The 144179-nt window shown below is 44.5% G+C and overlaps 2 protein-coding genes across 2 annotated transcripts; both read left to right on the top strand.

The window, feature by feature from the left end:
* The first annotated feature begins 50705 nt into the window (after positions 1 to 50705).
* On the top strand, positions 50706 to 76959 carry ARGLU1 (arginine and glutamate rich 1). Its single transcript, XM_042930128.1, has 4 exons — positions 50706 to 51305; positions 59590 to 59815; positions 62113 to 62196; positions 76141 to 76959. The coding sequence occupies exons 1-4, from the start codon at positions 50959 to 50961 to the stop codon at positions 76303 to 76305; spliced, it is 822 nt and encodes a 273-aa protein (XP_042786062.1). The 5' UTR covers positions 50706 to 50958; the 3' UTR covers positions 76306 to 76959.
* A 7467-nt stretch (positions 76960 to 84426) lies between these two features.
* On the top strand, positions 84427 to 129531 carry EFNB2 (ephrin B2). The gene is made up of 6 exons (XM_042930124.1): positions 84427 to 84633; positions 106536 to 106819; positions 123555 to 123647; positions 124391 to 124504; positions 125846 to 126459; positions 127375 to 129531. The coding sequence occupies exons 1-5, from the start codon at positions 84512 to 84514 to the stop codon at positions 126232 to 126234; spliced, it is 1002 nt and encodes a 333-aa protein (XP_042786058.1). The 5' UTR covers positions 84427 to 84511; the 3' UTR covers positions 126235 to 126459; positions 127375 to 129531.
* The last annotated feature ends 14648 nt before the right edge of the window (positions 129532 to 144179 follow it).

Below are 144179 nucleotides of genomic sequence, written 5' to 3'. Positions count from 1 at the left end.
GACTTCTCCAGTGCCAGTCCAAACGCAAAGGTTTGCCAAAGTCAAAGATGGAATTGCCAGTGGAATAGGGTGACAGAGGACACCACTCAGCTCAGTTCAATTGGCCCAACAAACATTTACTGAGAATCAAGTAATCGTTAGACCCTGTGCTAAAACACAAGGGCACGGAAGTAGAATAGAGATGGGTTTTTCCCTGCTCTCCACTAAGAGGGGAGCTCCTTCCCACAGGAGGGAAGTATGCATGTGGTTCTGTGGAAGTCCCTGGAGGGAGTGACCACTCAATCAAGGGGTTCAGGGGAAACCACATGGGAGAGATATAAGGAATGAAAGAATTTCTAGGCCGAAAGTGGAAGGTGGGAAATGGAGACAATAGTGTGGTCAACCTTTGGAGGCAGACGGAAGAGCCACAGAAGCTTGAAAAGCTATTTGTTTCTGCTAACTGGAGAGCGAATGTGGGCAAGAGGGGTGTGGCCGTAGAACCCTAGCTGTATATGGGTGGGGGCAGGGGCCAGATGACGAAGAGCTTGGAAAAAAATCACACTCAATGTGGGTATTATCTGGTAACAGGAGGCAGTTAATTGTTTCAAACAGAGAAGAGACAACATCAGCTTTGGATGCGAAGAACAGCTCACCATGGAGGATGGACTAGGGCAGCGGTTCTCAAACTTCACAATTGGCAGAATTTACTCTGGAAGGTTTATTCAAACACAGGCTGCAGGGCCTGCCTCCGGAGTTTCTAATTTAGTGGGTGTGGGGCAAGCCCAGCATCTGCATTTCTAACCAGTTGCCAGCTGCTGGCGGTCTTGCCATCTGGCTTTGAGAGCCACAGCAAGTGTCAGTGGTGACTCTGCAGGTTGGGAGGCCAGAGGAGAGGCTCCTAGATCAGGCCTTGAGCTAGGGCAGGATCAGTGGGTACAGAGGCATGGCTGGGTCTGAGCGACTTCGAGAGGTAGTCTGGGGACGAGTGGAAAATGAGGCGGGAAGGAAACCGAGGTACCTCCCGGGTTTCTGGCTTCTGCGGTTGGGTAGATTGGGGCAAATACCAAAGCCGAGGAGGGGAGAAAGGTTCTGGGAGGCCAAACAGGTGGAACCAGATGGGCTTCTAATAGCTGGTGTTAGAGAGAGAGGCCTTTCACAGAGATGGACAGAGTCCTCTGATCTGGGGCTCAGGTTGGTTTTATGGCCATCTCAGGGACTCATTTCTCAGTGACTCATCTCTCAGTGACTCATTTCTGTTAGCCTTTACTTCATTAGCCAGGCGATCAAGTAGAAAATTTCAACCTGTGTTTTTGCTTTTGAATAACATGATACATTATCAATATTTGTCAGTGTGTGTTTTAAACTCCAACAGTCCATGAATAGTCCAGAAAAGTACAAAATAAAAGACTCTAAATCTTGCATTAATATGCTAACCCCCTTCTTAAAATATTACTTTCCAGTGAATCTGAAGCACGTACCGTGTGGTCTCTTTCGTTCCAGGCTTTATCTTAGGGGATGAACTAGGTTATCTACTTTAAGCACCACAGGAGAAAATGTATAGTTTATTGTTTTATTAATAATTTTACTCTCCACAAATGAAGTTTTATTAAATTACACAGTAAATAGAAGTTGTCACAACCATCGTTTTTCACTTTTCCCTACTAACAACATTTTAAATTTTATTTCTCTCTACTATCATTAAAAACATACAAATGATTCTGAGGCGCCTGCGTGGCTCAGTTGGTCAAGCATCCGACTTTGGCTCAGGTCATGATCTCACGGTTCATGAGTTCGAGCCCCACGTTGGGCTCTGTGCTGACAGCTCGGAGCCTGGAGCCTGCTTCGGATTCTGTGTCTCCCTCTCTCTCTCTGCCCCTCCCCAACTCGTGCTCTGTGTCTCTCTGTCTCAAAAATAAATAAACATTAAAAAATTTAAAAAATATATATATGTATAAATGATTCTATTTACTAGAAAACAACTAACATATAAAATAAATAAGCAAAAAGCATCTGATTATTATGCTAAGTTTGGCAACTCCAATGTGACATTTATTACTCAAATTAGTACACTAAATCTATTACTGAAATTTTTGGTTGCATCAGGTTATTATTTGGTATATTTTTGAGAGAAAGGTTTGTATGTACTGCATTTTCTTTTCTTTTTTTTTTTTTTAAAGGTTTATTTATTTTTGAGAGGGAAAGAGAGACACAGAGACAGAGTGTGAGTGGGGGAGGGACAGAGAGGGAGACACAGAACCCGAAGAAGGCTCCAGGCTCCAAACTGTCAGCACAGAGCCCGACGCAGGGCTTGAACCCACGAACCTCAAGATCATGACCTGAGCTGAAGTTGGACGCTCAGCCGACTGAGCCATCCAGGCGCCCCATGTGTATGGCGTTTTCTTGACAAGAAAGGCCGTTTCCATCTGATGTTTTAGCAGGTGTGGTTTTTCTGTCGTCACAGGAAGGGCTCTCTACAGTCGATCCCAACGGTGCCCCAACGGTGTGTGGCTCAGTGGGCCTTCCAGAAAGACCCACCTGGGTAGGCTTCGGGGTGTGGACAGCAGTGTATGGCTGCACCACCTGCAGGAACCCCCCAGCTTTGACCGCCACCCCATTCTGCCGGTGGCCACCAACCCGGGGGCGAGCCCAACAGGGGCCCCAGGGCCTGGCAGCCTCCGCGCCCAGTATGGGAGTCCTCTAGCAAGCAATCTTTGCTCCGGGCTCCGTACTTGCTGGCAGGTTTTCACTGCTTTCTTACCACGAGGTTGTAAACTCCATGAAAGCAGGACCATGGCTGTCTAGTCACCTGTTTTCAAGGCAGGGGTGCGGCTCTTGGCACATGGCAGGCGTTCGCACTGAATGTTTGCATCCTCCCAAAACTGATATATTGAAGCCCTTACCCCCAGCCTGGTAGTATTTGGAGGTGAGGCCTTTGAGAAGTCATTAGGTTTAGATGAGGTCGTGAGGGTGGTGTCCCCAAGACGGGATTCGCGTCCCGTTCAGAAAGGAGATCTCCTTGTCTCTCTCTCCCTTCCTCCCCCTCCCTCCCTTTCCATCTTTCCCTCTCTCCTCTCTCGCTTTCTCTCTCCCTTCTTCTCCATCTACCCCCACCCCCTGCCCGCATGCTTGCACATGTGAGGACCACGACCAGGGCAAGGGCTGTCACCAGAATCTGACCATACCTGCACTCTGAGCTCAGACCCCCGGTCTCCAGAACTCAGAGACATACACGTCCGCTGTTAAAGCTCTCAGTCCACATTACGTGTTGGAGCAGCCCCCGCTGACTAGGAGAGCTCCCACGGAGTCATCTGATGATTCTGTCACATCTCCATCAAGGTCTGAGCCTCTCCCGCCCAGTCCTGCTTGCTCCCCTCTTTCCTTACATACATAACAGGTCTGCACTGCAGTCCGGAGGTTTCCCCATCCAGCCTTGCACACTGGTACCCTCTAGGAACCTAACCACATTTCTCCCATCTCCTCGTAAAACATGTCAGTGGCTCTCGGTGAGGACGATGATCAAAATCCTTAATGTGTGCCATGAAGCATGGCAGGGTCTGGCATGCCCTCCAGCCTCGTTGCCACCTATTGGCCCTGCGTCTCCCTCCCTGCCCATCTCTGCCTGGGAGTTACATGCACCACAGGGCATTTGCACGTGCGCTCCCTCTCCTGGAATCCCGTTTCCGAGCTCTCCTTTGCCAAGGTAAACTTGACTCTTCCTTCAGAGCTCCGCTGTAATTAACCTCCACTGGAAACCTACCCTGACTCCCTGATGGGGCAAGTTCTCCTATTATTCATTCTTAGAGAGCCGTGAAACTCTTCTTTGGAACACCTCGTTGTTTTCGTTCCATTTATCACCACAGTGGATTCTATTCATATCTGTCTCCCCAACTAAACCGGAAGTGAGCTCCACAAGGGCCAGGACCACAACTTCTTGGTGTTGTTGTTGCCATTCTGCTCACTGTTATCTCCAACATCAATTCCTGCCAAAAGTCAGACTTTCAAAAAGCGTTGGTTGAATGAATGAATGAATGAATGAATACACCTTGTATGATAAACAGGAAAAAGCTGAGTTCCCCCCACGCCACATTCTGTGATTAAAGGTGAGAAAATGTTGCTGGTTTTCTTTCTATGCTTTTGTTTTCTTAATTTTTAAAAAATATTTATTTTTGAGAGCGAGAAAGAGAGAGAGAGAGAGAGAGAGAAAGAGTGCGAGCAGGGTAGGGGCAAAGAGAGGGAGACACAGAATCCAAAGGAGGCTCCAGGCTCCGAGCTGTCAGCACAGAGCCCAATGCGGGGCTCGAACCCATGAACCATGAGATCATGACCTGAGCTTGGACACCCAACCAAGTGAGCCAACCAGGTGCCCCTTCAATGTTTATTTTTGAGAGAGAGCGAACAGGGGAGGGGCAGAGGAAGAGGGAGACATAGCATCTGAAGCAGGCTCCAGGCTCTGAGCTGTCATCACAGAGCCTGACGCGGGGCTCAAACTCACAAACCACGAGACCATGACCCGAGCCGAAGCCCGACGTTTAACCTGCCAAGCCACCCAGGCGCCCCACTTTCTTTGCTTTTTGCAAGTCTCATTCCCCATTCCTCTTCCTGGAATCAGCGAATCCAACTAAAATATATGAGAGCTGAGCTCTGAGAGACAGCCCTAAACATCTAAGCCAGGACACGATGGCAAAGAGCATATGTTGGGGTGGATTGGAGCCATGTGGCATGGAGCCATGGAGAGATTCTTCATGGTTTTTAATTGAATTGGGGGCTGCAGGCCCTTGCCGTAAGGCCCTTCCCCGACCCCCCAAAGTAAAAATGCTTTTTTAAACCTCTAGAAAACTTCCATGTTTAAACCAACTCTCAATTTTAACTCCGTCCTACTGCAAAGTTCGAAAGTTGTAAGTTCTTGCTTAACGCCTAACTCCGTTCCCTCATGGGCTGGGCATTTCCTGCCAGTATGGTGGCAAAACAGGCCAGCCATGGAGTCCAACCTCTACTCCCCAGCTCAGCCGTGTTGAAGCCCTAAGTCCTCAAGGAAGCATTAGCAATTCTGAAAGAACGAACAACTTCGGCAGGAATGCGTTTCCACCTTCTGTCTCAGCCATGCCTCAGAGAAGCCAAGATAGGGTGGCGCAGACAGCCCGTAACCCGCCCACATTGCCAGCCTACGAGAAGTATGCGATGCAGAGAAAAAGATGAAGCTCTAATGATCATCATGGCTCCATGTTCCTAAGGGCAAACTCCATGCCGGGAAAGACTTTCACCCGTGTTATTCATTGCCTGAAACCATTCCCGCCGCAGGACTCAGTAAATATTCCTTGAGTGGCGAGTGAGCTAACGGACCGAAAACTTAGTAAGTTCCAGATAGCTTTCTAAGTACTTGACACGCAGCAGCTCATTTTATCTCGATGAGGTGGTGACTCTCGCTATGCCCTTCAGATGAAGAAACTATAGACAGAGATCAGATCACGTGTCCCAGGCCACCAAGCTGGACAGTCACTTTTCGGGACGGGCTGAACCCCCGACTTGGCCAGACCACGAAGCCAGTGTCCCACCATGGCTGTGCGTGCCCACGCTTTCAATGGCAAACTATGGTTTCAAGCCTACATTTCTGGGCCAATGTTGCCGCTCGACTCTGTATGTCTCCCTAGATTTCTAGGCTTAGGGTATATACGCCTGGCATGCCCCCACTATCACCCCAGTTAAAAGAGAGTTTGCCTACTCATGCATTTTCTACACTAAGCTGAGTCACCCATCCATGAAGAGTATCTATGAAGTACATCAAGTAGTTGGCAGGACCAATGAGTTCTCGAGACTGGAGGAGAAGAGGTGGGGCTTTGTTCATGTATAACTCACCCATATAGTGGATTAATTAGCTTGTGACCGTGAAATGAGACCACGGTCTTTTCTAACACCCAAGATATGATGGCCGAGCCTCCGGACCTACATGTCCTGCCTTGGATATGGCTTCTCCTTCCTGACCTCTCCCTGCAGACATGCTGCTGAGTTTTCTCTTCTGGATACTGCAGGTCCTAAAAATGAATGCCCCTGCTACCCTACACCATCCTGAAGAAGGGATTCAGCTCGCTGATCACCGTTCCCCTCCTCCCGCCCCCCGCACGATGGCAGCAACTGTGACCTGCGGCCGGAGGGTCTGGAAGGCTGACGGCCAGTAGAAAGACGTCACAGTATTGCGGGAAGGGGCGCAGTCCGATCCGAACCAGACCTCGGCCTCCCCGCCCGGCCTCCCCCACCCAGGGCGCCCACCTGGGGAGGCCACAACTATCCCCCTCAGTGGGAATTGTGGTGGCCCCCACCCTCTGCCTCCAGACCGAACTTCCTCCTGGTCCCCGAGAGGTGGTCTCCCAGCCCCTGGCTCATCTCAAGGAGAGTAGCCACAGCTATTTCCTTCAGGGTGTATCCCACGTCCCACCCTCCAGTGTCTAACACAGAAAGCCTGACCCAAACAATGACAATAATTCACAGAGCAATACCCCAAGTCTGGCTTATTCAGTTTTAAGTAACACCATGTGTGGGAATGTGCGGGCCCAATTCCAGGAACGCTGCGCTGAGCCCCATCTCGCTGCTTTCCATGCGCCCCCCCGACCCCCATTCAAGAGAAGAAAATATCAGGCGTGCTTGTCCTTCATGCCATGGTCCGGTCTTCCAACCTGCCACACCCTCGAAAAACAAGCAACAATTTTTGGCCATGGCGCACTTGAACTCCCCACTCAGGGGTGAAAGAACATTGCATGTGATTCAGCAAGAGCAGCACCTTGGTTAAGACCACACAATGCCCAACGAAAGGCCGATGGCCCAGCGGGACACACCTAGCTGCACATTACGCTGCGGTCCTCAGGGCTGAGCCAGAAAGCGCCCATTTGCCCTTCTGGACCCACAGCCTGTCCCCACCCCCACCTTGCTCCCCGCCAGGAGAGGCTAGCCTGTGTGCGGTGCAGGGGGTTCCTCTGTCCTCTGAAGTCCTGTCAGGCTTGGCCGGGGAGGGGCCCTCCCCTCCCAGTGGGGTCTCCTGGAGCCCCTGTGTCTGTGCGCCACCCCCCCCCCCCCACCGCCGTGGCCCAGGGGTGGTGACAGCTGTGTCACTTGGGCTGGTTACTGCTCTGCTGGTTGGGGCTTTCCAACAGCATGCCCACACCTCTGAAAACAGCTTCTTATTCACCCTCCCCGAATCCTCCTAATTGGAAACGCCAGCGGTTTCCTGGCGGGACACTGACTGGCACGAGGGCTTCTCCCAGACGACAGAGCTGCGTGGCCGCAAGGGCCACCCCATGCCAGCCCAGGGCCGAGCAAAGCCTGGGTCTCCTGTGAATTCCCGCGAGGCAGTGCCCCGCGTCCGGATCTGTTCTCTTCTCTTGTCTCCACCCAACACTCTCTCCGCCACACCAGAGCCAGACTTTTGTTCCCAAACATAATCAAGAAAAGTGTCTGGAAGTGAACAATACAAGACTTGGCACCTATAGGCCAAATACATTACTGTACTTGTTTTTGTATGATCTGGAAAAGAGGCAACATGAGAGAAAGAATTTTAGGAGAAGCTGGATGCCTCCACTCTGGCTTTTCCAGGCTAACATTCAGAACTTGCTTGGGAGTCTGTTTTACAGGGAACATTGGCTACAGGCGTATTTTTTCCCCATTATAACCGCTTCCTTTTTACATACTATTAAGCATTTAACCCTAGATTGAGGCTCTACTACATTCTTTAATATTTCTCAAGCGACTTGAAAGCGTCCCCTCAGAGCAATGTGAAAAGGGTCCACAGAAAACTGCAACTACAGTACTCTTAACCAAGAGATGGTAATTCTGTTTGTCTTACGAGGTTCCCTTTCGGGATCGGGGAGCTCCGTGCTGTACTGGGGAAACAGTCAAGAGAAGCAGATGGAAACCGTGAGAAGTTTGGCGGCGGGTGGGGAAGGGAGGGGTCGGAGCTGCTTGCGTCCTCTTAGGAGGGCAGAGACGGTACCCACATCACTGGACGGATGTGAGCAGTGAGTTAAGATAAGAAACGTGCCTGAATCTGGCACAAAGACACACACAAGAGAGGCATGCTGTCGTTTATTAGCGTAACATCGGAGAGCGTGAATTTCAGTTACCAACTCTTTATTGTTCCTGTTCCACAAAATGCCTGTGATTCCCTAACAGACATTTGCTGGTACTTGGTCTCTGAATGAACCAGTTAGAATTAAGCGCCCTAGGGGCCCTTGGGTGGCACAGTCGGTTTAAGCATCCAACTCTTGATCTCAGCTCAGGTCATGATCTCACGGTTTGTGAGTTTGAGCCCCAAATGGGAGTCATGGCGCAGAGCCTGCTTGGGATTCTGTCTCTCCTTCTGTCTGCCCCTGCCCTGCTTGTTCTCTTTCTCCCCGCCCCCCCCCCCCGCCCACCCTCTCTCTCTGTCTCGAAATAAATAAATTAATGTTTTAAAAATAAAAATAAAAAAAAAAAGAAAGCGCCTTTGGTGAACATCAGTAGGGCATCAGTGGCCAGTGGCAGGGCGCCTGGGCAGGGTTTCCAGTCCATTCTGCAGCAAGCACCATGTCTAACCAAGGATGGAAATGTCCTGGGCAAAACCAGAATGACTGAGAAGAGACCCTAAACTGCAAATGGGAAAGACAGATGAGGAACGGAGGCCAGTAACCCAAAGAAAAGGAAATCACCAGGCGCCTTCAATGGTAATAATAACCAGAATCTGTTATTTAGTAGCTACTCTACGTCAGGAGCTGTACCAGGTGCTTGTACACATGTTCTCAAACCTTCACCACCACCCTGTAAGTCAGGGTTTAGAATCGCAGTTGTGCACCAGCGGGGACTGAGGGTCAGAGAGAACAGGACCCTGCCTGCCCACGAATCCTTCTCACTCTGCCCCTTGCCTCCCTTCTGAGAGCTGAACTTCTGTCAAAGAAAGGAAAACAGGCCTGTTTCTCTCTGGGTCTGAGGCATGGGACCGGGAACAATGGGTGGAAATGACAGGAAGACAGATTTCAGATCGACAGCAGGAAGAACTCTGTTACACTGGGGTTGTTTCACTAGCGGAAGGCGTTGCCTGCTTCTGGAGACTAATTTCCCATCGCTGCAGAGATGTAAGCATGGTTGGGAAGGGGGAATTCGGAGAGGAGAATCGAGTAGCCAAAGTACATCTGCATCAAGTGAGTTTGAGATTTCTTTCCACCCTCCTAAAATCTGTTCAGTCTGTGAAACAACCATTTCCCAAATTCGGAGCAGAGAAGGATGGCTTTGCTTTCCCCTTCACGGTCTCCTCTAATGGCTGATCAAAAAAAGCTGTGTCGTATTCAAGTGCCCTAGAGAAGAGCTTCCCACAGCCACCTCCAGCCCGGCCCACGAGCTGATGGTGTGGAGGTCGGGAGATTGAAACGAGCACTGAGCACTGAAACCAATCCTGGCATCTTCTCCTGTGTTGGGGACCCCAGCTGGGAATCGAGCCCTCCCCCCTCAAGAGTAGGACCCCGTTCCAGATGCCTTACTCCTTATGGCCATGCATTGGGCGGGGGGCGGGGGGGGGGGGGGGGGGAAGGGTAGTCATTCGATATCTCGCAAAGCCTTAGCAGAATAATATGAAACACAAAATATAAAATAATACAACTTTCTTGCAAACAAAGCTTTAAAAGGAAAGCCAGCAAATGTGTTTTAGACATCTCACAAAGTTCACATTGTATTGCAAAATTATTTTTAATGAAGCAGTTATTATGCTACAAGAATGCTATAAAACATCTGAAACCCGAAATTTCCTATTTTTATCACCTCCTGTAAATTTTTTCAAAAAAGCCAAAATGATTTGTTTCAAAATGTGTACAGGAATAATTGGATTGAGAGTTTTCATGCCAACTTTCCATTTGGAATGAAATCTAGAGACTGTTACTTCATAAACCACTGAAAGTATGAGCACAAAATGAAAAGGGTAAAATATTATGGAATCTCAGTGTAATCAAACGTAACACACCCTGGAAGGACCCACTGACTTACCGTCTCCCAGTGTGTGGCTCAACACAGAGAACTCTTTTATATAACAAAGTGTTCACCAAAAAAATTGGTTTTACCTGAATGCCCTAATTACTTCTGGAAGGGGAAATGCCACATACATGAATTTCTGTATGTGGACACAACGCAAAATGTCAGTCGTATACCATATTAAGCACAATGTTATTCTGGATCGTTCACAAAGATGATATACCGGCTCCCTTAGTTTCCTCTTTGCGACGCGAATCTTAGTTATTCTTTGTTTCAAACTCTGACAAAAATCTAATCCTGGGGTGCTAAGCAGAGGTGCTGGAGCACACCTATGAAGTCTGAGTTTATTTCAGACGGTGATTTGTTCTAACAGTCCTGCTAAACGACCAGAAACTGACCATCCGCCCAAAGGGGCAAATATACGGGAAGATGTTACTTATCCTGTGATTTCAGATTTCGTTTCCAATTCACGCCTTCCTTAAAGCCATTCTTGAAAACTGGTCCCTGAAGGAACAGAAAAACCCTCCTCAGTGGCAAATCAGGGTTCTGTTTTCAGTGAACGATCCACTGAGAACATTGATCTCTGTCAGTGTATCCAGCTCATGCTCCTCATGAACAGCTTCCAGAATTAAGGAGAGCAATTCTGTCTACCAGCTGGCTCCATGAGCAAAAAGCATCTACAGCTCAAAGACATAAAACTGACCTGCCCCCCCTGGTCCGGACTTACAGTCTTTCCAAAGATATCATTGATCTCCTCATCCATTCCGAATGGACGAAATCTTAGAAGGACCGGTAATCAGAATCGAAAGGGCTAGAGTCTCATTTCATACGTTTACTTAAGTTGTTTTTAGAGAACAGAGGAGCTGGAATCATTTTTTCCAGAGAACCAACATCCCTGGGAACCAACCCAATGTTTACTTTTACTATGTGACAATGGAGCACATTTTCAGAAATACGGTAGGGGATGTTGCATCATCGAAGCAACACGGGTCTTATTTGGGCCTTGCAGATGTCAGTGCTTAAATCTCCCTAGCTTTCGCTGGTTGATCTGGAATTAGATCTCCTAACCATCTAACCACTCGGCTTTATGCTAACAGATAAAATCACAGTTGGGGGTAAAAAAAAAAAAGCATAAAAAAATTACTATAACTAGAGTGAGTTTGAGCTCTTTTTAATCGTTGTTTTAATTCCATGGATTGCCTGCATGTGCGAAGTAAGTTTGGGTTTCGGCGTTAGAATTGTTTTTTTCTCCATCTTTCATCGGCCCCACCAGAATAATACGCTGCATACTGAAATACGGTCAAGGCCACAAACTATGAGTTCTCCCAGATTCTGCTGCTGTCAAATTTTTAAACTGATCATTTTTGAAACACTTAACCCACCGTGAAAAGACTAGCTTAAATAAATCTTATTGTGGGGGCACCTGGGTAGCTCAGTCTCTTAAGCGTCCAACTTCAGCTCAGGTGATGATCTCACAGTTTGTGGGTTTGAGCCCCGCGTCGGGCTCTGTGCTGACAGCTCAGAGCCTGGAGCCTGCTTGGGATTCTGTGTCTCCCTCTCTCTCTGCTCCTCCCTCATTCATGCTCTGCCTCTCTCTATCTCTCAAAAATAAATAAAAGTTAAAAAAAATAAAAAGAAATCTTATCGTCTTTGTTTTCCATAAAGCAATTAATGAAATTGGTGCCCATCGGTGAGGGGGACCATGCAAACCCATAGAAATTGAGGCCAGCCAGATTCCAACTCGTCGGTGTAGGATCCGGCTTAGACTCCTGAAGGATAAGATTGAATTGTGTGCTAAATTAAGCGTCAGTACGGAACCATCTTCTTTCAGACCTAATAGCACTCATAGCCAGCGTCGCCTAAAAGATCTTGGTAAGATCCACTGCAACCTACTTGAGGCATCTGGCTTCATGTCCCGCAGTCACAAAAGCTCATGCTTGGGTGTGGCCACACGCCCCTGCAATGGAAGACCCACTGCGTGCTGGGGCGCAAGAGTGCTGGCCAGATTGAGGGCTGGAATCTGCCCCCTCGCCCACTGGCTAAGTGACTCTAACGAGCAAGTCCCTTAACTTCTCTGTGTCTCAGTTTATCCGAGCCACGAGTAGTATAAGAGCGCCCACCTCACCATGCTGTTGGGAGGGCTGAGGAGTTCACAGGGAGCTAAAATAAGAAACGAAGGTCTTTCTTTCAGCTCCTGAGCCACACCAATGGCATTTGGGGGAGAGAAATTTTCTTAAGGACTCATGAAATACCAACTTTCTGAAGCTGTGCCCAGGGGGAGCTGGAGGTAAAGCTATTCACACTCTTGTTCTGCCTCCTAGAAGGTGCCCCCACGCTCAGCCCCGACTTGTCATTCTGTCTTTTAGGGTCCCGTGGTGTGAGCATTGACCCAGCTCCTTATGGTACCGTTTTCCCATCACTTTCCAGGGGCTCGAGTCAGTCTGTCTGTCAGAGGTTTAACCATGCAAAGGAGAAGAAGCTGATAGTTAATTGACTTTAAGGACATCTGCCCATCAATATGAACATTTGATTTTAGTCCCAGGTGATTCTATCATTTTGTGCTGAGTGGCACGGGGTAAAATTTTCGGGCATAGCAGGGTCTTCCTAGCCTTTTTTAGATCGTGTGGCTCACCCTGTCTTTCTTAAGACTTTTGTCAGCCTCAGATATACAGACATAAAGTCTAGTGTTACCCAGTTTTTTCAGTAAAGCATGGTAAGTCCACTCAAAGGGCAATCAATATGACCAAGGTCAATCCTACAGGATCTATTTCGTTTAACAATGCAATTCAGATATAAATATTCACATTAAACCTTTTTACTTTTCATTGATCATACTTTTATACATTTTTAATTTACTTATTTTTTTTTTAAATTTTACTTAAATCCAAGTTAGTTAACATACAGTGTAATATTGGTTTCAGGAGTAGAATTTAGCGATTGGTCACTTACAGATGAACACCCAGTGCTCATCCCAACAAGTGCCCTCCCTGATGCCCATCCCCCACCCACCTCCCCTCCAGCAACCCTCAGTCTGTTCTCGGGGCGCTTGGGTGGCTCAGTAGGTGAAACATCCCGCTTCGGCTTCGGATCAGGTCATGATCTCAGCGTTCATGAATCGGGGGGTGGCAGGGCTCTGTGCTGGCAGCTCAGAGCCCGGAACCTGCTCCAGATTCTGTGTCTCCCTCTGTCCCTCCCCGCTCACACTTTCTTTCTCTCCCTCAAAAATAAATGAAAACATTTTTAAAAAATTTTTAAAAAGAGTCTCTATACTTTATGTATAATAAGAGAAAAATACCTAAGGCTTTATGGTACATGTTACGAAGTCTGATTTATAGAGTTGTAAGTTTTCGCGTGTGTATTGAAATCCCATAAGGAAGGACAGACATCTCACTATTCGCGATGGGGCTGTCTGTTGTGGTTTAAATGACAGATGAACCTCCGCTGGGGGATGCATGCTTGTTTCTGCTTCGGGGTCTCTGCCCTCTGCACCCGCAGCGCAGGTAAGCCGGCTGCAGCGAGTGATTTCCCGGACCCGCCGCTAGGGGGAGGCGGAGCCGATCAGTGACGAGGGACTGCGGGAGGGAGAAGGCAGGGAGGGAGAAGGGGGCCTTGCAGGAAAGGTGAGGGAGAAATAACGCAGGAACAAAAGGGGAAAGAGGAGGCTGGAGGAAAAGACGTGCTCTGGCTGGACATAGGGGGTATTTAGGGAATCAGTCACCAATGTCTGCAGACTAGTGACTAGGGGCCCTGATAAACCAGCAAAGGTAGGCACCTGCCCAGGCAGGATTGCCAGAAGCTTCCCTTTTTGAGGGAAGGGGAAATTCTGCTCCCTTCTGCGTAGGCGCTCACCAGCCCTGAGTGCAGGGAAATGAAGGCACGGTTCCTGGTGAGAACTGGGGTCATCCAGGCATCATGAGCCATGACATGGGGCCCACTGATAACATGCTTGGTTGCATTCTGGTTCCATTTAGTTTTCACGCTCCTAGCATAACCCCAGTGATGCAGATTAGAGAGGGGTGCTGGGCTAGGAGGGGCCAATGCTAAATACAGGGTGACAAAACCACTCCCTGGTGACAACAGGGGTCAGTAGAAACGAGCATGGCATCTCCCTGTTTGAAAAAGAATCTCTCCTCCCAAAAGCCACGTCCCATTCAGCATTTCCCAAAAAGAATGGCCAAAGTCACCACTGAAATGGATTGTTAATTGTCTGGGTTCAGTCACTGATAAGAATAAACCTGCTGAGGCAGCTGGCTTTTGTTGCTTCAGCTCATAAGCAATATTGTTCCGGCACCAGGGATCCGGGGAGGGTGAGGGAAGGAAGAGAAGAGGGGGAAGGGGGGACACAGGACACACAGCCTCACCCTCCAGGAAAAGCCTACCACAGGAATGCTGGAACCCAAGGAACCAGAAGAACCCCCATCGGATCCTCACTAGGGGCTGGGGGCTCGTCCCCACAGCATTCTTTCGTGCCAAGCCAGAGTCTGAACCACACGCAGAGGACAATGGGAAGCCGGTGGTGGTATTCAGTGGGGCGGTGGATATTACTTACTACACACCAGCCATGTCAGCACTCCATTATACTCTGCTAATCCTTGCCACAGCAATGATCACTCGCTAATATTTATTTTTACCTATTCGCTTCTCCATTTCTTCATGGTTACTGCCTGTCTCTCCCCCACTAAAATGTCAAGTTCCATGGGAGCGGGGACTTTATCTGTTTTGGTCACCACGCTACGTCTAGAAAATAATCTAGGCAGGGGCACTGCAAGTGCTCAGTAAGTGTTCCCGCAAGAATAAAGATCTGTACTTGAGAAAAGCATCCTTGGCAGCAGTGACGATGATGGACCGTGTTCTGGAGGTGGAAGGAGAGAGAAAAATGGGATACTGAGACAAAAAGTAGGAAACCCACAGGAAGGTGGCCCATGTGCACTCCCAGACGGGCTGTGATAACAGCAGGGAGACGGGAGGACAGAAGCCCGAGTCTGTAGCATGTGGAGCTGGGCAGGCAGTTAAGGCACAGTATGGATGTAGGGCTTGGGACCAAGAGGAGTTCAGGAAGAGAGGCTGGTGGCCCCGGTGTAGACTCTAAAATCGAACTGGAGAGCTGGATCATCCACCTGCCGACTGGAAATGAAGACCCAGCCGTGGTGGGCAGTGAAGCCCGGACACTGGCTGGCTCTCTGGAGGAGCACGATGGTCACTGGTGTTGACTGGTGATGAACTGGGGTGGATGCGAGGAGGGCAGCATGCACTGGCAGGTGTAACACTCAGGCTTTGGAAAGACTCCGGAGAACAATGTAACCAGTGGCTTTTGCTGAGTCACTGACCTGCTAGAGAACACCCCTGTGAGGCCCCGGGGGCTGTGAATCACCACAGGAAGCAAGGCGTGAAAGTTAGAGAGCCTTGAGGGCAGAATCTGAAGAGATCCTTGTCTCCTATAGCCGGAGCAGGACCTGATTATGAGGACAGCAATGCTCCAAATAATCTGAATGCTCAGTCCTGGAGGATCTGCTAATCAGTGCCATGGGCCTTGCTGGGATGAGTGGGACCCTACGATTTGAATGGAGACATCAGAGTTAATGCTGATGGCTAAACCTGGAAACCCTATGCAGAGCCGTGCGGGAGGCGGGGTGGGGGTGGTGAGGGGGTGGGATCCAGATGGCCCGTCCTCCCCGTCCTCCCTGTTGAGGCTGCACTCATCCCTTGTTGGAACATGAGGCAGAGAGGTCTCCACACTGCAAGACAACACAGGATCTACCCACACTCCCCCCTCCCACGGGACCGATACCTGGAGTTGGGGGCAGACAACACAGGGTAGGACACACTGGGGGAGGAGAGGGACTAAGCCCCAAGGGTCTGCAGGTCCAGCCCACGTGGACCAGCCAAGCTGGAGACTGTTTATGGGGCTGGATCTTGAGGGTGACGGATCAAAAGGGGCGGGGGAAGAGGTTGGATGGGGAGAGTTGGTTTATACAGGAGCTATGTACTGCAACATGTGGCTGGCCACCCTGGCAAGGACCCCAGGAAATGGCTGCGTCATGCTGATGGGATGACTCCTAGAGCTTTGGAGAAAAGTATGGTCCACACTAAGTAAGGCTGAAATGCCAGAACTGTTGGCACTGGAGGTGGAAGAAGTGATGAAATAGATCTCAATCCCTGAGCCAGTCTTCTGACCCAGAACCCGCTAATTAATGGGAGGTCAGGTCCTCAGGAGTCCCCATGGCAAGTAAATACAGTAATGATTCCCATCATCCTTTGCCAAGGAGCTCTACAGAAAGCATGTACCGGAAAAGTGGGATATTCAAGAACAGAAGCGCCTGGGTACTTTACATGCTTTTATTCATTTATTTTTAAAGTTTATTTATTTATTTTGAGAGAGAGAGAGAGAGAGAGAGAATCCCAAGCAGGCTCTGCACCGCCAGTGCAGAACCCGTTGCGGAGCTCGAACTCACGAACCTCGAGATCATGACCTGAGCCAAAACCAAAAACCAGACGCCTGACTGAGCCACCCAGGTGCCCCACGCCTAGGCACTTTAATCTCATCATGCCCTAAATCTGTCAGGCAAGAAGACTGAGGATGTGCGATCATCCTGGCACAGGGATTGAGCCTTGCCCCGATCATACAGAGGCAGTGCCCTGCTTTGACACGGGGGGGCGCTACGAAGAATAAATTTGGTGCCCGCGTAATCCACTGGGTGGCTCTCAGTGCTCTCATGACCAATACTAAAAGTATTAAAGGTAAGTATACCTTTAGTATACTAAACCACAGCCTAAGACGGGGGCCGTGAGCAAGGGCGTGACCCTCTCGGAAATGCAGGTCACTTCACCAGGCAAGCTACCTGTCCCAGCAGAGGTGCGGGTTGACGGGGAGCCCCGCCGGAACCGGTAACAGAGGAGGAGACAATGACTGGCACTCGCAATTTCGAGATCTGCTGCAGAGTCTGTGTTTGATCCCGCTGCGGACTGAAAGTCTGTGTCCCCCAAATTCACACGTTGAAACCCATCCTTCAGTGTGATGGTATTAGGACGTGAGGCCTTTGAGGGGTGATTGGGTCGTGAGGGTGGCACCCTGCTGAATAGGATTAGTGCCTTCTAAGAGAGACCTCACCGAGCTCCCTCGCCCCTCCCACCACGGGGGCACAGCGAGAAGACAGCCACGTCCCTGAACCAGACATCTGCTGGAGCCTTGGTCTCAGACTCCCAGCCTCCAGAACTGTGAGAAATAGAATTCTGCTGTGCATTAGGCCCCCAATCTATGGGATCGGGCTGTAGCAGTCTGAATGGACAAAGACACGTCCTACCAACCTCCCTCTTACAACTTCTAAGAAAAGGGGCCAGGCAAAGTCTTGAGGAGGCTGTGCCCAGAACTAGTCCCTGAAGGTAATGCATACACTAGCACGAGGAGTGGACTGTCATGGGCGCTGTGAGCCATATAGTCACCCTACTTCCGCTGAAGACGGCCTCGCCCAAGTGCATGTTTCCCCGGACCCCCGCCCCCAGAACAGCCCTGACTCCATGACGTCCAGGAGTGCAGAGAAATAATCAAGACCCACGTCCCTGCCCCAAGGTGAGACAACTCCAGCAAGCCATCCAAGGACAGAGCTCCCCATAAGATCAGAGACTAAGAAGGGGTGGCTAGAAAGAAAAGAGAAATAAACAAGTAGTATCCCAGAAACAAGAGAAGTTGCTACAAGGAGTGTGTGCAAGTCTCTGGGATTTTACTTAACATAATCTAGTGAGAGGGGCAGAAAGGGAGAGTGGAGACAGGTAAACAGGAATTACAGGATTTATATTTCCTCTGCATTATAGATACTTGAAATATGCTACGACAAAAAGTTAAAAAACAGAAAGGGAGTGAATATGAGTAAATATCAATACCATTTAGGTGGCAAATACATAAAAGCAGGAAACCAAGACTTACCTTTCCCTCCTCGCTCTGTGGCACTGTGCTAGGCACCGGGAATAGAGCGGTGAGCAAAACAGGTGAAAATTCTTGTCCCTTATGGACATTAGATTCTAGTGGGGGGAGACAGACAACCAACAAGATAATTAGGACTGGGAAAGTGTTTTTGTGCACCTGTGTGTTCACCCTGCCTTTCCTTCCCTCCCATAAGGGTACAGGATGTAGCCTTGGGGACACATAACTGGCTCAGGGATAAAGGCAGTACAATAAAAATAGGCTATGAAAGTACCGGGACCACTGACTGCATATACAACTTCTTCCTGGACCGTGCTGTGAGGCACCCTCCAACCCAACCGTAAAGGAGAAATATAGTGTCCTCCTTCTCCAGGCTAGCAGGAGTTATTGCATGGAAAGAACCATCTATAGGTAGCCCAGAGTCACCGTGCATTCCCCTGGGTTGATTTTTACTGGGCTCCAAAAGGTGCAAAATGACTCTGGCAGCCCCACAGCCTACAACCTCTCATTCAAGTGGCCCGGGAGGACCAGAGTCTCCTTCTGAAGACGGTAAGCTAGAACTCCCTTAGGCGTCATAGGCTCCAAGTGACTCAGGTACCCTAAAGCAACCATTGTCATCAGAGAATACAATGCACTGACTGACTTCGGTAAGTCTTCTCCTTTCCTGAGCTGAGGGGGGAGTCTTGCTCAAGGACTCATCACATGTAACGAATGGCAGGGCTTGACAATGAATTTCAGAGACAGTAACAGAGCAGTGATTTCCAGAGTGGAATATTTGTGGGAGTATTTTCTGATTTCTACAACTATTTAAGGGGAGCTGCTGGCATTTAGTAGGCAGGAGGCAGGGATGCCAGATACCCAGTTTGCAAACGGAAGATAGGTCTGAGTCCTGCACAATTTCCAAACATCTCATCCAGAATTCAGCCCGAAGTCATGCTCTACGAGATGGGCTGCAAAAAGGAGATTTGTTTTTCTGTGATACTGTTACCACCCCTGACCCATATATAAAGAAATTATTTTGTCCCTATACTTACAAATAATAAAGCTGAGCTTACTTGTAAGATTACCACACTTCCTCATTTTTTCACTTTAAGAGTGTCAGTCTCTAACGTGCCTTGACATGTTATCAACGTATCCATTTCAATTAAGGGTATTTCCCCCATCGTCTTATTTTATACCCTTTTGGGAAAAAAGACCACAGACTACGACACCCCTCCAAGACTTCTCCCCCACCCACCCGTCATCAGAAAAAGGAGGGGTTTCACACAAACGGGAAAGATGGGACATCCTGACCCTAGCAGATAGGAGAAAATGCAGCTGTAGTCAAAAGTTAGTACACGCTTAAGGGGGGGAAAGGCATTTTATAGAGTATTAGAAATACGCATTTTTGAAAGGTTACAGTGCCTGTTCAGGAAAACATTTAGGTTCTACAAACAAATCACAGCAGTGCTTATCTAGGGAAGCAAAACACAAGGATCTCATTGTTAGTTTTTTAACTTAGAATATGTGGTATGAAGGTCGCTTGACTATGAAAGGGCTGTTTTTTTTTTTTTAATGTTTATTTTTGACAGAAAGAGAGAGAGACAGAACATGAGCGGGGGAGGGGCAGAGAGAGAGGGAGACACAGAATGGGAAGCAGGCACCAGGCTCCGAGCTGTCAGCACAGAGCCCGACGTGGGGCTCGAACCTCGAGATCATGACCTAAGCCGAAGTCTGATGCTCAACCGACTGAGCCATCCAGGCGCCCCAGGGCTGATTTTTTTTTTTTTTTTTTTTTTTTTTTTTATCAACATTGGAATAGCTCTTGTTTGCCTAAAACTAGTTTCCAATCTGACTTTGGTTTTTAATCAGTGTCCCCTCGGATCTCTGCTCTTTCCCATTCCTGAACTTTCTGTTCAGAATGACTTCTGATCTCACATCTCTGAAATCCAAAGGCTTCCCTAAGAGCAGATGCAAGCATCTTACTAGGTCACTGTAAGACTGTTAGTATCCATGCTGAGTAAGGCATGACCTCAAAATTTGGTGGCTTGGAACACTAATATTTATTATCTCACTGCATGCCCGCGTCGGGTCCACGCCTGTGTGGCCGCATCACGTGATGGAAAGATTAGAACAAGAAGTGGCTGGCATCAAGGGCCATTAAGTCTCCTCCCAACCACGGAAGACTTGTAAGAAGACATCTGTGCTAAACCCCTTCCATATTCTCAAGGAGCTTATCTTTCAGAACAAGAGAAGATTTGTCTTTTTGGTTTCTGCCCCACTTCTGAAGAAGCAGAAACCAGCAACTATTCAAGGCTATAGATCTTAGGAAGTAGAAGACGAACCAAAATAAGGGCACTGTGAGGCAAATGGGTACAGCCCATCAGAGGGTTGAGTTAAATAATTCCTTCATTCAAAATATGTATTGAATGCCTTCCATGTGCCAGATCTGTGTTAATTATGGGGAACAGTGCTGGAGGCTACTTAAAATTTTAATAGTAAGATATCCTCATCTGAGTAAAACTAGGTCAGGGAGACGGAAGGACTTAGGCAGAACTTAACTAAAAATTTCAGACACGAGATAGACCAGCATCTTGGCCAAGGTTAATTACGATAGTAGGAGCATTTAATATTTGACACAGATGTGGAAAGCCTTCCCCGGACATCCGGGGTGAGGCACAGAGGAACTGTCTTACACTGGGCTGCTGGAAGCAGAACCTGAGGGAGGATCTGGGTTCAAGAGGTGTATGTAGTGATCCTGAGACAAGGGGAGCACAGGAAGCGGGACAGAGCAGGAGGAAGGTCAAGCGCCAATGTGGTTTCCTAGAGATGGGCTCTAGTATGGTCCCACCCGGAGGCTTGGAAGTGGAGCTTGAACACAGAGTTCGTCCTACTTTGAGGCAGGGACAGCCATTTATACCCCCGGGCCACTCATTCAGTCACTGGCCACGGTCCACACGGATTTAGCAACATGACTACCACTTTTGACCTTAATGACGGCGGGTCCAGTGGTGGTAGGAGTAGGGAGCAGAGGCCTAGTAAGTGTATTCAAGGGAGAACGGGAAGGGAAAAACCATAGGCAGTGGCCATGGACAACTCTCTTGAGAAGTACAACTGCAAACCGAAGAGAAGTAGAGTTGTGGCTGGGTAGGCACGTGGGCTCCGAGGGTCTGTTTTAAATGAGAAAAATCACATCGTATTTCTACACTGATGGGGATGTTCTGATAGGGTGGGAAAATGATGCGGAGAGAAAGGGATTTGAGGGGGCAAAGGGAATAGAAGCCAGGGCACAGCAGGAGGGCGTGGTCCTGGTGTGGACAGTTCATCTGCAGAAACAGGGGGAAAGATGGACCATGAGGGAGTGAGCAGGTGTGGTGAGGGCGGCATGTGCATTTCCCCTCCTGGCTGCTTTTAGCACGGTCATGAGTGGATGGTGAGGTTGACAAGAGTCTGGGCGAGAGACAAAAGGTCCGAGGAGAGAACAGAGGGGAGACAGCCGCCCAGAGAGTGAGGTACACAGGGAAAATTCGGTCTCATAAATAACTTCCCTAAGGCAAATAGATTTTTAGTTGATTTGAGATTCCCTAGGGATACGGTCTGAAAATAATGACTTCTCATATTCTTTCTGTGTCATAGCATGAGCTTGATTTCTGTTTCGTCCTCATCCTCTGGCCAGAACTTCCAAAACGCAGACCTGTGTTGAGTTTTGTCTCCTAGATATCTCTGGTTCTACTTCGTTCTCTTCATCTCGACTCCCGGCACCTTAGGACAAACTGGCGTTCCTTGCCTGGACACTACAGTAGCCTCTTAATTAGTCTCCTGACCTCTCATCTGGGCTCCTTCCACTCTATTCTCTCTTCCAAAAGCCAAAAGAGTTTCTCCATACACAGATCGGATCCTCTCACCGTCGCTGTAAACCCTCCAGTGGTTCCCACTGCTTTTTGGCTACAGACCCTGAACAACCTGTCCCCGCCCATGTCTCTGCTTCATCTCGCACCTGCCCCTTCACTCTGAGCATGGGCCACGCAAGCCTCCTCTTGGCTTTGCTGGAGTAACCACATACTCTTCGTTCTGAAACACTCTTATACCTTGCCACTTTGCTCCATCTATGCCTGTTACCATTTCCTGTAAAATATGAAAGAGAAGTAAAGAGAAGAAAGAGAAATATATATATATTAATATACATACTAACATATATTAAATATATATACAAATATATATATATACACACACATATATATATTATATATATATATATATACACACACACACACACACACACACACACACACAGGAATATTTAGTACATATAAACCCCATAAATAAAAAGACATCTATACCTGGCCATGTTGTAGAAAAACTAAAGAACATCAATGACAGAGAGAAAAGAGAGGAACTGGAAGAAAACAGATTGTCCTTAATAAAAGATGCAAAAGCCTAAAGTTAGGGTTTCAATGGTTTCTCAACAGGAACCATGGAGGCCAGAGGACAACAGAATGGTACCGTCACAAAACGACCGTCGACATAAAATTGTAGACCAGCGAAAATACCTTTTAAGAACAAGGTTAAAGTAGAAATATTTTCTTTTTTTTTCTTTTTTAATTTTTTTTTTAACGTTTATTTATTTTTCAGACAGAGAGAGACACAGCATGAACGGGGGAGGGGCAGAGAGAGAGGGAAACACAGAATCGGAAGCAGGCTCCAGGCTCTGAGCCATCAGCCCAGAGCCCGACGCGGGGCTCGAACCCGCGGACCGCGAGATCGTGACCTGAGCCGAAGTCGGACGCTTAACCGACTGAGCCACCCAGGCCCCCCTAAAGTAGAAATATTTTCAAGGACTGAGAAGTTGCCACTGACGGTCCACTCCTACAGAAATGCGTAAAGGCAGAAAAAAGCGATCCAGATGGAACATTTGAGAGGAAAGAAGAAATGAAGAGCAAAATGGTAGTAAATAAGCGAATAGAAGAACTGGTACTGTGAGACGACAGTCACAGTGCAGTGGGGAAGAGATGCAGTCTTCTGAGTCCTTGCACTTTCTAGCTGTACAATCAAGTTACTGATTAATTGTAGACCTTGACCATTTCAGCACCTAACGGAACTTCTAAAAGCCCAATCTTTGCATTGCAACTGGACCATTCGCCTCCTTTGTATTTGAGAAATCTCAGCTTAGTTGTAAAAGGCACAATTTTGAAACACTAAGAGAAATATGGAAGGTATTTATGACCCTGAGGTAAGCAACGATTTTTTTTTTTCTTAAACAAGACACGAGGGGCGTCTGGGTGGCTCAGTCGGTTGAGTGTCTGACTTCAGCTCAGGTCATGATCTCACAGTTCATGGGTTGGAGCCCCACGTAGGGCTGTGTGCTGACAGCTCAGAGCCTGGAGCCTGCTTCGGATTCTGCGTCTCCCTCTCTCTATGCTCCTCCCTCGCTCATGCTCTGTCTCTCTCTCTCCCTCTCAAATATTAACAAATGTAAAAAAAAAAAAAAACATTTTTAAACAAGACACAAAAAGCATTTATCATAAAATATAAGATCGATAAATCGGACTATATTTAAATCAATGACAACTTGCTCATAAAAAGATGCCACAAAGAATGTAAAAATATAAGACATAAAGTGGCTCAGGGTATATACAATATATATAATATTATGGATACTATGGATACTATGGATAAAAAGAACTCGCATTATTCAATAAGAAAAGACAAACAACCAAGAAGATGCAAACAGGGAATTTTACAAAAGAACAAACTTAGATGGTCAATAAACATTTGAAAAGATGATTAACCTTGGGGCACGTGCGATTAAGCATCTGACTCTGGATTTGGGTTCAAGTCATGATCTCAGGGGTGTGAGATCAAGTGCCCACACCTCGGGCTCGGGCTTGTTGCTGAGTGTGGAGCCTGCTCGGGGTTCCCTCCCTTTCTGTCTCTGCCCCTCCTCTGAGCACACTCATTCTCTCTCTCTCTCTCTCTCTCTCTCTCTCTCTCTCTCTCAATAAATAAACATTTTTTAGAAAGACGATTAACCTTATTAGCAATATGGGAAATACACATTAGAACCGTAGTGAATCAGCATTTCATATCGAACAGCTGGAAAATTAAGAAGCCTGCTGCTGCTAAGGTTGCCAAGAGTATAGAGCAGTGGAAATACTCACAGAATGCTTTGGGCAACGTACTTTGTGTAACGACCTTCAAGAAAAATTGGCCATATCCAGTTAGCCTGAGAATGTACAAACTTACTACCCACCACTTAAATCCCTAGATAATCTCTTGTAGTAAGCTGCCTACAACACTATTCACAGCAGCGTGTTTCGTGTTGACAAAAGAGAGAAAGACTGGAAACAACATCAGTGTCCTTCAAGTGTACAAAAGATAAATAGTCTGGATATATCCATGTTATGTCATACTCTACTTTGAACATAATTCAGCTACCCACATCAACACAATAGAAATTCAATAATGTTGAGCAAGAACAAAACCAAACCAAAAGAAAAGGCCCCAAAACAAAAAACAAACCAGTTTAGGATGCATACAATGATATGTCCCATATAACAGACAAACTAGAAAATATATAACGTAGTTTAGGGAGACATACAAAGCTGGGAAAACCATAAAGAAAGAGATGATTAGCCCAAGGCTCAAAAAAGTGGTTATTTCCATGGGGGCAAGGATGTGCGACTCAGGAATTTCTAAGGGGGTTTCTAAGGTGTGGGTGATGTTGTAGTCTAGACATCAATCTCTAAACGCATATTTATATAACTAGCACATACATTTATATATAAACAAATACAGTTGTGTTTTATGCACTCTTACATGCCTGTTATATTTTACATTATAGCTCACATTTTATTTCTTTATTTTTTTACATTATACCTCACATTTTAAAAAGCGATGGAGAAGACTACAGTAACACATGTAGACATGTTTCAGGAAGCTTTGCCTGGAAACAGCAGAGAAATGGTATTGTAGCTACAAGAGTGTTTTTTTAGTATTTTTTTATAGAACGTCTTAAAATTTTTATTTAAATCCAAGTTAGTTAACATATAGCATAATAATGATTTCAGGAGTAGAACCCAGGGATTCACCACTTTCATATAACACCCAGTGCTCATCCCAACAAGTGCCCTCCTTAATGCCCATCCCCCATCTGATCCACCCACCCACCTGCTGTCCAGCAGCCCTCAGTTTGTTCTCTGTATTTAAGAGTGTCTTATGGTTTGCCTCCTTCTCTGTTTTTACCATAGTTTTCCTTCCCTTCCCCTATGGTCATCCGTTTTGTTTCTTCAGTTCCACAAATGAGTGAAATCGTATGATATTCCTCTTTCTCTGGCTGACTTATTTCACTTAGCATAATACCCTCCACTTCATCCACATTGTTGCAAATGGCAAGATTTCATTCTTTTTCATCATCGAGTAGTATCCATATCTTCTTTATCCATTCGTCAGTCAATGGACATTTGGGCTCTTTCCCTAATTTGGCTATTGTTGATAGGGCTGCTATAAACATTGGGGTGCCCGTGCCCCTTAGAATCGGCATTTTTATATCTTTTGGATGAATACCCAGCAGTGCAAATCCTGGGTCGTAGGGCAGCTCTATTTTTAATTTTTTGATGACAAATCTCTCCCACCTGCTTACTAGCCTAAAAGGTCCTTTTAAAGGTGGGAAACAAAACAGCCTGTTTGGGTGCCCTTGGGAATGAGGCCATAAAGTAGAAGAAATAGATGATGCAAAGCAGGGGGAGAGACTAACTTCAGAAGCAGCCCCCTGCAGCAGGCAGGAGCAGGCAGATAGTGCAGACGGAAAGGAAGCAGCTTGCCCTTGAGGAAGAGCAGCGATGTCTCACTCCTACAACAGGCTGTAGGGCCAGACGGGTGTGGGACTCGGGAGAAGGAGAGATGAGGGTTTGCCCGTCTGGTTGCTTGGAAGTCAAGGTTGACAGCTAAAAGAGAGGGACGTGGAGAGGAAGAGATCTAAGAATTTCGAGGGGCACCTGGGTGGCACAGTTGGTTGAGCTCTTGATTTCGGCACAGGTCAGGATCTCGCAGTCTGCAGGATGGAGCCCATCAGGCTCTGCACTGGCAGTGCTTGGGGTTCTCCCTCTCTTTCTCTCTCTGCCCCTTCTGTGCTTGTGCTCTGTCTCTCTCTCTCTCTCAAAATAAATAAACACACACGCACAAATTTTGTAATGAATTTCAAGAAGAGTTGAAAAAGTGGGAACCATTTCGGAGAGTATAGTGGAACCATGAGTACAGAGTCGCCCAGATGGGGCTTGTGGTCATGAATTTTCACTGAAACCCTCTCATCTGGTATACAATTTTCCCAGATGACACATATTGTCAGGTGAAGGGGCAGAATTGCTGGAGAGCTGGTCAACCAGGGTCAGAAGGAGTATCAAACTGCCCCCAAAAACCTGCATCCACGTGTCCTCTGAGCACCTCAAGCTCAGGCTGGCCCGGAAGGAGGCTCTTCATTTTTAATGTTTCCCAAAGTCTGCTCATGCATTTTTCTACTCTTGCTTCTTGAGATCCCATTTGCCAGAGCCCCAGGCTTCCCACTGCCCTGCAGGTCATTCTGTGACACTTTCTACACCTAGCATTCTGTCACTCACCAAGGTTTGAGGGTTTCATTTACTTAACATCTGATAGGAAGTTACTGAACATTCACAAAAAAAACCAAAACCAAACAAAACAAAAAGTGTTCACTCTCACTAGTCACCAAATATACACAAATCAGTGTAAAAGGAAAAACACAGTTTTTGGCAACCAGTGTGAAAACATGAAAAAGATAATGTCCAATGTGGTCAGGAGTCAAATGAAACAAACACTTTCATGTGCAGCTGGTGTAAAGACAAAAGCTTTGCGGGGTGACCTGGCAAGGGCGTGGGAAGTCTTTAAAAATGCTTTACCCCTCAACTCGGTAACTCCTAGAAATCGTCACCAAGAAAATGCACAGGGAAATATACAAATTATTTAACGACATTAGCATCACTACGTTTCATTAAATAGGAAAAAAATTATAAATAGCATACACGTCTACACAGCTTAAATAAGGAATCTGTTATACAAATTATGGTCCCATTTGTAATTTCTCTGCAGACATTAAGAATTATCATAGAGGGGCACCTGGGTGGCTCTGTCGATTGAGAGTCCAACTTTGGCTCAGGTCATGATCTCACGGTTTGTGAGTTCGAGCCCCGCATCCAGCTCTGTGCTGACAGCTCAGAGCCTGGAGCCTGCTTCGGATTCTGTCTCCCTCTCTCTCTGCCCCTCCCCTGCTCACAGCCCATCTCTCTCTGTCTCTCAAAAATGAATAAAAATGTTTAAAAAATTAAAAAAAAAAGAATTATCATATAGGTATGTATTTCCTGACGTAACAATATCCACATATATTTTAGAATAAAGGAAGGAAAGTTGCAAAACAATTTTGTTCTATTTAGTTAAAAGTATATTTATGTATTGTTGAGGTCTATCCCGATGGAGCTTTTCCTCGTAGAGGAAACACCTCATAGAGTATTTGTGTGGTTTCTTTTACTCACAGGACTGTGTGTTGGATCCAAGCGAAGAACTGCAGGACACCGATCTGCTAAAAAAAACTATGTGAAACACCTAACAGTCACATTGTGTAAATCTCAGGTACTGGCATACCCCAACAATCTGTGCAGTTCTAGGGCATGATCGCTCAGGGGTGAGTATGATCTGAACTCATTCACGTTAACAGGGTGTCTGAAGTTGAGAACCAGGCACATCCATCTACTCTGACCCTACACGTGGTCCTAAAGTTAAGAAAGTGTAGTCCCGAAGACTACAGGTGGGGAATTTCCGAAGTATGCCCGTATTCAAGTGGAGATCAAAAGAACTGTGGACTGATAGTGACAACTGTGGGCTGAACAAAAATTCTTTTGTAAAGGGCTATTTCGAAGATTTTGATTCTGACTTGGGAGGAACTAAGGTGATTGGCAGCGGAAGGAATCAGATGTAAAATTCATTGACTTTAAATGTATTGACTTTAAATCAAAAACACATATATTTATGTATTACCTAAAAAGATACTTCAGTACTCTCTGCGCAACTTTTAGGTACATCTAAAATTATGTTAAAATAAAACCACTGCAGGGGCACCTGGGTGGCTCAGTCGGTTGAGCGTCCGACTTCGGCTCAGGTCATGATCTCACAGTTTGTGGGTTCGAGCCCCGCATCGGGCTCTGTGCTGACCGCTTGCTCAGAGCCTGGAGCCTGCTTCAGAGTCTATGTGTCCTCTCTCTGCCCCTCCCCCGCTCACGCTTTGTCTCGATCAATACACGCATATGCAGGGCTACACTCTGAGTCCACGAAAGCAAACTGCAATCTATGATCTGGGTCAGCCTCTGCCGGCTAAAAACTACGGCCGCCCCCCTGTTCTACAGTCATGCTGTTATAGAATGAGGTAAAGTACATATGCCTCACCTTTTAACATGGAAGTGAGAGAAAATAAAACAAAACTTTCATGGTAGGACACAAGTGCTAGCTGAACAGAAAACAATTGAGAGTAAAACAACAATCCGAGACCACCCACTCTAAATGCCAGGGCAGTTCGGGCCACAGGGGCAGAGGACAAAGGACTGATAAGGTCAAGGTGGATGGGCATCACAGAGACGGCAGGCGTGAGCCTGACTTCCACGGCAGGGAAGTTAGAGGAAGAAAGAGCGGAAACGTGGATCTTGTGTTTATTTGTTTTTTTTTTTTTTAATATGAAATTTATTGTCAAATTGGTTTCCATACAACACCCAGTGCTCATCCCAAAAGGTACCCTCCTCAAAATTTAGAAGAGACGAAAGAATGCCCTTGGAGAAGAGCTGTGAGGGGTTAAGGGTGGCAACGTTTAGATGCTACATCCCCCGCCCCCAACACGCACACAACACATACTACGCACGCCATAAGCAACACACACACCATACATATCACACACTCACCCCACACAGTACACACACCACATACACACCACACACAACATGCACAACACACACACAACACACACTACACACAACACACACACCATACATACACACACTCACCCCACACAATATACACAACACACATACACTACACACAACATACACACCACACACTACACACAATCTACACAACACACACAACACATACAACATACATATACCACACACCACACACACAGTATATACAACACTCACCCCACGCACAATATACACATACCACATACACAACGCACAAGCCATCCACACCACATGCCCCACACGCAATACACACGACACACTCACCCCACACACCACACACATCACGTACAACACACACACAACATACCCCCCCACAATACACAACAAACACCAAACATAACACACACACAAGTACACGCAATAGACACAACACACGCAACATACAACATGCACAACGCATACACTCACATAAACCACACACCACACCACACATACAACACACACACACGCAACACCAATCATATGCATAAAGTAATTCCTTGATCCAAAGTAAGTTATCTTGTGGACAAAATTACATTGGTTTGTAATGTAACCTAATTTATTTGTATTTCTGTCATAAGCTATGTGTCTGCATCTGTCATGTTTCCACGTCCCCACCTCCTGCTGGGCTGTGTCTCCTGGAGAGTCTGCGGCAACAGAAGAAACCAGAAGGGTGACTGTTCCTAGGGTCAACTATTCCTCCTCTCTCAGCCCGGACCGGTCTCGGCCACACCTGCTGCTTCCACTGGCTGGCTGCTTCTTGACGTCCCCTGCTAGAAATTCTAAGACTCCAGATTCTGTCCCTTCTCCTAATTCAACTAGTTACCATTTCGCTTCCATTTTCCCACTTGTAAAAATGCTCCCAATTGATCCCTCACCTGACACAGTCCCTCCTCCTTTCCTTTTTGTTTCCGTGTTTATTGTTTATGCCTTTGCACTAAAGTGACTTTTCTGCCGTTCTGTTGGACTTTGGGAAAGCGGGGATTGTTAATTACCTATGCCAACTCCTGCGCACCCAAACGCAAGTCTCTAAAATAAGTTCTAATTGTGGAAATGACAAAGGGGTCCAGGTAACAGTAATAAGAACCTTATTCCCTCTCATCTGAGATAAAGTTTTGTTTTTATTCCAATGTCTAAGTTTTTCACAATAGATGCACACAAAAACATGGACGGGCACATCTCCCCCCCACCCCCACCCCAATGCCCTGCAGAGCTTCTGAGACCAACCAAGGAGAATCACATCTCAAATAAAATGATCTCAGATTCTTGGCAGTAGGAGTGCCCAGCATGATATATAGCCTGTTTAGGCAAAAATAATAATAACTTTCCACACAGATATAAATTGACTCTAAGCACGCATGACTTTGCATTTTAATCCCGCCACTACCAGGTGGAACCAACTTTTATTAAATAAACTTAAGCAATGGAAAGGAGAGTCAAGTTATTTAAAACTGAGCTGAGTCCCTACTCATCCGAACGAATAAGAAAACCATAGACTTAAATTTCTGATAGCATCCGGTTTTGCACCAGCCTTCAGACACCATGCAGGTGTTATCTTTAAAGCAGTATTTCCTGCAGGTGAATCTTTAAAGTAGTATTTTCTGCCATATGTCAGGCTCTCAAAGGGTGAGGCGAATGACTGTCAGCGTTCCAAAGCTGCTGGGGCCACCACTCTTACTGAGACACCTCATGCCTTCCTTCCCCCCGTCCCCCACTCCCTCTGCGAACGCACACCCCACTCAGCGACACAGAAAGTGGAGGTGAGCCCACAGCATTGGTTTGGGGGTGGGGAGGGCAGAAACGTCAATTTTTTTTTTTTTAAAGATGATGGACTTGAACAAGGACTCTGGGCTCCTCCAACTCTAGCCCCAGAATGGAACTCTGCGAGGCATATACATTGTCATTGGGTGAATAAATAGACAAGTAAAGGGAAAAGAGCTCAGTCACAAGCCTGTGTATATACTCTGAAATAGTGCGTAGCATTGAAAAAAATGGGTTAAATCTAGATGCACTGACAGGCAAAGACTCTAAGACATATGGTTAAGTTAAAAAGTTAAACAAAATAATATATTTAATACATACGAGAAAAAGCCTAGAGGACTATGCATCAAGTATAATAGATGTTACCTCTGGGAGACAGAATGACCAAGGGGACCGTGTTTCATCAATACTTCCTGAATATTTCCAACAAGAGCTCATTCATGTATAACTTGTGTAGATAAAAAATAAAGCAAATGTTGGGGCGCCTGAATAGTTCAGTCGGTTAAGCGTCTGACTCTCCATTTCAGTTCAGTCATGATCCTGGGGTTCATTTGAGCCCCGTGTTAAGCTCTGTGCTGACAGTGTGGAGCCTGCTTGGGATTGTCTCTCCCTCTCTGCCCTTCTCTCTCTCTCTCTCTCTCTCTCTCTCCCACTCAAAATAAATAAACCTTAAAATAAATTAAAGCAAATGTTTCCAATTGCCAACTGATGTTTTTATGTTTTATGTACTTGTGGTAAGTTTTCATATTTTTATTCATCTTTTCAATTTCCTGCTTGCTCTTCATATTTTTTTACTTTACCTTTTTAATATTAATTTTTAGTAATTCCCATTTGTTCTTGATAACGCATTTTTACTGTAACAAGTAACATGTCTAATTTTTACCTTTTGATCTCACGTAATAAACACATCCTTATTAACAAAAGTTGAACTTACTATTTTCAATCTGCATACTTTTTAATTAACTGTTAGATTTTTCCATGTAAGTATTTTACCTCTGTATCAGTATTCATAAGGACTTGATTCTATTCTTTTGCGTGGGTATATTAAAATCCTACAACCCCCTATTTTTAGATATGTATGTTATATTCCAATTTTAAAAATAACAATTTTAAGACGTATAAATTTGGGTTTGATTAGTTCACGTTTTTAAAAGAGCTGTAGTAGTGCCAGCTACTATCCAGAAAAATTGCGCTAATTTAAATTTGTAGTATACAGGAATTCATTTCCCCCTGCCAATACAAGGAATCATTTTAGTATTTAAAAAAAAAATCTTTGCTATACAATAAGAGAGAAATAGAATCACGTTGTTTTAAGTATCATTCTTTAACTATAAGTAAAAAATGTTAATGTTTGTCTTTAATTCTGTAGTGCGGTACCTGTTCATGGGTATTCATTTTACCTACTGGGTATTCATCTTTCTTATTGATTTATAAGCTCTCTTTATATACTAAGGTTATTAGGTCTTTGCAACATATATTGAAATATTTTTTACCAGCCCATTATACACATTGTCTCTAAACTTTTTTTTGTCATAAGTGTGAGAAGAGACATGATTCATTTTCAGAAATACTAAATAAAAGCTGTGCTGTTCAGTTAACAGTAGGTTTACAACCTACTGGAAATATGTACAAAGCCCCCCCCCCCCCCACACACACACATACACAATGGAGTCCCAAACCTTTAGACACTTCACTTCCTTGTTCTTCTTCCCCTCTCCATTTGGTGGGCTTATTTTCTCAGGCTTTGCAATGAGCATGTGCCACAGAATAAAGGGAGGAGGGAATGAAAGTCTCTGTATCACCTCGAGGAATGTACACTCCTTCAGTCAGACTACTTTTTGCCTTCCATGGGCATAGGCGACATCTGGGCCAGGCTGTAACCTCTGTAGCACTCAGCCAATGAGGAACCAGGGGAGGGACTTGCACGCTAGGAGATAAATTGTCTGCTGTTACTGCCCCCAGAGTGCCTGTTCGTCAGACACCTGCTCTTCCAAGAACATTAATGAAGGCACTCCACTGTGTTCGGAGTCTCCTTGTCCCTCCCTTGATTGGGTCAGTGGGCTTATTTCTCACACTAAGAAGCTTTAAGCTCGTGGAGTGCCTGGGTGGCTCGGTTGGTTAAGCTTCCGACTTCAGCTCAGGTCATGATCTCTTGGTTCGTGGGTTGGAGCCCCATGTTGGGCTCTGTGCCGATAGCTCAGAGCCTGGAGTCTGCTTCGGGTTTGGTGTCTCCCTCTCTCTGCCCCTCACCCCCCCTCAAAAATAGGTGAACACTAAAATAAATTAAAAAAAAAAGATGAAGCTTTAAGTTCTTACTTATTAAAATTAACATGTTCCCATATTGGTTTTTCCTTAGGGTCATGACTAAACAATCACCTAAAATACACATGTAATAAAATATAAATTCTTAAAGCACGAGCATAGTTTTGATTTTTACCTTTAAATATTTAAAATATAAATTAAAAAAGAGGAAAATGTATACCAGGATGCATAAAACATAAAAACATGAATTTTAAACATAAATTTAAAACTTTAATTCTCCTAGAATCATACATAATTTATATGCACACAGGTAAGACATGAGATTTATTTATTCCTCATATGGTTAGTTAATTATCCTGGTATTAATAAATAGCAATGCTCTATCTACTGTTTTGTACTGCTACTTTCATTATATACTAATTTTTTACATAAACAAGTTCACATCTGAGTATTCATTCACTCATTCTTTCCCGTATTCATTCAACTAATCTTTATTGAGCAAATACTATATTCTAGGCTCTGTTTTAGGCACAAGTGATACATCGCTGCATGAAATGGATGAGATCCCTGCCTTTTCTGGCTTCTGTTCAAGTAATAGGCACAGGCCATGAACAAATTGTGATAAGTAGGAAGAAGAGGAACAATGCCAAATAATGCAGTAGAGCAACCGCGTGGAGAAGAAGACAGGACAGCTTTCTCAGCAAAAGTGGTCAGAGCAGGCCTGTGTGAAGAATGATAATTGAGCAGACACCTGAAAGATGCAAAAGGAACATGAATAATGCAAGGGGTGCCCACAGGTAGTACAGAAAAGAACCTGTGAAAGTCTGGGGGTAGAACACAGCAAACGCAAAGGCACTGGGGCAGGAATAGGCTTGGTATTTGGGTGGGGGGAGCAGAAAGGCCAAAGCAGCTGGACAGAAATAAGTGAGCAGAAGTTCAGAGATTTAGATGGCGGTCTGTGCAGGCCACGGAATGAAGATTTGTAGCTAGGGAGGGTGGTCGGATTTCCATTGCTTGTGGAGCAGTGTGTGGAGGACTGAAACAGGCCAGTGAGGAGTCATCCAAGAGAGAGGGAGGCGGCCGTTCCCAGGAGGATCGGAAGGGATCAGACTCAAGGCGTGTAGCCACTTTCAAGCTTACAGGACTTGGTGATTCACCCGCCACAAGAGAAGAGAGATGGTAACTGAGGTGGTAAAAACTGGTGATGCGCAAAGTTCCAGGAAGGAACAGCCGGAGCCTTGTTTTAAATATGTTTGTTTTAAATAAGAAATTCTTTCTACCTGTCAAGTGGTGGCATTAAGTGGGCGTAGGACCTCCCTCAGGAGGAAAGTTCCAGCTGGAAATACAAGTTTGGGAGGGTCATTAGCATTCATGCGGTCTGCAGGGCCTCCAGGGGAGAAAGTGTAAATGAGAAGTTAGCTCAGAGGGTGGGGAAGGGAAGGGAAAGGCAGAGGACAGGGGTGCAGTGCCCTGAGGCCCAGAAGGGAGAGTGTTTTAGGAAGGAGGGGAGGTCAGCTCTTTCAAAGCTGCTGCAGAAGGGTTCGAGTCAGTGGCAGCATGGAGGAGGTGTTGCTGTGGAGGAGTTCTCAGTTGAAGAGAATAGGGGTGAAGTCACCAGAAATAGCGAAAACAGGCATCTGCAGAAGTGCCTGGAGAAGTACATCCCTAGAGTCAGGAGCTTTGTTTGTCTTGAATGGGGGCTAATTCATCATGTTTGTACACTGATGAACTAACCCGGGAGAAAGAAGAAATTAACCAAGTGGATGACAGGGGATGAGGCAGGAATGAGAGAATGGGATCTGGGCCCATCTGGGGCTGAGCTCTGTGCAGGGCAAGGACACGTCTTCCTTTTCTATTCTACTCCATTCACCTGTGGCTCTCACGTTGGCCTAAACCCACTTAGTTCTAGAATTCGATGGAACATTTGAATGTCTGGTAGAGCAGGGGACATCTTGCTAATGTTATTTTTAGTCCTTATTTTATTAAAAAATTTTTTTTTGCTGTTTATTTATTTTGAGTGAGAGAGAGAAAGCATGAGTTTCCCAGCACGTTGCCCAGGGGAGGGGCAGGGAGAGAGGAAGAGAATCCCAAGCAGACTCCACACAGCACAGAGCCCAACGTAGGGCTCAAACTCATGAGCCGTGAGATCATGACCTGAGCTGAACCAAGAGTCAGACACTTAACTGACTGAGCCACCCAGGTGCCCCTTTAGTCCTTATTTTAAAAACTAACACATACAGGGGCGCCTGGGTGGCTCAGTCGGTTGAGCATCCAACTTCAGCTCATGCATGTCACGTTCTCACAGTTCGTGAGGTCGAACCCCGTGTGGGGCTCTGTGCTGACAGCTTGGAGCCTGGAGCCTGCTTACAATTCTCTGTCTCCCTCTCTCTCTGCCCTTCCCCTGATTGCACTCTGTTACTGTCACTCTCAAAAATAAAAACATTTTGAAAATTTTAAAAAAACACTTTAAAAACAAACACATGTATTTCCAGCTGACCTCAGTTTCATTTTTATTTGTATCAAGTTCATTTCACCTGAAGTGATCATACATTCATATGGTTCAAACTACAAACGTGACAAGAGGCATACCGATGACAAAAAGTCTCCCTTTTGCCAAAGGCCCACAATGTCACCATCTCTCGATTGTTATTTCAGAAATATGTTATATACATACACAAACACATTTACATTTCTTCTTTCCTTTTTCCCTTTTTTATACAATCAGTGACATAGAGCTCCGCCTGTTGGCTTTTTTTTTTTTTTCACTGAAAATATATCAGAGATTATTTAATACCAGTAACTAAGGAACATTCTCATTCTTAAACAAAGGGAAAAGTCTCTATGAAGAAAGACCCCATAAGAGAAACACAAGACTGTAAGTAATGGCAAGACTAAACAAAAACACAAATAAATGAATCATACAGAAATGAAGATCACTTGAAAGGCAAACAAGGGACAAGAGATAATAAAAACATAGAGAAACAGAGATAGGAAGGAGAAAAGTGAACAAAGAATGGAAATTAAAAGTTTAGAAGGATCAGAGAGAAGATAAGAGATGAAAAACTACAACAGAAAACAACATCTGAGCGGCTAGAATCTCCCTATTCATAATGACAATAATAACAGCAACCGTAAAATGAGACATATATTTCAATACATAATAAAAAAAAAATTTTCCAACGTAAAAGAATGCACAATTCCAAATGAGAAAAGCATCCACTACGTCTGAGAAATTGATGAGAATCTTCAAGGAACATACACATCCTAGTGAGGTGACCTGGCCTTAAGGATGAAGTCAGATTCCTTGGGCGGCGGGTTGGTAAAACGATCAGTGTGGCTTTTGATTTCTTTCCAGCAATGGTCAACCCCAGAAAACAATGTGGAAGTAACTCTGAGATTAAAAATAGAGGAACAACAAAAACAGCCCAGGACACAAGGATTTTATCTCCAACCAAGCTGTCTTTCAAAGACATAAGCAACAGGCATTTTTGAAGTACACAGACTCAGAGACCATGAGTCCCACGAGACGTTCTGAGGAACTCTCAGAGGATGAACTTCAGTCCACCCAAAGCACTGCCACAAGGCTGGCTCTGTAGGCTGCCGTGGTGATAAAGGGTGAGGACAGGAATGTGCATGCCTTGCACACGGATGGGGAGGTCACAGGACCACAGGCCAGGCGGGATCAGAAGTGGAAGGAGAGGGAATCCCTGGACGATCACTGGGAGTCTGCATAAGCAGACCATACTGCTCAAATCTAAATACTGAAAAATACATAATGATTGCCACAATCAGATTATAGAAAAAAAAGGGGGAGGGGGAAGATTCTAATGTCATCTATGCCACCTAAAAAATGAAGGAGTAAAAGTATAGGTAACGTTATATTTATAAAAGTAGCCAATAAAATGGGACTATATACCTTAAATACAAAGACTCTATATACAAAAAGCAAAGAAAACAAATCACATAGTGAAAGACTTTTAAAAAATACACTAGAAACTGGAGTACAACATCAAGTAAAGGGACAGAGATAATACCAAACGTATCTGTTAATCATTAAATGAAAATAGGATTAAATCACTTATTAAAAGAGAAAGATCTTCATATTTTATCACAAAGCAAAATCCAACTCTATGCTGTGCACAAAAGGCACACCCCATAAAAGTGATTCAGTTCAGGTAAAGAGATAAGCAAAGTACAACGAAGCAAATCCAGAAAAAACAACAACAACAAAAAAAAAAACACAAAAAAACCCCTGAGCTCTTGATATGTAACACAGAGTAGAATCCTGCCCCCAAACCATTAGAAATAACATGAAGGACATTAAATACCCAGCAGCAATATTCACAGGGAGAGATTTTAATTCACCTGTAAGCAGATAACAGATTCAGGAGACAACAATAGCCATCAATAAACAAAAGACACAGTAGTGTCAATAAACTGGGAGGAAGTATTTTCAGTCAGTCTGGGATGAAGGAAGGACCGAGTTTTCTGATATGAAAGAGTTCCTAGAAATTGAGGGAAGAAACAAAAACTTGATTTACGCACACACACACACACACACACACACACACACACACAGGATACAGACTGCTCACAGACTGCTCATCATATGCGAACAACCCTTACACATACGAAAGAATGCTCACCCTCACCCATGAGAACAAGAACTATGAAAATTATACCGAGATGTACATTTTCCCACCAAACAGCAAACAGATTCCCGACTTTTGCCATATGCCATGCGGGAAAGGGATTGTCTTGCAGAGCTGGTGGGATGATCCCAATGTCCCAGGCGGAGGAGGCCACTTTGGCAAATCCAAAGGGATTTCTGTGCTGTCCCTAAAGTATAATCAGGAGGCCCCCACAGTTCAGGGCTGTGGCAAGAACTACCTTGGCGTGCAAGAAAAACAGGAAGGCTATGTCGTTAGTGTTAGGAGATTTAGGAAATAAAAATACAGGTCATCCTGTTAAATCTGAATTTCAGATAAACAACGTATTTTTTTAGTATAGTAAAACCCTGGTTTGCAAGCCTAATTCATTCCAGAAGCATGCTTGTAATACAAAGCATTTGTATATCAAAGCAGATTTCCCTATAAGAAATAATGGAACACTCAGATGATTCATTCCACAACCCAAAAATATTCATGTAAAAATGATTACAATACTAGGGCTGGTGGCTTAGTCCATTAAGTGTCCGACTTCGGCTCAGGTCATGATCTCACAGTTCCTGAGTTCGAGGCCCACTTCAGGCTCTGTGCTGACAGCTTGGAGCCTGGAGCCTGCTACAGATTCTGTGTCTCCCTCTCTCTGTGCCCCTCTCCCACTCGCTCTCTCTCTGTCTCAAAAATAAATAAACATTAAAAATTTTTTTTAAAATGATTACAATACTGTAATATACAATAATAAAGAGAATACAAAATATAAAGAAAAATAAACAAATTAAGCGGCACTTCCCTTTCAAAACCCTTACGGCTGGTGCGAGGGAGACAAGAGAGAGGAGGGTTATTGTGTAGAGAGGCTTTCACTATCACTAATGGAATCACTGCTGTCGATTAGCCCATGGAATCTTTTTCTGCATGGGGGCCATTGTATATGCTACGGTACGGTATTCACAAACCATTGTCATGTACTGTATTTAATGTAAGTGGCAATAAGGCAGCAGAGGAAAGGGCAGCCTGACCTAGAACAGAGCAAAGCATTCCTAAGCTCATTCTTGCACGGAAAAGCAAAGGACTGTCCCTAGGTGCTCTGAAGTGACCAAAAATACACCAGTGCCAGGTGTGGACACCTTCGAACATCCTGAAAAATCACTGATTTCTGCCAAACGCTGTGGCCTGAGACCAAGCATGAGAGACGATCACCCACAATCCCAGAGAGAGAGAGAGAGAGACAGAGAGAGAGAAGAACCACGGGCTCAGTTGTGATCATGTGACTTTCGACGTCACGCATGACTCCTATTGCAAGACATCCCTCGTTTATCAAGTTAAAATGTATTAGAAATGTTTGCTCGTCTTGTGGAACCCTCGCAGAACAAGTTACTCGCGATCCCAGGTCTTACTGTATTTGTGACATCCTCCCAGCTTGTCCGGTTGGAGGTCTGTCTGTGCCAATATGCTTCATGTAGCACTTCGGTGAGCCAGGCCTCCCCCCCAGCCCTGACCGCTTTCTAGTTTGATAACCACACCAACTCTGCTTCACGGGCTCACAGCCTTAGATCTCTGGCAGAAAGAGGCCTCCACGGTGAGGGGTGGGCCTGAGCAGACCCCTCAAAGGGAGTCTAAGGAGATTCCGTGGCTACGGTTGCTGCATGAAGAGCAAAGGAGGCCAAGAAGCGGCCTCCAGCACTCGCAGTACCCGGCAGCTTTGTCTGCTAGTAATCACAATAGGAAAGAAGTGGGTAGAAGGACTGAGATCAGATCAGACGTGTTTTCTGCCTCTTTCTGCCCTGGACAGCTCTAGGCGGCAGAACAACAGCCTCCTCCCAGAGGAACGTCTGAGGAATTCAAACCACGACCTCTAAGGTTTCAATGGTGAAGCTGTAGGAAGAAGCAGAAAATCGCAGCTCTGCGAAGGGGTGGTGGCCTCTGGGGCGCTTCCTTGCGGAGTTGAGGAGGGAGGAACGCGAGCGCCAGGCAGGCGCGGTGTCTTGGCACCGCTCAGGCAGAAACTGTGCTGAACGTCCTCAGCTAAAATGCAGGGCCAATTTCATTGCACGTTGTATGAAACGTGGGTTACTCGTAAAGGGTATTGCGACAATTTGTACGAGATACCTGCCCACTCCTCAGACCCTGGTCAAGAGGGGGAGAATCGTCTCCTCACCTTACATCTGGGCTGCCCTGGGTGACTTGTAACCAACAGCATGTGGCATTTGGTGTGCAGCACAGCTCATGAAGGCAGGAGAGAAAAGGCTGGCTGGTTTCGCCCTTCATTCTTGGGTCGCTCCCATTGGGGCACCGAGCTGGCATGAGGCCGCCATGTTGTGAGGAAGCCTGGGCCACACGAAGAGGCCACATGTAGGTGATACAGCCGACAGCTTCCAGGCAGCCACCAGCACCCACATTTTTTTTCCTACTACTAACAATTTTTAGAGGGGAGTGAAGAAGGAAAACTCATTCCCGGTCTCCTTGATCTTCGCTAGAGGCCAGATAAAGCCAAAATGCTGTACTTGTTTTGGGAAGATCATGAAATAAAACCTGGCGTTGAATTTTAACTTCCTGCAGCTCAGACTCTTTGGGGGAACAAATAGAAACAAACCCGAAGATTTGTCTTTTTTAACTGTCACAATGTCGTCAGATGATAAACACTTGATCCAGTTCTCAAGTAAATATCTAGGCAATTAACTACACGTGGACAAGACTTTTCCTGTGGAGAAGATTTTGTCGGGCTTGGAAAATACAGCTTTGCTTCAAAAAGTATTTGAGGAGAAAAGCAAACCAGGGGCTTCTCTGCTCTAACATACAATATAGCTGATTTACTTTCATGATGTAAACGCCATTATTTTTTTTCGGATTCTCTCAAGCAAAATGAACAGCAAAGTAGGACAAGGGCTGGGGAAGGTCTAAAGTGTTCTCAGCATGGGGTGCCTGGGTGGCTCAGTCAGGTGAGCATCCGACTTCAGCTCGGGACCGCGATCTTGATCTCGCGGTCCGTGAGTTCGAGCCCCGCATCGGGCTCTGTGCTGACAGCTCAGAGCCTGGAGCCTGTTTCAGATTCTGTGTCTCCCTCTCTCTCTGACCCTCCCCCATTCATGTTCTGTCTCTCTCTGTCTCAAAAATAAGTAAACTTTAGAAAAAAAAATTTTTAAAGTGTTCTCAGCAACCACCAAACCTTCCCGACGACCATCCATTCAGAAACATGGAACACCGAGGTGTTGTATTGTTTCTACTAGTTTCTAGGATTACTCCAGCAAATGACCTCAAGCTTGGAAGCTTAACCAATGGAGCCACCAAGGTGCCCTGAACAATATTTTCTTCAATTAAAAAAAATTTTTTTTGAGATATTCAATGTGCCCTAAGAGTTAACATTTTACTACCAGCCTATTGCTAGTTAACCAGTTTCTTTTGGGGTAGTTTAAAAATGGCCTACTCTTGTCCCTTCTCTCTTGTTTCCATCTAAAGTTGTGAAATTAAATGTAAACTCAGCTGTTTTACTGAAGGGCCTTTATAGTGTCGGGGGCGGGGGGCAGTTAGCATTTATTGGCAGATTATTATGCCCCAAGGACCGTGCTAAGTGCCCCTCACACTTCACTGTGCTTCTGAGTCATCTAGAGATTTGGTTTAAATGCAAACTCCAGCTCAAGTGGTCTGGGCTGGGGCTTGACTTTAGCATTTTTCATGAGGTGATGCCCAGGCTGCTTGTGTGGGGCCACACTTGTCCCAGTTAATGTCCACTTACAGATAAGTACTCTGAGACTGAGGGGTGACAGAGCTCTTGTACACCTTTGCAGCCAGTCAGTATTTGAATCCAAGTTCTTCAGACGACAAAAGAGGTAGCAAAGGGATGTCTCACGGTTAATTATCTTGCCATCCCCACAACCACAGCCCTCTGTTTAGATCCCTGTTTAGGACACTGCTGTGAGATGAACTGTGTTTCCCAAAGACGTGCTCAAGTCCTGACCCCTGGTACCCATTAATGTGACCTTATTTGGAAATAGGGTCCTGGGGCACCTGCGTGGCTCAGTTGGTTAAGCGTCCGGGTCTTGGTTTTGGCTCGTGTCATGATGTCATCATAGTTCGTGAGTTCGAGCCCCACATGGGTACCTGGGTGGCTCCATTGGTTAAGTTTCCAACTCTTAATCTCAGCCCAGGTCATGATTTCATGGGTTCGTGAACCCTGTGTCACGCTCTGTGCTAACAGTGTGTAGCCTGCTTGAGATTCTCTCTCCCTCTCTCTCTGTCCCTCCCCCACTCACACTCATTTTCTCTCTCTCTGAAAAATAAACATAAAAAATATATTGTTCACATTAAATGGGAGAAAGAAATCCAGAGAGGGGAGAGAGTGCAGATACATTTCTAAGATTGTGTTATCTGAAAGAAACAGTGAATTTGGAGAATACTGGTATGCAATTCTTGTGAGAATTTAAAAAATTATTTAAATGTGTAAACAAACAAAAAAAACCCAAAAGCTTGGAAGTCATGTCTCTCTCCCTCAGAACAATGACTTTTCTTACATTTACCAGAGAAACGAGGTCACGGGATAAACCACTACCCTGAAAACTAGAGGGACAGGTGAAGACAGAGACCGCAAAACAGCTGACCTGAACCAGAAGCCGCTGAAGCCAGAACAGGCAGGGACATGCCCGTGCCTCAGAAACTGCTGGAAGCTGAGGATGGATTAACCTGAAAGTTAAGAGCTCCTGAAGGCCCAGCGTAAGTAAGGATCCCCCACATTTTCACAGAGTTCTACCTTCGGGACCTCCAGTAGGTTCTTACGGTGAAGATAGGAGAAAAATCCCTTCCTGTCTGGCTGGGGGTGGGGGGTGGGGAGAGCAGCCATTTTGAAATACGTCACAACAAACACCTACGCAGCAAGAGAAAAAACTTCCCTAGAGCCTTCCAGGGGAAAGGAATGTTAGCCAACTCCAGCCCCCTCTAGCCTTCCTGCCTTACCTCAGGGTTAGGAAAATAAGCTGAGAAACTCTTACGAAGGTCATGGCCCAGGGGTAGGACTCACTAAAACACTAAGGACCTAATTACAGGATTATACAATGATTCCCCTCCCACTCCCTTACCACTAAATCAATAGGCTCCTTGTATAATAAGGGGGTTACAGCTAAAAGAACTGCAAGACTTTACCCAGGAAGGAGCTCCTAGGGAAACCCAAAGAAAATGGAGAGACAAAAACCAGGACACTCAAGTAAACTGAAGTCTCTGATACTCAAACACAGTAAACACAGCCTGACTCTCAGCCACAAAAAAATAACCTTCACACCAAAGGCCGATCTACTCAATTCCTATCACCCAATACAACACATCTAACTTTACTTATTTTTATTATTTTTTTAAATACTTACTTATTTTTGAGAGAGAGAAAGAGCACAAGCTAGGAAGAAGCAGAGAGAGGGAGACACAGAATCTGAAGCAGGCTCCAGACTCTGAACTGTCAGCACAGGGCCTGATACAGAGCTCGAACTCACAAACTGCAAGATCATGACCTGAGCCAAAGTTGGACACTTAACCAACTGAGGCACCTAGGTGCCCCATATCTACATTTTAACAAAATATTACAAGGCCTGCCAAAAGGCAAGAAAAGCCCAAAATCTGAAGAGACAAGGCAAGTATCAGAACCAGAATCAGATATGGCAGAGATGTTGGAATTATCATATTGAGAATTTAAAATAATCACAATAAAGATGCTAAACATTCTGATAAAAAAAAAAAGTAGATAACATTCAAGAACAGATGAGTAATGGAAGCAGAGAGATGGAACTTGAAAACCTCAAAGGTAACCTGAAAAATCAAAACAAGTGCAACAAATGAAAAATGCTTTTTAAAAAATATTTTCTTTTATTTTTTGAGAGAGAGACACAAAGCACAAGCAAGAGAGGGACAGAGAGAGACAGAGACAGGCTCCAGGCTCCGAGCTGTCAGCACAGAGCCCGACACAGGGCTTAAACCCACAAGCTGTGAGATCATGACCTGAGTGGAAGTCAGATGCTTAACCAACTGAGCCACCCAGGTACCCTAAAAATGTTTCTAATAGGCTCAGAAGTAGACTAGGTACAGGTGAAGAAGAATCAGTGAGCTTGAAGATCTGTCAATAGAAACTTCCCAGTGAAATGAAAGAGAAAAAAGAATGAAAAAAAAAATTGAACAGAATATTTAATAACTGTGGGACAATTACAACAGATGTAACGTAAGTTAATGGGAATTCCAGAAGGAGAAGCATGAGAGGGAAAGCAGAAAAAATATTTGAAATAACATTGACTTAGAATTTTCCAATATTACTGAAAGAAATTAAACCATGGATTCTAGAAGCTCAAAAAAATACCAAGTCTGATAAATACCAAAAAATCTACACCTAGGCACATTGTACTCACACTGCAGAAAACCAAAGACTAAGACAAAAATTTGAAAGAAGAGAGAGGAAAAAAAAAAGATACCTTACATACAGGACAAGTATTACATCAGATTTCTCATCAGTAACCATGTAAGCAAGAGAGTGGAAAGAAATATTCAGAATTTTGAAAGGAAAAAAACAAAACAAAACAAAAACACCAACCCAGAATTTTGTACCCAGCAAAGTTATCCTTCCAAGTTACATAAAGGAAAAATAAAGACTTTCTCAGATAAAACCTGAGGGCAGTTGTCACTGGTAGACCCCACACTGAAAGAAATGGGAAAAGTTCTTCCAAAGAGAAGGATAAAAAGGATAAAGGGATCAGAAACTCAGATCTATGTAAAGAAAGAGTCAGAGAAGGAATAAATGAAGACTCTGAGGTTGTCCTCGGAAGCTCTTCCTGCCAACAGTGTTGAATTTGAACTGAACCCCATGCTCCTGGAAAACAGCAAAGAATAAGAGATACCCCACCCGTACTTTGACTTCTGGAAGACGACACTGCAAAGAACCCCTCCTCCACGTATGACTTAGGTAAGACTCACAGGAACTCCCTTTTGATTACCCAGGACGACTCCAGACACAGACCCTCCAAATTCCCATTCTTTGCCTCATAAATGAGCTGAATTATTTTGTCCCCACTGATCAACGGGAACAAAATGCTTGTTTATCAAACTTTGGTTGAGCTTCTCTCCTGCCCCCAGGTGCTTGAACATCGGCCCACCCTCAGCCTGAGCCCGTTGACAACCCCTCCTGAGAACTAGGCTGACCTCAGAGGAAAACATTCCCTGATGTACTATCCTATCATGCTCCCCCTTTCATTCACTCCCCCACACCTGGATCTTTCTCACCTTGTTTACCCCTCTTTATCAAAGACAACCCCTGTTTGCCTAATTCTGGAGACACTTGCAGATGTTATGGTCATGACAGTGTCCCCATTTCCATAGTCTCCATCCCCCTATTGCAACAGCTTCATCCCCCTCATGCTACACCCTACCCCTTGTAATAATCGTTTTGAATAAAGTCTCTCTTAAGTCCAGACTTGTTTCTAATTCGACATGAAATTTGGCTTCTGCTTTGCACTGGCTCCACATCAGAGCCTGCCAAGCTCACTCTCCCATCCCTAAGAGATCAGCTCTAGTCCCGTCCAGTCTGAGCAAGTTTCTGGAAGAGGCTCCCTTTGCTCTTCTGTGCTTACAACACCAAGAGCTTTGGCTGTCTTGCTCTTCATGCATTTGAACCAAAAGACACAGATCTCTGCATCTGTTGCTGTGCTCTATCTGTATGTACTCTAACAGTCTGAAGGGTTTTTTTTTCTTTCTTTCTTTCTGAGTAAAAAATTCCTTACCTGTTTCTTAGGCAAACATTGGATTTTCTTTTTTTCACAGAAGCACGCTTAAAATTTTACAATTAACCTTGCCTAGCATAGGGCATCCTGGCAATACTTTGAGGTGGAGAATGAGAGTAACATTTGCTAGGGAAAAAAACAGGCTGTATGTTTTGTAAAGAACTGAACATATTTAATTAAATCAAAAAATAGTTTTTGGAAGTGAGTGTTGCTGATTTTATTATCAGGGCTGTGATGAAATCGGCTTGCTCTACATTCAAATTATGGAATATCCTGTAATTTTGGATGTCTCAAGCAGTTTTAAAAGAGGCCATGTTTTCAGGTTGCCAGGAAAACCAGACAATGCATATCCCATGTTTATTTAGTCATTCAGATTATGTTTTGTTAAATGCCTCCCATACGACAGGTAGTATGGCCACAACGAGAAAACAGCAGCAGACAAATCAGACATGGTTCCCTCCTGAGAAGCTCACTAAATCACTTTTTATATTACAAATCTGACAAGTTCTGTCAAGGAGGACTAACCCGCCACGGGGTAAGGAGTTGAGTGGGGCAGGGAGGGATGAGTATGGCTGGGGTGTCAGACAGCTCCAGTCAAAGAAAACCACTCTGTTGTTAAGTGAGCGATGGAGAGATTCGCACCTGGTGCCCAAGGGCTCCACCTATATGGTGAGCATAGGTATGAATCTATGAGCAACTAGTACAGTATTTGGCGTGAACTAAACACTCGATATTTAGGGCGGGAATAAATGATCGTCATCAGCACATTACAGGATACACCTCAAATTTTAAAAGCTGTCCAAAGAAATTGAGGATTACTCATTTAAGAATTAGGGAACCTGGGTAGTTTAGTCGGTTAAGCGTCTGACTTCGGCTCAGGTCGTTATCTCACTGTTTGTGGGTTCGAGCCCTGCGTTGGGCTCTATGCTGACAGCTCAGAGCCAGAAGTCTGCTTCGGATTCTATGTCTCCCTCCCTCTCTATCCCTTCCCTCCTTTCTCTCTCTCTCCCTCTTCTCTCTCTCTCTCTCAAAAATAAACATTAAACAGGGGCGCCTGGGTGGCGCAGTCGGTCACGCATCCGACTTCAGCCAGGTCACGATCTCGCGGTCCGTGAGTTCGAGCCCCGCGTCGGGCTCTGGGCTGATGGCTCGGAGCCTGGAGCCTGTTTCCGATTCTGTGTCTCCCTCTCTCTCTGCCCCTCCCCCATTCATGCTCTGTCTCTCTCTGTCCCAAAAATAAATAAAAAAGCGTTGAAAAAAAAAATTAAAAAAAAAAATAAACATTAAACAAAATAAGAATAAAAGAATTAGGAGGAGAGATATATTCAGGCATCTCCTTGGTATTTTTTGTTTAAACTAGGAGATTGTGCTTCAGAATGATCTGTTTTTGAAGGATCTGTTATTTACATTTGGCTATTGTAATTATTCCAAGATGAACTGAGGAAACATTTTGGGAGAAGGGAATGGAGAAGGTGGGCATCTGGAAATTTAAACAGAATGTGAAAGCAAAACACATAAAACCAAAATCACACTCAAAGTAAAAACCACTCAAATCTTCGTCATTCAACATGTATTTGGTGTACATTTATTGCGGTTAGCATGCTAACCCGTGGGTGTCACTGAACACAAAATGGCAAACGGCCCTAGAATTTGGATTCCAGTGCAGGAGAGAATCAGTAAATAAGTAAGTATATAAGAAAACAAAGTAAGTTCTGGGAGCTTGAAATACTGCGACTTTGATAATTATACTATAAAGTGAGGGGTGAAATATATGTGTCCCTCATTTCTTTGCTGCATCCTCAGAGAAAATCCCTAGTGATTTGGGGCAGGGAGGGCGGTCTTGGATGCACTTTTGTTTCTAGGGGTTTTTTTTTTTTTTGCTCCCCCAGGGGCAGCAAAAAGACATGGCTTGAGTGGGATATATATCATCTTCCTTTAACAGTTCCAGAAGTTACCTTTAAGCCAACCCCAGAATACATGTCATCTAAACAAAATAGATAATGTGCTTTGCAAGCAACCAGCCTAAATTCCCAGATTACTCCTCCAATTCCAGACCCTTCTATGTAATTTGTAGCTATCATTCACACAGAGAAATATAAGCACACAACTGTGTTTGGGGAAAAAAAAATGAGATGGCAACCTGCACATTCTTCTACAACTTTCCTTTTCACCCACCAGCCGTAAGTATACCGAGAACACATATGCAAGTCAGTCCACATAAATCTGTGTTGTGCTACGTTTGTGGATGTACTACAGACTTTTCAACCTTTAATATTTGATTGTTGTCAATTGTCTGACATCCAAACAATGCCCCAGTGAGTATTCTTATACATCATCATACCATATATACTGTGCTGTTGTATCTGTAAGACAAATTCTCGGAAGTGAGATTGCCAGCTTACGGGATGTAAAAACTTAAAATGCTGATAGGCAAGGCCAAATCAACCCTTTGCCGTAACACTTTATTAGTAATTTTTAAAATAATTGTTAATCTAAAAGGAAAATACACACACAAATGATTATTATTTAAATATGCATTTCCTAGTTTATTAGTGAGGTTTAGATTCTTTTTTCCGTTTTTTTTTTTCAATCAGTTGTATTTCCTTTGTGAATTGCAGATGTATATTCTTTGCTCATTTTTCTATTGGGTTGTCTTTCTCTTATTGATGATTAGAAACCCCCTTTTTTTTAGAAACTCTTTCTATAGTAGAGATATTAATGCCTTACATGCTAAATATTGCAAATATTTTCTCCCAAAGTTTTGTCTTTTATTTACATAGACAAATATATTAACCTGCTCGTTTGTACCAGTGCTTCTCAAACTGTGGTTGGTGGAACACCTACAAGAGAATCACATGGAGTCCTAGTTAAAAATGGGGGTACTGGGGCCCAAGCACTGTACGAGAATTTCTGGCATGACACAGGATTTTGTGTGTCTTATCAAATCTCCAAATGGTATAACCACTGGCTCGGGGTCTCTTATTTTTATGTCTTACATGATTATAAAAAAAGCATATGCTTTTGAATATAGATTTCAATCCATCTTAAATTTACTTTTGTTCCTGTTACGATGCCACAAATTTTTTAATTAACTGTCTCTATTTTTTTTAATGTTCATTTATTTATTTTTTGAGAGAGAGAGAGCGTGCACAGAAGCAGAGTAGGGGTAGAAAGAGAGAGACACAGAATCCAAAGCGAGCTCCAGGCTCTGAGCTGTCAGCACAAAACCTGAGGCGGGCCTTGAACTCACAAACTGTGAGATCGTGACCTAAGCCAAAGTCAGATGTTTAACTGACTGAGCCACCCAGGTGCCCCAACTGTATATTATTTTTAAGTGTCTCTACTTTCATCATAGGAACAGCATTTAATAAACCATTCTTTTTCCACTAAAACATCGTCTTTATCATTTACTGTAGAGTTTCTCACATTCCTGTAGTTTTTGAAAGAAACAGCTTACATTTTTTTCTAAAATATTATGTATTTATAAAGAATTCACAACATGTAGAAAAACACTTAGGAGAAGTTTTTAAAAATCCAACCTGTAGTACATTGACTAGTGTCCCCCAGAATTCATGTCCACCCCAGACACAGGGTCTTACTTGGAAATAGGGTCTTTGTAGTTATAATTAAGATGAGGTCATACTGGATTAGGATGGGTCCAAACTCAATCATTGGTGCCCTTATAGAAGACAGACACACAGTCAATACCATGTGAAGACAGCAACAATGATCGGAAGCCAAGGCATGCCACGTTTTGCCAGTAACCACTGGAAGTTGAGAAGCACAGAACAGATTCTCCTCCAGAGATCTCAAAAGAACCAAGCTTGCCAACTACCTTGAGTTTGGACTTTTGGACCCCAGCACTGTTAAGTGAATAAGTTTCTTTTGTTTCATGCCATGAGTTTGTGGTGCTCTACAAAACCAATGTATCAATGAATCAGAAATAACTATCTTTGGGGCACCTGGGTGGCTCACTCGTTGGGCGACCAACTTCACCTCAGGCCATGATCTCACGGTTTGTGAGTTCGAGCCCCGCCTCAGGCTCTGTGCTGACAGATCAGGCCATGATCTCACAGTTTGTGAGTTCGAGCCCCGCCTCAGGCTCTGTGCTGACAGAGTCTGGAGCCTGCTTCGGATTCTTGTGCCCCTCCCCCACTTGTGCTCTGTCTCTCTATCAAAAATAAATAAATGTAAAAAAAAATTAAAAAAAAAGAAATAACTATCTTTAGCATTAGATGGGCATCATCTCAGGTGTGTGTGTGTGTGTGTGTGTGTACAGACTAGATTGACAGGAATATCTACATTATAACAGGGGTAATTCTATACAATCTAGATTATTAAGTGTTTTTACTCGAATGTATCTCAAGAAAAATAATACATCTTCCCTTCTATTCTGATTATTTTCCTATTGCTGTGCCAATACCTTGGCGTTCCGTTTATTTTAATCTTTTATAGGGCAAATGCTTACTACTCTTTTTTTAAAGGGCTTCCTGATAACTCACAACTAGGTGATCTTCTGTATAAAATTTGAAATTATTTAGTTAGTTCTAACACATTCCCAAGAGTACTTGGGACTCTGACGGGAATTGCGCTAATTTTGTAATTTAACTTGGAAAGAATTGGCATGCTTTTGAGACTGACTTGTCATCCAAAGATATGGCATATGTTGTTCATTTACTCAGGTCTTGTTTCTGCCTTTCAGCAAAGGTTGAGGGATTTCAGCAGGAGGATCTTGTAACTTGTTAATGTTTATTCTTAAGTACTTTTTGTTGTTGTTGCCACCGTGGGTCTTACCCGTGATGTGCAAGGGCTTCGCACCACACACACACACACACACACACACACACACACACACACACACACACACACACACACACACACACACACACCTGCTCTGCCACCTGCTAGCTGTGCCGTCTGGGCAGCTAAGGTCTTTACCTGATGGACCTCAGCGTCCCCACCCCCCAAATGAGAATGGACCACCAGTTCACAAAACGCATATCAAGCACTGGCTTCCACGCATCAAAGCCCACGTCATCTCCCGTAAGCCTCACAACCATTTGGTGAAGTGTGGGTACTGTCACTGTACAAACGAGGAAGCTAAGCTCAGAGAAGCAAGGCATCTGCTCAGAGTCACTCTGATACAATCTAGGGCTGCCTGACAAAACCAGCTCCTAGAAAATAATGCAATCAGTGGTTTCTGCTGAGGCACGACTTCATGCTCACCAAAACGCGACAGGTTCATTCTTATGGCATTAGCCTCTTACCGGAAAGCAGAAGGGCACTAAAGCGAGCTGGGGGACGACGGCTCCCGAGAGCTTCGGGCCGGCGCGGGGCAGGCGGAAGGAGCCGAGTGAGCTCGGAAGCGCTCGCTACGCCTTCGGCAACAATCGTCAGGGGGCGGGGCTCGCGCAGCGGCGCGTTCCGCGCGGGGCATTGTGGGAAGGGCGGCCGGTGCAGCCGCGGCTGCCATCTTAGCAACTCCTGGCGTTGCGGCCTGGTCGTCGGAGGCGGCCTTCGTGGCGGCCGTTCCCCTCAGAGAGCGGTATAAAGTCAGCTGGCCGACGGCCTTCCTTCCTCCGGCCTCGATAGGACGGCCAGCCCGCGTCCAGAGGCGGAAGCGAGGGCAGTGGGAGGCGTGCGGGGCTCCAGGCCAGCGGTTAGTCACAGCGTCGCCCGGAAGGATGGGCCGGTCTCGGAGCCGGAGCTCGTCCCGCTCCAAACACACCAAGAGCAGCAAACACAACAAGAAGCGGAGCCGGTCGCGGTCGCGGTCCCGGGATAAGGAGCGCGTGCGGAAGCGCTCCAAGTCCCGGGAGAGTAAACGGAACCGGCGGCGGGAGTCGCGGTCCCGCTCGCGCTCCACCAACACGGCCGTGTCCCGGCGCGAGCGGGACCGGGAGCGCGCCTCGTCCCCGCCCGACCGCATCGACATCTTCGGGCGCACGGTGAGCAAGCGCAGCAGCCTGGACGAGAAGCAGAAGCGAGAGGAGGAGGAGAAGAAAGCGGAGTTCGAGCGGCAGCGAAAAATGTGAGCGGCCGCGGGGGGAGGGGCGGGGAGCCTGGCGGGTGGGGGCCGGCGGGGCTGGGTGGGCCGAGTGGGGGCGTGAGGGGGGCGGGGGGGGGGCGGGGGTCGAGGGGTCGCAGGAACCCGCCCGAGAGGCTGCAGCCCGCGCGAGTGGAGAGCCTGGGGCCGGACGGACCCACGAGTTGGCTGGGCTGGGAAATACCGGGGCTTGCGCAGGAAGGGCTTGGAGCAGAGAAAGCGATTTTGGCGCGAGAGCGGAGCGGAGTGCCGGAAGTAGGGGGTGGAGTTCAGAGTGGGGTAGAGGCGCTGCCTCGGCCAGTGAGGGCGTGGGATAAGGGAGCCCGTAGAAGGGATGGAGAGCGTTTGGGGCCCGCTGGTGGGGAGGGGGGAGTGGAGCCGGAAAGAATTAACCCTTGGGATGCAAATTGCAGCTGGCCAGGGCATTCTAGTACCGGGGCTTCGATTTGGCAGGGCTTCTCGGGAAATGAGACCCTGTTGGTGGTCCCAACAGTACAGCCAAAGATGCATTTTATGTTAGTGAGTTCTTTTTGTTAAAGATGTCGCGGTTGCTTTTCTTTTTTTTTCGAGCCCCTTCGGGTTTTGATTGTTTGTTATTTTTTGAGCTGCAAAAATAAAGTGCACAAACCTTGAGGCTGCAGTACGATGAATTTTGACACTTGAATTCACCTGCATAACTATCATCCCTATCAAAGTTGCTCCGTCCTTATACTTCTCATTTATATGGCTCTATATTCCTCTGTAGCAAAAGTAGGTGCAATCCTGCGTTTTGTTTTCCCTTGTGGTAGAGGACACTTGAATATTTGCTTTTATTTTTGCATTGCTCACGTATGGAACTTAATGTAGGGAAAATCAGGATCACAGTGAGGTCCCCAACTTGAAATACTGTTGGGGTAAAAGTATCTCTGAGAGTCACCTCTCATGTATCTTTAGATCCAAGAGTAGGTACAAATAATTCCAAATTGATCATCTTTTGTTTTTAAAATGTAGGGTTTGGGTTTGGTTTTGGTTTAAGACCATAGTACCCTGATGCTCTGGGTATTCATTTCTCAAAGCCAGTTGGAAAGGTAGTGTTAGATGTGAACTGTCTGTGTTTAACCGGCCATCTTCCTCAGCCCGTCGGTGTTTAGAAAGTGCACACGAGGTAGGAGAATTACCTGAATTTTCTGAGACAGATATATGTACTGATTGTTTAAGGGCTTGAAATTTTTCTGCAGTTGGCTTTGCGTTATGTAGATTTTTCCAGCAGAGTGTGTTTCTAAGGAGCAAAGTTTTTAAGATTTATGGGACTGGGGCACTGACTAATATTACAGAGGAAGCAGTACCTGGAGAGCTATTTGCTGTGTGTCTTTATTTTTCCTTTATGTAGAGCTGTCGGTGATACATATATTAACATCAGATACATACAAGTAATTGTTTTGCAACAAACCTTGATTATATAGAATCCGGGTTTTTCTGGTATAGAACAAGATCCTTAACTGTAAAAATGAACTCTCAAATAAATGTCAACAGATGAACATTTTAAAAATTAAGTCATGTCTCAGATAATTTTCCCACGTGAAAACAGGTGTCCAAAGAGAAGTTATATGCCATTCTCTAAAAAGCTATGACTTGTAGGAAAAATAAAAGGGAACTTGGTATGCAGAGAATAATTAGAGGTGGTTAGCAAGCTGCACATGAATAGCAGGGACAGAAACCAGGGATTAAAAGAGAAAATAGGAGAGCTATATAGTTCCAAGTTGGCAGAAGCAGCATATTACCATTAGCATTTATGAAGGGAAGAGGGGCAAAGCGAGCAGCCACCTGTACACTGAATTCTGTGTGCCGTGCAGTAGGTACTCCTCAGTACGGTGTAATGTCTTAGATAGAACACAAAGGAAACCATGGAAAGACCTAGGTTTTAGAGCCTTGGAAATGGGCCTAAGTAGTTGTGTGTCTACAGGTCTCATTCAGCTAATACGGTTCGAGCAATTAATAGTGCCAGGCACTGTGCTAGGTGCTGCTGAGATACAGATAATTGACCCCTCTCCAAGAAGCTTAAAGACTGCTAAGTGGGTATGTAATAATAGTGTGGTAAATTCAGTGATAGTGATGTGACTGTAAGAAGGAAGCATCTCAGATGGGTAAACACCTTCGTCCTCCTAAGGAATGGGTGGTAGATAGAAATGAGATTGTCCGGCAAGGCATAGGAAGGTACATGTGGACCAAAACAGAGTCCCTTCAGCCCTTGCCAGAGTAAAAGACGGGAGGGGGGCTGAATGGCCTACAAGTGAGGTAAAACACGGGAAGTTCTATAAGTACTAACATCATGGAGTCTCTTTAGTCAGGGGAGGTAAACAGAGGCTGAGAATCTTATAAAGGAGTCATGTTAAGGAGCTTGGATTTCATCCTAGAAACAGGAAACGTTTTGAGGAGGTAAATGGGATGAGCTCTTTTTTTTTCGTCTCTCCCCGCCCCCCCCCCCCCCCCCCAAAACAGCACTGAATGCTGTGTAGGATAGATAACTAGTTACAGTAAGACCACACAGGAGTAGTGAGGGGGCGGTTGCTGGAATGGGAAAGGACAGATTTAGGAAACAGTGCAAATAAAACTGGATTGGAACATAAGGGAAATAAAGCATTAATATTGGTTCTCGTGTTTATATTGTGGCTATTGCACGTTGGGCACCAAATGTTTAAGGAACTATTTGTGTGGCAGACGGTGATTAAAACGGCAGAAACCTGATAGATAGCAGACAGGGAACGGTCAAGGGGAGTTTCAACTGGCACTTCCACTGTAGGCACTTTAACACTTGGGTATAGTGAGTTTATGCGAGTTTGATATGGGAGACTGAAGCCTTGAGGAGGAAACCTTGAGAGTAGATAGAACGACCCAGGTAGCATGTGAAGGCAAAAAAGCAGTTGGCTTACGGGACTGAGAGGACCTTAGGGAATGTTTGTTGGAAGAAACCAGTGCTTGCTGGAAGCAGAGAAGACAACAGAGAGCGTAGTGTCCCTGTACCTGGAAAAGGGTCCATGGGAGGGGAGAGACTGCAAAATTTGAATACTCTGTTGGGCTTAACTAATTTTGTGGTAATAATGGAAACCAGATTGCTTTGCTGTTTACAATTGTGAAGCCTTGAATAAATCACGTACCTGTAAGCTTGATTTCTTATTTGTGAAATGAAGATACTGGTCTTCGTTATGAAGATTAGAAATCACACATTATGAGGCGCCTGGGTGGCTCAGTCGTTAAGCGTCCGACTTCGGCTCAGGTCATGATCTCGCAGTTCATGGGTTTGAGCCCTGCATCCAGCTCTGTGCTGACAGCTCCGGGCCCGAAGCCTGCTTCAGAGTCTGTGTCTCCCTGTCTCTCTGCCTCTCCCCCGCTCACACTCTCTCTTTCTCTCTCTCTCTCTCTCTCTCTCTCTCTCAAAAATGAAACATTAAAAAAAAAATGGCACATTTAAAGTATCTAGACATACTTGGCATATGATGGGCCTCCGTACATAATGTAATATAATTTACGAAATGCAGCCAGATTGAGCCTGGTGAGTTTATGAAGTGCTCTTACGAGTTATATTAATATAGTAAAAGGTAGACCTTAGCATTAATTTTTTTTTTCTCATTTCTGAATAGCTAGTTCACATGTTTCAAAATTGAATTCAGAAGTTCTACCTCTTCCCTGTGTCCCAGCCATTTAGTGTGGTTCTCTCTCCTTATTTTCATATGTATTCTTTTGAAATGGCTTTGTGCATGTTGTATTCACTGTGCATGTTGAAAAAATAGGCAGTTGTAAAATAACTTGCAGCAAATCCGGAAAATGTTAATGCTATAATAATTTACTGTAGCCTGTTATAATCTAGGTTTCAAGATGCTTAGTGTTCAATTGCATGACAGGTTGAGAGCCTTCTGAATTAAAGTATCTAAGCTGAACTGGGATCTATATGAGTGATCCTTAGAGTACTTGACGAGCTCATTGTGAGAGTAGAGAACAGCTTTTATGAGCAAATTCAGTATGTGGAACTGTATTTTGGGGACACTTATGGCTTTAAGACAAAGGATAAGGGCATAAGATCTAGCTGATGTTGATAAGAAATTTATAAATTTTTTAAATGATTTGGGTAAATATTATTGCATGCCTTTGCCTTTGTAGGGTACTATAGGGCTTAGATCATGAGCTTTGGAGTCTACCTAGGTTAGGAGTCCTCTCTTAGCAAAATGCAGTGACCTGGAGCCCAGCTAGTAAAGTATTCCTATGCCTTGGGAATCATCAGAGGTGTAACTGATGACATGGTGTATAAAGCTGTTGGCACAGTATTTGGTGCCTATTCAGTACTGAATTAATGCTGTCTGCTGTGATGTTATGAAGCACTTAGAAGGAAACTCCTAGGGTTGAGTTCATACACATTAAAATATTTCTGTATAATATTTTAAATAATATTGCCATTTGCCATGTTCAGAGTCATACTCTGGTTTAACAGTGCTGTATTGCTGGGCCCTTACTGTTTTAATAGTTACCATTTTAAAGTTGGTGGTGACTGGAGTTTTTAAAATACCTGAAAGCATGGAGGCATGGAGAAAATGGGGACCTAGTGTTATACATACTACCATCGAAATCTTGAAGATTGTGATTCAGCCCTTTCAACATTGGCACAAATTCTTGGCAAGGGAATACATTGAGCAGAGGAGCCTGAGGAAGAGGTTAGAGTCAGTCACTAAAGAACATCAGGAAAGTGACAACTCCTATGGCAAAAGTTTTAAGAGTAGGGCACCTGGGTGGCTCAGTCAGTTAAGCATCTGACTCTTTTTTTTTTTTTTTTTTAATTTTTTTTTTAACGTTTATTTTATTTTTGAGACAGAGAGAGACAGAGCATGAACAGGGGAGGAGCAGAGAGAGAGGGAGACACAGAATCTGAAACAGGCTCCAGGCTCCGAGCTGTCAGCACAGAGCCCGACGCGGGGCTCGAACTCACGGACCGTGAGATCATGACCTGAGCCGAAGTCGGATGCTTAACCGACCAAGCCACCCAGGCGCCCCAGCATCTGACTCTTGATTTCGGCCCAGGTCATGGTTCTTGGGTTCAGGCCCCACGATGGGCTTTGTTCTGGCAGCGATGGGCTTTGTTCTGGCAGCGCAGAGTTTGCTTGGGATTTGGGATTCTCTCTCTCTCTCTCTCTCTCTCTCTCTCTCTCTCTCTGCCCCTCCCCTGCTCACACACCCATATTCTCTCCATCCCTCTCTCCCTCCCTCCCCCCCCCCCCTCTCTCTCTCTCTCTCACTCTCTCAAATAAATAAAAACTTAAAGTTTCAAGGAGTGGATAGGCAGTGACATGAAATGTTTTTTATAAGATACTAATGAGCAAAAGTATTTGGGTTTTTTTTTTCCCCAAGAAAGTTTCAGTGCCCCTGGTGAAAGTTAGCCTTCTACCTCTTTATCATTGATAATGATAATAAACTTGTCAGTAAAGATCAACTGCTTAATTCAATTGTACATGTGCCCATTGTTTTTCTGAATTCAATATGGGGAGAGGGGAATTGAAGCGTCACTGAAAGTAACTTTTTCAGTGCTAAATCTGAAAAATCACTTAAAATTTTTTTTTCTGATTGTTGCTACTAAGAATAGCAGCAACAACAAAAAATTATATTGTTGATAATACTTGTAGGGAACAGTTCTGCTGTGGTGCCCTGACCTTGCCTGTCTCCACGTGGAACACAGCAGCAAGGCTTAATTACAGTCACAGTGGTGTGTCCTGTGCTTCCTCCAGGAACAAAGGGAGATAAGCAGCCTTGTGAGAAACTCCACGAGGCCTTTTCTCATCCTCTCCGTTTCATTTGAGCTTGGGACTTTCCACTTGCCCTCCCCTCTGGGCTATAAAACCGCTGAGCTGCCCTTAGAATTGACTCCTTAGCAGCAAAACAGCCCACTGCCTATGCCTGTATTGCATGTCACCTGTCCCCTCTGGTTTGGTGTCCATGAGTGGGACCAGAAACAGCTGACACTGTGCTGATCTGGCTTTTGCTGTAAGTAATAAACTGAATTTATTTAGGCTTATTTTCTCTGTACTAAATCCAGAAATGTGACCCCATTAGCCATTGTGCTATTGCTATTACTTACAGACTGCTTGACAAAAAAACCCTGAATATGTATCAGGTCTCTTCCATCTTTCCAAAATTCCTAAGTTATTTGGCGACTTTGCTAGTGATGAGCTAACCTAAAGCCTTATTCCATTCTTCTCTCTGCTTTTTACTTTGACTGTTTTAATTTAAACTGTTTTACGTTGTCCTTAGAGTTGAATTGCACCATTTTTGACATCTTAAAAGAGAACTTCTTCTTAGGCTCCTTTACATTTACTAGCAAAAGTTTGTTTGTGGTGAATGGTGTATACTTTTAAAACTTTGCATTGTGTAAACTTTCCAACTTCTGCAAAAGTGGAAAGAATATTATGACGTTAATACACCCATCATCTAGGTTTGACAGTTATCAGGCTTATTTCAGCCTAATATTTTTCTCTTTGGATGAGGTAAAGAAACAAAATTTTTATATTTGAAATGTAGTTTAATTTCCACTTAAAATCCCTGCCTGGTTTCCTTGAGGTATGTCTGGCAATTCATTTTAGTGTTGGGATAGATAACTATTCTCTTTTATTGAGCTGCTATAGGTAAAAGCTTATTGAAACTACCTTAAACTGTATTTTATTGGAAGTTACTGAATAGGAAAAGGAGCATTGTTTAGATTATATGTTAGGCTTTTGTATCTTTTTAAATAAAAATCAATAATTTAGTGTTGGGAGGAAATATTTAAGAAACAGGCAACAGTCTTCAGAATGGGATGCATATGTCTGGAACCTCGAATAAATAATTGTGCTTTTTCAAGTAGTTACTATCTCCTTGTCAGAAAAGCATAAGAGGTTATAAATGCAGAAACTGAAATGAATCAGAATGTTAAAGATACATTGGTGTTAGTATGGTATCACTGTGAATAAGTAACAGGAGTTGAGAATAAAAGCACTTGAGTGGGAATTGAATTACCCCCCCCACCCCCAAAATACAGTTTAGTTGAAGTGGATTGGGGTGTTTAAAGGTCACTTAGACACTATAAAGTCTTTACTAAACACGTAAATTGAATGGCTCATACATATTTATGAGTCATCAAAAGATATAAAGGTTACAGGTTGTATTTAATTTTATGGGCTGTGAGAAAGTTGAAGCATTAATAATAATAAATTGGCCTCTTAGGATTTAGATATACTTCCAAAGCCTCTGAATTTATTATTAATTCAGTACAAATTATTGTCTCAGAATACAATGAGCTACATATGTACAATGAAATTTTCTAGTAGCCATGTTAAAGAAACGAGTGAAATTTTAATACATTCCCAGTCTTTCTTAAAATATTGTCATTTTAACATGTAATCAAAGATATTTGTAGGAGCTTTTATGTCTTTTCTTTATACTGTACTGATCTTCAACTCAGACTAGATACGTGACCATATTGGATGTCATTGGTATAAAATGTACATGGTGTCCACTACAGTGCCTTGATAAATGTCAGTATTTTCAGTGCAGAATTTGATTTTGAGTAAATAAGTTGGTTTATAATATCTAGATGGGATTAAAATAATTTAAACCGTATCATGCGTCATTAAACTTTTTATTAGAATTGTCAGTGTATTTTCATCTACCCTCCCACATCTTGAAGAGCTTTTAATTAAGAGTTAACCAAAGAAAGAAGGTATGCTGAAAGGTATTAGGTTCAGAACCTGAATTAAGTTGGTCTGTATTTTCAGGAAAAGCTTCATTGCCTTCACAGTCTGAATCTCTTTGAGTCTGCCTTTCTTCTGATTTTGCTAGTGGGGGGGCAGGGGATGAACTTAGTCTGAATTGCTTGCTACATAGTATTTTCTCCTGACTTCTCTTGAAGCTCAACCCTTAGACTGAGTGCATCGGCAAATGAGTAAATGCATGCACTTTGTCCTTTCATTATAAAGTTGGTAACAAAAAGTAGACTTCTTGTTTCAGATTTCTTAACAGTTCTTAAATTAAAACTAATGAATTAAGCTCTTTGTTGAGTCATTTTGGATTTAGAAAGTGAAAGCTAACCAAAACATGATTTCATATTTGTTGGAGTTTCTGTATCCCTGAACATCTTGGTATTTCCTTGAGTGTTGCACCCAGATGAATTATAAAATCATAGAATCGGGCTGAATGTTTTACAGACGTATAACTAGTTTTAATTCTTACGTTTACTTCTGACATCTAAGTCACTTTTTTCTACTTTGTGTGCTAGTCGGCAGCAGGAAATAGAAGAAAAACTCATCGAGGAAGAAACAGCACGAAGAGTGGAAGAGTTAGTGGCCAAAAGGGTAGAGGAAGAATTGGAGAAAAGGAAGGATGAAATTGAGCGAGAAGTTCTCCGAAGGGTGGAGGAAGCCAAGCGCATCATGGAAAAGCAGTTGCTCGAAGAACTCGAGCGACAGAGACAAGCTGAGCTTGCAGCACAAAAAGCCAGAGAGGTAACGCTCGGTCGTTTGGAAAGTAGAGACAGTCCATGGCAAAACTTTCAGTGTTGGGTGTGCCTCCTGCTCAGTTCAGAAAGAGATGGAATACAGACTAATTCCTTTCTCATCTAAACTTAACATTGCTGCGAAAGTTAATTTTTTAGCCTGTTCAGAAGTGCTGACTGACATCTAAAAGTTACTTTTCATAAAACGTATTCAAGGATACTTTTTGATTTAACGGAACTGGCTTACATATTTGAGAAGTGTTTGAAACTTTTGCCATGGCTGCAGGACTTACATTCTTTTTTGGGAGGGTGGCGGGAGACAGGGAGTGGTAAAGGGAAAAGGTTAAAAATCCACCTGTGGTTACGTATTCTTCTTTTCTGTTTATCATTCTTACTGCCTAGACTGTGAGAGGCTTTTTGCCTTCAGTCAGATTACAAAGAGCAGGGCCTAACATTGAGTGACAGCACCTGCTTTTGATAAATAGGTTTTCTTGCTCTTCTTTTTTTCCTTCTTTTATCCCTCACCCCCTCCCCCAAATCCTGCTTCAACACAATGGACTAATTCTGGCATTCTGATCATAAGGCCCTCCCTCCATTTTCCTAATGTGTTTCAAAGAATCTTTTTAGGAAAAATGTCCAGAGTATTCATCCACTTTTTTTAGTATCTACTAACAACTCCTTTTTTTCTCTAGAGAGTTATGAAGGAACAGGTTGTCCTTGTCTGGAGTCAAGCTAAACACATGATTTGTTTTATCAGCAGCTGGAGCAGAAGTTGAAAATGTCTTTCTGTGAGACAGTAATTTGCTACTGAAGCTTTATGGCTTATTTGCACTGATTACTCCAGGTTCCTAAAACTTGTCGAAAGTCACTGAAACACTCAAGGCAAATTACTTTACAGTGCTGAGTGTCCCTTGACATAGTTTGTGTAATGAATACGAATTCCATTGGTGCGTGCCATAGAAAATCCTGTGGTTCTATTTTCTCGAACTTAAATATTTGACTCAAAATATATGTCTCCTATCATTGTTAATCTTGGCATTAGTATGGGCAAGTTGGCATCATACTAAATCTCTCTTGTTTTCCAGTAAGCTTAGCTTTTCAAGTGCATTCTCCCTTGTGCTGTCTTTAGATACACGTGTCTATATTTGGTAGCTATCACAGACTGTGCAATTGAATGTATGAAATTTTACTTATATCAGTGCTTTTAATAATGGAGATAATTTTGGAGTAATGGTGCTGTCTTGTAGCGAGTTATTAATCATAGGAAGATTTTTTTCTCTTCATTTGCTTTTTGTTTCGTATTAACAATTTTTTTTTACACGGACACAACCCTCTGACAGTCTTTCCAAATATTAAAATCATTTGAATATGTATGCTGTGATCTGAACACTGCCCAAACCATCAAGCAATCTTCATATAGTTTGCATTATAAAATCTCATTAAATTCTCCAATAAAAAATAAATTACAGAATTTTATTTCCGGACCATGCACCCCCTGGATTCCTGAATTTCAGTTCAGACTGTAGATGACAAGATAAGCTGCCTTTAGAAATTGTCAACATCTGAATGTTAAGTCCATTTTCCCCATGGAAGAAGCCCTTAGTTCCATGAAGTATGGATTACCATTTGTATTTTTCACTAACAGTAAATGTATTTTTCTTATTAATTGTTTGCCTTAGGAATGATGAATTACATTTTTTGTTCCTTCTTACCATAAACATCTGCATTCCTCAGCTCAGCCTTCCTTGTATGTTGTTTCTTTATAAATGGTTGAGCTGCTGATGCAGGTATTGCCAAGCTAACAGTACAAATCATTTTAAAGAGGAAGCTGGCGCGTATGGCAGCCGAGGAGCACACTCTGCAGGACACTGGACAAGACAGTAAATATTCAACTTTTAATGCTGATTAAAGGAGTATAGGTAAAGAATACGTAGGTATACATAATTGGTGAGACAAATATTCACTTTATTTATATTTTATATATTATTTTTTTAATTTGGTAAATACTATCCAGTTTTGTAGTTGTCCTTGTTGATTTGTGTGATATTAAAGTATTAGTAATAATTGCCAGGAAACTATCATTAGGGAGGGTTTAGTCGGTTGCTGTTTGGACTGGGAGGGATGATTTAAATTTAGTGCTAGAAACAAATTTTAGTGGCTGCACAGTTTATCATTTGTCAGACAGAAGGTAGCTATAAAGCTGCCCTCTAAGTCAGCTCAAAAAAGTTCAGAGGAAGATTAGTAAATATTTATCAGTAAAAATAAACATTTTGTTTTTCTAACATCTTAACATGTCCTCCCCTTTAGGAGGAAGAACGTGCAAAACGTGAGGAGCTAGAGCGAATACTGGAAGAGAATAACCGAAAAATTGCAGAAGCACAAGCCAAACTGGTATGTGTGAAAAGCATTTTTTATTTGCTTTGCTGCTTCAGATTTTGTGGGATGATTTTGTGCTTTATCATGGACACATTTTTTAGTTCTCAGGGCCTTTTGCAGGGATTTGAGGCAAGAGCAGGAATGGTTCATGAGATTTTAGCTAGTGTCTTCCAGAGGAATCCATCTGGGGGCAATCCAGAGATTCTAGTAACTCTGGAGAACATTCTGAAATTTGCATTTAAAACAGGGCTCCTGGGAGAATTGTACTATCCCCAGTCCCAGAGTTTTTCTCTCTTCACCTCATTTACATTTTTCTGCCTGGATAGTAAAAACAAAAGCTTGGAAGTATTTAAACTCAAACGCAGCATTTCACTTCACACGAGTGACCTTGTTCCCACCCAGTTACTGGGTATAGTATGTAGGGAGTCTGTATTTGATAGTGTGCCAGACTCATAATTTCCTATTCCAAGTTTGTAATCCAGCAAGGAATACAGAGACTTAAGTAATTATGACATACGGATCTAAACGGGGGTGAGGAACAATTGGAAATATTAGTGAAGAAGCCAGTGTAAGAACATTGAGGTCATCTTATGAAAATAGAAAAATACTAATCTGTGATTGTTTCTGTTTTTCCTTCCAATTCTTTTTTTTCTTTTAGTACAAAAATCCAGAGGTTTTTGTTTGTTATGTTTCTTTATTTTTAGCACAGACTGGCACTTAAAGTAGAATAAAGAACTAGGATAAAGTTTTGGGTGGCCTAGGGATTTCCATTAAAAATGTATATTCTGAAGCAGTCTCAGTATGAGGAAGAAAACAGAATGAAATGACTGGATACAAAAAAATCCAGGAAACAAAAGGAAGAGACAGGCATTAAAGGAGAAACTTTCTTTGCCTCATGAAAGTGGCATATAGGAATTCTACTTTGAAGTAAGAATCTAAATCAGGTGGAAGGGAAGTTACTTAGGATGAACGGAGAATGAGTGCTAGTTCGTGCCCAGGAATGGAGACATGACCCAGGAGGGACTCTTGGTTCTAGACATCTTAGAAAAGTTTTGTTTACTTAGAAATGTGTTGAGAAGACATTTGCTGCGAAGTCATACTGTCACATGAAGGATAAAAGCAAGTTGTAAGCTCTCGTTAAGTGGTTTAGAAAAAAAAAATTTTGTGACTGTTTATAAAGGCACAAAAAGATCTGAGTTGGTCTAAGTAATTCATTGACAGTGGATCCCAATGACAGTAGGGGTGAAGGAGGATCATAAAAAATGTGTCCCGTAATTGATAAGAGTGTAAAAAGTTAAAACTATGGTCCAGTTGGTTCTAAGGCATAATCTTTTAAGAGGTGGTATGCCCCAGATAAAAGCCAGTACTGGAAATATCAGTAACTTAATGCAACTTAAGTAAGTAACTAAGCAACTTAATGAGGATGACACCAGGATTCTTCATGCACATGGCCATCCTGGTTATTGTAAAGGTCATAGTGAAAGGGAGGGACTTAATCCTGCCTTTCCCAATGAAAAGGCCTTAAAATCTGTTAAGGTAGAGCAAGCAGTATGAAAGTGAAATGGATGAGGAGTCATTCTGAGGTCTGTCCCTACCTGCTCATTAATGAGTACGTGATCGTGCTTTTTTAGTGATGCTAAGAAGAAAATCTCAGTTCAGGTAGGAAGAAGGAAGATGGAAAGTATGAACCTTCATTTGAGTCTTGAACGTTGAGCTTTTCTGAAAGGTAAATACAGTGTGGTTTGTAGGGCCTGGATGTTTCCAGAAGGGTGGAACAGTATAGCTGGTATTGAAAATGTTGTACCGGCATCACAAAGTGGGGGGAATCCCTCTTAGACCGTGGTAAGAGATTGGATAGCATGGTGACTTCAGTTTTGGGTGGCCTGGAATGCCGGATTATGACTCCTAGAACAGTTCCTCCGCTTATGCCCTGCCAGGATCCCTTCTGATCCCAAGGTAGCTGTCTGGTGCCTAGGGAAACATGGCGCTTTATATTTCTTTTGGTAGTTTTCTTTGTTTACCCACACACAAACCATAAAAACATAACTTTCGGTGTGTCCTTACTGGGAAAAGATCAGCAAGCTTATTCTAGAGCAGTGCTTCTCAAGTGGTGGTAATTGGCCAGTTTTTGTTTTTGTCTTTTAATCCTAATTTGTCTCAGACTATGCTTGCAAAATACAATTAAGATGAATTACTAGAAAAATGACATCAAGTGGCTGTAAAAGCTTCTAAAACACTCCTGGTTTCTACATATCTTGTTATGGATCCATTATGGTTTGCAGACTATTGCTGATTCATGGATCATACCTAGACCAGCACTGTTCTGGAACATTGGGATTTGGCAGAATAGACTGTGCATTGCATGTTATCAGTACAACTTTCGTGAAAAGATATCTTGGAGAAAAAAAGAGTTTGCATTTGAGACTGTTTGGTAAGAATTTGCACATAACTCATTTGTTTCCTGTGCATGATAATGTTGGAAGCTCGAGAAATAATTGTCAGTGTTGGAGAAAATTTTTATTTGTTTCTGTTGGGCATCATCTATTGCAGGGAAACTAGCACATCCTTTGTGTAGGAAAAGACAGAATGTAACTGCATAAAGATGCCAGGAGCGTACGGAGACTTTCGTTTTTGTCCATTCCTCATCCTCTCAGTTTTCAGCAAGTTCTTTCATCTTTTCACACATTTATTGGGAGATACTACTGGAATATATTCTTTTTAAAAGAATAGATACTTAGGGAAATATGCCCATGTTGTAGATAGCACGGGACTTTTCCTGAGTGTGTCAGTAGTGCTGGTTTATCTTGTTGAAGCAACAGTTCTGTTTGTTTTTATGACCTAATAAATATGCTAGAAATGTGGACCAGTTCATTGTATAGCAAGAAGAATGGGATGCATTCTTAGCTTCTAGAAGGCAAGGGGAGAAGAGGGAGCAGCCAATCCATAATCCATATTGTTAGGTGTAAAAAGCAATTGATAAGATGTTAAGTTCTCTTAAAGTATTTAATGTACTTATTGTGGAGACAAGGACAATTCCAAGAAAAGTTAATAATATGAAAATACTAAGTAGTGGAACGGGTGATGTGTGATAATTGACATCATTGCCCAGGTCTCTAGGGAGACCTGGGAACCTTCCTGGAAGAGATCGTGTGAGCTGGGCCTCTGTGGATAGTTAGAAATTGCACTTACGATGGGGACAGGAGTGTGAGGAAATGAAGCAGGGAAAAGGCCTCTTGGGGCCTTAGAATAAAGGCAAGAGTGTGTAGGTGCTCTTGGGATAGTGGGATGGGCTGGAGCAGTGAACCAGCTTTTTGTGTAGTCAAGAAGGTGGTGAGGTAAGTGATGGTAGATGAGGTTCGAAAGCAGATTAAAGGAGGGTGGGGAGAGAAGGTTCCCCAAAGGGTATTTCTTAAACATTGTAATCTTGAGAGAATAATACAAGGATTTCTTAGAAGTCGGTAAAGAAGACCAACTCCCTAATAGAAAAAGAAAAGAGACTTAAAAGATTCACTCACACAAGTGGAATGGAAAAGTGCCTTCATAAATTCTTGACAATGTAGCAAAACAAAGGACTCCCCTCCCCCCCTTTCTTTTCCTCTAATGCTAAATACCAGTAGAAAAAGACTTTTTTTTCCCTCATTAGCACCAACTGTTGGCAAGGATAAGGTATAAAGGGACCTTTTTATGTGGTGATTTGGGGAGTTTAAATGGCTGTGACCATTTTAGAAAATAACAGTGAATCAGTAAATATCAGGAGCCTTTAATTAATTCTGTGTCTAAGAATTTTATCTTGAGAAAAGTGAATCAGATACAAATACACTAATAAAAAAAGCTTTTCCCTTTATTATTTAGAATAGTGAAAATTTCACAGGTTTTTAGATCACTTAGTCAAAGTATTTGTTAATCCAGGGGAAGTAGCTAAATGCAGAACTTACGTGTACATTATGATCCTGCTAATTTGAAAAGTATATTTGCACGGTTTAGTAGATGGGAAAAAAATGCTAAGAATCGTTATCTGTAATTGGTACACTTACATGTAACTTTATACTTTTTTCTAGTTTCTATATTTTCTACAACTAACATACATCACTTTCATGATCACATAAAAATAATTAGTAGAGAAAGTAAATTTAAACCACACTTTGACTAACTTTTAAGTAGGTCCTTATGACAAAAGTTCAAAGATTGATCACAGTAATGACTGTAATAAGGAATGTATTAGCTTAGCCCCATGGGCTCTCTCAATGTAGAATTCATGTTAGGTACTCTAGACCAGGAGTAGTTTTTGCTCACATCCGTTCCAAATTGTTTGTCAAGATATTTGATTTTATCTGTCCAAAAGGAGGCAAAAGCATATTAACCAACAGACATGCTTGATGAATAAAATCAAGGAAGAATTGACACGTGTCTTGGCTTGCCTGGACTTGGCTTTTTGGCAGATTGGTATCTAGTTCTGCCTGACTATTGGCAGTGCACCACTGTCTTCAGATATTTGAAAGGGTATTGTTAGTACAATGGAGATTTTTGATTTTTTTTTAAAATGTTAAAAATAGTACTAAAAAAATTTTTTTTTACTCCTCTTCACAAAAGTTTTTTGTGATGTGCCTGGGAAAAGCCCAGATACTGTTCTGAAATGTGTATGAATCCTACTTATTTAGAAAGGGAAATATACTAAGAAAAGTGATAGATGTTGCTGTGGAATTCAGTGTCCCTGCAGGAGGCTAGAGCAGTAGGAAAAACATGACCCTCAGACTATCCGTGGGTGGATGAAAGTGGTAGTCAAATGTAATCTGGTTAATTTGTGAGGAAATACTGAAACTATAATAAGAGTCAGACGGACAGTTTCTAATAAAATTATAAACATGCTGATAAAAAGGAAAAATTGATTTTAACTGGGAAACATTGTTTGGAATTTTTAAAATATATGCAAATCATAAGTTTGAGATCTACAGTGTATTTCCTCTCTTTAATAATAAAAACAGTTTCTTTGTGGTGCTTAGGTGGCTCGGTTGAGTGTCTGACTCTTGATTTCGGCTCTGGTCATGATCCCAGGGTGGTGGGATTGAGCCCTGCATCTGGCTGCATGCTGACCATGAGCCTGCTTGGAATTCTTTCTCTGCCCCTTCCCTTTGCACGCGCACTTATTCGATCTCTTTCTCTCTCTCTCAAATTAACAAAGAAAAAAATAGTTTTTCCTTACCCACTTGCCAAATAAGGAGATTTACCATGTTCATCATGCTTAACGCTTTGTACCTCTCTCTTTTGAGAAATGAAAAAATTGTACCATGTTTGGAAGTTGATTATATGTGAAATGTGTTCCACATACTTAAACCAGAGTTCACTTTGCAATTAAGAGATATCTCTGGAAAATACCTCCCTGCGCTCCTCCCCCCTCCTCCCCCCCCCCCCCATACACAAAGCTATTTGTGTATTCTGTGTCCTGATCTCCTGTTACTTTAGTAACACTAGTTACCTTGTGTGGTCCCAAAAAAAGAGTCTTTGTGGATATGATTAAGTTAAAAATCTTGGGGAGTTTATCCACTATGCCCTAAAAGCCATTCCACATAACCATTGTAAGAGGAAGGCAGAGGGGGCTTTTACCACAGTACACACAGGAGAAGCTGAAGACAGAGTAGAGAGAGCTTTGAAGATTCTGGCCTTGGAGATTGGAGTGATGTGGTCAGGAGACAGGGAATCCTGGCAGCCACCAGGAGCTGGAAGAAGCAAGGAATAGACTCTCAATCTAGAGCCTCCTAACGGAGCGGGCCTTGCTGACACTTTGATTTTGGACCAGTGATACTGATTTCGAACTTCTGGCCTCCAGAATAGTTTTATGTTGTCTGGACCTACCCAGTTGATTACCTAAAAATATGGAAGTAGTTTTGGAGTTGGACAGTTAAAGTTTGGAAGAAATCTGAGGCACATGATAGAAAATGCCTGGACGGCCTTAAAAAAGACCGTTGGTAGAAATAGGGACTTTAAAGGTGCTTCTGGTTAAGGCTCAGAAGCAGAGGAAGAGGATGTTACTTTAAACTAGAGGGAAGGAGGTCCTCGCTGTATAGTGGTAGGAAACCTGGTAGTGTCCTACAATTGTGTGGAAGGTGGAACTTCTACGTGTTGAACTGGCATATTTAACTAAGGTATTTCTAAGTGAAGTGTTGAAGGTACAGTCTGGTTTCTTCCCCTGGCTGTTGATAGTAAAGTTCAAGAACAGATAGAGGAAAGAACAGATAAGTAAAATGGAATGAGCAGTTGATGTTTGGAGAAAATTTCAGCCCATCTAGATTACAAAAGATGCTATAAAGTCAGGAGGATTCCTGTTAAAAAACTGCAAAGAAAGCCAAGGCTGTGGCTGGACAACCATTTGCTAGGGCTGAAGAGATTATGCCTGTGACTCATAAGTTCCTTCAGGCACTTTATAGTAGCAGACACCAGGAGTAAATGAGATTATCCAGGAAAGATCTGTTGGGGAGCATCTTGTCCAATGGCCTGCCAGATTTGGGAGACCCGCAGGGTTTGTGAGGATGCTGTGTCAGCAGAAACACTGCCAACTTGGACCGAAAAGGACATGGGGAGGACACCGTGATGAAGGGCTCGCAGACTCCCAGCAGACTCCACTCGTATAAGAGAAGGTGACTTGAGGACAGCACAGAGAAATTTGAAGATTGGAGCAGTGCATAGACAAGCCAAGAAACCCTGGCAGCCTTGAAGAGGCCAGGAACAGATTCCCTCTGAGAGCCTACAGAAGGAAGGTGGCCCTGTCCACACCTTTAGTTCCAGTGACACTGACTTTGGACTCCTTTGCTCCCAGAGTAAATTTCTGTTCTCTTAAGCTATACAGTTTGTGGTAATTTGTTACAGTGGTTACAGGAAACTAATACAAATGGAAAAGGAATGGGGCATTTATAGTAAGTAGAGTGAGCACATCTAAGTTGAGAGAGCACAGGACTGAGTGATATATTCAGTTAATAGTGATGTATTTACACGTTTTAAGAGAGACAGGGACGGCATGGCGCCAAATGTAAATGTCAATTAAATATTTTAATTTGTAACGAAGTGATGGGGAGTTAATGGAAGAATGTTTAGTCAGGGAGAGGCTTGTTTTCAACTGATAAGGTAAAAAGCTCATTTAAGAGTGTGTTAGTGTATTTTGGGCAACAGTATTTGGAAAATGTTCTGGATATTACTAATTGGCCTTATATAGTGTGAGTGAAGGACAGAAAGTCAACCAGAAACCCACTGAAAGCCTGTCAGAAGATGGGGCTGGAATTGGTAAGGTGGTAGGAGAAACTGTAAAGAGAGAGTAAACCTGGTTGAGCGATAAAAGTGCCCGGAGGAAGGAAGAGGAGAAAGAAGAGGAGAAAATGTGGTGTGGGAACCGGAGAAGATCTCATGCTGACAGCCAGGTATCAGCAGGCACTTGAGAAAACCTCCACAAAAGGGAATGAGTGACCAAGGCAGACAGAAGCACTGACTTGAAAGAAAAGAGAACTTAGGGTATAGAAGATTAAAAGAACCACATCTGGATGAATTCACGTTAGGACACAAATACTAAAATCCTGAAGGTACGAGATTGGTGTTTGGGCAGTATTCTTAGAGTGGTCTCTGCTGAGCCCTGGAGGACACTGATTTTTGTGTCGAGTATCCCGTACCAGTCTCGGCTATCAGTTCCCTCTTGAAGCAGTTGTGTCCACTTTTAAGTAATACGGGATCTTGGGAGATGTTCTGTAATGTTGACGTTCCAAAAATATATTTAAGATTATAAAGGTGTAGCAACTGAGGAATTGCAAAGGAAAGGGGCTAGAAGGAGTGATATGAATTCTCTTTATATGGTAGCTAATAATATCCTATAGCATACACTGTAAACATTAGGTAGCAGAATAACCAAATTGCCATTGGGGGGGGGATTACTTTAATTTTTTTTTTTTAACGTTTATTTATTTTTGAGACAGAGAGAGACAGAGCGTGAACAGGGGAGGGGCAGAGAGAGAGGGAGACACAGAATCTGAAACAGGCTCCAGACTCTGAGCTGTCAGCACAGAGCCTGACGCGGGGCTCGAACTCACAGACCGTGAGATCATGACCTGAGCCGAAGTCGGACGCTTAACCGACTGAGCCACCCAGGCGCCCCGGGGATTACTTTTTTAAAAAATCCTGGTATGTTATTTTTTTTAACCTTGTACGTTAATAATTTCGGAAAACTTTACTGATCCGTAATTTGTTAAGGGTCAGAATTAATTACTTCAAATTTCTTTTTAATGTTTTTTTTATGCATTGTTTATCTAGAGTGGGATAAACATTACACTTGTTACGGGGGGAAGATGAGTCAAAGAATTAAAGTTACAAATGGCAGAGTTTAACAGGATGTGTGTCTGGGAAGTTTAAAATGCAGAAATCCACATTTCTGAGTGGTGGCATGATTTCCTAATTGTAATATTTTTTCATTCTTGCCTGTCATTCCCATAATCACTGCTGATAACAAGTAATTCTCTCTTTGTAATTTTAAGATTTCGTAAAATTTCATATGTATTTTTAGTAGATTTCAGCATCCTTATTTGCTGAAAACTGCTGCTAGGGATCACCCCAATGTACAGTTAGAGACCGTGTAGGTGGGGGATGCTTAGAAAGGTGCAATTGTAATAAGGACACTGGGGCCTCTGGGTAGAAGAGGGGGGAACAAAAGGTACTGGAAGGGGTAAATAGACTCTTCTAGAATGGTATACTTTGCTTTTATGTATTTTATCTCACCCGTCACTCTTCCCAGTGAGGTACAGGGTTGAAAGCCACCTTTGTGAGGGTCCTGGACTTAATGGCTAAGAAGGCCCACCCTCTTTTCATGGCTCTAGTATGGTGGATGTTGGCTTTCTCTTGGGCCTCCGTGACGTCCATGTGTAATCCTTGTAGGAGAGCTCGGTATTGTTTTTCTGTATGAATACACGTGTACATCCCCCCGCCCCCCTGGAATAGTTCTTTCTTTTGCATGCATTTGAAACAACAGAAGGGTGGAGGAGTAGTGGATATTCCAGGGGCATTGGGAAGGAAATGGCGTATCAGATTGCAGAGGGGGCTAGGGTTTAGAATACCTAGCAAATAAGGTGTAGGGTCAAACCTCACAGATGGATGGGGTAGGAAACCAGTTTTTCATCATTTGAGAACCACTATATTAAAATTGATGGTTTTGGGTTTTGCTCGACTAGTTATTTTGGTTTTGTTTTTTTTGGTTTTTTTGGTTTTTGTTTTGTTTTGCTCTGGTGTAATTGAATAACATTTATGCTTAGTTTAAAGCTGTAGTGGAACAAAGTATAAACATTTGAATGTAAAGACAGGATATTCACCTGCTCACTTCATTTTTAAAAGTCATTTCATTATCAGGTACTTCCAGTAGGCACTATATGCTCAGCACTAAGGGAGAACCAGAGAGACTGCAGCCCCTCTTCTGCACACATGCACTTCCGTCTCCTGTATTTGTAAACCTGGATGACATTGAAACTTTCTTTACCCAGTCTAATTTCATTGGTGCCTGGGTGGTGGCACAGTCTTGGATTTTGGTTCAGGTCATGATCTCGTGGCTCATGAGTTCGAGCCCCGGGTAGGGCTCTGTGCTCACGGCTCGGAGCCTGGAGCCTGCTTCGGATTCTGTGTCTCCCTCTCTCTCTGCCCCTCCCCGACTTGTGCTCTGTCTCTCTTTCTCTCAAGAATAAATTAACATTAAAAAATAAAGTCAATTTCAGTGCAGAATCAGTATTTCCTGTTAATGAAGGAAACTAGTTTAAAAATCTTGTTTATTTTAATTTAGGTATGTGATCACATCATTCAGATTTATTTTTTAGAAAAATAAATGGTTCTGTCTCTTTTTTTCCCCATCCACCTACTTTTCATTCCCATCTCCAAAATATATACTCAATTATGGTTTTTGTCTATTTTTCCAGAGTTTAAAATGCATATTTTGGCATATACAAACACATGTATTTTTATTCTCCCCTTTTTGCAGAGAAATAGCATACTATACATAACTATTTGGGACTTTGCTGTTCTTACTTAACAGTATAACTTGGGGGGTTTTCCATTTCAGTATGTAGGGATTCCTATTTTTGTGGGTTTTTTTGTTAACCACACAGTATTTTTTTTTGAGAGTGCGCATGTGCTCTCGTGAGTGGGGGAGGGACAGAGGGAGAGAGAATCTTAAGCAGGCTCCCACCCCAGCTCGGAGCCTGGGCTTGATCTCATGACTGAGATCATGACCTGAGACAAAATCAGGAATTTGACACTTAGCTGACTGAGCCACCCAGGTGCCCCTGCACAGTGTCTGTTACATAGATTTTGCATAATTTAATAGTCCCATATTTGGGAATTTTGGATTTCTCCAGTCTTGAGCAAGCTATGTTGCATTAAAAAACCTTGTTCAATTTTGCATGTTTGCAAGTGTTATTTATAGGATATTCCAGAAAATTAATTTTCTGGGTAAAAGTATTATGAAGATAAAATTTTGGTAAGTAGTGCCATAGTACTCTTCATAAGCTAGTATTTCGTATTTCACTTTTGAATTTGTCAATATGATACAGTGAAAAATAGTGTGTAATTTTAATTAGATTTCTCTTAAGGGTGAAGCTGTGATGTTCAAACTCTTCACTCTTTAAGGATCTAATAATCTGCTTCGTTGAGGGCTGAGTTAGAACCATAGGCAGCAGTGAATCTGGGTGTTTATATTGGTAAGGGTTTCCCAAGCACATGGACACAAAGTAAGATTCTTTACTATTCTTTGATTGAATTGTACTTGCCAGGCTCTTACCCCAAATGTGTGATGATTTGTTAAAATTGGGCAAAGTAATTGGCATATGAATTTATTACTGAGGATGAACAGAAGTAGGTAATTCTTTTCTCTTGTAATCATCAGTGAAAGTCTAAGCACGAAAGTGGAGATTTGAGATGGATGTACAGGTGGGACTTCAGTAGGAGGAGAGAATGGCAGGAGTGTAGGAGAAGCGGAGGCAAGATAGAAAGCAAGCATAATTCGAGATACTAGCAGACACACAGTTGGAGCCAGATTATAGAACGTCTTAAATAGTGTGCTAATTGGGGAAGTGAGGCCATATTCCACACCTGGTGGAGATCACTTGGGAGCATGAGAGAACAGAAAGATGTTCCCAAAACTGGTAGTGTTCTGTAGGGTGGATGGTGGATGAAGGGCAAAGACTGGGAATGAGGAAACCATTTCAGGTCTCTAAGAAGATGTGGGGCCCTGTGCTGGTGTGGTGGCAGTGGAAATGGAGGACGGGCTCTAGATGAGAGAACGTAATGGAAAAGAATATAAGGGGAGGATTAACAAACTGGTTGGCTATTTGCTTGTGTGGGGGAGGACAGGATAAAGCTACAGAATATGGGTTGCAATAGAGAAGGTAGTAGAGAGGGCTGATTTATTTTAGGGTTAGTTTTGAGGATTCTAAATCTTGGACATGTTGAAGAGCTCTCTCTCTGTCCTGTAGTGTGCTGTAGCTTAAGAAACGGAGCTTAGGGAAAAGGTCTGAGAGAGAGATCTATTTCACCTCTCCATTGGAGTTTCCATCTTGCCTACTGACCCAATTCCCACTTTTTAATTTATTTTTTATTTTTTTAATGTTTATTTTAGAGAGAGAGTGCAAACGGGGGAGGGGCAGAGAGGGAGGGAGGCACAGAATCTGAAGCAGGCTTCAGGCTCCGAGCTGTCAGCACAGAGCCCAACGCGGGGCTTGAACCCACAAACTGTGAGATCGTGACTTGAGCTGAAGTCAGACGCTTAACTGACTGAGCCACCCAGGTGCCCCCAAATTCCCACCTTTTAATTCTGATCTTCCTCCCATTTGCCCTTCACTTGATTTCAGTGGATTTGTCCCACCATCTGTCTTCTGCCTTTTAGTCTACACCCATACCATCTTAAAGTAAAACAAACCTCTTTGTGTTACTTATGTATTTAAATGTCAGGGTTTTTTTTTTTTTTTTTAAACATTCTATGCTGCATACCAGAGTCCATCATCTTTCCGGTGTTCTGCTGAAAAGCCTGTAATTCAGTCACATTGAATGTTACTATTTCAGAATAAAAAAAAAACCTATCAGTGGAGACAAACAGAACTGATCAGGGTGGAGAGCCTTAAATATTTTGTTTTTAAAAAAAAAATGTTCAGTTGGAGAGAGAGGGACAGAGCGTGCACGTGCGTGGGGCAGAGAGGGAGAGAATCCCAAGCAGGCCCCATATTGTCAGTGCGGAGCCCTATCTCAGGAACCAGGAGATCTTGACCTGAGCCAAAATCAAGAGTCAAACACTTAACTGAGCCACAGACACCCGGAGCCTTAATGTATGTTTTGAACCACTGTATTTTGTATGAAAGAATATGTGGGAAGAGAAAAAAAATTTTAAAGACTTCAAGTGAACAGAAGAATGAATAAGGAAGTCATTGAGAATTGGAGTTTCTGACCATCTAGAAAATAATTGTAGTAGAAAAATAATGGAGATGGAAGTAGTGACTTTAAGACTTGACTTTGGAAATAGGAAAGCATTCACAGGATGCAGTGAGTGTTTTAGGATGAAGATCAAATAGGAAAGAAGGGACCACAGTGATCACTGAGATTCAAAAACTCAAAGGGTTAGAGCAGGTTTTCTCAACCTTGGCCACATTAACATTTGGGAGTGGATAATTGTTGTGGGGGCTGACCTGTGCGTGGTAGGATGTTTACCAGCATGCCTGTCCTCTGCCCACTAAATGCCAGGAGCCACTCTCCCGTTCGTGACCACCAGAGTCACCAGCACACATGGCCTAATGTCCCTTGTGCTGGAGGGGTAGACTTGCACCTGGGGGGTTGGGGGAGTAAGGAAGCAGACCTGAAGGAGAGAGACCATGAGGAGGGAGAATTGGAATGGCTGGAATTTTTTGGTAAAGAGGGGAAACATATAGACAACACAGGAAGCGAGTTGGTTACTTAAGACTGAAGGAGTTGAAGTCACCACAAAAGTTAATTATTCCAGTGTCCATTTGAAAACGAAAAGCATGTTATAATCAGCGGGTGAAAAGGGTATTTAATTTTTTCACTCCAGAGAAAGGGGTCTTTAGTATTTCTTGATTGCATATTGACAATATAATGTAGCCCCAGCAGAGGTTTTTTTTTTTTTCCCTGTAACTTTTTTTTTTTTTTTTTTGAGCTTATTTATTTCTTTTGAGAGAGAGAATTCCAAGCAGGCTCCGCACTGTCAGCACAGAGCCTAACTCGACGCCTAAACTCAAACTGCAAGATGATGACCTGAGCTGAAACCAAGAGTGGGACGCTTAACCAACTGAGTCACCCAGGCACCCCTCCTATAACTTGTTTTTTAAGTTTATTTATTTATTTTTTTTTGAGAGAGAGCAAGCATGCAAACAGGGGACAGGCGGGAGTGGGGGAATCCCAAGCAGGCTCTGAGCTTTCAGCCAAGAACTCAACTACCATGAGATTATGACCTGAGCTGAAATCAAGAGACAGATGCCTAACTGACTAAGCCACCCAGGTGTCCCTCGTGTAACTTTTTTATATGTCTTTCTAATTACAAATCTAGTTCTAGTAATTGGTAGAGAACTTAACCGTTTGAAGAAATCGGTGCCTTTGTTCATAATTGACAATCTGTTAATCTGATTCACTGAAGATGTGGATAAAAATAGGTACTAGGACAAAATCTATACTGGTTTCAAGATACGATTTTTAGAAATTTCCATTTTCAAAATGTGCAAGTGCTTTTCTACAATTTTTAAATATATTTTTCATAAAAAGAAACAATAGGCAGAATTAATAAGGAGTTCTTTTCTAATTCCGGTATAATTTTTCCTTTATCAATTTTTGTGTGAGTTTTATTAAGCATACTGTAGTATGTATGTTCCTGTGTCACCTGATTTCCCAGTATTACTAATGGAAGACCTGAAATTCTTGGAAGTTTTAATGTTTACTTTTAACTTTCAGGCTGAGGAACAGTTGAGAATTGTTGAAGAACAAAGAAAGATTCATGAGGAAAGGATGAAACTAGAACAAGAGCGACAACGTCAACAAAAAGAAGAACAAAAAATTATCCTGGGCAAAGGGAAGTCCAGGCCCAAACTGTCCTTCTCACTAAAAACACAGGATTAAATTGCAAACTCTGAACTTTTTACAAAGAAAAATGGAAAAACTTTGTATGGTAGCTTCATGTTGAAGTGGTTTTTGTTTTGTTTTGTTTTTGTTTTTTGTTTTTTTTTTAATTTGGAAAATCTGGAAAAGTTAGCTTGTTCTAATAGGGGCTCTGCTCTGCATTCCTTTTCCCCCCTTAACTTCCATTAAGTCAAATCCTTATCAGATCATTGCTGTCTTCTAAAGAGGGATCTATTTTTCATCTGTTTGGATTCTGTAGTATGGTCTGAAGGAGAGCAGATCACTTGGTAAACTGGATGGTCTGATAAGGTTTTTACTGACCCATTGACTTCAGAGTTCTACTCTGTCTATTACGTCATAATGCTGGTTTTGCTGACTTTTTGTTTTTTTATATATTTATAAAAAAAGAAAAAGTTGGTAATTGCATTGGAAGCTCCCAGGGTGTTACTGGACCTGTGTGGTGTATTGTTAAACCAGTGTCCTTGATGCTCCTGATACAGGTAAGGAAACAGTTGGTCAGCTCTGGCACAAACTATATATACAGTTCAGTATTGTCTCTGTTCAGTTTGTTTTTATTTCATTGACAAAATCAAACCAGCATTCCCCATTGTGTAAATAAATGATTTTGCTGAATAAAGTAAAGTCTTAAATTCATATGTTGAAGCAATTTTTTTTAAAGTTCTGTTAAGTCTTAAAGAGGGTGGTTTACTTTTTGATGGTCAACAATTTAGGAATCGAACCATGCTATATTTCCTCATACTTTTAAAATAGGATTTATATGTACATTAAATATCCTCACGTATTAGTATTTAATGGCTATTTTTACAAATACCTAACTTATGCTGCTACGGCAATTAAGACGTCAGTATTACCTTTAAGAAAGAGTAAGCACCCAGAAAAAGATTTAAATTCTCAATCCTGTGCCTCTGTTTTAGGATATAAAATACTACGATCACAAATTATACTTAATGAAGGCAAGAAAAATGCTTCTAAAAATGTATAGAACCTTAGATTATTTTCAAAGTGGGCCATCAGAAAGAACTTAGCTTTGTACCTTGACTAAAGGCTAAGGTAGTCAAATCCTCTTTGATGTAGGGTGCCTGCACGTTTATTTTTGGGACAAACACACTTAAACTTCTTACAAGTTTTTGTTTTTGCATGTGATACCTTACGGATGACTCTTAATACACTAGAATCTGCCTCAGTTATCTACGTATGTTTAAGTCTACTGGTATTAAAACATTTATTCAAGACAAGGATATGGATCTAAAAATGCTACCTGAGCTGCATAAACATGTCTTCAAAGTAGAAAACATGTTCTCCAATATTTTTGAGACCGTTTGATCAGTCTTTCAAAGTGAAAACAGAAGTTAATGAGATGCCTAAATGGTAGATTATTTTGTGTGTGCATGCTAAGAAAAATGCTATTGCTTTAGTTTGAGCTCTTCAGTGAGTCTGTTGTGGTAAGGAACAATATTATCAGTTTAAATATCTTTAAAGATAGAATTTTAAGTAGGCATGAACTGTAGTGAGAACTGACTTATGATACCTATTACTCTAAAACATTCACTTTATTTACCTAAAGAATATAGGTTGCTTTATGAATCCTTTTTTAACCTTTAAATATAGGTTAGCTCTATTTCATGATTTTTTTTTTTAAATGTAACTTTTTTTTTTTTTTTTCTTTTTTTTTTGGTGCAGATCCATTGTTCTTAGGTTGTATATTCAAGTTTTGGGAAATGTTTATTTAAAAATTGTTTTGCTCTACAAGTGTTATAAACATTGTATCTAAGAGAGTAGCCTGGACTTACATTTTTAAATTAGCTTATGCGTGCCTTTTAATTTTTTGAAAATCTCTTACTGCCACATATGGTGTGAAATCACAGTAAGTTGCTTAGTGACACCCCGCCGTATCTGCCGGCTGCGGGAGATTCGCATCAGATATTGAAATTGTTCCTGTGCCAGGCTACAGGAAAGAGGATGTGATTGTTAATAAAATACACCCAATCTTTTCTGTGCTGCAACAATGTGTACTAATTTGTTTTCTTCATTTGTTTCCACTGCCTTTGTGTACGTATTATAAAAGTTCAAATTTTCTCCCAATTAGCAGTTCAGATGTTCCCTAATTTATTAAACACGCCTTTATTCATAATTTGTTTTTTAGGTTATTAATGCATTATAGCAGTAACTAATGACTGTTTATTTTCATTACAGTATTTAAAATATGTAGTTATTGCAATTTTTATTGTGGAGTTTGCAGAATTATCAATTGTATAAACGAAACCTTTAAATTAGCTTGGTGTGAGGACTCTTTAATGCTTGCAAAGAGGGGAAAGGGGTTTTTAGTTAAAGATTGACGGTTCCAGCTTCCCTTACAAAGTCGTAGCGAAGTCGGCTCAAGGTAACGACCCAGCCATGTAGTCGTGCCTCATAGATGCCCACAGCTATTTTGTATGGCCACCAGGATTTTAAACTTTTTCAGTAATGTTGCACCTCTTGTTTTCCAAAGTAAAATAAGCATAGGCTCCTGGCTTGCTGAACTCTTACGTATCATTTCTGATCCCTCATTTTATATTACGCACCTCCACTTGCCCCTTAACTAAAATTTCTCCAAAGCTGTTATTATTAACTAGAGTTTCTCATTTCAGTTACCTTAATTTTCTGTTCCTTTACACCCGGAACCGTCCATCTGTTTTGGATTACTGGCCATGAGAATTTCTGAAGACAGGATATCTTAATTTTTGAGACTTGCCACTTGCTCCAGGAAGGAGTCTTATGAACACTCAAATACCAGAATGTTATTAATTAGTGAAAGGACTACTAAAGGGAGAAGGACCTCAATCTAGGAATCTCGAATGGGTGTTGAAGCCCAAAGAATAGGGCCTACATTTTCATTTGTTGAATTGCCATTTTCCTGCCTACTTGTCTTTATCATACTTGTTATTTCTGTTTTGTGTTTACTCCGTGTTATTTTAGCATTCAGTTTTGCATGATCATAGAGCTGCTTCTGGTGCAGTAATCCAGAAGATCTGCACTTCCTTGCTCCTGGCCTGCACAATAAATTTTGAAGCAGATTGGTCACTGGTTTTCAGAGGACTAGATCCCACGGTCTTGACCTATATATTGTATATAACTGATAGGCCGAAGAGTGTTCTTTTCCAGAGCCTCCAGTGGTTGGACCAGAGGATGTCGAACAGTTGTATTTTTCACATATATTTTCTTCAGATGTATTAATGTGAAACCAGTAAGTTAAGGAGTAAAATTTTCAGTGGTCAGCAGTTTTCACTGTCACTCAGGAATTCCTAAGGGGTGCGACTGTGGGTGTGTGTAAGAGGGTCTGTACAACAATTGATTACTAAACCTGGTCCTTGAGCGTTAGAATAAAATAGGTTTGTGGTTTTATACACATTTGGATAATGATTGTTTCCTTCCTCATTTTCCAGGCTTCTGGAACTGCACTATGGGTTGAAAAGCAAGTAGCAAGGAATTAACAAAGGAATATATAATGCAGCCTCTTCTAAGTGCTGTTGAACATCTTACTGTAAAGTGGGTTAGGGAGGGAGCAAAAATGATCTTATGGAGCCACAGTAGATGTTAATCTCCTTATGATTGCTTCTGTGTTTAGAGCAGAATTTAACTTGTTGTAATATACAGTACATCTGTATCAGTCCATGAAGTGGGAATCCTCTTTGGAGAGGTTAAAGTATTAGTGTTTGTGAGTGGTAAAACCAAAACAACACAGCTGCTACCTATCTGTCTCCACCAAACTCCTAAACCAACTTGGAAGGTTGACAGGAGTTTGGCTGGTTTTCTAAACCTGTTGGTTTGCAAATAAGGAAATGAGATTTCATGCCAAGTGCCCAAGTTAGTTGGAGCCATAATGGTACTCTTTCCACATAAGCTGCTTTTGCATTAATAACATGAAACCAGTGATAGATTATAAACTAGAAATTGAAATGACTACTGTAGTCGAGAAAGAAGTATTTCAGTTCCATAAGGAATATATTGTTCTAGTCTATAAGGTCAGTTGTCACTAAACTTGGGAAAAATGTTCTTTGGGCCCAAGAGCCCAGTGTAATAATTAATACTTTTGCCTACCAAACTCATAAGTAGATGCTAATTTAAGATGCTTCGATGCGTGTAAACTGAATTTTAGAAGCAGAAAGATGACACAGGAGTGTATGGCAAAGTTTACTAAGAAAAGACTTTTATTTTACTCTTGTTTTGAAAGGTCTTCCCTTTGAGTAATTTGAGCTGTATCATTTGCAGAAGAGTCCTAAAAATTTCAGTGACCTTTATGAAATAAACCGCATGCAATGCCAAGAAACAGTAGTAGAGGCTCACAGCTACACGGGAAGTTCATGGCTTGGACGATGTTTAATCAACATGTATATCAAATTTCAGTAATTTCTCTGTAATGTTACATTTAGATAAGGCTTTTGTTCTTTGTTTTTATAGAAGTTATGTTAAAGATGTCTTTTGAAGTACATCTGAGAATTGATGGATTACTATACAAGGAATATATAAGAAACATCCATAAGGTCTAAAGACCAAAGCATGTTTAGGAATTCAAGGGGTTAGGAACATGACTTTACCAAGGTGCATTTACTTGAGCAAACTTGATTGCCAACTTAATCTTCTAAACTGAAATTTACACTTGCTACCTCGTTATATATTCAAATTTATATTTCTATTGACTTTTATAATTGACTATCTGAAATGCCCCAAGTTTTAACCTGACTTTTAGAAATTTCTTTAACTTTGGAAGTAGTTGAAGTTACTTCCTCAGCTGAAATAAAACTTCCTTTTTTTTTTTTTTTTTTTTTTTTTTTTTTTGGTGGGGTTAAATATGTGCTGGTAAAATTATGGATTTTCAGGAATAACTGTTTCTTCCTACAATTTTAATCATAAAGTGAAATCCAAATACAAACATGTATCAAATTGATGTGATTAGGTTCTTTTTGGTTTGGCATCCATTAAAGTTTGAACTTTGTCTTGTAACATGCTGATGTAACAGTTTCTGCCTGGCATATATGTACAGATATGGACACAAATGGCTTGAGATGATGCTTTTAATTACAGTTGCCCCTTGGACAACTTGGGTTTGAAATCGTGGTTCCATTTACAGGGATTTTTTTCAATAAATACAGTGGTCTCAATGTGTTTTCCTTAGATTTGTCTTAACATTAGCTTGCTATAAGAATACAGAATATACATATAACAACAAAATACGTGGTGACTGATTTCATGTTATTGGTAAGGGTTCTGTAACAAGACTATTGGTAGTTAAGTTTTTGGGAAGTCCAAAGTTACACAAGGATTTTTGATGGGGGGGGGGGGGGGGCAGGGGCTCCCGACCCTCTCCTCCTTCACAGGTTAATGGAACGGAAATTATGGTAAACAGCAGAGGAACATTTTCACCTTGAAATTGTTACTGTTGATGTTTTTCACCTAGTCTCTACAGATAATCCGTGTTTACTGAAAATAAATCGATAAATATTCACACCCTAGTTACACAGTGGTAATCTTTGTGTAGGATTTTATTTTTTTGATCAAATACACACTTTGTTTAAAAACAAGTTTTACATTACATTTTACCCAAGGTAAAATGCTTTGGACGTGTGAATATCTGATTTACTAAAAATGGAAGCCAGGGTTATTTTCAGACCATGCAAATTTCCTTTATTTCCTCTAGTTTACTTGGAGAGAGGATGTGGGAGCGAAGAGGTCACCATTTAAATTTCACAAAATAACTTTGCTAAATATGAAACGGATGGTACTGTTTCGGTTTTAGTTCTTTTAGAAAATCACTAGCTTTACATTAAATTTCAAACGAATTCCTTAAATGTTTTAGGACATTTGTTAAAACCACTCCTTTTTTAACCCTTGTGATAAAGTTATGAATAATACTATCTGCCCCTTCCTGGTTTTTTAGTCTTCAAGGGAATCAGTCCGTGACTTCAAATCGGTGTGCAGTATTTGAGCATTAAAAAAAAAAAAAAAAAAAAAAATCCTCAAATTGGAGGCTTATTTTAAAACTTGCAATTAGAGAAAATAAAATAGTTTTCGTCTCAAAGATTTACCCGGAATAATATGAATGAATGTATTCGGTACCTCGCGTGCCATAGTGTTTTCGATCTTAACAAACTAGTCTTAACAAAACTTATACATTCCCAGTAGAAACGTACATCAACTTTTGTTTAGTATTGCCAAAAAGGAATACTTACTAAAGCGTAAACATTCTCAAACGTGGTTATAAGGAAGAGTGAAGGAAATACTGGTAAATATCCAAACAAGATGTTTTATCATGTATATTTTTTAATGTAGTGTAGATAATTTAGCTAAAGAAACCGATCTTGCAGGAATACCGTCTGGTTCGTTGCGTCTGAAACATTAAAGAAATCCTGGAGTACACAGAAAAATTTTTAAAGCATGTTGGGGGCATACGGCGTATCTTCCTCTTATTCAAACTGAATTGTACGTGGGTACTATGCCTTCTTTCTGCCGAGTCCTCCCTGCTGTCCGTCATCTCAGGAGCTGCCGGCGCGGACTCGGTGCGCGGTTGGGTCCCGGCGGTCTGGTTCCGGGTGGGCGGGCCGTCGCGCTCTCGCCCGCAGGGAAGTCAGGCCGGTCGCTAGTGGGCGCTGTGGGTCCGTGGAAGCCGTCGGCGCGGTGGCGCGCGTCCAAGGCGTTCTTTGGGAAAGCACTTGCCGAGAACCAAAGTGAAGAATTCCTGCCACCTCTCCATTTGGGCGTTATTTGTCACCGTCACCCTAAATTCTCGGTCACCTTGGGGAGGCGTGAGTGTGTCCCAGAGACTAGTTAAGGAGAAGGTCCCGCGGCCGGGCCAGCGACACTTGCAGGGAACGCCCGGAGCGAGGTGCGGAGGGTGCGGGGCCAGGACCCATTGTCGGCCGCCCCGCTGGCGCCACGTCCCCAGGAGTCGTTTGCATCCCTGGCCCCCGTTGACTTTGGTCGGGCCTGAGCTGACGTTAGGTACCGAAGTCAGGTGTGAAACACAACGCTCGGACGGCTGCTGGGGGCAGCGAAGGGATGCGCGTACAGGGTGTGAGCCGGTCCCGCAGAGGGCACACTCCGTGTAAAACACGGAGACCCGCGGGAAAAGCCTTCCATTCCGCAGGGAAAGTTTCGCCCTCGACGTTGTCTCTCTGTTGAAGTTAGAATGCTTGCCCGGCAAATGAAGGCGCGTGCTGGGCGCGGGGACAGGTGGCCCCGTGCTGTCCCCTCTCCCCTCTCTACCGTCCCGAACAGCGTCCCCACCCCGCCGCTTGAGGGGCGCCGGTGCAAGCGTCAGGGCCGGGTCTTTGGCGGGCCCGGCTGCGCTCCTCTTGCGCCACCGCCCGGAGCCGGAGGCGGGGCTCACCTGTCAGCCGGCGCCCCGCCTCGCGGCGCCCAATGTCGGGCGGGGGTGGATGACGGACGGGTCGGCCGCCCAACCGGCGCGCGGCTGCCGGGCCGCAGGCCAATGGGCTGCGCGGCGTGGGGCGGGGCCCCGCGTTTATAGTGCTCTGACAGCGCGCCGGCCGCGCTGACTCTCCTCGGCGGGGACGGCGGCGCCGGCGGGAGCTAGGAGCCGCGCGCACAGCGGTCCCGGCGCCCTCCCCGCACACAAAGGCCCGCGCGCGTCCGGCGCCCGCGGCGGGGACCGAGGCCCTCCTGCTTGCTCCGCGAGCCGGAGCCGCGAAGACCGAGGAGGCTCCCGCGCGCCCGCAGGCGCCTCTCGCCGCTCCGCGCTCCGGGACATGGAACCGCGCCGACGCGGCGCCCGCGCGCTCGGGCCGCTGCCCACCCCCCTGGATCTATAGTGCGAGGCGGCCCGCTCGGAGCGCAGCGTCCGCCGCCAGCGTGAGTCGTCTCTCCGCCTTTGTGTCCCGGCCGCGCGCCCTCCCTGCCGCCCCGCGCCCGGCACCCTGGAGCCACACGGGAGCCTGCCGTCCGAGCTGCGTCCGGCGCGGCGCCCAGGAGCCCCGAGCCCGCCGCGCCGCCGCGCCCCGCGCGTGCGCTCCCGCCCCGCGCCCTGAGGGCCCCGAGCGGAGCGCCCCCCGACCTCGGCGACGCCTGGAGCTGCTCGGCGCGCCCCGGAGCTGCCTGCCGTCTCCCCCTTGTGTGCCCCGAGGATTGGGGCTCCGGCCTGCGCCCATTCCCTCCGTCGTCCGGAGTGCGCGGAGCTGGGAGCGGCTTGGCCATGGCCGCGAGGAGGGACTCCGTGTGGAAGTACTGCTGGGGAGTTTTGATGGTTTTATGCAGAACTGCCATTTCCAGGTCGATAGTTTTAGAGCCCATCTATTGGAATTCCTCGAACTCCAAGTAAGTGGCGTCCGCGATTCCCCCCTCGGTCCCCGCCTGGGGGTTCGCCGCGTTGCGCCGTTCCGGGCGGGAGGAAGGGCTGAGCCGCGGAGCCTCGGAGCCTGTGTCTGGAACCCCGGTTCCCCGCACCCCAAGTTCCCTGGCCCCCACCCTCGCCACATTTTACTTGGTGGAACTCTTCATTCGGCTTTCCAGCCGGAGCTCTGGTTCTAAGGGGCGCCCTCCCCGCCTTCCTTCCCCCATGAGCTCCCGGGGTGGGGGGGTGCTAAAAAGCCCTCGGCGGCTAGGCTGTCACGTCCGGGAAAGTATCCGATGGCGGTACCTGACCCTCACTTCTTTTCGAGGACGGAGAACATGGCCACAAACCGGGCTGGCCGGCGCGCAGGCGCTGGCGGGCTGCGGGGAGAGGAGGGGATGCTGCGCTCTCCAGGAGCGCCGGAGCGCGGTCAGATCCCCGCAGGCGGGCGGCGGCGATGAGCCCGGGCCAGAGGAGCGCGCCCCCGGGGACGGAGCCTGCGGTCCCCCGCCGCCCTCTGCGCCCCGGAGCCCACGCGCCTCGGCCCCCCGCCGCCTGCCCGAGGGTGCGCGGGGAGCTCGCCAGCTCTACCGGAGAAATCGGGCGGCAAGCCCTCTCCTCCCCGCCGGGGAGACGGGCCTTAGGCTTCTCCCGGAGAGCTCTCTGCACGTCGGCTTCTCCCTCCGTTGCTAAACCAGTGGCCCCGAACTCTGCGCGGTCCTGTTAGTTGACTTGATTTTAAGGGCGCTTTCTGCAAAAGCTTAAGGCCCTGCCCAGTCGACACGGCCCCTGAAGCCTTGGCGCTTGGGAAGCCTGTGTAGAAATGGGGTCCTTGGATCCGACTTGGTTTTATCAAGCAGTGTAGCTAGGAGAAAGCTAGGCCTCGTGAAGATTAACTTTCAGTGGGAGCTACCAGCATACGACACATTTAGAATTTAGAAAAGGCGATTCTTCCCTAAATATACCCGGCGGTGACTCCTAATTAGTTACCTGTACATTCAGTTCTGCGTATTAACTCCTCCTTGGGATACATTTCGAATCAGATCCAGAAATGTCTTACAGAATCATGGGATTTTAGCCTCGGGAAACTTGGGGAAAGTGTGGAAACATTGGCCGGTTCCTGGAGTAAGCCTTTGAGATCAGAAGGAAAACCAATGGCCTAATTGAAGACAGGCAAGTTGGCCATGGGTTTAGGAGTAAAGAGAAGAGGGATTGATTTACAAACCACATTTTAATTAAAGAATTGCATCCACTCTTTTAAAAGTGATAAATTTCAAATCTGCCAACATGTTTACCAAGAGTTCCCCATTACAAAGGCAAGAAACGTCACAGCGATAAATCGGATTAAACACATTCTTGCATGATGCTAGATGGCACTTTGCAACACTGCTCCCCGTTAAAAGTTACTCCGTGCGGTCCCCTCCCATCCGCCTGGTCTTGTAGGGACTGCTGTTTTCCCTTAACATAAGATTTGTATTTGTTGAGAAAGTAGTCGCGGTGACATCTTAGCGCAGATCCGGAGTGGTGAGGCAGCGGGTGGTGCGGGGAGGCGCCGGGCTCAGCCCCGCGTGCAGCAGCCGGCGTCCGGGCCAGGCGGTCCGGGAGCCTGGGCTGGGCGAGCAGGGAAGAGGCCAGACAGTGTTCGCTTTGCGCCTACAGAGGTCACTCTTCCACGCGCAATGCTGCCGGCGCCAGCCCTCACCTCTTCCCCCGGGCTGTCTGCTCCCCTCCACTTTGCACTTTCACTGACGGATTGTTTGGGGAGGCTGCTTCCCCTCCCCCGCTCCCCTCCACCAGGATTTAATATTTACATTTAAATCTCGTCGGAAGAAGCTCCCATTAAGCCGTCCATTGCTCAGCTCAGTATCTATGTGTCTCCGTGTTTACTCCTTGGTGTGTATCCCGGAGGAAGATTAGAAATAACCTTCTTGGAAAAAAATGTAGAACCATGATTATTCCCACCATGGACATCAATATCTTCTTTTCCTGCTGTATTTGGGGTGGGGGCAGGCGACTGGTATTTTACTCACCATCCGGATGATAAGGATTACTGTTTTTCTGTGCTTTGGCCACAGATGTGGAGACCTGCTGGAGGCCTGCATTTTGGAGAAGCCTGCCTCCCTGCCCTGATGAGGTTTCTGTTGGCTATGACGGCTCCGGTCCTTAAGAGTAGAATTTCTTTTAAAATTGTCATGATAATGCCTTGCCTGGAGGACTGGATAATTTGTCCCTGGAAAAGGTCTACTTAAGAAAGTATGCAACTGTGAATGCTAGCTCGAGAGGTCAGAAAGATTTCTTCCTGGAGGAATGATATGAAAGAGCCTTTTCTCAGTTGGAGAATGAATAAAAACCCCTCGTGCCAAGGGGTTGCTTTATTTGGGGAAGTTGCGTATTTATTTCCAGGGAAAAGTTTCAGTCAGTAGATGCAATGTGGCAGGAAGGTAATCAAATGCATGGAAGTTTCACATCAGTTCGTATGAACTGTGGAACAATTCATTTGTAATGAAGCAGCCATCAGTAATTAGATTTGTTTCATTCGGAGGTCAGCTTTTTTAGCAGGTGGTCGACATAGGGAGCGTGAGCAGCTGTTTGGATGCAGGGTCCAGAAAATCCTTTGTAAGTTCACTCTCTCCATAACTCCTTGAATCACACTGTCTGCTGCTCCCATCCCCGAGAGTTTATACAGCAATCAAAAGAAGTTCTGTATGCTGAAACATTAGCGGCGGCCCTGCGAGGTGGGTCACCCACATCTCATGCACAGGCGCTGGTCGGCTTGCCTCAGTTTTTGCCCATCAGGTTGTTTCAGCCTCTCCGCCACCCCCACCCCCCACCCCAACTCGGCAGAGAATAGCAAAGCCTAGCTTTCATTCCCAATTAACATTTCAGCAGAACAGCTTTAAGGAGCGTGATGTTTTTGCCAGAATCAAATAGTTGCCTCTTCTAAAGGATGCCCACGTCAGAGGCAAGGCTGTATTGGTGTGGTATTCTACAATGAATTGCACTGACTTTGTTGAAGATTTCAGCCGAGCGTTAATTTCTTTTGGCTAGGGGGACTGTTCCCTGTGCACCATATACTGGTTAGTTAGCAAAGCATTTTTCTTTTCCCATGTCATTTTTCCCTGCAGAATGCTGAATTCCTGGTATTGATTGACTTGATACAAAAGAATGGCTGGATAATATCCAGATAACCTATGATACGTGGGCCCCACCACAGTCAGGCTCTGAATAAATACGGACCTGTCAGAGATTGATAAAATAAACTACAAAGGATAGTGCTGTTTAAACAGTCCATTCAATACCATATATAAGCCAGCTTGCCTTCCATTGTGTCTGAAATTCTTATTTTTGTAGATAAACAAATGCACATTCAACACGGATTGAATAGCCCCTTGAACTATGCTCCACAGTTTGCGTTTGGGTTAATCTTGTCGGTTTTAATATAGAGAGAGAAAAAAGCACAAAACACCAGGGGTGAAATTGTTAGTGCTTTACCATCCACATTCCTCACGTTTTGTCAGGATGATAAACTATAGGTAATGGACTGTCGTTGTTCCACAGGACAACTGAGCCAGGGTGAGCACAAAGACGGAGCTAAAGCGATATCTCACCACATGCCTGGTCGCCTCCTTTTCAGGCGAGAAGAGAATTTATTTGGGAATCGTGTGTCTAGGGACTGCACTTTTTAACCTCGCCAATTACAGCTTCAAGCCTCAGAAACGGGAGCTGGAGGTTAAGATGATTTGTTAAGCACTCGGTTCTAAATCTTTCACAAAGCGTAGCTGTTGACACTTGTCCTATGGATGTAAAGAAATGCAAATGACTGCAAATTTCCCGAACGTTTCTGAGTCCTGGGCAGAAGGAGGACAGGTGGATTAGCCACCATGCCCCGGACCAGCTGAAAACTATAGATGGGCATGGTTTCTCCATGTGGAGTTGGCTGAAGAGTCATCGGTGCATTTCGATTACTTATTGTAAAACCTCTTGTCTGTAAATTTCCTGAGAGAAATCCTTTGCTTGGTGGATCAGTACAGTAATTATCCTCAGAGGGACACTGCAGCAGCGGGTGCAAGTCAATCCCTGCCACCTTGCCTTCCCCTGAAACGCTTTGGGTGGCTCGCAGGAGGCTGAGGGTGACATCTACCTTAGTGTGATGTTTCCCAGAGCGTCTGCCTAATGGGGACGATCTGAGATCCCAGCGTGACTGCAGCCATGCGTCATAGGAATGGGAGTGGCAGGGAAAGGAAATACAGACTGTGGACCCTCGGCAAAAAAGGATATTTTTGTTGTTGTTGTTGTAGGAAGGATATTTCTTTACCGTCTTATGAGAACTTTATTCTTAAACCGTTCCTTCACAAAGTAGACAAAAAGCAGGGCTCTTGTAAGAAAAATAGTGATGAAAATGGCACTTCTGTCTGTCTAATTTCTGCTTTCGTTGGCTGCTGACATAAAGGGCCTGTTTTTCAGGTCACTTATCATACATCTACATAGATTTGCTTATGAGCTCAGCCTTTGTGCAGTGGAGGAGAGCCTTAAATAGGAGTGTTCAACTGTTTAAAATATTTTGATTAAAATATGCAGAACCCATAGAGCTATAAGCTTCTAGGCAGGAATTAGCTCTTTCAGGGAAGAGCTCCCCCCTCCCCAACCTTTTTTTTTTTTTTTTTTTTTTTTAGGGATGGGATTAGAATGGGGCTGGGAGAGGGATAGAAGAAAAGCGAAGAGAAGGATGGCGAAGGGGACAGTGTTCCGAACAGCTTGGGAAAACTCCTGTGGCTTCATTGTCTCTGTAAAGCCAGAGAATACAAAGACATAAGGAACTCAGTCCTTCTCCCATGATGGAAAATGTAAACCGTTGACACGGCCCCCTGTTTAACTTGTTTAATTCTTGTTTTAAATTCAGTGCTATGCTAGCCGTGTGAACTCTGAAGATTTCTTCAGTAATCCATTTTGTAGTTCCGAATCAAAAACAAAGTGAAAGGGTCTGACACAATTTGCTTTTATTTTTAGGCAAATCAACCCTGGTCATAGTTAATAAGGGGATTACAACCCAGACTAGGTCTTTACAGATGTAATGTAAATCAAGGGCAGAGTATAAAGAAACTGATCCCTTTTGATTGAAGTATGGTAAAAAGGCATAGAGAAACCAGCGGCAGTAATCTGATTGTATGGCAATAAAACCACCATTTTCTGTCTTTCAGATAAAAATAATGTGGTAAATCCATGCAGTTCATAAGATGTAAAGGCAGATAAAGGGTGAAGCCATGGCAACATATAGATTAGCTTGATGTTGGAAATGACACGTCCCTGAAAAGGGTGTCGAAGCGCAGGCCCTTGCTCCAGGCTGTTGGCTATTATGTGAGAACCACACAGACTTGGAAACTCGGATTAGAAAGTATGAAAGCCCTACTTGTGGCCCGGGATGGTTCAAGCAGCAAAGAAAAGCTGCTCAGTTCTTGCTCATTGATGGTGGATAATATGGCCAAGGTAGATTTCATTGGCCGCCCTTTTTCCTAGCGGTTGAGATATGGGGCTGATTAAAACTTCGGATCAGCGCCGCGGTGAAAGCCTGCAAGATTTTCCCTTTTAACTCCTGGCCTGACAGCGGCGGCCATTCTGTAGGATTAACTGCCCTTGGCGGTCCTTGCCTACATCTGTTTGGGCTTGAGGCAGGGCCATGCTGGGAAGGCTCAGAAACCAGAGGGGAAGGTAAGGCTGGCGCTACCCGCAAAGAAAGGGAGACCTTTGGATTGTAGCCATGTTTCAGACCCGGTGCCACATCCCCCTGCATGGGAGAAGCAAAGGTAAACTTTCCATATTGTCCCTCTCCCTCAGCCAGAGAGCTCTCCTCCAAGGTTGGTCCTTCCCACCCTGGAAAAGAATATGTAATACAATAAGTACCAGGGTGGGGGCCGTTTTCATTCAAATCAGCAGTAATCCAATAGGACCAAACCAATGGGCTCTATCTAGAGGATGTTTTACTCATGGATGTGAGTTTTCACCTTAGAGTTGAATGGGATGGTTGCCCTTCACCTAAGGATAGGATTGTAAAGTGTTAGCGCTGCTCCGCTTGAAAGTTAAAAACAAATGCAAAAAGAACCGCTGTGCTGTAGGGTCTTACTGCCTTCTGTCTTGAACAATCTTGGGAGTAAACTGGACTTTTGTTTTTGCCTTCCACACTTTCCATTTTAGTCCTTAAACAAAACACAAAACCATGATTGGGTTACAAGCGGAGTGACATCTGCCAGTCGGGTCGGGCCAGAGAGGAAATATTTGCTTTATTGCCTCCTGTTTGGCGTTTTAGAAGAGTCTCAGCATTTCTTTAGGAGAGTCTGAACCCTTAAGACGTTGACAATCCCCAAAGCTACAAACACCCCCAGTGCCTTTCTTGATGGAGTGGATGAAGAGGGTTCCATGCTGTTCCCTTTAACAGCAACATGGGGTCCTTCTAGACTAACTCCTCCTGTGAGCGTCTGAGATCTGCATCAAATCTTAAATACTCTATTCCAGACCCATTGGGTTGATTTGGTTCCTAATGCTCAGCCGACCCGACCCTCTGCTTGGCGCTGGGATTTGTCGCCTGTTTGTTCTGGTCATTACTATGTAGCTTTCATAGGTCACAAACAATTTAAAAATTATTGCACCTGCACTCACCCAGGTCCAGTGCCTGCGGACTTTACCTTCCTTTCCAGTCTAATTCAGTAATCTATATCAAAAGATCCTTTGCACTTGTCTAGATTCACCAAAGAGAAGGGACACCCCCTAATTTACAAGCTGGTCACATCCAAGCACCTTGCATTCTACGTTTGACAATGATTGCTAATGGCCCATTCAGCTAAAGTATTTGCTTGTTAACAGGGAACAGAGCATGATAAATGTCCAGCAAGCTTGCGGCCTCCTTCAGCTTTTCATATGCAGACTGGTGCATATTTATGGCAGGCAAATGACAAAAGGAGAAGCTGAATTGCCCTGGCCTCGGGCTTTCTGCTAGGAAGGGGGTTAAAGTGATTACATGGAACCGGGGAGCCCTGCCTCTGTCCGCTGACCGACATGTGGTGCGTTCAGGCCGCTCCTTCTACCTGCATGAGCGTATTTCAGCAATCCTAGAGATAAGGATGGTTGGATCTGGTGTGCCGGTGAAAAAAAGGAGGTGATCAGTTATGACACGTTTTCCACGCACGCTGAGTGCCAGGTGAACCTCTTCCTGCTGCTCCTGCAGAGAATTGGCAGGGCCTCTTTATTTTCCTTTTTCCTGTATAAACTCAAACGTGTAATTCTAGTTCAAAGCATTTTGTGGCTGGTGAGTGCGTGCCTGCTGAATTAAAAAAGGAAAAAAAAAACTGGTAGGAGAACACTCCATTAAGGAAAAACAAGCCCTTAGTAATTCTCTACCCAGAATATGAAGGGGGAAATGGCTGCAGTGAAGTATTAATAGTTTACTATGTTCTTTCTCTAAAAGCACGGATAGGTAAAGGTTCCAAGAGCTCAGTGGCGGGCAGACATTCAGGACGCTCGGAATGAACCACGGGTGACGTGCTTTGCTTTGAAAGCTCTGGTTTCTCCAGTGCTATTGAGGCTTCGTGCTTTCTGTGTGAAACCATGCAATGGTCCAGTTTATCTTCCCAATGTAAGCTCATTTACGTCCAGTTTTAATTCCAGTCCTTGTAGAGGTCTTCCAGTACTTGCTGAGAGTGTACGGATTCCTCCCATGTCACCCCAGAATAATGAGTGCCACTCTTCATTGTTGACACCAGTAGAGGCAACGTGTTTGTATTGGAGGAAAGTGATGGCGGATGGGCCTTTGGCTTGGGTGGTACTTATGGGGTGTGTGCTTGTAATACAATGCCCGTGTGTGTGTGTGTGTGTGTGTGTGTGTCAGGTGCAACACCCTGCTGTCTGCCCACTCTATTACTCCCCAGCCACACTCCCTTCAGGACGCCTCACCTCTGGCGTATCAGAGTTTCCAGCTCCTCTGCAGTCTGTATGGTTCCACGGGTGACCTGAGGCACAGCGTGGTTCCACCACCTGATGAAATGCCTCTGAATCATGGTCCTTTGCTCTTTCCACTAGTTGAGCTGGCTCACAGTGGCCTGAAACATTTGCCTTGAGTCACAACTGTCTTACGAATGAGTGGGCCCAGGCCGGTCATGTTCAGGGCCAGCTCAGAATGTAACTTCCCTGCCAAAGAAGTTAGAAAATGCCAGTTTTTATCTAACTACCAGAACTAAATTGGGGGTACATCTTAGATAAAAACAAGCTCTTGTTAGCCCTGAATTCCCCTTGTCTATAGGAAGGATCTTCCTTCCTATAGATGGATCTTTGTTATAATGGACTGTCTAATAGAGCTTACAGATTCCCCTAGATGAGTGCCCTCTTTATGACAGATCAGACATAATTTCTTTAAATCTTCTCTCCATAATCCCACAGCACTTTAGTTAAATAACTAGGGTATAGAAAACCTTATACACTGTGCTGTCATGATTCATACTGCAAGCCTTAATCCCCGTTAGGGCCCTCTCTATCCCTAAGAGGTGGGGACAAGAGCTGTTTCATTTTGGCAGTCCCCCCCCACCTACTACTAGCTAGCGGTGACATCCAATAAGAATTAGTCCGATGGCCAGACACAACCCAGATGTGTGTTTATGGCTGCTCGTGTTGTGTTGAAATGGCACCTATTACTAGAGATCTACCCTCCAGAGCAGCGGCCCTAGAACTTGAGGGCACACAGTCACCTGGAGGGCTTGTTAAAACAGGGTTTTGCTGGACCCCACCCCCGGGAGTTCTACCTTCCCAAGGTCTGGGCAGGGCTTGAAATTTACATTTCTTACCAGCTCTCAGCTGATGCTGATGCCACTGAGACCACACCTTGAGAACCACTGCCCTCAATCACCTTTTTTTTTTTTTTTTTTTTTGGAAACAGCTCAACATTAGCTCATCATTTTCTAAGGTTGTTTTGGAATCTTCAAAGAAACCTGTGGTCCTTGCCTTGCTGGAGGCCATAGGGATCATCTTGGTCATCCCCAGTGGATAAAGCATTGATGTGGTCAACAGGCATTTGTTAACTCTGAGGCCCCGTTACTGATGAGAGAAAGGACTGTCTCTACCCTCAAGAGACTTAAATTCTGAGGCAAGGAGAGGGAAGCCGTGGTGGAGGTGTCATCCCAGGAGGTCTCTGAAATACGCAGGAAGCAAGTCAGAGCAGTAACACCACAGCTCAGAGTGTGTGTGTGTCTGTGAAGGGTACATCCATGAGCATCCACAGCACTTCATACATGTGAGCATAGCTCAAAGACAGACCCTACAAATGAGGCAAATGGGGGGATGCCAACAGTGATTTCAGCTACCTTTCCTAATAGGACAATTAGCAGTGCCTCTTGGTTCAAGACGCATGTGATGGTAACGGAAAGGTCGGGCGATTTGATTTAGCAAAGACAACCAGGCAAGTGCTGTTTTCACCGAGTTAAGAGCTAAGAGTACATGCTTCAGAATCTGGCTGTTTGGGGCCGGTCCCAGTGCAGCTGTTTTTTTACTGTGTAACTAGGGGAGTAACCTCCGTGTCCCGTCTCTAAAATGGAGGCGGTAATCTAATAGTGTGGAATAAAAAGAGTAATAAAATTGTGGTCAGGATTAAAAGAGCTTAGCTCTGTGCTTGGCACAATGAAGCCATAAATGTCAACTATTGTTAATAAAAACTAATTGAATATCTGTGTGCCTGGCTATGGTTTACTTTGCCTACCATATACAAATGCAGAGTACGTAAAAATGACATGTGAATAAAGATTACAAAATGCCATGTTCACCTTTCAAGGTTTGTTGTGTTGTATTGGGTTCACCTGCCAGACTTGTACTCACTCTTTAAGACTTTTTTGTTACATGAAGCACGTTATTTCCTCTCTACCATAAAGTAGGCGCTCTCTCCTCTCTTCCCCGACCCGACCCCACCCCTGATGCTTTGTTGTAACATTTATAACACTGAAGAAATCAGTTTCTCCACCATGGACTGAGCAGAGCCTGGGCTGAATCCGCTTTGTGGATCCTAGTACAGGATGGAGTAAGAGATCGTGTTGTTGAACACATACGTGAATGCAACCTGTAGGGATGGGCAGAAGAGTAGCATTTTTTGCATTAATGTTACATGTTACTTCTTTAGAAACCTACTCACCTGGTGGACACAGTTGTTAACCACAGTGGTACAGAGCTCCTTCCATGTGCCAGATGCTACTCCAACAGCTGACAAATACTGACTCATTAAACCTTCACAGTAGCTGTCTGAGGGAGGTGCTTTGATGACTCCTGTGATATCGGTGGGGAAACCAAGGCACATTAATTAACTCACCCAAAGTCATATGGCTAATAAGTGGTACTGTCTGCGTTTGAACCTGATTCCTCTGGTTCCGGGACCCTTTCTCTTAATTCTCTGCCTCTCTCTCTCTCTCTCTCTCTCTCTCATGTGATGGCATGGAGTAATTAGAAATCGTGTAACTAAATTAAGCCTACGTTTACCAAAAACAGTGCATGCATGGTGGGTTTAAAAAAAAAAAAAAAGTTTGAGGTATAATCCTTTCCATGTCGATCTTGATTTATAACCTTTCCCATGATGGCTATTACAATTCTAAATGGATCCTTTGAATCTTTGATAACAAAGTCCTACCCAATGGAAACTAGACCGTTATGAAAGTATGTAATATTAATGCATTTATCGAGTACTATTCCTTTGACTATTTAACATTTCCTTTTAAAAATTTTAAATATTTGATCATTTCTTTGCTGGGAGAAGAGGTCGGCTTCCCGAGGAGGGCTGCGTTTGGTAAGGTGCCGCGGGTGTGTGTCAGGCTAAGGAGATAGGATGACATCTTTTTTAGAGTCTAGTCACAATTAAATGCCATTTTATTTTGGATTTTGGGACCCGGGCCAGCTTCCAGCTTGTCAGAGCTGAGAAGACTCAAATCAAGTCCAGGCCTATTTCTACAGCAAACTGGGATTCTGGCTTCTTGCCTGTGGATCCATTCAGTATATCCCATCTGGCTTTTGATGTTCTGCAAGTTCGGAGCAGTTTGTTTTAGGAAGCCAGGCAGCCTGGGCCTCTCCTGCCTCCAGAAGGAGGCTCCTCAACTTCCCCAGGACCTGACCTCGGCGTCTGCTCACCTGTGGACCCCGCAGCCGGCTACAGGTCTCAGCCAGGCCAGAGTTCAGGGCCCAGGGCATCCTCCTCGTTTGTCCGTGTCCCGGGTCCTTCGGTTTAACTCCGTCACGCAGCCTGCTTGAATAGCTTAAGAGTATTGAATTCCTGTGCACTTTTGTGTTTTGGTGAAGCCGCATCCGAGCTGCTTGTGGCGACAGAGCAGGAAATGTATTGCGCACAGTTAGAGCAGGGCGCCGTGGACATTTTCATAAAATACCTTTCGGGGGGATCTGCGTGCAAGTCTCCAGCCGGTCAGGTTTGACTCCTGTGTGATGTCAGCAGGACCCACCTGCCCGCCGTGGGACCTGCTTTCCTCCTTCCCTCCCCCCTTCCCCACTCTGGGCTGTGTCCGGCCCAGTGCCCCCAGCACACCTGTCCCTGACCCTCCTCCGGAGCCTGGGAAGAAGGAAGGGCACAGGAGGCAGGCGTTTAGGTGGTTGGTTGTAAAGCGATGGCACACAGCCTTGTAAACTGTGTTGGCAGGCTTCCATCAGGAGAGAAGCGAGTTTTGTCTCTTCTTAAACCTTACTTATCCAACTGTTCATTCTGAGCAGCCCACTCTGTGCAAGGCCGTGGGGTGGAGGGCCGGGCATTCCTCAGTAAACACAACAGGCTCACTCTCAGGGTCACACCCCAGCCTGAAGAGCAGGAATTGGACCCTCTTGGTGTGCCTCTTTCTTTTAGTGCCGTTTCCCCACCAAACGGGAGAGGTTTTTCATTCACCCTTGAAACATGGGTGAATTGCTTTTCTAAAAAGGCAAGATTCTTTGGGATTTAAAAAAAAAAAAAAACAAACTGTGATGATGGGGAAGAAAGAGATGGAAGGAAGAGACGCCCACACTCTAGACTGTGATGTTGCTGTGCGTGGAGATCTTAATCCCGTTCCTTCCAGTTTTTAAAATGCCAAACCACTCCCTTCTGTGATTTACATGTGCCTTTCATGTCTGTGATGTTCCCACTCAAGTAGATGAGCAAGGGGATGCACACACTTCTCTCTAAAACAACAGAGAACCATCTGGAAATGCCCCTTGAATTTCTTTCTGTATGGATGTGAAAGCCACTTTTCTTTCTGGTGCCTCACCTATAAATAGCAGGAGTCCCACCTTCCTTTATAGACTCTTGCTAATAGCACGTTTGGAACAAGACCTTACAGGTGCAAACAGATCCCAGTTGGGAAAGACGCTCGCAGCGTCTCTTGCCTCTGAGGGTTCTGAAATACCTGTTTCGCCAATGGGACCAGCGTGGATGAGCCAGCAGGACAGAGTTGGCCTGGCTGACTCACTTCCCTCTTGCTTTCCCACTGCGCCTCCCAGCCACCCCAGTTTTGCCTTCTCGAGCTACAGACTTCATGGGGTGGCTTTTCTGAAAGTTTTGAGAGAAGGGGGGAGCTTAGATCAGTTCCATAAATAAAAACCTCTATTGTTTTGTTGCTATTGTTGTAAGTGGCCAATCTTTGTTTTTGATTCCATTGCAGAGATCAGCTCCTCTCTGTGAACCTGGGAAAAGAAAACAGTGACACGCTCAGTGTCTGACTTACAGAGACAAAGCTATCTTTTTCTCTTTTTTTATAGAGTTTTTTATTTTAATTCCAGTGTAGTTAACATGGTGTTACGTTAGTGTCAGGTGTATAACAGAGTGATTCAACAGTTGTCTGTAGTACTCGCTGCTCATCATAAGTGTGCGAAGATAACTTTTTCAACCCCAGCTTGCTGTAGACTGGCCTCTGACTTGGAAGTTTTTATTACAGTGGGACAGATAAAACTTAAATAAATAACTTGCGCTATTTTCCTGAATGGAAACCTAAACCATGAGAATATTTGAACATTCTAAAATAAAATTCATTTTAGCCACCAATGTCTGAGCATTATGTCACAAATAAAAAACAAGATTAACATCAAAAGGAGTCCGTTTTCATTCAATTGTGCAGCATTGCAGGCTGTGAAACTTAATATTATTTTGACTCGTACAGTAATTGTAGGACGACAGGAAAGTGGATTAAGTTGAAATAAAAGTACTCAGCAGCACCAGTTGAGGTCATTGGCCAGAGTGAGGCCTCTGGCTTTGCATATTAGGATTTTAGAAAGAAAACTTCTCCTTTAGACTCTAGTTGAATGCTTTTTCTCCAGCGTGTACAGAGACAAAGAGGCACACTCCTCACCTTGAAAAGTTGGTAAACTGGTTTGCTCATCCACCGGCTCACAGCGCATTGCGATTTCTCTGCTTCTCATCTTTCTTTTTCTGGAAAAGATTGTGCTTGTCATTGGTGTGAAGCTTGAAAGGCACCCCTCCCCTCACCCCCCCCCCAACTCAGCTCTTAGATTTATAACACTTTAATGGTCCCAGATTGTACAGCCTGCTTTTATTCCCCTTTTCTTTTCCTTGAATAAATCAGGTTCATGTTGCAGATGATATTTGTGTGAGAAAAGTGTGAAAGAAGGGGCACCTGTGAAAACAAGCCATTGTCCCAGCACCCATACACTTTCGAATTAAAGCAGAAAATGTCAATTAAGACCTCCAATGACTGCCTTATTTCTTGGAGGTTTAGAGCCACTGACACGATCGTGGTGCACTCGCCCTTTAACCTGCTACTCCAAGCCGTGGTATCTGGTGACCTAATTCTGGATAAAGCTGACACCCCACAGCTACACCCCACTCTCTCTGGTTTCGGAGAAAGTTTGTGCAGAATCTTGTTCTGATGTGAAAGTGCTAAAGGGGGCAGTAAAGGGCTATCCACAAAAAGGAAACTTTTTCCAAGTATCTCTCCGGGTCCATGTTGCCTCTGTCTGCCATGGGCCCTGCTTTTATCTATTCCCTTTGTAAGAAACACTTGTGTGCGGGGCACTCAGAGAGCTGGTCTTATTAAACCGTGGCAGCAATCTAGCGTTAAACAAAGTGATACAACAGGAGTATATTCTGCTCGCTGATGAAATCCACATACGAACTGAAGTCCTGCTTCTGCAGGATTTCTATTTTCTGGTGCAGAGTGTTTCTGAACGGGATCTTCTCGGGCTGCTGTGTCCATGCTCTAATAGCCCATGTGGACGTGGGAGGCCCCCAGGGCACAGTGACGTTCCGGGTCACGCGTGGGCCTGGGCTAACCCAGAGCCGTTTGTCAGGGGTGACCAGAAAGCCCCACCAGGGGCCAGCCAAGCTACAGAGGGCTCCTTCTCATTCAGATTTCAAAAGGGACTAATTTACAAACAGACCCGCTCCTTTTCTCTGCAGCCTTTGACGTTTAATTAAAAATAGGAGCATCTTCTGGGAAAAGGGCACGTTTTCCAAAATGTAGTAAATGCAAAGCGTACTTAATCAAGAACTCCGGCGTGCAAATAAACCCATTCTGCGATCAGATGTGATTTTTGGTGCCAGCTCCTGGGCTAAACCTGCTTCTGAAGCTGGAACTCAGATTCCCTCAAATGTTAGCCAACTGACAGAGTTCTGCAGTGCAATGATTCAGCATAAACCATACCCATCCCGTATTTTTCATTCATGTGAATACACTGGTTGTGCACTAATTACTAAGCTTTTGTGGACTCAGGAACTGACTTCTTAAATAGACACTTCCCCCCATAATAACTTTATTTAGTTACTTTCTAAGGAAGTGCACCAAAAAGGTTAAAACGTCTGCAGGCTTTAAATATTTTAAGTGCTTATTTTTAAAACCAGCATTTGGAAAGACTGATCGGGAACAGGCTACAGTTTGTTCTCTGTACACTGAATGTGATGTCCCAGGTCTGATCACAAAAGCACTTAATGTTTACTGCAGAAAATTGTGAAAACTGCAGAAAGCTGAAAGTCACCCTAAATCTACCACCCGGTAGCTCAAAGCAGTCTCAGGTAAAGGCCCTCAGTTGGATCATCGGTGTACGTTTTCTGTGTCGTCAGCAGAGTAAGCAGAATGGCGTAAGGCACGTTGTGTAAGCGTGCATGTTTGCAGCTGAAATTGGCCGCGACCATATACTCTGATGTAACTTTGAAACGAAAGGAAAGATCAGTCCTCCGTGAAAAAAAGTAACCTCTGTTCATTTATGAATCTTATTTCGCTCAGTCGCGTGCTCCTTAGGTAGCAAGCACATCATGGGTGGGTCCCCAGTCTCCCCAGTTTGCCCATTGGCAGGATTTGACAGGGTTCCTGTTCTCAGGTGGATGATACCTGCCCTACTTATGCACAAAGATCAGATGTTTAAATAGATTCTTAGGTACATAGTAGCAAATACAAATGGCTCTGGACCCGGACTGAGACTTTTTTACATTAGAAGCGCTGTCATCGTGTCTGGCTGGAGGGGGTTTGCCCGACCCAGTTATTTGGACACAGAAACTGGTCAGTCCTGTCTACATCTTATTCTGATCTCTGTTATTCAGTGTCAGCGTGATACTTTTGCATTCGGCTCCCATGTACTGAGTAGCCCTTGTTTATACGGCAGTTTGGCATAGTCTTCAGTCGACCTTCCCAGGATTGCTTCCCCCAGGAGAACCAGGCCTTCTGATTTTCATGTAGATTCTCACAGACTTGTAGCAGCATCAAGGGGCCATCCCACAATTTGGCCGTTCTTCTAGGTTCATTTTGGGTGAGCAACTCCAAAGAAAAGTGTAGGAAGTCATTGAATGTTTGTCCTGAGGTGTGGGTGTCATGGTCAGGGACAAATACGGGACCAGATAGGGGAGGAAATGGGGCATTTGTCGTGGGGTTAGGGGTGCAGTTGTGGTTCCCCAACACAGCTATCCCTAAGGATCTCCGCTCCTGGCTTCCCATGGATCCTTGCATTCCATCTGGCCAGGGTTTGAAGTTGATGGGGCGCCCCCTGCCTCCATCCGATTATTTCCCAGGCACCTCTGAGTCCTGGTAACATAACAGGAGTCAACAGAAGAATCCAGACTTGAGGTCACACGTGTGATGTTCTGGTCTGTCAGAGAAAATTGCATGTTGTGACCCTTGAACTCTGAAATAGCTGGTTTATACTTCAAATGTATTATGCTTGGGGTTTTTGTTTGTTGTTTTGTTTGTTGTTCTGGTTTTTTAAGCATGGATACCTAGTGTGGGATTAATACATTTTTTTTCTTGCATTTTATTTATTTTTGAGAGAGAGAGAGGGAGGCACAGAATTTGAAGCAGGCTTCAGGCTCTGAGCTGTTAGCACAGAGCCTGACATGGGGCTTGAACTCACAAACCGTGAGATCATGACCTGAACTGAAGTCAGACGCTTAACTGACTGAGCCACCCAGGTGCCCCCAGTGTGGATTATTAATACATTAAGGAATATCATGTCACATGAGAGCTGTATTATAAATAGTTTCTACAATAATGAATATGAACTTGAAATGTCTAATTTAGATTATTAGAGATCTAATTTAGATTACTAAATATTAATGTCTAATTTCAGTTATTAGATTGATTCAAAGTATTCCCTATGGGAAATACTAGAGTCTGGTTTGCTGAATAACTTTAAAAAAAAAAAAAAAAACTTGGATTACATTTGATAGGTAATCAGAAGATAAAAAACATTCTGCTATCAGACCTTTTCATTTCATGCAGCTTAACTTTGGAAACCCTATGTAGGGTTTCTGTTTTATTCCGTTATTGTCTCTATATTTGATTCAAAGCCATCACGTCTATTGTCTTGCTTGGAAATGACTCACTGGGGAAAACCATGGAAGCTGCCTGTTTATGCCCAGCCTTCCCCTCTTAGAGCCTTCTGGGGAACCCTCCACTGACACGCCCAGCCTGCGCCACTCCAGGAAGCAGCCCTGAGCCCCAGGTCTCTTGATGGACAGGAGATGTGACTTCTCCTTCCCAACAAGAAGAGTAGCCTGGCTCAGAGAGAGAGCCGTCTCTGTCCTATCTAGGACACGAAGCCCTGTAGGTCTTTGTTTTCTGTTTGGGATTAGAAATCGGCAGACTTTATTAAGTGACACCTATACCTACTTTTGTTTGCATATAGTTTAATAAAAACCGCCTCCCCTGCGTGGTATGGCTTGTACCTCTGGGGCTTTTCCTCTGTGCTCCTTTTGGTTAGAAGGTAAAGGTTATTTCATCACACAAAAAGAAATCTGTATCTGATCCCCACTGTGGAGAGCCAGGTTAGTGATTTGAAATTAGCCCATTGCCACCCCATCATTCTGTGGGTTTTTTTGAACACTTCCTAAGTCAAAATAGGAGAAATGTATTACTAAATATTATGAAATATTCAGGGCATTGTTTATGCTGTGTAGTCTGACTTATTATTAAGGTCTCTCAGCAATCTTGAGGTAGTAAAATCCAAATATAAATGACCCAGCTTCAAAAGCAGAACTCTACGGTTACCGACTTGATGTTAACACATGGGACGCATTGTTTTCCACTCAAAAGCGGTATTAAGAAATTCACCCCATTTTGTTTTCATTTACATTTTGGATTCTCATGAATTGTCAGGAGACCGTCCGTGGCATTCTAATCAAAACACAAATTTCATAGAGTTGGTCGGTTTCTTCCCCACCTGTTTGCTCACAGCCTCCTGGGCCAGGTAGGGTTACCAGATGGCCGCCTTTGTGAGCCGTGGTCTCAGCTGACCACATCTGGAACAGGCTTCAGGCACATGCCTGGCATGGAGTTAGGCCCCACGTGGCACTTGCAAGCCTGTGTGTCCCGTTGACTCTCTCTTCATTTTGCTTAGCCTCGTGGCTTATCTATGCAAACCTCAATTTAGAAAAACTTGCGGCTCGCAAAACCAGATTTATGCTGTAATGTGATGCAGCGAGAACTGAAAAGTGTGCAAAGGAAGGGGGCTTTTCCTGTCGTGTCGCGTGTTTGGCACAGCAAGTCTTCATCTGTTTGGCATGTCATGTACGTGTGCAGTGACTAAATGAAGATAATGTGATGTAAAGGGCTTTGATCAGTGCGTAGCCGAGAATAAGTTCTCCAAAGCAGCGGTGTTTTTGTTGTTAGTGACTCTGGAGGGGCTAAGTGCCCTGCATTTTAGATGGGAAGGGATTGTACAAGACTGCCATGCTGACAGATCCTCCCAGAAAGAATGGATCACAAGCTCAGTCTGCACTGCTCCGTGCTCTCCAGAAAGACTGCCAGGCCTGGAATGAGGTCTTGGAAATCCCATCCCTGCTCTCATATCAGTCCATCCCTGTCCCAACACCCGGGGGTCCTGTCTACAGAATTCTTCCATGCCTGTGATCCACAAATAGACAATGGCACGTAATTGGACTTGAACTTCTTTGTGCATTTTCTTAGCTTCCACTAGTTCTTACGTATTTTGTCGATGAATACATAATTTATTGAGCATTTACCATATGTGGCCCTCGGGCATTCAGTATTCAGACACACGGGACCTGCCTGCCCTCAGGGAGCTAGACTGTGCCCTGCTGGTGAGGAGAGCCTTACACTTTTGTCGCTCGGCGCATCTGGCACAAAATAGGTTGCTTTAGTTGTTACACTCACTTGACTCTCTTTTTGCTCTCGTGTTGCCTTAGAAACTGAGGGTTCCTGGGAAGCAAAGGAGCTTCTGAGGTTTGACGGTGCGCAGTGGGTAATGTAGGCAAGAAATGTATGATTCAGGCTCTCAGTTTCCGCTGAGAAACCATAGTCTCATCAGTTGGATGACTGGTGTGCTAACCAGTTTATATGTATGCGTGTATTTATATACATTATATATTTTTATGTTACATACACTATATTATATATAAATCATGTTATATAAACCAGTTTACGTGCAAATATATATTATGTGTGTGTGTGTGTGTGTGTGTGTGTGTGTGTAATAAGTATACCTTTAAAACACTGAAGTGCTGGGCCTTTAAAGGATTCTTTTTTTTTTTTTTTCTTTAAGGGATTCTTTTTTTTTTTTTTTTTTTTCGTTTAAGGGATTCTTGAAAGGGAAAAGGATCAAATCGTCGCCTTACTTTTTGCCACAGTGTGTTCTGAAAAGCAAACAGACACTTTGCAAAGTGTTTGCAATAGGGTGCTTCATCGGGATTTAGTTTTTATGAGCATATCAGATAGGCTTATTGAAATTCGAGATTTCTGCCCTTCTCTTTCATTTTGCCAGGCCATCCCATGGCTTAACCCTCCCCGTACGTCACTCCCTCATCACTGACAGTTTCCAGTTTCTAGGTGATTTGTGCCTTCTGAGAATACAGTCTAAAACATGCTGGTCCTCACAGCCAGACCGGCCTGTGTGTCGTAGGTTCGTGGCCTCGGCCCATCAGCCACAGCCCAAGCTGGAACTCGCGTTTGGGGAGTGTGAAGAGACCATCATAAGCAGTTACTTACATGGTGGGGAGGAAATCTGCAGTGATTCTTTAGTGAAGCCAGGAAAAAAAAAAAAAAAAAAAAAAAAAAAAGCCCTCTCATGAAGGATACACAATCTAGGGAGCATTTTGAATGAAGAGAGAGCTTAGTGACATACGGGGTGTGATGCGGGCAAGTTCTGATAAGTGGCCGTGATCCGAGGCTGGGGGGGAGGGGGCAGAGCCAACACATTTCCTTGAGGTAATTGACTGGATGCACAAGAAGGTGGGTCCATCTGGCCGAGAAGGATCCTGGTCTCTAAAGCCCGGGTGAGTCCCTGGGGAGATGGTCCCAGGTCACAGCTGATGGTGAAGACCAGTGCTTTGAGAGGAGGCAGACCCAGGCCTGCAGGCTGCAGGCCTTAGCTGTGGTTTAGGAATACTTCTAACACAGCTAACATGTGCTGCTCTCTCTCTCTGCCAGCTCCCCGAGGAGCAGACCTAGGACAGAAAAAGTTTGGAGTGCGGTGGGCACCCCCAGGCAGGAATTGGCCCCTGGTTCTTGGACGCAGAGAATATTTCCTAAGAAGGTCAAGGAATAAAAGAGGAGGAAAAGGATGTGTCAGGAAGGCGAGCACATTTCGTTTGTACCGACTGCCAGGCATCCTGCCCCCACTACGTGACCACAAGAACACATGAGAATCGCTGTGAGGGGCAGGAGTAAATTCTGGTTCAGCCCTTCAGTCCGCCCCCCAGAACCCAGAGTTGTGTTTTACCCACAAGAAAGACAGAATTGCCGAGAAGAGAGCACACTGGCACTTAGGAGGCGGGGGCAATAGCCTGGGACTTGAATTTTCAAAGCATCTTCCCAGAAAACCGTACAAATGGCCAAAAAAAAGTCACAGAGAGGCTCTTGACTAGTGGTGACCCTCATTTGTCAGAAGTTGTAGAAATTCTTCAATGTGCACACATGGTTGTTTGAAGTTTGTCATTGTTCTAAAAAATACTCATTTTGAGAAAGATTTTGTTAGATTCTCTTTCTTTCTCTCTTTCTATGAATGCCATGTCCTTGCTAAAGGAGTCTGGGGGAAAGAAAGGGAGGAGGAACCACACACACTCTCTTCGGGATTGTAAATAACACATTCCCGAGGAAGGTGATAAACTGTGTGCAGCGTGCGTTTTTCCTGCCATAAAGAGTATTGGTTTTTAATATAAATCTGTACCACAATTTCTTTATGTTCTTTGATGCTTCATAACAACCTCATGTGCTTTTCAGAAAAATTAATACCATTCATTAGCATAAATCCTAACCTGTATCCTCACTGTGTATTTGAAATTGGGGTGCCTCATCATCCAGGTATGCATGCGCTCGCTCGCTCTCTCTTTCTGTGAATTATGACCCACTCATTGTCATGGCTGGTGGGCTTCCCTGGTTAAATAAAGGGTTGGATTGGAAGGATTCAGACGTGATGCTTTGTTCTTGGGCTTGAGTATTTTAATGAGCCTACAGGCTTGGCTGCTTGGAGGGAGGAACGAGATGGGGTTTCTAAGTGTGTTGTTAGTGTTAGCACTTGTAGGTGGATGTTCGTTAGAAAGCTCTTGTGTCCGCTTCTCAGAGAAACTCCCCATTAAGAAAGATCTTTCAGCAGCATGGCAAGCAAGAGGGAGAAAAGAGGAGAGAAGCTGCAAGCTTTCAGCTGTAAGCACCAGGGGGATATTGTCTCAGTCATCTTAGTTCTGAAGATTTGCTTCTAAGAATTAATTGGAGCAAATACATCTCAAGGCAGAAAAAAAGGTCTGTGAAGCAGGGACCGTAGTGGCTGTCCTTGTAATTTGGGGACTCTTCATCTTGCAGCTGAATCAATACTCGAGGGAATTACTTCTGGTTATCTTTTATGGGTTTGTAAGACAGTTCTTTTGTTCGGTGTAATAAAAACCCCATTGTTTGATCAGTGGCTCACTAATTACGATAAGTAATTTGAAACATTCTTGATGAAACTTGTCTGTTAATTAACATCAACAGCAAATGGAAACTAACAGGACAACAGAGTGTGAGTGCACCCACTGTTCCCTGGAATCCCTGCCATCTTTCTGTGGCATGCCCAATAAACTAAAGCTGCCGATGGTTTAAAAAATAACAAACAGGTGTGAAGGTGTGACTCACCACCGAGGAAAAGTTATTGTGAAGTTATACAAAGGAGTCCTGAAATATTACAAGTGAGGAGGTGGTAAAAAGAAGTGTCAGGAGGTTGACTGATCCTACTCGGGAGTAAGGAGAGTGGTTTCTTTTTGACTGTTTTTCTTTAAAGCTTGGTTCCTAAATACATTCATCCCGTGATGATCTGCACTAAGATACTTTGGATGAATACAAATGTGGATTTATAAAAGTATGCTTTGGAATTACTGGCCTTGCGTGGCTGTATTGTAATTATTGTGAATACTGTTCATGTTTATCAACTCAGTGGCTTTTTTTTTTCTTTTTAATGCTTTTAGATTTCTACCTGGACAAGGACTGGTACTATACCCACAGATAGGAGACAAATTGGATATTATTTGCCCCAAAGTGGACTCTAAAACTGTTGGCCAGTATGAATATTATAAAGTTTATATGGTTGATAAAGAGCAAGCAGATCGATGTACTATTAAGAAGGAAAATACCCCTCTTCTCAACTGTGCCAGACCAGACCAAGATGTAAAATTCACCATCAAGTTTCAAGAGTTCAGCCCTAACCTCTGGGGTCTAGAATTTCAGAAGAACAGAGATTATTACATTATATGTAAGTATAATTGTATTCATTTATTTTACAGAATATAGGATAAGCTAAATAGGTTTGTATCAATTTTTTTAAGTGTTATTATGGCAAATAATTTGGTGAGAATCTTTGCTGAAAATTGTCCATTTTTAAAGAAACCTTAATTGAATGAGGGACCCTATACTCATAGTACTCGATAATATAAATACCCAAAGAGGAAAAAACCTCCTAGCCTTTTTAGAGTATTGAAATAAATGGATATATATGAATATTCTCAGCATCTCTACTGACAAAAACATTTTTAAGGACCATTGGTGAGATCTGATAGGTAAATCTTGTGCAATGACTTTTCTCTTCATCCACCCATCCATCCATCCATCCATCCATCCATCCATCCATCCAACCATCCATTCATCTGTTCATTCATGCATTTAGTATTTACTCTGCACCAGAAACTGCATAGCACTAGGGATTCAACAATAAACAAGGTGGGATGATGGTACCCTTTCCGCATGGGACTCCCAGATTCGAAGGAAGGGTGTTTTAGGCAAACCACAATTAGAAGAATAAGACAAAAACTTGGGTTTCTTCAATGAATTAGTTTTGTTTTGGTTTGGTTTTTTCTATCTACATAGTAAAATGACACATTGTTTCAGGAAACATACTGTGTATCCTTTGGGTCGCATCTGAACTAGCATTCCCTTCATGAAGCTGTGAAGGCCGAGGAGGCACACATCCAAACACATGCCCCCTAGGGGCAGATTGCATGTTGGCACAAAGGCAGGATTGTTCCTGGCCCAGGATTTTGTCAAGAGTGCAATCTGGGTGACTGAGGTTAGCTGGTTACATCACTCAAGCAATGAAATATGTTTTTCTTCATTTCTTTGGTTTAAAGCTCTGCTCAGAGCTGGGTCCCACGTCTGCTCGCTTGTTACCACAGCTTCAGTCCGCCAGGGAATGCAGAACTGCTCTCCGCTGGGCACGCCCACCGTCTTCTCTCGATCCCATTGAAACTGGCTTTCTCAACCTGCCGTCCACTCTTTAGTGTGCAAAATCAGTAACTCCCTGACTTACTTGGTACTCAAGAGTACACTAGTTTTTACCACGTTAGTTATTAAAATGAAGATGGTCATAGCCGTCTAATTATCCTGTCCTTTGTGCAAACCTGAAACACTAGAGACTAAAAACCTATCTTTAAGCCAATGTGACACCCAGAGAGTAGCTTAGCAAGAGTAAGTACCATGAAGAAAGGAAAGGGGGTAAATTATAGATTTCAAAGAATGATTACCATAAAATGAAAATAAAAGCATTCCGATGGAAGAAACAAGCAGGTGGGGTGGTAAATGATACAAAACAATAGAGAAATCTTTGAAAATATAAAAGTTATTAGGTAACATAAATGGAGCTATTGGAAGTCTAGCAGTTTACGTATTTATTTATTTATTTATTTTAAAGACTTTTTCACGGGGCACCTGGGTGGCTCAGTTGGTTAGGCGTCCAACTTCAGCTCAGGTCATGATCTCACAGTTCATGAGTTCAAGTCCTGCATCAGGCTCTGTGCTGACAGCATGGAGCCTGCTTGAGATTTTCTCTCTCTCTCTCTCTCTCTCTCTCTGCCCCTCCCCACTTGCACTCTCTCTCTCTCTCTCAAACTAATACATAAATAAGCTTTCAAAAATTAAAAAAAAAAAATACTTTTAAAGACTGTTTACCAAGGACCCTAATGTTTTAGTGCAGGGAACCGAAACTGACCTCAGATGAATTCACACAGAAGGCTGGTGCCCAGAGGAGGTGGGAGAGGGCAGGTGCAGTGCCTGAGAGGGGGCACCATCGAGTGCCCACTGCTCCTGTGTTGTTACTAGAACTATGTGTGCGGCCCAAGTCCATGAGCTGGCTCTTCCATGGAGATAAGCCAACAGACCCAGATTTTGCCCCCTTATTTTCAATGATGACTTCATAAAGATGGCTGTGTACATTCTGCGTCCCCCCCTGAGCACAGGTGGGATTTCAGCACACATGGTGGGATTTAGCCTTCAGTCTGAGGTCCGAGGCGGGAACACAAACACTGTGTGTTTGGTATTGGCATCAGCACATGACAGGTGTGTATTTAGAAGCAGTCTAGGGGCTCCTGGGGGCTCAGGTCATGATCTCACAGTTTGTGAGTTGAAGCCCTGCGTTGGGCTCTGTGCTGACCGTTCAGAGCCTGGAGCTTGCTTCGGATTCTGTGTCTCCCTCTGTCTCTGACCCTTCCCTGCTCATGTTTGCTTACTCTCTCTCTCTCTTTCTCTCTCTCTCTCTCTCAAAAACAAACATTAGAAGCACAGTTTAATTTAAAATTATACTATTAATCTGTGCAACCATGGTATCATGTTTTTCTTTTGATAAAAATTCATCATTAACTTCAGTAACAGGTAGCCGAGCTACGCTGGCCTCCAGGACTCGCCTCAGAGTTAAGTTTCGCTGTATAAAACCACGTGATAGCCTGGGATAAAAGAATCTTTCTTAAAATAGAGTGAAGGGTTTCCAGTGGGAACTGGTGAGAGGCTGTTTGAGCACTGGCACTGGGTGGTTGTGGGGGGTCCTGGGGAAAGGGCCCGGGGCTGAGAGGCCAACCTGGGGGACTGTCCCTCACTAGGCAGCTGAGGGACTTCTGTCGAGTCGCACACACAGAAAGGCACTGCAGAGACTTGGGAAAAGCCAGAAGCTCATTTCTTATCCTACCCCCACAGCAGAGGTCATGGATAGACAGCTTTCCCAGGAAAGAAGGTGAGAGACGAGAGGCACACATTTTAAAATAGTTTAAAAAGTTCGTGCTGACTTTCCATGGCTTCTTCAAGAATTTCAGGATTTTTAGAAGTCACTGATTTCCACCTCCAACGATCACTCACACACACCCAGGAGTCCCACTCGACTTAAAATAGCACCAGTCAAGATAGCAGGCTGGAAAGTACTCAGCTTTACAAATGTATTTTTGACACTTCAGGTCATCGGTTCACTTTGAGACAGTGAATAATGTTGGCGTGGAGGATGCTGTCATGTGGACAGTGTGTTCAGCTCCAAATCTTAGCGTCTCAGAACCTTCATAAGTAAGAGTAGTAGTGTTAACACCATCACCGTTGTGTGTGGTTCCTTTTCAGGGGAAGGAAAAAGGAAAGGGATAGTTGGGAGTCGAGTTACCGCAGAGGGGACGGGTCCAGATTGCCCGTGGGGTCCTGAGGTGTTGGCTAATTCCCTAGGTAAACTGATTCCAGGAGCACTGGACCAGCAGCCCAGAGACCTGGGTTCCAGTCCTGCCTGCCGCCTGTGCTTAAGGAGAAAGTCCCTTTATTTCTTTGAATTTTGATTTGTTTTCTAGAATGTTCCTTTATTGTTGTTGTTATGGCCCACGATGGAGGGCTGCAGTTCCAAACCATCTTAGGGCTGGAAACGCACATCCAGGGTAGGGTCTCTTGTCCACGTGTCTTTCCTCCAACGGAAATGGATGGGATCTGCTATGAATTCTTTAAAGACACTTAATTTGATTTACAGTGTTACCGGATATAGAACGTAGTCACCACCCTTTGGAGTTTTAGAAGTAAATATTAATTCTTAATTGGATGTGTATTTTTAAACCTACCAAGTATCCACTAAATTCCCTTAGGAAGTGACAAAATGATACGCTTCCTCATTAGTTCTTCTCATAGATGATTATTTGCTTTGACATGTGGCAAAATGATATATGTGGGTTTTCTAAATGTTTAGAATTGACTTTTTCAAGTGACCTATTTCAGTAATTAGCCTTGGGCCTAATTTGCATCAAAAAATCTCCTAATCTTAAATGACTCAAAAGGGGGGTGTTATTGCCACTTGGTCTGAAAAAGCCCCCTATTCTTTATCACATTCATATATTTTTTTTTTTTGATGTTTTATTCAATTTGAGAGAGAGAGAGAGAGAGGGACCACAAATGGAGGAGGGGAGAAAGGGAGACACAGAATCCGAAGCAGGCTCCAGGCTCGAAACCGTCAGCACAGATCCTGACATAGGGCTCAAACTCAAAAACTGAGAGATCATGGCCTGAGCTGAAGTTGGACCCCCGTCACCGACCAAACCCCCCAGGCACCCCAATTACATTCCGAGTCTCAATTGCCTTAAAAGCATAGTACGCATTATTTTGTGTAACCTATAGTTACTTTTATTTTGCCTTTAAAATTTTTTAAAGTTTGTGAAATAACCATCTGTTCTCAAGTGTGCATTTTTAAGGGAAGCTCTATCTTGTTGGTAAACAGTCCAATTAATGCAGAAGGAAAACCTCCCTAACTGTATTCTCAGCCTTCATCCATATTTGTGTTCTAGACTTTTCTTGTAGATACTCCCTGTGCTTGGCTTCCAATTTCTTTTTAGAGACGACAACCCAGAGCCGAATGAGTCAGCAGTTTTCTGGCCCTAGGCCACATCCGACTTCACGAAGGTTCCGCAGGTTGGTTATCCAGGCTCAGCACAGGACCTTGCAAAATACCTACAAAGAGGTTCTCACCCCACCTCCAAAATTATGTGAGTCAGACATGAATGACGAGTGAGTGCCGCTGTGTTAATACTTTTTAAGTGAACAGTGGCCGCAGCAGAGCCGTGTGACAAAGACCACGTGTGCGAGCCCCCCCACCCCCACCCCTGCCCCAGTTTAGCCTTATGTAACTTTCACGATGTTTTACTTCACATCCGTAGCCAAGATTTGGACTTGTGGAATAGTCTGAAAGTCGTCATTTCCAACGATGGTTTGATCAAAGGTTGTTCTTTAACGTCCACCCTGCCGCACTCACAGCCGTCCTTCCCAAAGCTGCCTCTCCCTTTCTTTGCCTTGGGAAGGTCTTCCTTAGGGAGCAGTAGACAAGTCTGAAGGAGGCACCATTTCCTAGGCCATTGGTTTAGTTCTCTAAAGCAATTTTTTTTTTTTTTTTTTTAATCAGAGCATATAAAATTGGAAGGCTCCACAGTCAGCTTTGCTTGCTATTTTTTAGGCATAGACTTCACTTCTGAGCAAAATTGCAAAATAAATCAAAATGCTTACATACAAATATAACAGAATACTATCCTTAAAGAAATCAAAGCAGGGGAACAGCAGATTCCATTTCCTGCATTTACTACATTTGTATTTATATTCATTATATTTGTCTTCCTTTTGGGTTTGTTTTCCCTTTGGGTTTTCGACATACTTCTTTATTTCGGGGAATAGTAGGTCTCGCAGCTGACACTAAAATATACTGGGTGTGTCGTAACCTTTCGCCAGCACAAAAGTTGTGGGAACTTTCGAATATCCTTGTACATGTAGATTTCTTTTCAGCTCTGTGAGAATGTGTGGTCTGTGTAAAATGATTATGGGTTTTCTTTCACGAATTATTTTATATGATAAACGTAGCAAAAGCTATGCTTCCATCAAGTTTAGTGACATGATCGTATCAGCCTGTCACTCAAGCCCCTGACTTTGGGGTGAGGATTTATCTTTATACCTTGTATATAATTGCCAAATTCCAGCATTTAAACACGTTTATTTCTAACCTACAACTGTCATCTTTGTTTTTTGTTTTTGTTTTTTTTAATTTTTTTTAAATGTTTATTTATTATTGAGAGAGAGACACAGAGCATGAGCAGGGGACGGGCAGAGAGAGGGGGAGACACAGAATCCGAAGTAGGCTCCACGCTCTGAGCCGTCAGCACAGAGCCCGACGCGGGGCTCGAACCCACGAACTGTGAGATCATGACCTGAGCCGAAGTTGGACGGCCAACCGACTGAGCCACCCAAGCGCCCCTACAACTGTCATCTTTGTAATAGACTGTCCATCAGACCCTTGGGTGTCTGGAGGATTATCTACACATGCCACGTAGAGCGACAGATCAGCTTGGTGGGTGTGCGTCTGGAGTCAGACAGATGTGGGTTCTTGAATGCCCTTCAGCGGGTAACTTAACCAGCCTCTGCCCCAATCTCTTCATCTGTGCACTGGGGATGCTGACTGTATCTGCCTGCGCAGGGTCACAGGAATTGAAATGCATGATCTATATAAAGTGCTCATTTCCAAGGTTGGCTCCCAGTAAGTACAACCCATGGGGTCCCCTTGGAGCAGAGTGTGTGAGGCAGGAGCCCAAGGGCGAAGCCAGGCTTTCCTGCAAGCTAGCGGGCGGGGAAGATGTGCTAGCAAAGTATAAGTTATTTGCAAACCATCCATAAAATGAAACTCCAGAGAGTTTACAAGTTTCAGGAATGCTGCGTAACTTAATTATAAGATCTCTTCTCTTCGTCTTGTTGGAGTGTCATAAAAGTTCTTTTGTCTCTGGGCTTCCTTTCTGAAGAAACATGCATTTCTGTATCTTTCTGTTGGTGGAATTGCCTGAGCTTGTTAGCAGATCCTCTGTAAGACCCAGAAGAGACAGAGCGGGAGGACTGTTCTGTCCATGGAATCGTTTCTCTACTTGCATTTCCCCAACCTTGCCAGGGCTTTGTCTCAGTTCCCTGCCACACAAAGGAAACGCTGTGTTTTTATTGGTAATTTCGGCAACATTCTAACGTGTTATAAATATCCTCCTAGAGAGAAGGGTGTCAGGGCTGCCTTGTCACTGAGACAGGCTGGGAAAGGTATTTCATTAGCCTGATAATTAGAAGTGTTGTTTCTGTTATTTTTTAACATAATGTGAAATCGTCTTCTGACTGTACCGAAGGCTCTTCCAGAATGTATCAGTAAGACTCCTTATTGGATTTCAGACGAACAAAGCTCACATTCTTTGCACTTGAGGAATAAAATCTCAGCTTCTGCTTAACTGGACATTGTGCTGAGAAACTTTGGGCTCATGGGCCTGATGGAGTCATGGCCGTTGGGATAATTATCCCGATGGATCCCCCAGGGTGCAGAAGGACAGGGCTAGCATGGAATGGGACTCCATTCACATCCAATGGTGTCACCTGGGCAGGCGTGACAGGTTATCTCATTTAAGCTAGACAGAGAGAGTCCTGTGAACACTATTCCTTACCCCCAAAAACCACTAAGGAAAGAAAAAGACAACCGAGTCTTAAAGCAATGGGAAGGCGTTGAAGGGGGTGGGGGTTGGGGGGGTGGTAGACGCTGAGAAACCTCATGTGCAAAATAAGCAGAACAAGAGCAGATGAGAAGATTCCATGTGAAAAGTGGAATTCTTTAGGAATCGCTCAGAATAAAACTGCCTTTACAGTTTCATAAAATGCATGTTAATATCTTATCTAACACCTGTATTTATAGCTTTTTGAAAGTTCACTTAGCCTTATAAATAACTGAGTAATACTGGAGACCTAATACAAGCATGAGAGAGAACGAGTTTCTTAGTAGCCTTTAAATATTCACCTTGAAGATCAAAATTTAAAGCAAACTAAAGCACTTTTAAAAATAGCCAAGAGGCATAGACAGGCATTAAAAAAAAAAAAAAATCACTTTGAGAAAACCTGTGCAGTTCTTATGAGTCGTGCAATTGTTCCCCGAATTCTGAGATCCCTGGCCAGGTGTTTGGTCGCATAAAGGAAAGCGTTGTGGCTTCACATACTCTGTCACTTTGCAGTCTCAGAAACAATGCGGCAGAGAAATGTTTATCGCCATGAGAAAACCAGAGGTTGGAAAGTATGAGTACTTCCTCAACGGTGTGGGCAGTTCCCAAGGCCATGAAATGCCAGAGTCCAAACTCAGACCAGGGCTGGGGGGCCTTAGACCAGCGTCATTGGTCCGTGACGGTGCTCCTGGGTCTCTCGCCTAGTGAGAGGAAAGGTCTTACACGTATGCGTGCCATCACACACACTGTAAAGAGCTATGCCTGTGTGCACGCCACATACACAGGGACAGTAGAGAGAGGGCATGTGTGCACACGGCACATAGCGGTACCAAGAAGCTCACACGATCCAGATACCGAACGATCTCTGTGCTGGTTGAAACGTGTAGAGCCTGTGCCTTGTGGTCTGTGGCGTGACTAGAACTAACTTCCATCATAGGCCCCAGAGTCGAACAAAGACCATCCCATGAGCAGTAGGAAAGGAAAAAGGGCCAATGAGAAAAGGCGGCTGCAATAACAGAGTGTCAATTCTTCCACGTGGCCTCTTTGTTTGTAGATCTTTTAATCAACTCCATTCCTTTTCTTTAAGAAGTTTATTTCTTTTGAGAGCACAAGTGCATGCACGTTGAGTACGGTAGGGTCAGAGAGGGGGAGAGAGAGAGCCCCGAGCAGGTTCTGCGCTGTCAGCACAGAGCCCGACACGGGGCTCGATCCCACAGACCGTGAGACCATGACCTGAGCCAAAATCAAGAGGGGGACGCTTAACCGACTGAGCCACCCAGGCGCCCCGTCAGTTCCGTTTGTTAATCAAATCAGACTGTGCCGCTGTGCCCCTCAATGGAAAGTTGCTAAATAGTAAAATTACAAAATTTTTTAATTTCTCAAATATACAAATAGAGGCAATGAGACTTTAAATTTCCTTAGCCAAGTACAAATGCTGCAGTGTGGATGGATGGACGGATGGACGGACGGACAGACAGATGGACGGAGGGTGGGTGGATGGGTGGGTGTGCAGCACCTCTGGAAGAAACATAATTGATTACATTACGGAGGGAGCCAGGCTGTGTGTTACTAACAACAGCTCTGCTTCGAAAACAGCTTTTTGCATCAGTGAAGTAGCCTAGTCTCATTGTTCCTGATGTTGAACCAAGAGACGAAGGTATTCTTTTATTGAAGCAAACATGTGGAAAATTGCTCTGGATTCCCAGAGTATAGAACGTGTCCCCTGAATGGAATAAGGTTCAGGTGTAGGGCAGATTCAGACAGGGCACTTTATTGGGGTTACCAGCGGTCTCTAGATGGTCAAAGCAAATAACGTCACGTCCATCTCAACGCGTGTGCCATGGAGAGGGGCACATTCTCTCATCCGCAGGGCTATATTCTAAACTGTCAGCAAACATTAATTCAGTCACTAGTGAAGTCTTACCACCCAGAGATGAACTCTGCCTCAGATGGATGTTTTCCACTTCAGTGCTGCAGACTCCCAATTACTGGGCCATTAATATCATTGCATCCGATTAGTGACAGTAGAATGAGCAAGAAGTTGGGGGGAGGTGCGCCCTCCCCACCATGAACTCTGTACTCCGACCCTTTGCGATCTAGACATTTCCATATCTCCACACAGATACCTTAATGATTAAGACTGTCAAAAACCCAGGAGTGGGCAGCGGATTGTGGGCTAGAAATAATTCACTCAAACACATGCGTCTCCACGGTTCAGAATGTTTGGATGAGATGATATCACAGTGTCTTGACCGGGAGTTCTCAGTTTTACAAATCCGAGTGCTTAAGTAAGGCAATGTAGGCAACCGGGAATAATGTTTTATCTTTTGAACTCTTATATCATTCTTGCCATTTTTTTTTTAACTTGAGTTTTGGTCAGTCTATTGAAATGGGTATCTGGCCACTTTTTTTTTTTTTTAAGTTTATTTTATGTATTTTGAAAGAGAGAGAGAGAGTGAGTAGGGGAGGGGCAAAGAGAGGAAGAGAGAATCCCAAACAGCTCCACACTTTCAGCATAGAGTCTGATGTGGGGCTCAAACTATCAAACCGTGAGGTCATGACCTGAGCCGAAATCAAGAGTCAGACCCTCAACCAACTGAGCCACCCAGGTGCCCCCTGGCCACCTATTTTTAAAACAATTCCTAGGGTGCTTGGGTGCCTCAGTCATTTGAGCATCCAACTCTTGATTTCGCGTAGGTCATGATCTCACAGTTTGTGAGTTCCAAGCCATGTGTCAGGCTCTGTGCTGACAGTGCAGAGCCTTCTTGGGATTCTCTCTCTCTCTCTCTTTCTCTCTCTCTCAGTGCCCTTCCCCCCTCAAATAAATCAAACTTTTAAAAAATAAATAAGACATAATTCCTTTTAGTGGGTTTTGGCCCATATTCAGGTTGACTCTCGTGTATAAAGGTAATTTTACTGTTGACTGACACATCCTTAGAATGTTAACTTTGTCTCAATTGTTGTGACAATAAGATAAATCCCCTTAAAGCATACCTAGATGAAAACTTGTTTTCTGAGATCTTACTGAAACTTTTTTTTTACCTAATGAAAGATTCCATACATAAATCATCCTAGCTTTTAGCCATAAAATCCTAGACTTAGAAAGGGGTGTTTTCTCTCCACAGAATTCTCCATTAAAAATCAAGGCACTAAGGTGTTGGAGGCAGTATTTTTAAGGGGAAACAGAGTAAACAACCCCATAATCAGTCTCATGTGGTTAGTGGGCCTTTAGTAAAAATACGGACACTTAATTTATTGCTAGGACTGTTTGATCTTTGTCAGAAAAACGTCAGTACACTGCTGGAACCCGGAGGGTATTCCTTTCACTAACATATACCCCTTATGTATGCACTCGCACACACATGCACGCACACACACGCACACTCACACATGGTCGCTGCTTCTCCTTTTCAGTCTGGTCATATGTAATCAGTGACTCTTCGGGACTGTGTTCTCAAAGGTAACTAACTGGCTCTTAGCATCTTTCATGATTGCCACTAACTTGATCTTTGTATACAGTTCTTGATGGTTAAAAGATTTTCTGAGTAAGCTGTGATAGGATTTCTTATGTTCTAGATAAGATGACTCTCAATAGGTTGACCTCCCTCAGTGTCCAAGTCTCATGCGGTATATGAGATACGAGATATGATAAATACACTGGCACCTTCATACTCAGTTTACGTAGTAACCTCTTACCTCCCCTCTTCCCCCCAAATTAATATAAAGTGGCAATATCGGTCATTAAATCTTCTAGTAAACGCACAAAGTTTACTAAACTGTTTCAAGGTTGTTAACACATTTTTAAAACCGCCTCTTTTTCCTGAGCTGTCAATAGAATATCCTATCATTGTTCATGATGAACATTTGAAACTAAGGAAATAAAATTATACTGTTTTATTCAAGAGCACCCATTTAAATTTGATACTTGGTATCTTCACTCCTATTTTAATGCTAGAATACAAGAGGGAGGGTCTAAGTTGTGACTCCCTTTTTAAATTCATTTTTCCAAATCGTTCTGTCTAGCAGAGAAACTAATTAATTGTGTTGGGTAGAAGTCACTGGGGCTAAGCCAGTTATTAATTCTTAATGCATGATTTACTGCCTTAAAATTTCAAAACACAACCACAGTGATGTGGTTTTAATTCAAGTGATTCTTCTTATCATATTGGAACAATGTTTCCTTGGGGGAGAAACACACACATCCTACCTCACTAGTAGCTTATACAGTGTTTGAACTGTGAACTGTTCCCCACACACTAAAAATCAGCTAATCAAATGCCCGTGAGAGCTGTCACATCAAGTAGAGATTAAAAAAAAAAAAAGCAACCTTTTTTGTGGATGTATATTTCACTTTGAAAATGTCTTCCTCTGTATTTTTTTTTCTTCACATTGAGGCAATTTTAAGAAGCATTTATTTATATAGCAAAGATAAGGCAAATTTGGTATTATGGGATGAAATGCCATTTGCCTTGAAATCATGCTGAATTTTCCTGAACGTTCTGGCAAGGAGAAGTAACGAAGCCCTTGGAAACTGATGATGACACATTCCTCATTTCTTACACTATAAATCCACAAAGAGAAACACGTGAAAAGAAGCTAGAAAAAGGGACGTTTTCTCCTTCCTTTTGGCATATTATACAGTTGTTTCTGTTTCAGAAGTTTTTATTAATTACAGAAAAAGGCATTTATTTTTGGCACTCACTGAACTCTATCATGTCCATGTTTAGAATCTTTCTCCTCAGTATCTGAAAGGACCCTTGTGATATCCAAGGCATCGAACTACCTTGAGATCTAGAAATTAAATCGCTGTTTTGATGCTAGACATTTTGACTTTGAATTGCTGTCAGGGTGTTAAGGACAATGCTCTAAATTTCCCGGGTTTATATGTTCACAGTCATCAATTACATTTTTATCGGGTTCCTTAGTTTTCAACCGACACATCTCACTCCAGCTTTTTTAGCCTTTAGACATTCCAAGAATTGCGAGCCCTGGTAGAAGACAGTAAGCTTGTTTGTGTGTCATGTTTATTTGAAGTTCATGGCTTTCTCTGTTTCCTACTTGATTCTGCTGCTTTGGGTTCCTCAGATTGTCAGGTGATAGGCTTCTGGTTCTTCTGAGTCTGTGTTGAGCTTAAGGAGAAAGACCCACGTGCAGGAAGACCGGCCCTAAGAAATCAGAATTACCAGGGCCAGCGTATCATGACATGCATGGAAGAGAGTCGTGCAAAGAGGATGATATTGATAGAGAATTGTCACAAAGTGCTATTTGTTTCATCATCAAGTAAGAGCAAATATGTGCAGCTTTATATACATTATAGTTTCTATTCTTATTAGGAAACTGATCTCTGTGGCTTTCCTGATCCTCTGTGCTTATTATCTGTCTCTCCTTTGGTAGACTGCTTTGATAAAGTGGATAAAAAGGTTTGCTTTTGAGTGTCCGTCCATTCCCTGCCCCATCCCAGGAAGCTACATTTGAGAATAGTTTGAAATCACCTGCATAGTACGAGTGTGTTTTTTCATCCTTTCCAGAATAGCCAAGAATTCCTTCCTAGTGATGTTACATTATCCTGCAGACTTTTTTTGTGCTGCCCTCCTTCCTGACCTCCTTGTGAATGAGACCCATATAACGGTACCAACCCAGCAGTGACTCCTCCATCTGATTAGCACAGGGTTACCGAAGTGATAGACTGAAAACCGCCCAAAGCCAGTGCCACAGAGTGGAGCCTCCCGGGGCGTGGGGCAGTGGCCATCAGATGAAGACATGTTAAAATGCACTCTTACTTCCTCTCTGTGGGCACAGTCTAGAAAACACGGCCAGAAAGATTCTTGCCCCTTTAGTCTGTTTTATTCACCGGTTCTCTTTTTTCTCCCGGGATAACCAGTGTACCATTGCCAGGGAGTAGGAGCTGCAGATATAGGTCCGTGTGCAAATTCATGGGAAGCCACAGATGTGGGGCAGTGCAGTTTTCAGATGTGAAGAACTTTTAGGCAGTGAGAACTCGGGGTACTTTTTTGCTGAGTAATGATCTCCACCCACTGGAAATCAGGCCCCAGGGGAACAATCTGGTAATTTCAGTATACTTACTACATGCAATTAGATCCCTGAAGCAGAAGCCTTTAAAAGCGGGCTATAAAATGCCCATGTATCTTTATTAAGCCCATTTTCTAACTGGATGGAGAAACTTTGCTTAGTAATTTTTAATTTTATAAAGTCTATATTTTCTCTAGACCAAGAAAAAAAAAAATGGGCACTAAAAGCTTAGGTATAACAGGGTTATTTTTTCTGTCTCCAAATGATTAAATGCAATTTCATCTATTTAGGAGTACTATAATTGTGGCAGCATTAGATAATGTTGGTAGATACAAAGAAAAGCGAAGGATAATGAGGTAGCAATTTATTTTTACCCTCTCTCTAAGTCAAAAATTCCTAATATATTCAGATCAACAATAAAAAATATTGCCAAATTGTCTCCTGAAATGGAATTAGATTTTCTCCCCAAGCATTAGCACTTTCTTGTCTTTCAGAGTGAGCCACTACTATGCCTTCAGAGGATTAATCTTGTGGCTTTATTTCAGAGCTGACTGCCATAAGGAGGTGCTATCAGGACAGGACACTTGTCAGTGTCCTTGCTCAAGGCAAGGGACAGGAGGACCTCTAGAATGAGAGCGATGCTCCCTACACTTCCTGCTGAGGAGGTCATAGGGAAGAGTGAGGGTAATTTTCATTACAGAATCAAATATAAAGTAAGTTCAAGTCACTCTAAATTATTCTATGCTTGCTAGAAAGTTAACCTTCTGAAGCTTCAGTTGGTTGCTGACATCTTCCAACCAGGCTTTCTGGGACCGCTCGGGTCATGGCTACCATACGGCAGGGCAAAACTCCTTCACAGCAAACATCCAGCTGTATTTTATAGTTCATTCCCTTTTTAAACAACCAGGTATCTGGTTGACAGAATCCAGAAATGGGATTCTGTGTTAACGTTAGTAATGAATTTTCCAATATCTTCCAGTCACCTTTGCAACTTGCAAGTTGACTTAAAGGGGAACAAAGCAAGCGTCTGGAATGCACATCACAGTGTTCTGCCTCTTGGCCCATCCTCCCCCTTCACCCCCACCGCCCCTCCCCCCCCCCCCCCCAAACCAGCATCGGCCTCTGATCTCCAAGAACCAGGCAAAGGCACAAACAAGCTCCCATTTCCCTCTGTGCAGCTCAGGGCTTGAAGGCTCTTCCTCCCTCAAGGAATTAAAAAAAAGTTTCAACTGTTAAAAATGGAGAGCAGATTCATTCTCCGGCTACACAGTTTTCCTCCTACTGTCTTATAGTCTGTGGATGCTAAATTACAGATTGCAGTTTAATTCGAATTCTTGGAGCTCTCTACATTTGGGGGTCACTTGGACAGCATTCAGGGCACACCCACAAGCACTCTGCATGGAAGCATTGGTATTCAGAAAGGGCAGTGACCTACAGATTAAAATCAAAAGAAAAAATCACCGAAATGAGGTGCAGCCCTCCTGCTTCCAAATGGACTTGGTAGAAGCAGTCAGAAGCTTTTATCTTTGAGGACACAGGTTTGAATTCTGTTCCACGGTGACTCTTCTCTACCACGTCTTGTCTTCCCCATTCTGGTATTCATTGTTTTTTCTCCTTCAGATCTGAATCTTTGACCTTATGAACTCCAGGTTCAAACAAACAAAGCTCTACCCTCCCCCCGCCCGCCTTTTCTGTGCACCACCCTTCAGATCGTATTTTTAACATATTTGTGAAGCCGTTAGTCAGAAAGAGGTCATTTCGCTGTGCATTGGGGTGCACTTTTGCATGAAAGTGCATTTACGTGCCTACAGCATAGAAAACATTGAGATTCCATTTGAATTAAGTAAACTTCTGAAGCCATTGGCTAGACCTCAGCTTTCCAGGGTTTTCTCCATGAAAACATATCTAATTTTTGAGAAAGATTAAATAGAGATGATAGCATTGTTCTGCACCTGACCTCAAACAGTGCCTGCATGTAGACAGCCACACTGTTTCATGGCTTTGGGAGGAAAGGACACTTTGAAATTTAGGCAACTGTCTGGAGGAGGGAAAAGAGAAAGCGGGTAGAGAATTGGGAAGGAAAAAAATGATTTTTTTTTATTAGATTCACAGAGACATATAAAGTTTTTAGGTATTTGTTTTAACTTCTCTGCCAAACATTTTCTCAACAATCTACAAGAGGAGACTGTCTACTTTTTACCCCCAGAATGATTATGCCCATTTTGCCCATTTTCCCAGGAGAAACTCGGCACCAGTGTCAGCGGAGGAGTGAGGTCTGATCGTAAGACTGTAAACTTTAAGGAAACACTCAGATAAGCACAGGGATATTTATACACACAAGAAGCAGCCATTGTTTTTCAAAGCAGTGAAAGTAAAAGTTGTAACTCAAGAGCGTTCTCTGTAGCCCACGTATTTCTATGTGTGCATGTAGACCTTGCTGGCCGGTCCACCATTTGGAAAACAAACAACCCATTGAAACAGTGCCTTTGGATGTATTTTTACCAGAAATTCTGTCCCTGTTTCCGTCCCTTGAAAAGTACAGTGTTAGTAGACCAGCCTTTGATAATCAAAGTAGAGAATGATTTACCGCACAGAAATGTATATGAAACACTTCTGTTCCTTGCCCCTTGAACTTTGGAAGAATGGAAACGTCTAGCACCCTCCACCTTCTTTTTCTTCTGGAACTTGACCTGCAATTTAAGTCCTCTTCCTTAGCAAAGTACCTGGCAGTCTTTTTACAACTTTAGTCACAACGCTATTCAGAGAACTCACCGTCCTAAGGAGACGCAACAGCAACGTGTTTACACACAGTGGAGCATAGGCTGTTTGTTTAAAAGTACTGACAGTGGTCAAGTGTCCTGTCCTTCCTCCTCCCTCTTGAAATGGGAAGGGAATCGAGCCGGTAAACAGGAGGCAAGTGGGTACTGGACAATCTCCCCTCATACCCCAGGGTTGCCCCAGGGCCCTGACAGAGCAGAGGGCGCGCGTGGTCCCCTCTGTCGGTCAAGCTGTGCTCCAGCAGGTAGCTGGGTTGAAGAGTCTGTCTAAGGTCGGTCTTGGTAATGATAACACACTTATTATTTCCAGTCCAGTGCAAAATGATGGAGAGAAAACTTCAGAAGTGGAAGACCTGAATCCTAACATACTTCTTCATCTCACATAAGGCGGGGAAAGAAAAGGAGGGGGTGTGGGAGTCTCCTCTTTTAGTGTTTACCGAACTTGGATGCTTGGCAAACAGGGAGCATCGAGCTAATTGTTCTCGAAGCAGGAAATCTGTAGTAGAGGAAGCAGGTGTTGTGCGATGATTACCACATTTTAAAGTTACTGTATTAACTACTTTGCTGTTTTGAGGCCGACCCTGAAATAGTAAGCTTTTTGGAAGGTCCTGTCCCTTTTATGTATGGACTGACCCTAAATCAGTTGATTCTGAAGGAAGGAGAAAGCGCTTAAGTAAACTTGAAACCAGATAGCATACGTGCAGCGGTGTTGACAGGATCCATTTTTCTTTATTTTCTTTATTTTTTATTTTTTGGCTTTCAGCATTCCATACTTTCCGAAAACTTGTGACTAAGAGTGAATTCTTATTTTTCAAATTGTTTTCAGACATTTCATGTTCATGTAAACTTGGCTTATTGATTTCCTGATTTTTCTTTATTTTTTTGTTTTGTCCATTTTATTTTTAATCAGCTACATCAAATGGGTCTTTGGAGGGCCTGGATAACCAGGAGGGAGGGGTGTGCCAGACAAGAGCCATGAAGATCCTCATGAAAGTTGGACAAGGTAAAGACCACCTGCTCCATGAAGCCACCATAATCTGGTTGAGTCCCCAACGAGTGTGGCACCAATGCCGTGAACGCCCACCTTCACGCACTCGTAGCCTAGTTTCGAAAGCACATCTTTCTCTGCACCTTGAGCCACTGACAGATTTCCTCAAGTCGGTGTAACAAACTTCTTTTATTGGAGTTTCTTCTCACAGTTAAGGTCAGCCAGGTACAACGTCCATTGCCATATGTGTGTGTACGTGTATCTCTATACACACTTTTTTTTTTTTTCTTATTAAAAGCAAAACACCTCTTTGGTTCAAAAAAATTACGCTACCCGGAGTGAAAACTTAGGTTTCTGCCATTTGGCCCATTTCTGCATCTCGAGTACAGAAGACTAGTTCACTGAGCCTTTTCCCACACAGATAACCTATTGTGCAGATTTATTCTTCTAATTAGAAATTGGTATAGTAGTCAGTCAACTTGCTCATTTAAATTGAAATGTCATCTGCAATGCTCTGCGTGCCAAATGCGAGAATCCCTATAGTTTCCACAGATGGCCTCACGATCTGAACCTCTGACATAAGTAGTACCACCGTTCCGTTTTAAAAGGAGAACTCTATTCTTGTATGTCACAGCACTTTGCATAAAGAATCTCACGTTCATTGCTGTCTGTGCCTCTTGAGATTGACACGCGGCAGTTCTTAGAGCTAGATCTCATTAGGTGTCTGGGCTGTAAGTAATCATTTGTTCCTCGTATAGATGCGAGTTCCGCTGGGTCAACCAGGCATAATGATCCGACACGACGCCCAGAACTAGAAGCCGGTACAAATGGAAGAAGTTCAACGACAAGTCCCTTTGTCAAACCAAATCCAGGTATGGCAGCGTGAGTGTGTGTGGATGCGTCCGTGGGTCCCGTGAGCAAGAGGCAGAACAGAGTCCAAGCCCTTGGATACTAGTGGGATTAACTTGTAGTTCCCCAAGTCAGTAACCTTTGCTCGCAGGTACTTGTTATTAATGGCTCGATAAGAACAGAATTGCTCCTTCCCACGGAAGTTTCCCATTCAGAAGAGTAGAATTTATCAGATGCAAGTGCCAATTATGAGCACTACTCACTCAGACCAAAGTTATTTTTATTGGAGACACTTAATCGTGCCTGTTGCAACAGTAGCGTAGAACCGATATTCACATGTATGTAATTAATGTTCTAATCCCTCGCCTAATTATGTCTGATCCACAAAGAGCCTGATTGATCCTCCTCTACATTTTAGGTGGTGGCATCTTAAAATATCGCATAATGCCGTGTTCTTCGAGTGGTTACCGTTGACATTTTTGTTTCACATTTTCAGCGTAAAATAAAATACCAGTCGGATCACTGGCTGAAGTTTAGAATACAGGATAAAGTTGGCCGCCATTGAATTTCATTTTCGTACCGGTCCTTGAGCAGATAGCTATGTATTTGTTTCCACGCTAATGACATTTCTGTACGGTAGCTGCTCCCCGACGTCAGCAGTCTCGTGTGAGGGACCAGCGTGCCTGTTGGTGGCATGTGCAGTCAGCATCTGCAGGCCACTTCCCCCACTTTACAAGCATCGTGGAGGGAAGCTGTTGTTTCTAATTTTCAATGGCAAGATGTGTCAAATTCTTGTGACACACCGATAAATGGATAATCTAATGATGCCAGGCAAGTTTTTAGTGCTTCCCATTTGGGTTGGCAGCGTGTTCAGCGTGAGTGTTTCTGCTGCCTTCCCAATATATTTTAGGTGTAAATCAAATAATACAAGCGAGTTACGAGCGGCATGTGTTCCCAGGGCCCCAGGGTCCCCTCAGCGCGCAGCAGGCAGGGCTTGTCTATAGAAAGCAGGCAGCGGGAGATGCTCGGGAAGGCCGGCGCCCAGAAGGGCAAGGGGGGCAGCGCACGGCAGTCAGCCCTGGCCCCAGAGGTGGCCGCTTCCTTTGTGTCCACCTGCTGTGGCTGGCGGCGGTTTAGGACCTGGGGCGGAAGCGTGGGAGCCTGTCCCCTCCTGTCCCCAAGGGTGGACGGATGGGGACACCTGTGGTTGAGAGCGGCCGGCGAGCCCGGGTCCCGTCCACGTCCCCTTTTGGGGCGATCGCCGCGTCCTGCCTGGTGTGCGCGGCTGGGAACCGAGGCTGGGGGGCTGCCATCCGAGCAGGGACAGCAGTAACTGGGCTGCTCCTTTCCATCCCCGGCCACAGGTTCCAGCACAGACGGCAGCAGTGCCGGGCATTCGGGGAACAACATCCTCGGTTCCGAAGTGGCCTTATTCGCAGGGATTGCTTCAGGATGCATCATCTTCATCGTCATCATCATCACGCTGGTGGTGCTCCTGCTCAAGTACCGGAGGAGACACAGGAAGCACTCGCCGCAGCACACGGCCACGCTGTCACTCAGCACGCTGGCCACCCCCAAGCGCAGCGGCAACAACAGCGGCTCGGAGCCCAGTGACATTATCATCCCGCTGAGGACTGCGGACAGTGTGTTCTGCCCCCACTACGAGAAGGTCAGCGGGGACTACGGGCACCCGGTGTACATAGTCCAGGAGATGCCTCCCCAGAGCCCGGCGAACATTTACTACAAGGTCTGAGACGCGGCGGTGCCTTCGCTTTCCCAGAGGAAGCCCACTGTCCCGCCACCGCCCTGAGGAGGGTTTGATGACCCCCCGTGTCTCGAATGGACCGGAGCACGGTGGGGGAGAGGGAGCACTCCTTCTCGGAAGAGCCCTGTTGAGTTGGACAGCTTACCTAGTCTGTAGCGCCCGGACCGCGGTGAAGACAGACGCCCACCGCCGGCCGGGAGACTGGCGTGGAAGGTGCCCGATGGGACCGCAGCGCCCGCCTCCCCCCTCCACCTCTAAGCCATGCGCCGCGGTCACCCGGGCCTGCAGGAAGCCGAGGGCGACAGAGCGGTAGCGGGCGTGGGGGGGACTGGGCGAGCCGTGAGCATCCCGGGCAGGTGTCCCCCGGGGGCCGCGGGGCCTGGAAACGCCGCCTTCTGCCTTGGGCGTCCCTCCCGAGGAGCGTCCAGACTTGTCACACAGACCTCTGGCTGGGGGAGGCTTTCAGAGGTCCTGCGCCCAGTCCTCACCGTTGCACACACCCCTGCCGACCTCCGGGGCCCCGCAGCGTGAGCCCCTCACTCCACACCCCGCATCACTGCTGGCACACTCACCTTGGGAGTCTCCTGCCCCCGCGCCACGGCAGCTGGAGCCGATGGGTCCTACACTTCTAGAAATTGTGTCTGCTACTAAGGAGCCTTCAGCTGCGGAAGACCAGAAAGACCAGGAGCTCACGGAAGGGGGCGGGCCGGGATGGGGGGTGGGGGTGGGGAGGGCTGTCTGCAAATGCAGTTCAATGCTGCTGCTGGTGTGTCGGGAGCAGAAAGTCGAGGGGGAACCCCAATTAGGTAGCACAGCACTTTGGTTGGCTGAGGTTTTAAGAGGCAAGTAGGAGACACCACGCACGCGGTGGGGTGGGGCGCCTTGGAAGGGATCCGCCGATCAAATGGCAACACGCAGGAGGAGCAGAGTCTCTCTCCACTGGGTAGGACAAAGGGGCATTGTCGTAGAGGGGCCGGCCGGGAGGGCCGCCGATGACAGATCTGGGCAGGACTGTTGTTGTACTGGCAATAAGGCGCATGGCCTCGGCGCTGTAGGAGAGTCGGTCGGCTTTGGATGATGTCTGAAGCAGACTCAGCTGCTATACTGATCACATTTTATGAAACACAGGGAAAGCATTTAGGAGAACAGCAGAGAGCCGGATCTGACCTAGAAGTTTACAAGCCAAAGGTCAAACAGGCTGTGATTCCATCATCATCCATGTTATTGAGGCATTCTCCTATGTGAAAGGTAGGTCAGATTCCCCACCACCCCCCCCCAGTGCCCTCCCCCCGCACCCCCACTTGAGCCTCACGACACTTTGGTTTATGGCGGTGCTGTCCTGTCTGGCTGCAAGGGCGGACGCGGAGGTACTGAGCGAGGCCACAGCCCGCACGCTGTGTCCAGGTGACGCATACTGCGAACTTCTTTGAGTCCTTAAAACGGAAATAAATCATGATGTCGAGGGGGGAGGAAGATGGCACATATTTATAACAGGTATATAGAACACAAGGGATAGAAACTGACAGATTTGTACTAATATATATTTTAAGATTGCACACAAATCACACCAGAAAGACGTGAAATTCACTTGTGGCAATTACGTGGTCCCAACGCTCAGTGCTTAAAAAAAGAAAAATTGGACAGCTCCATCTGGGAAAAACAACATCACTCCAAAAATAACAATAACGGGAGTAAATACAAAAATAACCCAGTCCTCTGAAGGCATCTCACGTAACCGTAGACTAGGAAATACAAGCCCTGCATACCAGGAAATGGATGTTACCGCATCGTATATTTAACAGTGGCAAGATGTTCCGGCATTTCATTTCTGTGTTGTGTATTCCCTTGCCTTATGGCTGAAGTGTTCGCTAAAATCCACCGGGTCCCCTCAGAGGGGGCTTAGGGCTGAAAGTTTAGCTCCGGCCCCCTTCCCCCACCCCCTCCCCGCCCCCTCCCTTTTGGGAAACAAAACGAGTAAACAGGAAACCTACTTTTTATGTGCTATGCAAAATAGACATCTTTAACATAGTCCCGTTACTATGGTAACACTTTGCTTTCTGAATTGGGAGAAAAAAAAAAATGTAGCAACAGCATTTTAAGGTTCTCAGACCTCCAGTGAATGCCTGCAAAAATGAGTTGTCACAGAAATTATTCCTTCTCTATTTCCTGAACCTGAAAATGATGTTGGTCCAAAGTGCGTGTGTGTGTGTGTGAGTGGGTGAGTGGTATACATGTGTACATATATGTATAATATATATCTACAATATATATTATATATATCTATATCATAGTTCTGTGGAGGGTTGCCATGGTGACCAGCCACAGTACATATGTAATTCTTTCCATCACCCCACCCTCTCCTTTACGTGCATTCGTACAAGATTTTCTTGTAAGCCATCAAAAATTACCTTTAGGATGGGGGAGAGGGGCAAGAAGGGGAAACATGGGAAATAGTCTGATTTTAATGAAATCAAATGTGTGTCTCATCAGTTGGCTACCTTTTGGTTATATATGCTAAACTGTGAAAAATCAGATGAATTTGATGAAGAGTTACCTGCAACCAATGGAAAAGTGTTCTGTGCGTCTGTTTTGTGTCTGGTGCAGAATATGACAATCTACCAACTCTCCCTTTATTTGAAGTTGGTGCCGCTTTGGAAAGTTACTGTAAATGCCTTGCTTGTATTCTCATCCCTAGTCACCTGACTTTGGAATTTGCACCATAACGTTTAACTGAAGATGCTGTAAATAGGGTTCAGATTTTACTGTATATGGATTCGGGGTGTTACAGTAGCCTTATTCACCTTTTTAATAAAAATACACATGAAAACAAGACAGAAATGGCTTTTCTTACCCAGATTGTGTACATAGAGCAATGTTGGTTTTTTATAAAGTCTAAGCAAGATGTTTTGTATAAAATCTGAATTTTGCAATGTATTTAGCTACAGCTTGTTAAACGGCAGTGTCTTTCCCCCCTTTGCACTGTAATGAGGAAAAGAAAAACGGTATAAAAGGTTGCCAAATTGCTGCATATTTGTGCCGTAATTATGTACCATGGATATTTATTTAAGATTTCGTTGTCCAATTTGTAAGTAACACAGTGTTATGCTTGAGTTATAAATATTTTTGTTCTTTCTTCATTTTATTTTAATGGCCTGTCCTAGGTTTCCAGCCTCCTTCCACATTGCAGTCAGCCCCCAGAAACGGAATCCGTGAGGTCCCATTCCACGTCTGTTTCAAACTGAATTTGTTCTTAAAAAAATAAAATATTTTTTTCCTATGGAAAAAGCGCCTTCAAAGTATTTTCCTTTCCTTCCTTTTTCTTTTCTTTTTTCTTTCTTTTTTTCGCTTATTTTAATTTGCTTTCTGCTCTGTTTCTCTATAATTAACAGTTTTCCAGAGCCTTCTGCCCGTGGGCACCTGTGTGCCCATTTTTTCCCAATCAGGACACTCGCATAACATGAATGCGAACCTTGCAGAGGGCCACGAGGGAGCCCATTGGTTTCCCCATAAAACTCGAGCTCATATTTCACAAATCATCTGATCATAAAGTTTTGTAAAGTCCTGAACAGAAAACCTCCCTAGTCTCCCTGGATCCCCCAGTCTTGAGTAGTGACCTAAGTAAGTGACCAGAGGAAAGGGAGGCAGGCAAATGGACTTTAGTTATCTCTACGCCTAATTCCAAATCTAGTTTCCACTCGAGCAAAGCAGTTTGCTGTCGAAGCCTTCATTTTTCCTCACAGCAGGATCCCGGAAGGAAGGAAGGAGTCCAATGTTCACCAGCGCTAACGTCGTACAAAGAAATCATGCTTTGTGACACCAGATTGAAGCAAGCCAGAGGCCAGTGGTGACTTTAACCGCGTTTTCAATGCTGGCCTTCCTTCGGAAGATGGCGGGGGGTTGGGGATGTCTTCCCCTGCGCTGGTGGGCTTGGGGTCTTAAGACTGATCTGCAGACTCCCCACCCTCCGGGGAGACCTTCCTCACCCAGAGGTGTGGAGGGCAGAGCAGCAGTCAGGGCAGAAGCAGCTACCCGTGACCAGAAAGTGCTCAGATTTCTGGCTGCGTTACCTCGGGCCCCTCCTTACCTTAGGAGGGGGGGTGCGTCCGGATGGGGAAGGCCCCAGCACAGAGGAGCCCGATGCTCCAGACTGTCTAGCCACAGATCACAGCCCCAGCCAAGTGAAGAATTCCAGTGTTTGAAAAGCCCCACCCTCCCCCCAAGAACGCCTCACGAAAGGCTGGTTTTAGAGGCAGCGATCTGAGCAGCATCTTCCTAGCGTACCTGTACTAAAGAAATGTTTGTGGTATAAATGCTTTCCTTCCCCCTCCTCCCCGCCCCGGGCTTCTCCAGGAGCCCACGATTTCAGGTGGCGCTGGAATAATAGTTCCATCCACTCCGTCATTTTCCTCCGTGGCGCCTACCTGCCCCTTCACGGCAAACCCAAGTTCCAGGGCACAACTTACAGCCAAGTGACTAAGCACAAAGTTCCACCCTACATACCAGTATCACTAATGAGCGGTCTGGGTAAAATGAAAGAACAACAGCCAAGTAAGTACTGCGTTTGCAACTTACATCGTGGCCTTTGCGGGATTACAGTTTAAATTACTAAACACCCCACCTCATTGTTTCCACCCTCTTTTCGAAACTGTGTGTCCCAAATTGGGCAAGCCGAACTCCACTAAGAAGTGAAATGCACCCACTTGTATTCTTTCTAACTGGCGGGAAGGACACTTACAGAAACTTCTCCCGGAGGTTGTCACAATCAGGTGCTCTTAGTTCTGTCTGAAAGGTAAGCAGGCTGCTGTAAAGTCCCTGCGCTCTCCACACCCGCCACTTTTCCATCCCACTCTTCAATTGTCAGGTTCCTTTTTGGCACAGCAGTTGCCCCTTCGAACACTGTGATAAAGGTGCCCGGTGGAAATCAGAAAAAAATCAAACTATCAGTCGCCAGGTAACTGCTGTGCACCTTGCTGTCAGTCTCTGATCCTAACCCAGAGAAGAATCAGTGGAAGTTAAAAAACAGCCCAGAGAAGTAAAAGTCATTTCTCTAAAGTGTGTAATAAAAGGATGATCACCCTACTCTTTCCTTGGGTAGCAAATGTGTCTTCAGATGGCTCAAAAGGAAACATAATTGCTGCTGTTGTGCAAAGGACATTAACCTGTGTATTCCGCTGGTTTTGGTTTCCAGTTGGTTTCAGATAATGTTTGTGGTATTTATGCTCTAGATGTACTTGAAGGCGATTTTTTTTTATGTTTGAGAGAGAGACGGAGCGTGAGTGGGGGAGGGGAGAGAAAGAGGGAGACACAGAATCTGAAGCAGCCTCCAGGCTCTGAGCTGTCAGCACAGAGCCCAACGCGGGGCTCGAACCCACAGACCGCGAGGTCATGACCTGAACCGAATTTGGATGCTTAACCGATTGAGCCACCTAGGCGCCCCTTGAAGGCAAATTTTCAGCATTGTAATGGCAGAGTCTTGCCTATCCTACTGATTTTTCTAGGTAGAGAAGTATTCATCAGTGATGGGGAGGATATTGAAATACTGTATTTATTTGTAATAAAACATAGCATACCAGGAGGAGGAATCAAGTTTTGAGTGATTAAACCGCACCCCAGAAGCAAAGGATGCGTGCTTCATTATGCTGTGATACATTAACAAAATCTCTTCAAAACAATTCTTGACATTAATTACATTTTAAAAAACAGCCAACACCCTCATGAGAAGAATGCCCATCTATAGACGTACACAGTATGAGGGAAATAATAATACCAACACAGTTTATGAGCAATCATCATAGATGGTCGATACATGCATTAAATGCGGGAAAGGGGAGACCTCGCTTGCGGCTGTGTTTCTGCCACTGATGCTTCCTCGGTCTTCCAGAGCGTCCCAACACGTTCTGTGCGCAGCCGCCTCACCTGCAAAGGGAGAGGGTGGGACTCCCACGCACTGAAGGTCACTTGTAACTTTTGCACGATTTGCAGTAAAGCCGCCCGCCTTTCAGCTGAACAAAAGTGCCTTGATGTAAACTGCTCCTTCTCCCGGCATCCCTGGGGCAAAGCTCTGAAGAACTACGGGGGTTCACAGTCGCACCCCACCCACTTTGGGCTGCCCTTGACCATCCTCCCACCCCCTCCAACAGGATCCCACACGGGGCTCAGGGCCCTGCTGTCCCCTGCCCCTTCCTGGCGAGGAAGGAAAATTCAAATAGAGACACTAACTGGCAGTGGATGCACGCTGGTAAACACTGGGCGCTATGCTCCTGGGTTTGCAGCCTTTTATTCATAATTGTTAACTAGATCTCATTTTCTTCATTTACACACGTTTTCAGGTCACTGCAAGCAGGCCCCCCCAGCTTCTATTTAAATACTTCGTGGGAGGGGCGCCTGGGCGGCTCAGTCGGTTGAGCGTCCACTCTTGATTTCCGCTCCGGTCGTGATCTCACGCTTCACGGGATGGAGACCCACATCGGGCTCTGCGCTGAGTGTGGAGCCTGCTTGGGATCCTCTCTCTCTCTGCCCCTCCCCCGCTCACGCGCATGTGCACACACTCTCTCAAAATAAATAAACTTTCAAGTACATACGTGCATACTTCGTGGGGACCCACCTCGGGCCAAGCAGCAGTGTTGGTGGCAGTCTCTTCCACCAGCTTTGCTCCATTTCCTTGTAGACTTCAGACTCACTCGCTTGCTATTTGATTCTTTCCATGCTGGTATCTGGAACACATCCCTGTTAGGTATACCTCCTCTATTGTTTATACGTCTGCTTCTGTTATCTAAGGCAAAGAATTGTATGACTGAAGAAACATCTTTTAGTTGATAATAGAGCCATTCTTTCCCAAGCACCATTGGTACTTCATACATGACAAGAGTTTTCTATGTGTGTGTTTTGTTTTCAGAGCCATGGGGACTCTATCTTAAAAAGTCCAAGGACAGTAGAGGGGGATAAATGTCATCAAAGACAATCGCTTGAAATCAACTGAAATCTTTTTAAAAAAAAATTTTTTTTAACGTTTATTTATTTTGGAGACAGGGAGAGACAGAGCATGAGCAGGGGAGGGTCAGACAGAGGGAGACACAGAATATGAAGCAGGCTCCAGGCTCTGAGCTGTCAGCACAGAGCCCCACGCGGGGCTAGAACTCACGGAGTGCAAGATCATGGCCTGAGCCGAAGTCGGATGCTTAACCGACTGAGCCACCCAGGCGCCCCAAAATCAACTGAAATCTTAAGCAAAACCCAACAAGACTGCCCTTCAGGTATATCATTTATTTGTATACAAGGGCGTCAATAATGCAACCTGAAAGGGAGGCCTGAGAGCGTGGTGGAAATTAACGTCTGGCTCTAAGATCCACCAAGGGGAGAAAACTAAAATGAAACAAAAGCCAACAAAACGCTACAGAAGGAGCTGGTCGTGGCTTCCCACGCCCTCCACTTGGGTAAGTATCTGGTCTCCCGGTTCTTCCCCATCTGGTGAGTCTGTGTGTTACTCAAGCCGCTAAGGAAGATGCAACAGGTTTCTGTAAACGTAACTCCCGATTTCTGTGTCTTCCGTGTGTAGTTTTAATGCAGTTTGGGTTGTGTTATACCCTTTGGCTGAAGTGCCATGGGCCCCCAAAGCCGTGTCCGCTGGGACGCCTCTGTCTGGAACTCCTGGCTCCCTGTGGGAACCCAGGCACAGCCTCTCCTCCACCGAGGCCGACCCTCGGGATGTGGGTTCCTCTGGATGCCGTTGGGGACTGCCCATGCTTCAGCTCAATTATACGTGCCTGGTTTGGGAGTGCAGCTTATAAAACACAACAGGTCAAGAAACAGTATCCCTGGAGCGCATCAGCAACGAACACCCACAGGCTGGGAGAGAATGATGACGGAGGGACAGAAAGAGCACCGGGGGCCACCAGCCTCAGTGGGACCAACCTTTCATCAGACTGGCCCAAGACACTACCCAGGAGCCCACGTGGGCAAGCAGACTCACGCTCATCTACTCTAGAAGCTTCTGTCCAGTGAACAGACACGCACACACAATTTGTTTGCTTATCCCACACGCACCTACGTAGCACTTCACGTAAGGAGGGGCAACATGAAAGAGAAAATCCCTCCCAATGGGGAGCTCAGAGCCCAGTCGGCAACCCAAATCTTCCGCGAATAACAATTAGGAATCTCACACGCCATCCGAAGGGAAGGAGTGACAGTTACAACCCCTGGAGGTTGTATTCCTGGAGCATCTTCTTAAAAAAAAAAAAAAAAAAAAAAAAAAAAGTATTAGTCTGTTAGTAGACTTATTTTCATCACCTGCGGCTTAAATTTCTTTATGTTCCCGCGGGTTAAATTTCTTTCCTTTTAAATCTTTCATTACATCTATGCCAACTGGCTGGTTAGGATGCTAAATTTAGTATAACTGTTCCTCCAAACATCTCAGGAGTTTGCCTTAAGTGCCTGCCTCTGGCCTTAAAGGGCAAATCAAAACATTTCCAATTGGTTTCCAGCCCACACTGCAATGTGTACGTGTGTTTGAAGGACTGCTTCTTGGCTATAATTGGTAGTTTTCCTCTAGCTCGTTCTGAGGAAAGAATCGCAGGGAGCTTTATGTCTGCTAACGGTAGTTAGCACGGAGCGCGGAAGCAGCAGGGGGAAAAAAATGAAGTCTGAGCATCTGGGACGTTTGCCAGAGTGACCTAGAAGGTACATGGAACATACGCGGTTCAGACACGCAGACGTGGGGCTGCTCCTACAGGAACCCGGGTCTCTGCCTTTCAAGGGTCCCCCTTGCGAAGGGAAGAGGATAGATAAGCTCCCGCCGGCTCCCTTCAATATTTCCGAGAAAAATAAGGACGGTGCTAGTCTCGCCTTCACCGCACCCAAGGCATTCCTCCACACTGTGGCCTAAGGGTCAGGAAAAGACTAGAACACGCCATTCGCCGAGAATGTGTGTGTCCGAGGTTCGCCGTGTATGTCGCAGACAGACACGGGTCTGTTAAAGGCATCTCCTGGACGTGGCCGAGGCACCCTTCCCCGTTTCCAAAGAAGCTATGACCTACCTGGTCCCACAATGGAAAATACACCTCGATGGGCCCTTTCTCTCCAGCGCCCTGACCCCCCCTGTGGGGACTGGGGTCTGGTTGCAGACAGTTGCCAGAGCGTGGGAAACGGATCGGAGGCTGTGTATAATGCAGGGAGCAGGACTCATAAACCTCTGTGTGCGGTGACCATTAACGACACAGGGAGAGGCGGCCGTCCACCGAAATGGCAGCGTACCTCACCTCCTGAAGAATGACCTGTAGGGACATACTTTCTCCCTGAGTCACCACCACCTCACAGGCTCGCAAGAGAATGGATTAAAGTCAGATGGCTTTGCATCCCCCTGTGCATTGTTTTTAAGAGCCTCACTTATGCTAACTTGGAGAACAGAGTTTGGAAAAGTGTTTCAAATGTGGCAGCGGAATTTTTTAAGCCAGCCAGGCAGGTACCGTGATTACGACAGTCATTAAGCAGTTTAAAGAGTCTGGTTATGCTTAATAAGGTCGCCCGGCTTTTTATAGGCCCGAACAGAAATCCTTTTCAAGAACCTGTTCTCTGACAGACCATTGTCACCGCTGTTCTCTGTCATGTGTCTTGACTTCAGATTTTTGATGTCTGATTTCTGACATTTTAATGTGAGTACCTCTGGACTTCATCTACATCAGCCCTAAGGTAGGAAGACGAGAGATCTGTGAAGCTCCCTGTTCTTAGGCGGGATGTTTTTTATCGCTTTCCTTCATTTTATTTTCCTTCGCTTTTTACTTGGGAAAAGCTACACGGAAAAGTTGACAGACCGGAACAGCCAACTCCCGTTTATCTACCATGGAGTTTCGACGGTCAGTGTTTTGCACATGCGGGCATGCTCTGTGGACACATAGACTCATGCACACACTCCCTGACACACGCGGTTCTTTAGCTGAGGCATTTGAAGGGAGTCACAGACCCCATGACACCTCCTTCCCTCATCTTAGCATCTGAGATAAAGGAATCCGCCTCAAGGAACCATAATGCCGTTATCGATCTTGGGGCAATTAACAAGAATTTCATCATATAATCAGCTAGTCTGTTACCTGTATCTTTTTTAGCTTTTTTTTATTTTGGATGAAAACAGTACTGTACTTGCATCTGGTAAAAAGTATATGTCCTAGAAAAAAATAATAAAGTAAAAATTGAAAAAGGTTATTTCCTTTCCCAGCCCCTTCTCCACTCCTCAAAGTGACCGTCATAAACAGAATCTTGTCTATCTGTTCAGAAAACCATTGTTTGCATGTACTTGCATATAAATGCATGTTTTTAAAAAATTATCTCTATAGAGATTACACTATACACATTAGTCTCCATCATGCCTTTAAAATAAATAATACATCTTTGGGGCGCCTGGGTGGCTCAGTCGGTTAAGCGTCCGACTTCACCTCAGGTCGTGATCCCGCGGTCCGTGGGTTCGAGTCGGGCTCTGTGCTGACAGCTCAGAGCCTGGAGCCTGCTTTGGATTCTGTGATTCCTTCTCTCTCTTTCCCTTCCCGCTCACTCTCTTTCTCTCTCTTTCTCTTTCTCTCAAAAATAAAAAGCATTAAAAAAATTTTTTTAATAAAAATAAATAATACATCTTGGAAATCTTTCCTCATTGGCACATTCGAATTTACTTTAAAAAAAAAAAACATATAATATACCACAGTTCATTTAAATCATCACCCGCTAGCCAAGTTTGGTTTTTAGGCTCCTACACGCAATACATCTTGAGTATTTACAGTGGAGCTCATCAGATAATTTACGCGCTCTCCTATTTTCCCCAGCCTCACTTGTGGTTAAATTCCAGAGGACAGAGCTCAAACACGGTGGGAGCTCGGTCAGCCTGGGTCCAGAATGACTGAGGGGAGCAGAGGCCCCCACTGATCTGTGCTACTTTCTGGGCTCTAGCGAGAGAACGGAAATTCACACGTTATGACAGGAGATTTGCAGGCTCGTCTGTTGCCCCAGCACGTGCCTACGACCCTACTTTATATGTGCTTAACATCTTACGGTATTTTCCCCAGAAAGGAACATTTTTAGTGGTGGAGCTGCTGTATAAAAGAGATTGCACATCTGGAATTTTGATAGGTACACCTGGACTACCTTCCAATTTTCTCTCTCCCCCTTTTTTAATTTTTGTCTGGTTTAAATATATAACCGCTCCACTCCACGGCCTCTCTTCTCCAGTTTGTTTGCGTTTTTTACTCTGTGATGTCCTTTAAAACCTACAAGAGGCAAATGCGATGAAAAAGGTTAGTACCACCTCTTCCGGTTGAGCGTCCGACTTCGGCTCAGGTCATGATCTCGCGGTTCATGAGTTCGAGCCCCACGTCGGGCTCTGTGCTGATAGTGTAGAGTCTGGAGACTGCTTCAGATTCTTAGTCTTCCTCCCTCTCTGCCCCTCCCCTGCTCTCTCTCAAGAATAAATAAATATTTTTTAAAAATTTTTTTAAGAAAATACCATCTCTTTAAGTAACAATTGTTAAGCCACTATATTGCTTTGGTGCCAGGCTTTGGGAATTAAAAATGTCAGAAAGAGAGATAGAGATAGAGATAGAGAGAGGGGGAGGGGAGGAGAGATGGTGTATATATATACATCAGTGCTCATTAGTGTATTCGAAACTAATTCGGGGCCCAGGGTGTGCGTGCATTCAGACTCATGGTCTTGAGCTGAGATCACGATGCAGACTTACATTTTGCTTCCAATAGAGAACAGACCGTGGTATAAGCTACTTGCTAGCAGTTATCTTGCAAACTGTACTGAGTATCCAGGATCTAATATCACTTTCTTTTTTTTTTTGTTTTGTTTTTTATTTATTTTTGGGACAGAGAGAGACAGAGCATGAACGGGGGAGGGGCAGAGAGAGAGGGAGACACAGAGTCGGAAACAGGCTCCAGGCTCCGAGCCGTCAGCCCAGAGCCTGACACGGGGCTCGAACTCACGGACCGCGAGATCGTGACCTGGCTGAAGTCGGACGCTTAACCGACTGCACCACCCAGGCGCCCCTAATATCACTTTCAACTAGTAAGATTTGGGCAGTAATTCCCTCATGAATTTGGTGTGCTCTGTGACCTGTCTTTGTTTTTACTATGTGCACGTGGAAACAGCCAGAGGTGGCGTTAATCGTTCTATGGAAAAATTGCCAGGGATGGGCTTTGGGTACTGAGGGACCGACTCCCTCGAATGACTCCTCATTTTGCCTAAAATGTGCTGGAAGCTTGGAAGGAGAAATGGAAAAGCAGCAAAGATAAAAAGCTTCTATTGGTGTAGCAACCACAGCCTGGGACTTTAATCTTAGTTTTCCAAAGGAACATATTCTTTTTAGGAAAATAAATGTTGTTTTCTTAAGAAAAACAAAATTGGGGGGAAGGTAAAGAAGTGTTCTAAGAATTACGACTGCCTACTAAAGCCGTTCCATAAATGTTGATTCTCCATTTTAATGTTTATTTATTTATTGAGAGAGAGAGAAAGAGAGAGAGAGAGAGAGAGAGAGAGAGAGAGAATCCCAAGCAGACTACACACTGTCAGCACAGAGCTCGATATACGGGGCTCAAACTCATGAACTGTGAGATCACCATGTGACTGAACTCAAGAGTCGGATGCTTAACCAACTGAGCCACCCAAGCACCTGATTCTCCATTTTAAAATAACACTTCTTGTACCCAAAGCCAGAGGTCCAGATCTCATGAGGACTGGACAGTGACCCAAGAATCCCTTTTTCCCAGCATGCACGCAAGATTGCTGACAAGTACATGGCTGATAAGAGCTTGACGTCTTCTGTCTTACGGGCTCAGTCTCTTCAGTTAAAGGAGGTAAACGCTCAAACATAATTCCATGTATCAGATAACAGGGAGCAACGGGTATGAGGAAACATGCCTCTAGTACATTGTTTTTCTGGGACAAGTATTTAGAACACTGACAGCCGGGACTAGAACTTGGGGCTGGGACTCCCTACGTCAGGCAGCACGTATGGTTTCCCACCTGGTCTTGGATGGGGCTCAGAAAGTCTCCATTTATGGATGGACACCCGCTCTCTCAGCCTCCACGATGCCCATCTGACCCTCACTTGTCCGCACATATTACGGAGGGTTAAGAAATAGAGATTCAGCCAACAGATCAGGGGCGTTGCACAGAGGGGCTGGCGAATGTCTGAGCCCTTAAGAAAAGCTGTTTTTTGAGTGGGTTTTGGGCACCTCTGCTTCTTCCTCCCTCCCAGCCCTCCAGGCCACGTGTCCCGGGTCCCCCCGAGCTTACATTCTCCCGGCTGGTCCCCTACATCCCATCCCACTGGCATGAACTGCACCCGCTGCAGGCTTCCTGGTTAGTAGACCCCAAATTTCAACGGTCTCATCTGACGAACAGGTTCTAGAGGTTAGAGGGCTTTGCTCAGGAAACATCTGGTTTATTTAACTCGTGCCTCCTGAAGACACTGCCCATTTTTCTTGTTTTCCCCAATAAAATGTCAGCTTATAGCAAGTCAATGCAAAACTATTTTTTTTGGCAATAAAAACTTCTCTGTAACATTCAACCTATGCCTTCCCTGTCCAGATGTAGAACAGGCTTTGGCTGTCGTTTTCTGGAGCAGTAAGGACAAACATGATTGGCTTCTCTTTTCTTCCTTCTTCTTTTTCACGCCGTGAATACTTTCATTTTTTTCGCCTCACGGGCACTGAGAAACTGGACGAGGCTTTTAATTATTTCAGCAAAAGGACACAATCGACAGCTAACGGTTGATGACCATGAAGAGAGAAGATGGAGTCCACTTGTTTCCTGTTAGGCTCTTTCCCTTTCTTGTTGGCCAATTGCCACATGCAGGGAAATAGCTCACGGGGCTTGTGTTCCGTGGATCTGAGCCACAAAAGGTTTCCCCCGAGCATTATCAAAACACGTTAGGAAAGATCCCATTGCAAGAAGAGCAGGCTTGGCCGGCCCCAGCTATCCCCACCCTGAGTTGGGAATCTAATGGGACACACCTCCCTGCCATGTTGCTCAGCACATCTGTCCTGCTCCCTGTGCAAAATCTACAAGCGGTGGCCCTCGTGTTCCATCCAAAGCGCGCAGGGTTTGATGCGTAAAGGGGGTCCTTCAAAAACGCAGTGCTATCACGTCACGGCTTTCACGAGAGATAGCGGACACTGTGCATTTGCGTTGGCGATGGGTGGTGGAGGGAATCCACTCCTGATGCTTACTCACTACAGGTTCTTGAGAAAGCCAATTAACCTCCTGGAACCTCTGCTTCTTCATCAATGAAAAGAGGTCTATTAACACCCACCTTGAAGAGCTGTTGTGAAGCTTCGTGGAAATAGCCTGCGTAAATAGTCCTGAAAGATAATAGGCGCTCAATAATGATCTTTGAATGGTGCTTTTGTACTTTAAGTAGCTGATCTGAAGTCTTGGCTTTGTGATACATTTCACTATGGCCACGCTTGATCCTGGGGTGCTGATTTAAAAAAAAAATTTTTTAATGTTTATTTATTTTTGAGAGAGAGAGAGGGGTGCAGAGAGAGAGAGACACACAGAATCCAAAGCAGGCTCCAGGCTCTGAGCTGTCAGCACAGAGCCCGACATGGGGCTCGAACCCACAAACCGTGAGATCATGACCTGAGCCGAAGTCAGACGCTTAACCGACTGAGCCACCCAGGCACCCTTCTGGGTTGCTGATTTTTTAAAAATCTTTACCCCCTACCGGACACGTGAAGCGTTAATATTAACGTTACGTTATACATACAGTATCGTTAGATGTCTCTTAAACACAGGGAAACCCATTAGAAAGTTTTTCCAGAGTAAAGAAAGAACAAACTTTCTTTGCCCCTCACGGTTATGCCTGTTATTTAAGCCAACATCTGCTTCATATTAAGGTGCTACTGAATCGGACCCAAAAGTAAGATCTTGTTCTTCTTGGTTTGTACACTAAGTCAAAATATAATAATATAAAGGTGTGCATCGAATGTATCATTGCTGAGGTTCCCGCTCATATGCTAGTATTCTACATTTGGAGGGGCAGCCAGAGAAGGGAGTGAGGGGTGAGGGGAGGTGTTCACGAACAGCCACCGAGTCCCAGAATGAGTGGGCTGGTGACGGCTTCCGGACGCAACCCGAGGAGTGTGATTCTCGCACATTGGTAGATAGATGACCTGACCATCCCCGCGGTATACTTCCTGAGGGCACAAATTCCCCTCTAACTAAACGCTATCAGCTGAATTGTGTTCCCGCCCAAATTCGGATGTTGAGTCCTAACCCCCAGGACCACAGAATGTGACCATACTTGGAGTCAGGGTCCTCACAGAGGTGACCGGTTTCAAGTGGAGCCATTAGCACGGGCCTGCATCCAACACGACTGGTCCTTATAAGAAGAGGGAATCTGGACACAGACGTGCACGCAGGGAAGGCAACGTGAAGACGCGGAGAAAAGAGAGCCGTCTGCAGGTCAGGGACAGAGGCCGAGAACAAACCCTTCCCTCTCAGTCCTCAGAAAGGAGCCAACTCTCACCAACACCTTCACCTCAGTCTTCTAGCCTCCGGAACGGTGAGAAAATACATATCTGTTGTTTAGCTGCCCCGTCTCTGGTATTTTGTTACGTCAGCACTCGCCAACTAACACACCAAATATCTCCTGCCATTAGTTATTGGTCTGAAAGACATTCCTAGACTGCTCGTCACCTGCTTCCTATAACATCCCAAGCGGTGAACTTCAGCCAGTATGAGGGAGGGAGACGCTTCAGCAGGAAACCAGGCACGGTGTCGGCCAGGGGCTGGCAGCCGTGTTCCGTGAAGGGCCGGACAGGTAACATGACGGCTTTGTTGGCCATGAGCTCTCTGCTGTCTTCACGATGTACCATGAAGGTGGCTGTGGGCCGCAAGTAATGAACGGGAGAGGCTCCCTCCCAGTAAACTTTACAGAAGCAGGCATGACTGGGGTCTGCAGACTCCTGGAGGAGAGCACATCGTTCAGCTTAGCCCGTTCCGGCCTCTCCATGCCTCTGACTGGTGTGCAACTCTGTAAGGTGTAGACGACTGACGCCATTGCAAGCTCGTCTGAGGACGTGGAAATAAATTCTGCCTGGTAGAGGTAGGGGCTCAGTGCAATTTCCTCCTAGGCTGCGGAAGAGGCTGGCTTTGCCGGAGTCGGCACATGTGTTATGTTCCTGATGTAAAACTGTGTCTGTCCTTTGTATGATCTTGTGCATCCTACCAGTTCCCTTATTAGTGAGAAGTACACTCTTTTTTTTTTTTTTAAGTGTATTTATTTATTTACTGAGAGAGACTGAGAATCCCAAGCAGGCTCCGTGTTGTCAGCGCAGAGCCCGACTCGGGGCTCAAATTCACGAACCGTGAGATCATGACCTGAGCCGAAATCAAGAGTTGGACGCTTAACCGACTGAGCCACCCCGGTGCCCCTTGAGTACAATCTTTAATGCGTGTCCATTTTCATCCGATTTCATATAATCAGAGTCATGATTCAACCTATTTTGAGAAAATGGTGCTTTCAGTCTGGGGGAGGGGATTACGTTATCCAGGCAGATTAAGACACTGACGATGTTGTCCTACAGAAACACGGAGAAGCCCAAGCGTATGAGGCAGGGAGTAATACAGTTCTGATGGAGCAGACCGTTCCTTTGTCTTGGGTTGATGGGTGCTGGGTGGGAACGGGGCAGCCAAAGTGACGCAGAGCTTAGCACAAGCGGCTGGAACTCAACAGACCTCCACCATCACGACAGATGAAACCTTCACTGTTGGTCAACCTCGGGCGTGTCCCATGAGCTCTGCAGTCCTGAGTTTCCCCACCAGAAAATGGGCATGATGGTAGTACCCACAGGAGGTGTGAGAGGAATCAAACGAAATGCCAACGAAAGATTTGCATCTTACTTTCTTTTTTTTTAATTCATTTTTGAGAGAGAGACAGGGTGAGTGGGAGAGGGGCAGAGAGAGAGAGAGAGAGAGAGAGAGGGAGACACAGAAGCTGAAGCAGGCTCCAGGCTCTGAGCTGTCAGCACAGAGCCCGACGCGGGGCTTGAACTCATGAGCGTGAGATCATGACCTGAGCTGAAGTCGGTCGCTCAACCAACTGAGCCACCCTGGCACCCCGAGATTTGCAGCTTTCTAAGAGCATGATTAACCCACACGTTAGCTAAGTAAATGCAGGCAGTCATTATTACAGAGACAAGAATGAAGACACACAGAGTTTGCGGGCGTATGTGACAAAGCGAGGAAAGGCTTTGCCCTCCCCCGGAATGTGTCTGGGTAACAGCATCTCGTGTCTAGAGAGGGCTGTTGAGCAGAAAAGTGATGCCATGGCCAGAGGTCCAACATTTTCACATCTCCCAACCTGATAAGAGCCGGGAATTTCCTTGCAGATTTTCTGCCAATGATTCATACTTGCGAATTTTATGCTAACTTGGAAACAAAAACGCCCCGTCATGAAGCCATTGTCGCCAAGTGTTGGGTATGGGGACAGGCCATCTTCTGCACACCCAGCACAGCTGGGGAAACTGCTGAGTCCAGAATGAGCCTGAGGGTCAGATTACCACATCAGGCTGAAACAATAGAGCTCATGAGGCCAGAAGTTTTGTCTTCTTGAGGGTCGCTCTGTATTTCTCAGCTAGGATCTCCGCATCAAGTCCCAAAGCACGCTGGGTAAGACCTACACACTTTGCATGCATCTCTTGGAAGCAATTCTTAATTTTATTTTTTAAATGATTCTGTTCAAATTGGGTTTCCAAAAAAGGTCTGCACACACCAAAAGCAAATTCAGCAAGCAGGCAATGATCTGCAACTGTGCCGACGACTAAGCCAGGAGCAGGAGGGATACAGGAGCAGGAGGGATACAGGATACAGGTGGTTCGGCCAATCACCAAGAGCCTTTCAAACTTCTTGGTGGGCTTGCTTGGGTGCCCAAGGCAGGGTGTAGAGC

The sequence above is a fragment of the Panthera leo genome, chromosome A1 (genome assembly GCF_018350215.1).
Source record: "Panthera leo isolate Ple1 chromosome A1, P.leo_Ple1_pat1.1, whole genome shotgun sequence".
NCBI lineage: Eukaryota > Metazoa > Chordata > Mammalia > Carnivora > Felidae > Panthera > Panthera leo.
Note: the sequence above shows the minus strand (reverse complement) of the source record. Positions and strands in the feature narration are given on the sequence as shown.

What these genes read in the sequence shown, in the direction of transcription:
- EFNB2 (XM_042930124.1), top strand. Translation starts at nt 84,512, where the DNA reads ATGGCCGCGAGGAGGGACTCCGTGTGGAAGTACTGCTGGGGAGTTTTG. An exon ending in CAGAGATTATTACATTATAT is followed by an intron (nt 106,820 to 123,554) that starts GTAAGTATAATT and finishes ATTTTTAATCAG; the next exon opens with CTACATCAAATGGGTCTTTG. An exon ending in CCTCATGAAAGTTGGACAAG is followed by an intron (nt 123,648 to 124,390) that starts GTAAAGACCACC and finishes TTCCTCGTATAG; the next exon opens with ATGCGAGTTCCGCTGGGTCA.
- ARGLU1 (XM_042930128.1), top strand. Translation starts at nt 50,959, where the DNA reads ATGGGCCGGTCTCGGAGCCGGAGCTCGTCCCGCTCCAAACACACCAAG. An exon ending in TTCGAGCGGCAGCGAAAAAT is followed by an intron (nt 51,306 to 59,589) that starts GTGAGCGGCCGC and finishes TTTGTGTGCTAG; the next exon opens with TCGGCAGCAGGAAATAGAAG. An exon ending in CAGCACAAAAAGCCAGAGAG is followed by an intron (nt 59,816 to 62,112) that starts GTAACGCTCGGT and finishes CCTCCCCTTTAG; the next exon opens with GAGGAAGAACGTGCAAAACG.